The following is a 121,896-nucleotide window of genomic DNA, read 5'->3' on the forward strand; positions in this document are numbered from 1 at the left end:
CATTCAGCATTAAATGTTTTAAAACTTCTTTTTTTACATAGCTGATATCAATCATAAAATCATTGAATCCCTGCAGTGCAGAAGGAGGCCATTCTGCCCATCGAGTCTGCACCGACTCTCTGACAGAGCATCCCACCCCCACCCTATGCCCACAACCCCAAGTATTTACCCTACTAATCACCCTAACCTACACATCTTGGGACACTAAGGGGCAATTTTGCATGACCAATCCACCTAACCTGCACATCTTGGACTGTGGGAGGAAACCGGAGCACCCGGAGAAAACCCATGCAGACACGGGGAGAACATGCAGACTTTGCACAGACAGAAACCCAAGGCCGGAATCGAAATCCAGTCCCTGGCGCTGTGAGGTAATAATGCTAACCACTCGATGTCGGGCAGTATCTCACATTTTCCATCCAGGTGATTAATAGGGTGATGAGCAGTGAGGTTTGTCACTGTGAAGCTACCTCGGAGTCTGTGAGCCAGGAGAAGGAGAGCTAGGTAGATCTTTACTCTCTCAGTTCAACCCCAATTCAATTCAATTGTGTTCAAAATTTAAACCTCACCTTTGTCACGGGGTTTCTAGTAAATCACCAGCTATTGCCTTTAAACCCGATTTGATTTCCATCAATGAAAATAATTGCAGTCCAAACAAGCGCTATAGTGGTCAGGTGATGCTTGCTTTCAGTCTAAAGGTGCACTCACGATCATTAAATAAGAACATCCAGATGTCCAAAAAATGCAGTGTCCTTGCAAATTTAAAAAGAAATTGCAGTTCTTGAAGAAATGGTTTTCCCATCGAAAGCATTCTTTCTGGATGTAATGCAGCTGGGTATGGCTCCTACTCTGCCCAAGACCGCAAGAAACTACAAAGGGTCGTGAATGAAGTCCAGTCCATCACGCAAACCAGCCTCCCATCCATTGACTCCGTCTACGCTTCCCGCTGCCTTGGAAAAGCAGGACCCCACGCACCCTGGACATTCTCTCTTCCACCTCCTTCCTTCGGGAAAAAGATACAAAAGTCTGAGGTCACGTACCAACCGACTCAAGAACAGCTTCTTCCCTGCTGCCATCAGACTTTTGAATGGACCTACCTTAAATTAAGTTGATCTTTCTCTACACCCTAGCTATGACTGTAACACTACATTCTGCATTCTCTCCTTTCCTTCTCTATGTATGGAATGCTTTGTCTGTATAGCGCGCAAGAAACAATACTTTTCATTAATACATGTGACAATGATAAATCTATTTCATGGAATCTATTTAAAAATTCTCTGCAAACCGGAGCAAACGGAATGCATGCCATGATCACATTTTGAAATAAAGCAGCATGAATTTGTCAGAAAAATATAGTGAGTTGCAAATAGATACATAATACAAATAGTGCATGTGTGCGTATGTATCTCCCACCCCCTGTCCCTGTCTAGGTTCATCTGCTGCTGAAATCCTCACCCATGTCTTCGTTACTGTTAGGTCCATTCATTGGTTTGAAGAGACGAGCGGACAGCTGGTACGAGTTTTAAAATGCTTTTCTTTTATTGCAAAGAACTTTTAAAAATTCACAAGACAGAAACAAAAAATGAACTTGGAGACTGGCTTCTAAGACAGTCCCTTCAACCTAAGAACTGAACTGAACTGAACTTGAACACACTGAACTGAAACACTCTAAAATCCAGACTATATTTCAACCCTTATCTCGTTATTAGAAGTGTTTTTCGCATGCTGTCTCCATCTAGAAAAACAATCCTTGCAGCTGCTGTTATGGGAAACTGTTGTTTGCCTGCATTGTGTACCCTTCAGGAATGCAGTCAATTTTTAGTTAACCCATCATGCCTTCTGATTCCATATGTAATCAAGTTAACTACAATTGTTCAACTTAGCAAAGTTAGTTAACCCCTACAGTCTAGCATTTAAATGTATTTGTGCATCGGCTGAAATATCTTAAAATGAAGTCTCTGCATAGACTGAAGCACAGTAAGAAGTTTAACAACACCAGGTTAAAGTCTAACAGGTTTATTTGGTAGCAAAAGCCACACAAGCTTTCGGAGCTGCAAGCCCCTTCTTCAGGTGAGTGGGAATTCTGTTCACAAACAGAGCATATAAAGACACAAACTCAATTTACATGAATAATGGTTGGAATGCGAATACTTACAACTAATCAAGTCTTTAAGAAACAAAACAATGGGAGTGGAGAGAGCATCAAGACAAGCTAAAAAGATGTGTATTGTCTCCAGACAAGACAGCCAGTGAAACTCTGTGGGGGTTACAACTAGTGTGACATGAACCCAAGATCCCGGTTGAGGCCGTCCTCATGTGTGCGGAACTTGGCTATCAGTCTCTGCTCAGCGACTCTGCGCCGTCGTGTGTCGCGAAGGCCGCCTTGGAGAACGCTTACCCGAATATCAGAGGCCGAATGCCCGTGACCGCTGAAGTGCTCCCCAACAGGAAGAGAACAGTCTTGCCTGGTGATTGTCGAGCAGTGTTCATTCATCCGTTTTGTTCTCATACACAGGGTCCCTCAATTAGCTCAGGACTCAACTACTGCCACACGCTCCTGGCCAGCCTCTCATTTTCCACAAAATTGACCTCATCCAAAAATCCACTGTCTGTAACTCGCGTCAACTCCCATTTACCCACATCACCCCATGCTCGCTGATTCTGATAATGCTTCATTTTAAAATTCCCTTCATTGTCTTGCCCCTTCCTATCTCTGTCCCCCCTGCAGTCCCAGAACCTGACATTTGCGCCCTCACACTCTGATGTGGAGATGCTGGCGTTGGACTGGGGTGGGGGAGGGGGGGCACAGTAAGAAGTCTCACAACACCAGGTTAGAGTCCAACAGATTTATTTTGTATCACGAGCTTTCAGAGTGCTGTTCCTTCATCAGGTGAGTGGAGAAGGAGCAGCGCTCCGAAAGCTTGTGATATAAAATAAACTTGTTGGACTCTATCCTGGTGTTGTGAGACTTCTTACTGTCCTCAAACTCTGGCCTCTTGTTCTCACTCCATTGTAATCACTCCCTCATTGGTGGCCATGCCCGCTTCTGTCTGGACCCCAAGCTTGGGCATTCCTCCATAAAGGTTTCCATCTTTCTACCCCTCTCCTCTACTAAACTATCTCTTTGACCAAGCTTTTGATCACCTGTCCTAGTAACTCCTTATGTGCCACTTTGTTCAGCTTTTGTTAAATAATTGCTCCTTGAAGTATTTTTTTGGAATATATTACTACATTAAAGGCGCTATATGCTTTGTGGATATGCAGAATGACACTAACTGTCTGGGCACAGATGGATAATCTAGCAAAGTGTTATTGGGTACCTATCAACACTGGCCTGGAGGCCCTCCTTCCCTCCCTCCCTTCCTTCCTCCCTCCTTCCTCCTTCCGTCAGCTTCAGCATGGTGGCACAGTGGTTAGCACTGCTGCCTCACAGCGCCAGGGACCTGGGTTCGATTCTCGGCTTGGGTCACTGTCTGTGTGGAGTCTGCACGTTCTCCCCGTGTCTGCGTGGGTTTCCTTCGGGTGCTCGGGTTTCCTCCCACAGTCCAAAAGACGTGCGGGTTAGGTTGATTGGTCATGCTAAATGACCCCTTAGTGTCAGGGGGACTAACAGGGTAAATTTGTGGGATTGTGAGAATAAGGGTCTGGGTGGGAATATTGTGGGTGCAGGCTCGATGGGCTGAATGGCCTCCTTCTGCACTGGAGAGATTCTATGAATTAAACTCGCCCTCCCACGTCAGTTCATGCTCAATTTGAATGGTTAATGGGAGAAACAGCAGCTGGATAATCTTTGTATGATATTTCGATTCCTCATTAGTTGCTTGGTAAGAAACATTCAGAGGAAGTACGGTGATTAATATAATGCTTTCCTGCAAGTGCGCTCAAAAAAAACCCAACAAACTGCTGTTTAAATAGCGCCTCAAAGAGAAAACTCACTTCCTTCATTTCACTGTGCAAAACAAATTTTCCAGTGCTACTAATCAGACTAATGGATTAGGTGAACCTTGCAACTCTCCCTCTTTTTAAACCTGACTGATTTATCCATTACATTCACATGTTTGCAATGGCCATTACAGGCACTGAAAGGAATATGACAAAATGACGACAAATATCCATGAGGGTGCGTGATAAGATCAAGACTTCCACAAAAGATTGTAAAGATAATTGGGATAAGCGAATGCGCCAGAGCTCCATCACACAATGTTCTCTGCCTGATGGCTTGTCTTTCATGAGACTGATCTGGACAAATTGCTCACTCTCGTTAAGGACAAATTGAAAATAAAGAGCTTTGGAATCAGAAGGAGAGTGCGGTGAAACATTTTTGACACGGGGACCCGATTTAACCCAGAGGGAATTTCTGGTGAGCAGAATTGGGGTGAATGTGAAACTCTTGGCCTACTTTGCAGGGCCTGCCTGGGGTACGTTAAGCGCAGGCTTTATTAAAATGCCATTATACAACTGCATGGAGTAGGCCACACAGTCAAAGAACAAAGAAAATTACAGCACCGGAACAGACCCTTCGGCTCTCCAAGTCTGCACCGATCATGCTGCCCAACTGAACTAAAACTCCCTAAACTTCCAGGGACCATTTCCCTCTATTCCCATCCTATTCATGCATTTGTCAAGACACCCCTTAAAAGTCACTATCGTATCTGCTTCCACTACCTCCCCCGAGAGTGAGTTCCAGGCATCCACCACCCTCTGTAAAAAACGTGCCTCGTACATCTCCTTTAAACCTTGCCCCTCACACCTTAAACCTATGCCGCCCCATAATTGACTCTTCCACCCTGGGAAAAAGCTTCTGACTATCCACTCTGTCCATGCCCCTCATAATCTTGTAGACTTCTATCAGGTCACCCCTCAACCTCCATCGTTCCAGTGAGGACAAACTAAGTTTCTCCAACCTCTCCTCATAGCTAATGCCCTCCATACCAGGCAACATCCTGGTAAATCTTTTCTGTACCCTTTCCAAAGCCTCCGCATCCTTCCGGTAGTGTGCGACTGGAATTGAACACGATATTCCAAGTGCGACCTAACTGAGAATCTATAAAACTGCAACGTGACTTGCCAATTTTTAAACTCAATGCCCCAGCCGATGAAGGCAAGCATGCCGTATGCCTTCTTGACTACCTTCTCCACCTGCGTTGCCACTTTCAGTGACCTGTGTACCTATACACCCAGATCTCTCTGCCTACCAATACTCTTAAGGGTTCTGCCATTTACTGTATATTTCCTACCTGTATTATACCTTCCAAAGTGAATTACCTCACATTTGTCTGGATTAAACTCCATCTGCCATCTCTCTGCCCAAGTCTCCAACCGATCTATATCCTGTTGCATCCTCTGATGATCCTCATCGCTATCCGCAAATCCACCAACCTTTGTGTCGTCCGCAAACTTACTAATCAAACCAGTTACATTTTCCTCCAAATCATTTATATATATTACAAACAGCAAAGGTCCCAGCACTGATCCCTGAGGAACACCACTTGTCACAGCCCTCCATTCAGAAACGCACCCTTCCACTGCTACCCTCTGTCTTCTATGACCGAGCCAGTTTTGTATCCACCTTGCCAGCTCACCTCTGATCTCATGCGACTTCATCTTCTGCACCAGTCTGCCATGAGGGACCTTGTCAAAGGCCTTGCTGAAGTCCATGTAGACAACATCCCTACCCTCATCCTTTGGTGTCCTTTGGTTGAGTTGCTAAACTGAAGTTCTATCTGCTCCCTCATGTGGGTGTAAATTTGGCATGTCAGCCACAACTCTCACCAACTTTTACCGATGCACCATAGAAAGCATCCTTTCTGGATGTATCACAGCTTGCTATGGCTCCTGCTCTGCCCAAGACCACAAGAAACCACAAAGGGTTGTGAACGTAGCCTAATCCATCACATATTCTCCCATCCACTGACTCCGTCTACACTTCCTGCTGCCTCGGCAAAGCAGCCAGCATAATCAAGGACCCCACGCACCCCGGACATTCTCTCTTCATCTTCTTCCGTCGGGACAAAGGTACGAAAGTCTGAAAACACACACCAACCGACTCAAGAACAGCTTCTTCCCTGCTGCCATCAGACTTTTGAATGGTCCTATCACACATTAAGCTGATCTTTCCCTTCACCCTATTGGTAACTGTAACACTATATTCTGCACCCTCTCCTTTCCTTCTCCCCCATGTACTCTATGAACAATCTGTTTTGTCTGTATAGCGCGCAAGGAACAATACTTTTCACTGCATCCCAATACATGTGACAATAATAAATCAATTCAATTCAATTCAAGGATCCCATGGCATTATTTCTAAGAAGAGCAATCAAGTTCTCCCCAGTGTCCTGGCAATATTTATCCCTCAAATGACATCACAGAAAACAGGTGACCTGACCATGCTGTTTGTGGGAGTTAGCTCTGCACAAATGGGCTGCTGTATTTCCTACATTTCAACATTCGAAAGCATTTCACTGGATGTTAAGTGCTTTGGAATGTCTTGTGGTCATGGAAGGGGCTGTGTCAATTCAAATCCTTTTTAAACAAATCTGTGATCTGGTCTAACAACAATCGTGGCAGACAAGAAGAACATGGACAGAAGAAGATTAATTTAAAGCAATGGCTATTGATTAAACTGTCCTCACTCATTGTGGAGATGCTTCATAGAAATGACCTCTTCTCAGCATTCAGCACTGGAAATAAAGCATTGGCTGTCACTGTCTAGGGCTCTAACAGAAGGAAACGGCAGGTAATAATTTTTGCAAGTACTTTCAGTGTTGTGAGTTATTATGAAGAATGCACTTGATTGATGCTGGATAAAGACTTTGTCACTATACTTTACTCCCCAGTCAATACCCCAGTCAAAATACTGCACAAGACCATAAAACCATAAGACCATAAGATATAGGAGCAGAATTAGGTCATTCGGCCCATTGAGTCTGCTCCGCCATTCAATCATGGCTGATATTTTTCTCATCCCCATTCTCCTGCCTTTTCCCCATAACCCCTGATCCCCTTATTAATCAAGAACCTATCTATTTCTGTCTTAAAGACATTCAATGGCCTAGTCTCCACAGCCTTCTGAGGCAAAGATTTCCACAGATTCACCACTCTCTGGTGAAGAAATTCCTCATCTCTGTTTTAAAGGATCGTCCCTTTAGCCTGATGTTGTGCCCTCCGGTTCTAGTTTTTCCTACTAGTGGAAACATCCTCTCCACGTCCACTCTATCCAGGCCTCGCAGTATCCTGTAAGTTTCAATAAGATTGCCCCTCATCCTTCTAAACTCCAACGAGTACAGACCCAGAGTCCTCAACCGTTCCTCATACAACAAGCTCCTCATTCCAGGAATCATTCTTGTCAGATGAGGAACTGTTAACAGGAGTCTCGCCCAGTTGGCTGAAGAACTGCTATGAGGTCCCTCCTCATCTCTTTAAGAGAAGGCAAGCCATATTAAGCGTTACTCAGGCTCTTATCAAGGCAGTGGTGGGCTTTCCTCAGGATCAGAAACCCTAGGCCATAACTCCCACCTGTTGTGGACCGCCGACCAATCATATGAACATACAAATTAGGAGCAGGGATAGGCCACTTGGCCCCCCTGAGCTGCTCCGCCAGTCAGCCACGGTGGCACAGTGGTTAGCACTGCTGCCTCACAGCACCAGGGACCCAGGTTCGATTCCCGGCTTGGGTCACTGTCTGTGTGGAGTTTGCACATTCTACCCATGTCTGCATGGGTTTCCTCCGGTTTTCTCCCACAGTCCAAAGGTGTGCAGGTTAGGTGGATTGAATCATAGAATCCCTAAATCCCTACATTATAGAAGGAGGCTATTCAGCCCATCAAGTCTGCACCGACTCTCTGAAAGTGAGACCCTCTCCCCCGCCTTATCCCCATAATCCCACGCATTTACTATGGCTAATCCATCTAATCTACACACCTTGGGACACTAAGGAGTAATTTTGCATGGCCAATCCACCTAAGCTGCACATCTTTGGAGTATGGGGGTAAACCGGAGCATCCAGAGAAAACCCACGCAGACATGGGGAGAATGTGCAAACTCCGCACAGACAGTGACCCAAGGCTGGAATCAAACCCAGATCTCTGGCACTGTGAGGCAGCAGTGCTAACCACTGTGCCACCGTGCTGCTCTGCTAATGCTAGGCCAGGTTAATTTCCCCTGAGTGTCAGGGAGATTTGCAGGGTTAATTTGTGACGTTATAGGGACACAGCCTGGGTGGGATTGGTGTTGATGCAGGCTCAATGGGCCAAATGGCCTCTTTCTGCACTGTAGGAATTCTATGATTTTTTTCTATTCGTTCGTGGGACATGGGCGTCGCTGGCTGGCCAGCATTTATCTTGTAAATTGAGTTTGTGTCTTTATATGCCCTGTTTGTGTACACGAGTCCTCACTCACCTGAAGAAGGGGCTTGGGGCTCCAGAAGCTAGTGCTGCCAAATAAACCTGTTGGACTTTAACCTGGTGTCGTGAGACTTCTTACAGCATTTATTGCCCATCCCTCGTTGCCCAAGGGCAGTTGAGAGTCAACTGCATTGCTGTGATTCTGGAGTCACATGTAGGCCAGACCAGGTAAGGACGGCAGATTTCCCTGCCTAAAGGACATTAGTGAACCAGATGGGTTTTTCCAACAATCGACAATGGTTTCATGGTCATCAGTAGGTTCTTAATTCCAGATTTTTCTTTTATTGAATTCAAACTCCACCACCTACGTGGCAGGATTCAAACCCAGATCTCCAGAATATTAGCTGAGTTTCTGGATTAATAGTCCAGCGATAATACCACTAGGCCATTGCCTCCCTTTAAATGATTCAATAAGATCATGGCTGATCTTATTGTAACTTCAAGCCCCATATTCCTGCCTACTCCCAATAACCTTTCACCCCCTTTCTAATTAAGAATCTATCTATCCCAGCCTTAAAAATATTCAAAGACTCTGCTTCCACTGCCTCTGGAGGAAGAGAGTTTCAGAGACTCACAACCCTCTGAGAGAAAGATGTTTCCTTGTCTCTGCCTTAAAGAGACAAACCCTTGTTTTTAATCATCAACCCCTAGTTCTAGATTCTCCCACGAGAGGAAACATTCTCTCCACATCCACCCTATCAAGACTCTCTCAGGATCATAAAAGTTTTAGTCAAGTCGTCTCTTAAGCTTCTAAACTCCAGTGGATACAAACCTAACCTCCCAAACTTTCCTCATAAGACAACCCACCCATTCCTGGTATTAGTCTGGTAAACCTTCCCTGAACTGCTATTAACAAATTTACAGATACCCTTAAATAAGAAGACCAATACTGTACACAATGATCCAGGCGTGGCCTTGCCACCCTGTACAAATCGCCCTACTTGTCTAATCAATTCCCCGGCAATAAATGGTAACTTTCTATTAACTTTCCTAATTACTTTGATTTTGATTTGATTTGATTTATTATTGTCACACGTATTAACATACAGTGAAAAGTATTGTTTCTTGCATGCTATACAGACAAGACGTACTATTCATAGAGAAGAAAAGGAGAGGGTGCAGAATGTAGTGTTACAGTCATAGCTCGTGAGTAGAGAAAGATCAACTTAATGCGAGGTAAGTCCATTCAAAAGTCTGATGGCAGCAGGGAAGAAGCTGTTCTTGAGTCAGTTGGTCCGTATCCTCAGAATTTTGTATCATTTTCCCAATGGAAGAAGGTGGAAGAGAGAATGTCCGGGGTGTGTGGGGTCCTTAATTATGCTGGCTGCTTTGCCGAGGCAGCGGGAAGTGTAGATGGAGTCAATGGATGGGAGGCTGGTTTGCATGATGGATTGGGCTACATTCATGACCTTTTATAGGTTCTTGCGGCCTTGGGCAGAGGAGGAGCCATACCGAGCTGCGATACAACCAGAAAGAATGCTTTCTATGGTACATCTGTAAAAGTTGGTGAGAGTCGTAGCGAACATGCCAAATTTCTTTAGACTTCTGAGATCTTGTCTATTCCTCTGAGTCTTGCTGTATCAACTTAATGCAAGGTAAGTCCATTCAAAAGTCTGATGGCAGCAGGGAAGAAGCTGTTCTTGAGTCAGTTGGTCCGTATCCTCAGAATTTTGTATCATTTTCCCAATGGAAGAAGGTGGAAGAGAGAATGTCCGGGGTGCGTGGGGTCCGCAAGGCCCCCCAGCCTTTCATGATTCATGTGCTAGGGCACCCAGATCCCTCTGTATCTCAGAGCTCTGCAATCTCTCAACAATTTGCCTAATATGCTTCTTTTTATTCTTCTTGCCAAAATGTCACATTTGCCCACATTATGCTCCATTTGCCAGATCTTTACCTATTCACTTTAACCTATCCATGTTCCTTTGTAGCCTCCTTATGTCCTGGGGGGTGGGGGGTGGGGGGGGGGGCTTTTTTATTCATTCATGGGATGTGGGCATTGCTAGCTGGGCCAGTATTTATTGCCACCACTGAGGACATTAAGAGTCAACCACATTGCTGTGGATCTGGAGTCACATGTTGTCCAGACCAGGTAAAAATGATAGATTTCCTTCCCTGAAGGACATCAGTGAACCAGATGGGTTTTTTTTTTAACAACAATCGACAATAATCTCATCGTCTTCATTAGACTTATAATTCCCGATTTTTATTGAATTTAGTTTCCACCATCTGCCATGGTGGGATTTGAATCCAGGACCCTGGGTTTCTAGATTTCTAGTCCAGTGACAACACCACTGCGCCATTGTCTCCCCAAAGTTGGTCAGTTGAGAAGTCGAATGATCAGTCGGGGGAGGGCGGGTGGTGGGGTGCGGGGGAGTTGGGTAGTCAGTGCAGGGGCATGATGAGTTTGGAGGAGGTGGGCGGTCAGTGAATGGGGGGGATAAAGATAGGGTAGGGGGCGTAAGGTGGTCAGTCGGGTGCTGTCAAGATCATGGGGTGTAGTCAAGGGGTCAGGACGATAGCCGGAGGTGGGGGTGTAATCGGGGTGAGTAAGGAGGGTGGGTTGGGTGTCGTTCAAGGTGGGGGAGGGTAGTTGAGTGTGGGGTATAGTTGGGAAATCCCATGCTGAGTCAGCACCATCGTTGCCCAGGAATTAGAAGTGGTTTTAATTCTTCGAGAATTAAAATTGCTCCCAGTGCAGGGTAATCGCTCATCGAAAGGTTGAACTGCCGGGGAACTCTGTGCAGTCCTTAGTTTAAGTTTCAGTTTATTTATCAGTGTCATAAGCAAGCATATATTAACACTGCAATGAATTTACTGTGAAAATCCCCGAGTCGCCACACTCCGGCGCCTGTTCGGGTACATTGAGGGAGCATTTAGCACGGCCAATGCTCCTGACCAGCACATCTTTCAGACTGTGGGAGGAATCTCACGCAGACATGGGGAGAACATGCAAACTCTGTACAGACAGTGACCCAAGCCAGGAATTGAACCCGGGTCCCTGGCACTGTGAGGCACCAGTGCTAATCACTGTGCCACCGTGCCACCTGAGGGGACTTCTGGAGTGGTCCTTCCCTCTTGGACACCTCACCCTGGAGATCAGAAGCATGGGCCCCTAACTCTGCTTCTCTCTCTCCCACAGACACTGCCAGATCTGCTGAGAATTCCCAATACTTTCTGTTTGGTTTTTGAATATCACCATCACCTCGCCCACAAGATTATGTTTTCAATCATCAAATGTTAGATTTTAATTTGCATTTTTCTATTTGTCCTGAGAAATCCACATGCTGCTGGAAACCGGAACATTCTGTATCTGTGGGTGGCACGATGGCACAGTGGTTAGCACTGTTGCCTCACAGCGCCAGGGACCTGGGTTCAATTCCAGCCTCGGGTGACTGTCTGTGTGGAGTTTGCACATTCTCCCCATGTCTGTGTGGGTTTTCTCTGGGCGCTCCAGTTTCCTCCCACAGTCCAAAGATGTGTGGGTTAGGTGGATTGGCCATGCTCAATTGACCCTAGTGTCAGGGGGCTTAGCAGGGTAAATTTGAGGAGTTATGGAAATAGGGCCTGGGTGGGATTGTGGTTGGTGCAGATTCGATGGGCCAAATGGCCTCCTTCTGCGCTGTAGGGATTCTATGATTTGAAGCCTAAACATTTCCTATTTAAAGTTTCTCCCTATTGTCCTACCTGGCAGTTGTTTTTTTGCATATATATATCTGGGATAGTTTAATTTTTACTGGGGCTGGTTTTCTTTCATTCAAGCAACTTTTCTTCACTGTTTATATCAGGCCTAAGGATGTAAAAGGGTCATCAAGACTCAAAACGTTGGCTCAACTCTAGGGTGGCACGGTGGCACACTGGTTAGCTCTGCTGCCTCACAGTGCCGGGGGACCCAGGTTTGATTCCCAGCTTATGTCGCTGTCTGTGTGGAGTTTGCACGTTCTCCTCGTGTCTGCGTGCATTTCCTCCGGGTGCTCCGGTTTCCTCCCACAGTTCGAAAGACGTTCTGGTTAGGCGCATTGGCTATGTTAAATTGCCCCTTAGTGTCAGGGGGACCAGCTAGGATTAATGCATGGAGTTATGGAAATAGGGCCTGGGTAGGATTGTGGTTGGTGCAGACTGGATGGGCCGAATCTGTTGGGATTCTATTTTCTCTCCACAGATGCTGTCAGAGCTGCTGAGATTTTGCAGCATTTTCTGTTAGTGTTTCAGATTCTTAGCAGTAAGTTGCCTTTATCTTAGTGAGGGGGCTCTTGGTGAATGGGTGAAATCTGAGCCTCAGTGTGGTGTGGGCGCCACTAAACCATCTCTGGACAAACCTAAATGTGAAGTTCAGCTTGGTTTAATAACAGCATCTCTCTCCCTTTGTGAGCGCGGGGTTTTGTATTGACAGAGGGAGGTATTGTCGATGTTGGAACTGGCTGTCTCCGGCACAGGTTCTATCCATCTGGGCTGGTTAAGGTGGACTAATGAGTTTTATTTGTATGTGTGGGGGTGGAGGGAGGGGATGCGTCAGAACTCTTGCTGAGGGTGACATGTACCATTGGATTGGGGAAGAGATTCTTCAATGCGAGGGATCTGGAACAGCAGCTATTTAATCTCGGCTCCCTCTCTCACCCTATTCTGCAAGAAGGGGGCACAAAAAGGGGCTTGATCAGAAGTGTCTGAACATTCATCGGAAATCAGGAGCTTGAGTTAAGGAGGGAAGGGAGGAAATTAAACCAGCTACAATTCACAGCGCAGGTAAGAAAGTGAACTTTATTCGCTCAGTCTTTGTGGAGTGAATTGTTGACTATTACATGTTGCAAAATTGGATGTGTTGTCCCCTTCGGAGTGGCACAGGATTTCAGATTTCTGTTTGGAAGGAACTGGAGGAATGAATTCTAAATAAACCTGCTTCTCAATATGGGGGGAAAAAAACCCTAAATTCAGTATAAGAGATATTGGATCACATATCGGGGTTACATAAGGGTTGGTTCTAAGATTTTATTTATATTATTCAGATCCATGCTGAAGACAGCAGACCACGCTACACACGGCTCTTTAGTTAGAATTCTCACATTCCTTATGTGGATGTTGTCATTAAAAATCTTTTAACACCGACACATCTCACACTTACCCTAAATAGTGAATTCGCAGCTGGAACTGACTTTATTGCCACTTATCTGCAGTAGGTTTTTGACAATGTTTAACTGGTGTCAGGAATTTAGATGTCAGGTTAGAATCTAACTGCTGCATCTCCAGATTCCGAGTCCCATCTCCCTCTGTATGTACTTATTCCATTCTTTTTTGTCCTCAAAATCTTTCAGAATCACCAACCAGCCAGGCGTTAAATCCGCCGGATTTGTTCTCTGTGAGGGTGTGTGTTTTTCTTTAACAATGAGCGAGCAATGTGGAGACTTTTCCGGAGTTTTCCAGTCCTTCCCTGACCAGCTGGAGTTAAGGAATGTGCTGGGGTCCCTCAATCTGAGCTGCGGGGATTGGGACTATGACAGCTCCCGCTCCGAGAGGCAGGATTTCCCTGTGGACAGGACCTTCGGGGCGGCCAGGGCGGTGGTCGGGGTGGCTCTGCTCTGCATCATGTTGGTTTGCGGACTCGGCAACCTCATCTTCATCAGCACCCTGGCCCGTTACAAACAACTGCGGAGCCTCACCAACCTCCTCATCGCCAACCTGGCCATCTCCGACCTGCTGGTGGCGGCTGTCTGTTGCCCCTTCGAGCTGGATTACTATGTGGTCAAACAACTCTCCTGGGAGCATGGCCCTACCCTCTGTGCCTCCATCAACTACCTCCGCACCACCTCACTCTATGTGTCCACCAATGCCCTCCTGGCCATTGCAATAGACCGGTAAGTGAGTGTACAACCGATCCCACAGGCTGCTGTGAACACAGATTGTAGCTGTTCCCATCTATATGAATGATCTGCAAGCAGGCACAGGGTGTAACACAGCAAAATTTGTAGATGATACTAAAATAGGTGAAAAAGCAGGCAGTGAAGAGGGTATAAAGGGGGTGGCATGATGGCACAATGGTTAGCACTGCTATCTCACTGCGCCAGGGACCCGGGTTCGATTCCCGGCTTGCGTCACTGTCTGTGTGGAGTTTGTACATTCTCCCCATATCTGCGTGGGTTTCCTCCGGGTGCTCCGGTTTCCTTCCACACTCCAAAGACATGCGTGTTAGGTGAATTGGCCATGCCAAATTCTTCCTCAGTGTACCCAAACAGGTGCCAGAGTGTGGCGACTAGGGGATTTTCACAGTAACTTCATTGCAGTGTTAATGTAAGCCTACTTGTGACACTAATAAATAAACTTTTAAAAGGGTATCCAGTCTACAAGATTATGAGGGGCATGGACAGAGTGGATAGTCAGAAGCTTTTTCCTCAGGGTAGAAGAGTCAATTACTAGGGGGCATAGATTTAAGGTGCGAGGGGCAAGGTTTAAAGGAGATGTACGAGGCAAGTTTTTTACACAGAAGGTGGTGGATGCCTGGAACTCACTGCCGGGAGAGGTAGTGGAAGCAGATATGGTAGTGACTTTTAAGGGGCGTCTTGACAAATACATGAATAGAATGGGAATAGTGGGGAAGGGTAGGAAGTTTTAGTTCAGTCGGGCAGCATGCTCGGTGCAGGCTTGGAGGGCTAAAGAGCCTATTCTTGTGCTGGAATTTTCTTTGTTCTATAAAGATTTTACAGACAGATGTAGATAGGCTAGGAGAAGGGGCCAAAATTTGGCAGATGGAGTTTAATGTGGATAAGTGTGAGATTGTCCATTTTGGCAGAAAAAATAGAAAGGCAAATTATTACCTAAATGGAAAGCAGTTTCAAAATGCATCCGGGCAGAGGGATCTGGGTGTCTATGTTTATCAATCGCAGAAAGTCGGTATGCAGGTAATAAACAAGGCAAATGGAATGTTGGTCTTTATTGCAAAGGGACTGGAGTATTGAAGTAGAGAAGTGTTGTTGCAATTGTATCGGGTGTTGGTGAGACCACATCTGGAGTATTGGTCTAGTTTTGGTCTCCTTATTTGAGGAAGGGTGTGGTGGTATTGGAGGCAGTTCAGAGGAGGTTCCCCAGATTGATTCCGGGGATGAAAGGGTTGGCGTATGAGGAGAGATTAAACAGCGTGGGCTTGTACTCACTGGAGTTTAGAAGGATCAGAGGGGATCTGATTGAGGTATATAAAATTTTAAAAGGGACTGATAAAGTAAATTAAGGCCAAATGTTTCCCCTTGTGGGACAATCTCAAACAAGAGGCCATAGGAATAGTTGAGAGGAGATAGATTTAACACTGAGATGAGGAGGAGTTACTTATAGAGTCATCTTGCAGAGAGTGGTGAATTTGTGGAACTTGCTGCCCCATCGCGCGGTGGAGTCTGAATCGTTGAATGGTTTCAAGAAGGAGATAGATATATTTCTAATAAAAAAAGGGATAAGGGGATATGGGGAACAGGTGGGGAGGTGGATTTGAGACCAGGGAGAGATCAGCCATGATCTGATTGAATGGTGGAGCAGGCTCAAAGGGCTGAATTGCCTCCTTCTATTCCTAATTCCTACATTTCTGTGTAGCTGAGATTTGTGGGTGAGTGCATTTAGATTTAAGCAAATAAGAAATATCTTTCACCGTTCATTTTGCATTTGGAAAAATCCCCATTATTTTAAAAAAGAAAACATGACCTTAGGGTGGCACAGTGGCTAGCACTGCTGCCTCACAGCGCCAGGGACCCGGGTTTGATCCCCGGCTTGGGTCGCTGTCTGTGTGGAGTCTGCATGTTCTCCCCATGTTTGAGTGGGTTTCCTCCGGGTGCTCCGGTTTCCTCCCACAGTGTGAAAGGCGTGCTGGTTAGGGTGCATTGGCCATGCTAAATTCTCCCTCAGTGTAACCCGAACAGACGCCTGAGTGTGGGAACTAACGGATTTTCACAGTAACTTCATTGAAGTGTTAATGTAAGACTACTTGTAAAACTGATAAATAAATAAACTTCATTTCCATCTCACACTTCTCACCATCATTCCACACATTTAATCTGTTTCATCTTATTGCCTTGAAACCCCAAAGAGGAAGTTTCAGAAAGAGTTTTGTTTTTACTCCATCCTTAAAGTTATGAAGCCAGTGCTCAGAATGGACCAGGCAAACCTAAACCTTGCTTACTCCAAAAACCAAATTCGATATCCAATTGAATCCAATTTATGGTCTCCATAAAAGGGACAAGCAGCATCCAAGTTGCCAAGATGAGGCAAAGCGCCCATCTTGCTGTGGGTAAGAAATATCCAGATCGTTCCCATTCCAGGAATGGTGAGGAATATCCATCTTTCCCCAACACAGGCGAGATGCTGGACCAGCCTGTCAATAAGAAGTTCATTTCAGCTTCCCAGTGCCTGGAGAGCTTTACTTTCTATTTTCCTTCTGATTCTTTTGTTAATATTTTAAGTTGTACTTTCTAACAAGCTGTTGGGTGGCTTTCAACCCAGGGAAACATTATTCTGTTATTTATCAGCTTCAGGAGAAAGAGACAGATTTTTAAACCCAGGTGTGTCCCTGGCACTGTCAGTGAAGGGCTCCGGTTAAACTGTTTTGCTCACACAATAAGAAGTCTCACAACACCAGGTTAAAGTCCAATAGGTTTATTTGGCAGCACAAGCTTTCAGAGCGCGGAGCAACGCTCCGAAAGCTTGTGCTGCCAAATAAACCTGTTGGACTTTAACCTGGTGTTGTGAGACTTCTTACTGTGCTTACCCCAGTCCAACGCCGGCATCTCCACATCATGGTTACTCACACAACACAGAATAGTTGTTTAAAATGTCATACACACCTATACAGCGATGGATTAATACCGTTTATAAAATCCTTGTGCATATTTGCATTTTAATAATGTTGGATGTGCATGCGGCAGAAATGAACTGTTGTGAAATAATAATTCATAAAGCTTGAAGAAATTACCATCACATTTCCAGGCTTCAACGTAACGGCTATCTTTTTAATGACAATTTATACTCTGATTTTCCAACAGTTCATTTTTTGCTCTGCTTATGCCATTCCCAATCAGTTCCCACGTCACTAACTATTAAAACTATATGAATTATGCTTTTAAGCGGCTTTTCCAGTCTGCCTCTGTCATGCGCAAAATCCAAGTTATTGAAGTTTAAAATTACATCTACGATGCTGTACAGTGCGTGATCTTGCACAGTGGCAGATGTTGTACAGTGGATATTTTACAGTGATGGGTTATGTACTGGAACTTATACAATAAGTCCTGTACAGCTTTGATCTTGTTCAGTGATGGATTTGTACAGTGGAATTTATACAGTGATGGATCTTGTTACGTGATGGATTTTTTACAGAGGTGGATGCTTTGTGTAAAGTGAAGCATCGTGTACTGTAATGGAACTTGAACAGAGTTGATCTTATACAGTGACAGACCTTATGGAGAATGGATTATGTAAAATGGTCTTAGACAGTAATGGTACCTGTGCAGAGTTGGATTCCATACACTGATGGACCCTGTACAGTGATGATTTTGCATTGTGATTGATGTTGTATTGTGATTGGTGTTATACAGTGATTGATGCTGTATTGTGATTGATGCTGTATTGTGATTGATGTTGTATTGTGATTGATGTTGTATTGTGATTGATGTTGTATTGTGATTGATGTACAATGATTGATGTTGTGCAGTGATTGATGTTGTATTGTGATGATGTTGGACTGTGATTGGTTTTGTTCAATGATGGACAGTCCTTTTTATTTTCCTTTGCCGCAGATATTTTGCCATTGTGCACCCACTAAAGCGTCGAATGATGTACCAGACCGCCTATGTGCTGATCGGAGTGGTGTGGGTTGCCTCTCTTCTCATTGCCATCCCATCTGCCTACTTCACCACCGAGACCACCATTCCACACCGCAGGATGCAGAGCAAAGTCTTCTGTGGGCAGATCTGGCCGGCAGAGCAGCAAGTGTTCTATAAATCCTACTTCCTCTTCATCTTCATCCTGCAGTTCCTTGGTCCCTCGCTCAGCATGGGCCTCTGCTACGTGCAGATCTCCAGGCAACTTTGGTTTAAGAGTGTGCCTGGTTTTCAGACTGAGCAGATTCGGAAGAGGTTACGGTGCCGGAGGAAGACAGTATTGGTGCTCATGGGCATATTGACTGCATACATCCTCTGCTGGGCCCCTTATTACGGCTTGGCCATCATGCGCGATTTCTACCCCACGCTGGTTTTGAAACAAAAACACTACATAACAATCTTCTACATGGTCGAGTGCATTGCCATGAGCAACAGCATGATCAACACGCTGTTTTTCATAACAGTTAAGAACAAGACGATGAAATACTTTAAGCAAATGGTTCTGCTGAGGTGGAAATCCGCTTCTGCCGAGAGTAGCAAGTCAGTCCACGATCTCAGATCAACAGGGATGCCAGGGTCAGATGAGATAAACCAACTGCAACTCACATAGAAGCCCCCAATCATTGTAGGATCTGGGAGGCTCATTCAGCAGCTGTGGCGCGTTCAGGGACCGTGGACTTGAGACAACATCCCTCAGCCCTTTGCCTTGCACCTCTGCCTCATTGCAGAGTGGATGAAATCTCTTTGCCCATTACGTTGTAAATATCAGACAACTGCTGCCAGCTTCTGGTATCAGTTACTTGGAAACAAGTGTTGTGATGTATCGTGTTTTGTCTTGAATTTCTTTGCCCCTTCCCCCTACCCCTGCCCCCCCCCCCCCCCCCCACCCCCCCCACACAACCCCGCCCCGCTGAATGTGCAGCAATTTCTGGACCAAATTGCAACCGTTATTTGTTTATGGTTGTAGGTATTGTCAAAATTGGTTGCCCCTAACATTCCCAATGCTTCAGCTAAACAGATTAATCATTTCCACAACTGTCCTCAGAATCAGTAAGCATTGTACAGAATTAAAAGTTATTATGGTTCAAGTAAAAACACAAATAAAAAGGATTATAGCAAAATTGATTCATTTTTGGGCATTAATTTATATCATTTTTGACTTGATTTATTATTGTCACATGTATTAACATAGTGAAAAGTATTGTTTCTTGCGCACTATACAGCATACTGTTCATAGAGAAGGAAGGGAGAGAGTGCAGAATGTAGTGTTACAGTCATAGCTAGTGAGTAGAGAAAGATCAACTTAATGCAAGGTAGGTCCATTCAAAAGTCTGACAGCAGCAGGAAGAAGCTGTTCTTGAGTCAGTTGGTATGTGACCTCAGACTTTTGTATCTTTTTCCCGATGGAAGAAGGTGGAAGAGAGAATGTCCGGGGTGTGTGGGGTCCTTAATTATGCTGGCTGCTTTGCCGAGGCAGCGGGAAGTGTGGACAGAGTCAATGGATGGAAGGCTGGTTTGCGTGATGGATTGGGCTACATTCACGACCTTTTGTAGTTTTTTCCGGTCTTGGACAGAGCAGGAGCCTTACCAAGCTGTGATACAACCAGAAGGAATGTTTTCTATGGTGCATCTGCTGGTGAGAATCGTAGCTGACATGCCAAATTTCCTTAGTCTGTTGAGAAAGTAGAGATGTTGGTGGGCTTTCTTAACTATAGTTAACGATACACAAATATAGTTGAGTTAGGCCTCTTCGGAGGAAATCTCCTGTATCTATTGTCAGTGCACGATTATTTAATATTTTGAGAGATTCTGGTTTGTGGGTTTAATTAAAGAAAGTGGACACAGCTGCTTGATGGAGGAAGTTTCATGGATTTGACTTGCAGGATGTTAAGATGTGATTACTAATAGTTAAATGCTGGAAATATTCAGCAGATCTGGCAGATTCTGTGGACAGAGATTCAGGGTGGGATTTTATGGCCTCGCTCGTCCCAAAACCATAAAATCTCGCTCGAGGTCAACGGACCTTCCCATGGTCTGACCCTCGCCCGCTCCGATTCCCGTGGCAGGCACGGCGGTAAAATTCCAGCCTCAGAGTTTAACATTTCGGGTTGATGATCAGAAGGGGCAAGTTAGAAATTTAATAAGTTTTAAGCAGGAGGGAAGGTGGGAAAAAAAGACCGAAAGGGAAAGTCTATGTATGATGGCGTGGAAGGCAGGAACACAAGAAACACAAGATGGCAGATGGAGATTAATTCGGAAAAATGTGAGGTAATGCAATTTGGAAGGTCTGATATAGATAGGAAATATACGGTAATGGCAGAACTCTTAAGGGTATTGATAAGCAGAGGGATCTGGGTGTACAGGTACACAGGTCACTGAAAGTGGCAACACAGGTGGAGAAGGTAGTCAAGAAGGCATACGGCATGCTTGCCTTCATCGGCTGGGGCATTGAGTTTAAAAATTGGCAAGTCATGTTGCAGCTTTATAGAACCTTAATTAGGCTGCACTTGGAATATAGTGTTCAATTCTGGTCGCCACACTACCAGAAGGATATGGAGGCTTTGGAGAGGTACAGAAAAGATTTACCAGGATGTTGCCTGGTATGGAGGGCATTAGCTATGGGAGAGGTTGGAGAAACTTGGTTTGTTCTCACTGGAACGACGGAGGTTGAGGGGTGACCTGATAGAAGGCTACAAGAATATGAGGGGCATGGACAGAATGGATAGTCAGAAGCTTTTTCCCAGGGTGGAAGAGTCAATTAGGGGGCATAGGTTTCAGGTGCGAGGGGCAAAGTTTAAAGGAGATGTATGAGGCAAGTTTTTTACACAGAGGGTGTTGGGTGCCTGGAACTTGCTGCCGGGAGAGGTAGTGGAAGCAGATACAATAGTGACTTTTAAGGGGCGTCTTGACAAATATATGAATAGGATGGGAATAGAGGGATATGATCCCCGGAAGGCTTTAATAGGGGGTTTTAGTTCAGTCAGGCGGCATGGTCAGTGCAGGCTTGGAGGGCCAAAGGGCCTATTCCTGTGTTGTAATTTTTTTTGTTTTTTGTTAAATAGGAGCAGAAGCAGAACATTCGGCCCTCCTGCTCTGCCATCCAGTACGATCATGGCTGTTATTGGGCCTAGAGTCCATTTTGCCATCCATTCCCCATATCACTCAATTCCCTGAGTGATCAAAAATCAGTCTATCCCAGATTTAACTATATTCAACAATGGACCATTCACAACCCTTCGGGGAAGAGAATTCCAAAGATTCACAACCCTTTGAGTGAAGTAATTTCTTCTCATCTCAGTCCTAACTGATCGGCCCATTTACCCTGAGGCTGTGTCCCTGTGTAAGAACTGTGTATAGAAAAGTCACGGTGCAGAGGGAGGCCATTCAGTCCATCATGTCTGTGATTGATTGTGCATGGCCCAACTAATGGGGCACCATTCTTAATACAACGATCATCCTGTGCCTACGGAAACTGCTGGTGAGGCAATGCTCGGTTGGGTATCTTTCACACTATTATCTCAACAGAAGCATTGAGGCAGCTTCAATTCTCCCGTTAACTTTCACCGCTCGGCAAGTGACAGCCTCTGGATGTCATCAGCATCTATTTTATTGATATATTTTTACCAAATTAGCACAGCGCCAGGGCCCAAAACAAATGTTGAAAGATATTGCTTCAGAGGAAAAAACCTATGAGGGGAAGAGGTAAGAGTAGACCGGAAAAGGCTGTTTCCCTTGGTGGAGAATTCTAGATGTGGAGATGCCGGCGTTGGACTGGGGTAAACACAGAATTCTAGAACCAGGGGATAGAGATTCAAGCTAAGTGGCAGTAGGTGTAGAGGGGGCATGGGGAAGAACGTTTTTATGCAAAGGGTGGTGAGTGTCTGGAATTCGCTGCCTGAGTTACTGGTGAAGGCAAAGACCTTAAACTCATTTAAAAAGTACCTGGATCGAGAGTCATAGAAAAGAATCATAGAATCCCTACAGTGCAGAAGGAGGCCATTCGGCCCATCGAGTCTGCACCGACAACAATCCCACCCAGGTCCTATCCCCATACCCCAGGCATTTACCCTAGCTAGTCCCCCTGACACTAGGGTAAATTTAGCATGGCCAATCTACCTAACCCGCACATCTTTGGACTGTGGGAGGAAACCGGAGCACCCGGAGGAAACCCACGCAGACACGGGGATAATGTGCAAACTCCGCACATATAGTGACGCGAGGCCAGGAATCAAACCCTGACGTTGTGAGGCAGCAGTGCTAACCACTGTGCCACAATGCTGCCCCTATGCTTTATGTTAAAGTTTATTTATTAGTGTCACAAATAGGCTTACATTAACACTGCAATGAAATTACTGTGAAAATTCCCGAGTTGCCACACTCCACCACCTGTTCGGGTACACTGAGGGAGAATGTAGCATGGCCAATGCACCTAACCAGCACGTCTACCAGAAGGAGGTGGAGGCGTTAGAGAGAGTGCAGAGAAGGTTTACCAGGATGTTGCCTGGTATGGAGGGTCTTAGCTATGAGGAGAGATTGGGTAAACTGGGGCTGTTCTCCCTGGAAAGACGGAGAATGAGGGGAGATCTAATAGAGGTGTACAAGATTATGAAGGGGATAGATAGGATGAACGGTGGGAAGCTTTTTCCCAGATCAGAAGTGACGTTCACGAGGGGTCACGGGCTCAAGGTGAGAGGGGCGAAGTATAACTCAGATATTAGAGGGATGTATTTTACACAGAGGGTGGTGGGGGCCTGGAATGCGCTGCCAAGTAGGGTGGTGGAGGCAGGCACGCTGACATCGTTTAAGACTTACCTGGATAGTCACATGAGCAGCCTGGGAATGGAGGGATACAAACGATTGGTCTAGTTGGACCAAGGAGCGGCACAGGCTTGGAGGGCCGAAGGGCCTGTTTCCTGTGCTGTACTGTTCTGTTCTTTGTTCTTTGTCTTTCGGACTCTGGGAGGAAACCGGAGCACCCGGTGGAAAGCCACGCAGACATGGGGAGAACGTGCAGACTCCACACAGACAGTGGCCGGGTGCTCTGGTTTCCTCCCACAGTCCAAAGATGTGAGGCTTAGGTGGATTAGCCATGCTAAATTGCCCCTTAGTATCAGGCAGACTCCACACAGACAGTGACTCAAGCTGGGAATCGAACCCGGTCCCTGGAGCTGTGAGGCAGCAGTGCTGACCACTGTGCCACCGTGCTTCCACAAGTGCTGTGAGCTACAGGGCTATGGGCCAGGTGCAGGAAGGTGGGATTGGAAAGGGCACCTGGGTGTCTTTGGGTTGGCATGGACAAGATGGGCCAAATGGCCTCCATCTGTGCTGTAACTTTTCTATGGTTCTAAAATAAGCAGCCACTCTCCTAACCACTTTAAGGCTCAGTTCTGGAAACCACAGCCGCAGTTTGAAGCATTTCCTCAAAATTCTGAATGCGGGTTATGGCCACATCTGCTGGCTATTTTCTGCCTTTTGTATATAAGAATGATGTGCTCCAGTTCAAGGTAAATTAATCTTGGTTACTGGTTTCCAGAAGGCCTTTATGATGCTGTTGAATCCTTTCTGTGACTCTGCCTGTCCCTCAGTCCTAACAGCTGTCCTGTGAATAAAGTGACAATATTTGGAGTATCATTTTAAACATCAAGTCTTAAAGGTACAGACAATGTGAGTGGAGAGAGGGTTAAGCACATGTTAAAGAGATGTGTATTGTCTCCAGCCAGGACAGTTAGTGAGATTTTGCAAGCCCAGCATTACCTGTAAAGACTCGCATTCCAACCATTATTTTGTAAATTGAGTTTGTGTCTTTATATGCTCTGTTTGTGAACAGAACTCCCACTTACCTGATGAAGGAGCAGCGATCCGAAAGCTAGTGGCTTGTGCTACCAAATAAACTTGTTGGATTTTAACCTGGTGTTGTGAGACTTCTTACTGTGTTTACCCCAGTCCAACGCCAGCATCTCCACATCAATGCCCCTAACCAGGACAGAATCATAGAACCATAGAATCCCTACAGTACAGAAGAGGCAATTCGGCCCATCGAGTCTGTACCAATCACATCCCACCCAGGCCCTATCCCCATAACCCCACACATTTACCCTGCTAATCCCTCTGACACTTGGGTCAATTTGGCATGGCCAATCAACCTAACCCGCGCATCTTTGGAGCGTGGGAGGAAACCGGAGCACCCGGAGGAAACCCCACGCAGACACGGGGAGAATGTGCAAACTCCACACAGACAGTGACCCAAGCCAGGAATCGAACCCGGGTCCCTGGTGCTGTGAGGCAGCAGTGCTAACCACTGTGCCAGTGGAGATGCCAAGGGTTGAACCTGGGGTCTCATAAATGCAAAGCATATGGTAAAACCCCCACCCAACAAAACTGTTTCATTAGTCCAAGAGGAATTTCCCAGAGGTTTCAGTTTGTGAGGTTTATGAGCTCCTCTGAAAGATGACAAGTGCGGATGTTTGTTTAAGAGTAGGATTGGATGTTGTGACCACTCAAGTTAGGAATCGACGACCACATGCTCCTCCATGACCTCTGCTGACTGAAGAGAGATTTAACATGAGTTTTGAGAGGTTTATTTATTTCAATGGGGAACAATCTGTCTCTATCTAAACTGCTCATCCTTTCATCATCTTATTCACTTCCACTACAGTGCCCAGTCACCTGCACTGTTCTGGTGAATAAAGTCACGATAAAGTGCTTGCTTTTCTTCAGGTTCGACACAACCCTGATGACTCTGAAATCTAGCCCCACTAAAGCCTCAATATATGTCCGATAAAGTGCAGCCTACTGTGACACACACCACTTTGGCTGGGGGTTATTGAGGTTTTATGAAAACTAATCAATACCGCAGGGCTTTTATATCCTTTTCTTCCGGTGATTAAACCTAACTGTTTCATTAGCTATTTTTATGGCCTTTTCAACCCCAGGTGTTGCCTGTAACACAACCAAATCTTACATAGTGATCAGGTTCCACAACAAGGCTGTTAGGAATAGGTTAACAAACCTTCCAATTAAGTCCTAATTTGATGTCAATTATTCAGTAGAAGCCACTGATATATAAAGGGGCCACAGGTGGCACTGTTTGTTGGTGGAGAATTGTGAGTGGAGTTGGATCAAAGAAATAAAGGTATTTTATGAAGAACCCATGTCTCCCTTACTCCACAACAACCGAGAGACTCTTACAAGGCTGCTGCATACATGTACATATATTTTTATTCATTGTTGGGACAAAGATGTCACTGACTAGCCAGCATTTATTGCCCATCCCTAGTTGTCCTTGGAGGGCAGTTGACAGTCAACCACATTGCTGTGGCTCTGGAGTCACATGTAGGCCAGACCAGGTAAGGACGGCAGATTTCCTTCCCTAAAGGGCATTAGTGAACCAGATGGATTTTTGGACAATTGACAATGGTTTCATGGTCATCAGTAGGTACTTAATTCCAGATTTTTAAAATTGCATTAAAATTCCACCATCTGCCATGGTGGGATTCAAACCCAGGTCCCCAGAACATCAGCTGAGTTTCTGGATTAATAGTCTAGTGATAATACCATGAAGCCATCGTCTCCCCAACCACTTCTCACAACAAAACACCAACAACTACAGCTCTGAAACCTGCTTTCATTCAGCTGTTGCATGTTTTAATAAAAAGTACATCAGCTCACACTCCCTGAAGTTAAATTCCATTTGTAACTTTTTAGCCCTTTTCTCCTTTCATCTGGATCTCTTTGTAACTTCCCCTAATCTGCTAAGATTTAGCTATGCTCCCTATTTAAGAATCACCTAGTTTACTTTTCATATGATCCCTTCCATTCCTTCCGCAAGTGCTGGAAAATGGGATTAGCGTAGATAGGTGATAGAATGATAGCATCCCTACGGTGCAGAAGGAGGCCATTCAGCCCATCGAGTCTGCACTGGCCACAAATCCACCGAGGCCCTATTCCCGTAACCCCACATTTTTATCCGAGCTAATCCCCCTGACACTAGGGGCAATTTAGCATGGTCAATCAACCTAACCCGCACATCTTTGGACTGTGGGAGCAAACCGGAGCACCCGGAGGAAACCCACGCAGACACAGGGAGAAAGTGCAGACCCCGCACAGACAGGGACCCAAGGCCGGAATTGAACCCGGGTCCCTGGCGGTGAGGTGGCAGTGCTAACCACTGTGCCACCGTGCCATCCAAGGTGCGGTGCTTGATGACCAGTGCAAGCACGATGGGTCGAAGTGCTTGTTGTTGTCTTGTACGATTGCTATGACGATGATTAGCAGTGAGGCACCATTGCCCCACTTCCAACCTCTCTGAAAATCTCTTAACTCCTGCTCTCTGGTTTCTCCTTTTCTGCCCAATTTCTCATTATTTTTGCTGCTCCCCCTCTAATTCTGTCGCCCGTAATCCTCTGCCATGTGTTATCCATACAATTATGGATCAATTGGCAAAGTCTTGTATCCTTACAAGGTAATGGCTGTTCTTGTAGATTCTTGCAAATAAATCCTTTGTTGTTCTCTGAAGAAGTCTCTGAAAGTGCATCATTACAGGGTTCCAGGATTTTGACCCAGCGACAGTGAAGGAACGGCCGATATATTTCCAAATCAGGATGGTGAGTGGCTTGGAGGAGAAACTTACAGGTGGTGGTGTTCCCATGTATCTGCTGCCCTTGTCCTTCTAGGTGGTAGCTGCCACGGTTTGGGAAGGTGCTGTCGAAGGAGGCATGGTGAATTGCTGCAGTGCATCTTATAGATGGTACACATGGCTGCTATTGTGCGCATTGGTGGAGGAAATGAATGTTTGAGGAGGTGTATGGGATTCCGATCGAGCGGGGCTACTTTGTCCTGGATGGTGTTGAGCTTCTCGAGTGTTGTTGGAGCTGTACGCATCCAAGCAATGGAGAGTATTCCATCACACTCCTGACTTGTGCCTTGTAGATTGTGGACAGGATTTGCAGAGTCAGGAGGTGAGTTACTTTCCACAAAATTCCCAGATTTTGACCTGCTCTTGCAGCCACAGTATTTATACGGCTGGTCCAATTCAGTTTCTAGTCAATGCCGAACGTGATGGGGAGATGATTAGGTTCTCCCTTGTTGGAGGTGGTCCTTTGCCTGGTACATGTGTGGCACAAATGTCACATGCCACTTATCATTGCCAAGTCTGAATATTGTCTCGGTCCTGCTGCATATGGGCAGAGCGTGTTTCGGTATCTGAGGAGTCGCGAATGATGCGGAACACACCCACCTCTGACCTAATGATGGAGGGAAGGTCATAGATGAAGCAGCTGAAGATGGCTGGGCCTAGGAAACTCTGCATTAGAGTTGCAACGCTATCTATCAGGACAAATAATCTGGCTGTTGGGATTACAGATTTGCATATAAACAAAGAAAGGGAATACAACTCAGTCTCAGGTGTTGCACAAAGCATCAATTTTAGAGGATGATATTAAATAATGAATGAAAAACTATGGAGAGCACATTTAAGAATGAAGAAAATAATTGTTTTACAGCTAACATGTGAAAGGATTGGTAGCTGCTACCTAATTAAGTTTAGTTGAGTCATAGGAAACCTGTATTAACTATGGACAACTATCAGATTCTACAGTGCCACTCGGCCCATCGAGTCTGCACTGACAACAATCCCACCCAGGCCCTATCCCCATAACCGCATGCATTTACCCTAGCTCATCCCCCTGACACTAAGGGGCAATTTAGCATGGCCAATCCACCTAACCCACACATCTTTGGAGTGTGGGAGGAAACCCACGCAGACACAGGGAGAATGTGCAGACTCCACACAGACAGTGACCCAAAGCCGGGAATCAAACCCAAGTCCCTGGCGCTATCAGGCAGCAGTGCTAACCACTGTGCCACCGTGCGGCCCCAAAATATCTGCTCCAGGTGAGGCATTACACAGATTTAATCCCAATTTAAACTAGTGTTCGTCAGGTTGAGAGATATTTGTTAAACACCATCAGAGGCAGTGATGGAAAGGTCGTTCACAATTCAATTCTATTTACCAGAAAGAATTGCCCTGATGGTGAGGGTTAGTGAATGAGAGATTTGTGTTTTCAAATCAATTAGCAAATTGGCGAGCATTCTGGATCTGATCAGGGCTGCAGCTTTTGAAAAATTACCTTGGAGAAGAGCCTGTTAACTTCTAAAAGTTATAAGGTTCACTTAAAAACTCTCTTATCTGTTACCAAGAATAGACTCTGATTTTATTCCATATCTGCACTGGCTAACAGGAGATAATTCCAGCAGGGTAAAAGAATCCTGGATCTCCCTCTCTAACAGCACAGGGTGTGTACCTACACCACGCCGACTGCAGCGACTCAATAAAGCATCTCACCACCACCTTCTCAAGGACAATTGGGGATGGGCAATAAATGCTGGCCCAGCCAGCGACACCCACAGCCCATAAATGAATCAAAAAAAGGAAATAGGGTGGTGTAAGGGGGTTTTCTCGGGGTGTCCCTCTTGTATTCAGCCGATCTCAGCTGACACAACTCTCACCAACTTTTGCAGATGCACCATAGAAAGCATTCTTTCTGGTTGTATCACAGTTTGGTATGGCTCCTGCTCTGCCCAAGACTGCAAGAACATACAAAAGGTTGTGAATGTAGCCCAATCCATCACGCAAACCAGCCTCCCATCCATTGACTCTGTCTACACTTCCCACTGCCTTGGAAAAGCAGCCAGCATAATCAAGGACCCCAAGCATCCCGGACATTCTCTCTTCAACCTTCTTCCATCGGAAAAAAGATCTGAAAGTCTGAGGTCACGTACCAACTGACTCAAGAACAGCTTCTTCACTGTACACTAATTAATGTGACAATAATAAATCAAATCAAAAAGACTTGTGAAAGACAGTATGCAGTTAAAGACATTCTTTATTTGATCAACACGTATTGGGAGAGAGACAGTCAAAGGATTCCAAGATTAAAGTGTGAATCAAAACAATCTTCATTAATACACCGCAGGCACAACCTGTTGAAGAGATGCAATCATGGAAGCTTTCCAATTATTAATGTAACTCCACATGAAATCTTGCAAAACTTGAGAGCACTGTATAGGCCTTAAAGGGGAGAATTTTTAAAAGTTTGTTCCAAGTATTGTCATGAAACATCAAGTCCTGTTGCACTTGAATGGTTCAGTGGAAATTTAATTCTGTACAGAACTAGCACAAATGTAAAAAATTCATGTCTTGTGCATTTGTCATTGAAATCCATCGGAGGAGTCTCTAGTTTATGGTCTCGAGGCAGCTAAAAACCAACTCATGAATTCACATGACTCTCATTGGGATGTTGAGCCGGGGAGTTTATCTATAATGTAGGGCTCGTCACTGCAGCCACATAAAGACAAAACTCAATCTTGATTCAAGCCATTAACTTCCTTATGTCTTCTGCAGATGAAATGTTAGATGAGCTGGTAAATTTGGAATTTGGCTACTCACTATATCATCTCCGAATGCGGGATGGAGGGAGATGGGCTTCAATCAGAAACAATCAATGTCTGTGTATTTGATTTTGATTTGATTTATTATTGTCACATATTTTGGGAGACAGTGAAAAGTATTGTTTCTTGCGTGCTATACAGACAAATCATACCATTCATAGAGAAGGAAAGAAGAGCGTGAAGAATGTAGTGTTACAGTCATAGCTAGGGCGTAGAGAAAGATCAGCTTAATGCAAGATAAGTCCACTCAAAAGTCTGACAGCAGCAGGGAAGAAGCTGTTCTTGAGTCGGTTGGTACGTGACCTCAGACTTTTGTATCTTTTTCCCGACAGAAGAAGGTGGAAGAGAGAATGTCCGGGGTGCATGGGGTCCTTAATTATGCTGGCTGCTTTTCCGAGTGGGAAGTGTAGACAGAGTCAAGGGAGGCTGGTTGGCGTGATGGACTGGGCTTCGCTCACGACCCTTTGTAGTTTCTTGCGGTCTTGGGCAGAGCAGGAGACATACCAAGTATGAAATAATGTTGGAACATTCCCAGCAGCCATTTGACTGGACCTCAATAATGAGGAGGCTGATTTTGCTGTGGATACAATGAGGAGCAGAAGTAGGTCATTCAGCCCCTCAGGCCTACTCCACCATTTAATAAGATCATGGCTGATCTGCATCCCGCCTACCTCTAATCACCTAACACTCCCCGTCCCCACACTTGCTTGCCAAGAATCTGTCCATCTCTGCTTTAAAAATATTCATAGAATAGAATCCTACACGTGCAGAAGGAGGCCATTTGGCCCATCAAGTCTGTACCGACCACAATCCCACCCAGGCCCTATCCCCCGAACCCTGCTTATTTACCCTGCTAAGGGGAAATTTAGCATAGCCAATCCACCTAACTTGCACATCTTTCAACTGTAGGAGGAAACTGGAGCACCCGGAGGAAACCCACGCAGACACGGGGAGAACGTGCAAACTCCACACAGACAGTGACCCAAGCTGAGAATCGAACCCGGGTCCCTGGCACTCTGAGGCAGCAGCGCTAACCACTGTGCTACCGTGTTGCCCCATTCTGTTTGATCATGCCTTTTTTAATGTTCTTTTCTGCCATCAGAAACCTGGAGAAATGTTTAACAAGTGAGTGTTTCTGCTGTTCATTCATTCGCCAGTTCTCTTGCATAAGCAGCAAGTCAGGGTACTCTAGGATGAAGGAACAAGTAAGTTATCAGCATCAATAGTCTCATCTGAGCGATTCTGCAAATGGCCTCGGACACTTTGACAGAGCATCAGATCACTAAATACTCTGTTGAATTCTTTTTGCACCTATGTCATTATAAACCTTCTACGGCAAGTCAGTTTCCACCTGTGGCCTAGCTGATGTGCTGATGGACTGATGCTCTCTCAGTGAGAACAGGAGTCAATGATTGATAACTTTATTTGCAAAATAACTTGGGGAAGATAAAGTGTAATTGTTACTGTGCCAGTGTTAGTAACGTTAGTACATCATTTGTCGAGATTTCATTTCAGTGAGACGTCCTTTTCAAGATTTCTAGACTGATAACAAATAGATTCTTTAAACCAATTCTCTTTTGCAGTTTACTCTGTTTATTAATTGCTTACATTATTTTTTGTTGTTAACTTTGTTCCTTTCCGTTCTCTACACCCAGCTATGAGTGTAACACTACATTCTGCACCCTCTCGCTTCCTTCTCTATGAACAGTATGCTTTGTCTGTATAGCGCGCAAGAAACAATACTTTTCACTGTATGTTAATACATGTGACAATAAATCAAATCAAAAGGATAATATATCATAATGAATTTACCAAACTAATTTTTGCTGGGATTAGAAACAGAGAAACATAGAAAAACGACAGCACAAAAACAGGCCCTTCGGCCCCAAATGTTGTGCCGAACATATCCCTACCTTTTAGGCCTACCTATAACCCTCCATCCTATTAAGTCCCATGTACTCATCCAGGAGTCTCTTAAAAGACCCTATTGAGTTTGCCTCCACCACCATTGACGGCAGCCGATTCCACTCGCCCACCACCCTCTGTGTGAAAAACTTCCCCCTCAAACAGAATGGGGCAGCACGGTAACACAGTGGTTAGCACTGCTGCCTCACAGCGCCAGGGACCCGGGTTCGATTCTCAGCTTGGGTCACTGTGTGGAGTTTGCACGTTCTCCCCGTGTCTGCGTGGGTTTCCTCCGGGTGCTCCAGTTTTCTCCCACAGTTGAAAGATGTGTGGGCTAGGTTGATTGGCCATGCTAAATTTCCCCTTAGTAGGGTAAATAAGTAGGGTTCGGAGGATAGGGCCTGGGTGGGATTGCGTGCATTAATGATGTGTTCTACCTGGTTTGTTACAGGGTGATGGTTGGTCTTTTTCACGTTTATTTCCAAAGGGAAATTCCACACCTTTGCTACATATTTAGAAGACGGTGCTTTCCTTTATGCCGATACGCACAATGGGAGCGATTCTCCCATCCTGCTGTGCCAAGCTCAGCATGCCAGGAGATTTCAGCGGGGCTGGATTAGCGCGATCCCCGCTGGGCGTACGGCCCCAAGCGCTTCTCCCAGCGCCAGATTTCTCGCACCATCAGCTCTGCACTGGAAATAGGTGCGGAGCTGCATTATATATTCAAGAGGACATTTTAAAGTCATTTAAATATAATGGGCGGCACAGTGGCTAGCACTGCTGCCTCACAGCGCCAGGGACCCGGGTTCGATTCCCGGCTCGGGTCACTGTCTGTGCGGAGTCTGCCCCTTCTCCCCGTGTCTGCGTGGGTTTCCTCCGGGTGCTCCGGTTTCCTCCCACAGTTGAAAGATGTGTGGATTAGGTGGATTGGCTGTGCTAAATTGCCCCTTAGTGTCAGGGGGACTAGCTAGAGTAAATGCATGGGGTTATGGGGCTAAGGCCTGGATGGGATTGTGGTCGGTGCAGACTCAATGGGCCGAATGGCCTCCTTCTGCATTGTAGGATTCTATGATTTTAATTAGCGGGCTCGTGATTGAAATCTCTGGGCCCGCTAGCCTCTCCCACCCCGCTAGAAGTGTTTCACTCCAGCGGGGTTTACAGTAGCTCCACTTTTGGGGTGCTGGCAGCCCGACCCTGCTGGGGTGAAGGGGGCAATCGGGGCACCCCAGAGAGTCAGGATGGCAGGCGGTGGTGCCACCTGGACTTTGGCACTTTGCCCCTTGAGCAGTGCCAGGAGGCCCAGGCTGGCACTGCCAGGGCGCCAATGCCCAGGGGGCACCACCCCTCCCTCTGCCCGATCCTCTGAGGGGCCCCTCCCCCAGGAATTGAATGATATTCATGCTGCTGGCCTCTGCAGTGCACAGAGTGTGGGAGATTCTTCTCTGAACTCCCAAAATCCAACGTGAATTACTCCAGTTTCCACGTGAATTCAACACTCGAATCTTTTGGGGAGAATTCTGACCAATGTATATTCCTGAAAAATAGAGTTTCACCATCTGAAGATGAGTTGAGCTTCCCTTTTTTATACAGCTGTGGTCTCATGAAGAATAACGGACCCACACCAGGGATCCGGGTTCAATTCCGGCCTGTGGAGTTCGCACGTTCTCCCTGTGTCTGGTTGGGTTTCATCCGGGTGCTCCGGTTTCCTCCCACAGTCCAAAAGATGTACTGGTTAGGTGGATTGGCCGTACTAAATTACCCCTTAGTGTTCAAAAATGTGCAGGTTAGGGGGATTAACGGGGTAAATGTGTGGGGTTATGGGTTGGTAAGATGCTCTTTCGGAGAGTCAGTGCTGACTCGATGGGCCGACTGGCCTCCTTCTGTACTGTAGGGATTCTATGGAAGAAAGATGTGATTAAGGTGAAGGATGCTGATGGAACAGACAAGCACAGCGTATCATCAAGTGTTTCAGGAAAATCCATGGCACTGTCTGCTGATCATCCCGATCTCTGTAATCTCCTCCAGCCCCATGAGCCTCCAAGATCTCTGCACTCCACTAATTCTGACCTCCTCCAATTTTATTCACTCCACCATTGGTGGCCGTGTCTTCAATTGTTCCCTTGGCTCCAGAATTCCCTACCTAGAAAGAAGATCCTGAGGCGATTTGATTGGGTGGACACGAGAAGGATGGTTCCTCTTATGGGGGAACACTGGAACAATGGGACACAATATAAGGATAAGAATCTCCCCTTTAAGACAAGGATGAAGAGAAATGTTTTGCTTGAGAGAGTCTTTAGTCGGTGGAATTTCCTTCCCCAGAGAGCCGTAGAGGCTGGGCCCTTGACTTTATTCAAGGCTGAGTTAGACAGATGTTCAATGAACGAAGGTGTCAAGGGTTATGGGGGGCTGACAAAGTGGAATTGAGGCCACACTCAGATCAGGCTATTGAGTGGCGGAGCAGGTTCAGAGGGGCCGATTGGCCTACCCCTGCTCCGAAGTCTGTGCTCCTAAAGCTCTCCACCCTCTTTCCACTCCTTCAAACCTATCTTTTGGACCAAATGTTTGATCATTTGCCCTAATATCTCCTGTATGGCTTGGTGATTTATGAAGCACATCAGGATGTTTGACTATGTTAAAGACACGACACAAATGCAAGTTGTTTTTATTGTAATCTTACGCATTCCATTGTAAGCCGAAGGTTACCGATACAGCATTTATTCCTCAAACCATTGAAACTTTTATTCCTTCTCCACACACACCAAGTCGACGTGTTCTTTTGAGAAAATACTCGCCTGGATCTGAGCGGCAGCAGCCGTAGAAACATAGAAACCAGGAGCAGGAGTAGGCCATTCAGCCCTTCAATCCTGCTCCGCCATTCAGTAGGATCATAGCTGATTCACAAGCTCAATACCAGACTCGGATGATGTTGGGGGCAGGGGGGAGTGGAGGGGGCAGTTTGGCGGTAGGGTGGGTAGACAAGTCAGGTGGAGGGTTAGCCAGGCTGTCTGGGAGTTGTCGGGTCAAATTCAGGAAGGTATGTTGTTGAGTGAATACCCACAGTGCAGAAGGAGGCCATTTGGCCCATTGAGTCTGCACTGACCACAATCTCACCCTATCCCCGTAACCCCACGTATTTGCCCTGCTAATCCCCTGACACTAAGGGGCAACCAGTGACTTCACGCAAGAGACGTATGGGTGGTTAAACTCGAAGATCCAGAAGTTACTGGCTAAAATGGCTTGTTTTGCTATTAGCCTTGTGAAAATGGCTTCTTACTCTGTCTGTTTCGACACTGATGTACGTTGAATGCCCTAATTGTATTGTATTTACAAATTAGATACAAATCAAACACCTCACAGATATTTAGGACGTAATTAATCGGCTAAGTGCCTTTGTAATCATGTGTTAATTATTAATTACTGTTAAATAAACTCTCTGGCTCTGAAAATTAACTACAATGAAATCGTGTTGAGTCAAACTCGGATGGCACGAAATGCCAGTTATGTTGAAGTTGTCAATCACTCCTGCCGGTGGAATAACAAACCCCACAGAACGATATCCGCGATAGGATGAAATTCCACACTGATAGCTCCAAATTAGCTGAACTTGTCTATGCTGACCAATCAGTGTTAGACCAGGTAAGACCGTGACACCATGGAGCGCTGGTCAAGCCATTATTTGACTTCCCTGGGAAAGGGCTTGCAAAATCTACGAGATGGCTAAACCTGTCAGGAAGGTAAAAGGGTTGTCAAAGCATTGGGGGAGGCGATGGCCTAGTGATATTATCGCTAGACTATTAATCCAGAAACTCAGCTCATGTTCTGGGGACCCGGGTTCGAATCCCGCCACAACAGATGGTGGAATTTGAATTCAATAAAAAATATCTGGAATTAAGGATCGACTGATGTCATGGAATCATAGAATCTACAGTGCAGAAGAAGACCATTTGGCCCATCAAGCCTGTACCGACAACAATCCCACTAGGCCCTATCTCCATAACCTATATATTTACCCCACTAATCCCCCTAATACTAAGAAGCAATTTAGCACGGCCAATGCACCTAATCCACTCATCTTTGGACAGTGGAAGGAAACCGCGGCATCCAGAGGAAACTCACACAGACACGGGGAGAATGTGCAAGCTCCACACAAACAGTGACCCGGGGCCGGAATTGAACCCAGGTCTCTGGTGCTGTGAGGCAGCAGTGCTAACCCACTGTGCCACAGTGACGTCCATGGAACCATTGACAATTGTCACAAAACCTATCTGGTTCACTAATATCCTTTTGGGAAGGAAATCTGCCATCCTTACCTGGTCTGGCCTACATGTGACTCCAGAGCCAGAGCAATGTGGTTGACTCTCAACTGCCCTTGGGCAACTAGGAATGGGCAATAAATACTGGCCAATGAGCGACGCCCATGTTCCAACGAATGAATAAAAAAAAGACATTTTCACATATTTAATGTGTTTGTACTTGGCAGTTGAATCTCTTGTTTTAGAAATCGATCGAGTTTGTCAGCATACCATGTTACACAGAGATAGATTCATATAGGAATGGGACATCCTCGGTTATCATAGAGCTTCACTGAACACAAATTTGTGGTGTGGAGATGCCAGCGTTGGACTGGGGTGGGCACAGTAAGAAGTCTCACAACACCAGGTTATAGTCCAACAGGTTTATTTGGAATCACGAGCTTTCGGAGCGCTGCTCCTTCATCAGGTCACTCACCTGAGGAAGGAGCAACACTCTGAAAGATCATGATACCAAATAAACCTGTTGGACTTTAACCTGGTGTTGTGAGACTTCTTACTGTACCCACAAATTTGGCACTCAGCCAACACATCATTCACTGCATTCAAGATGGCGCTGGAGCGAGGCAACATCTTGCGAGCTGTCCCCAGTATACCCTCTAATTCTATCTTTTACTCTTCTTCTATGCTTTTAAAACTTTACTCTGACCCTTATAAACTCTCTAACTATACTCCACTTCAATCTCTTCTTCCACCTTCTTCCATCAGGATAAAGATACAAAATTCTGAGGTCACGTTCCAACCGACTCAAGAACAGTTTCTTCCCTGCTGCCTTCAGACTTTTGAATGGACCTACCTCATATTAAGCTGATCTTTCTCGACACCCGAGCTCTGACTGTAGCACTACATTCTTCACCCTCTCTTTTCTTTCTCCCCCATGTACTCTATGAACGGTATGCTTTGTCTGTATAGCGCGCAAAAAACAATACTTTTCACTGTATCCCAACACATGTGACAATAATAAATCAAAATCAGATCAAATACGCAGATATTGATAGTTTCTGAGAATCCCAGCCACGGGCGAGGTTGGAGAATTTCCAGCCATCCTGTTTGGATGTTTGATGCTTTAGACTGAGAATACTGTGAGAATCCCGTGCTGAGGTCAGGCATTTGTTCATTCCAAATCGACAACGGAAAGCGGTTCATTGTTGTGTGTGAGAGTTACCAATCAAATGCCACCTACCGACCTGGACACCTTCGCGTTAACGGAAGTTAATTAGCAGAAGTCAAAGATCACAATAAGAGAGATGTCTTGACAAGTGCAAGGCCGCAATGAGTTGTCGTTGTTGTTTATCTTGAATAGAATGGAAGGCGATGAGTGAACCTCTCAGGGCACTGGATCTTAGGCCAATTTCCTTCAGTTTGCTAGCAGTTTCCAAAAGCAGAATTGTTCCCAGCTCAGTTGCAGAAACAACAACTTCTGTGTCACAGATCTGAATCATTCTTTCCCACTCCTGTTGCTGCTGGATCTTAACATTTTTTTAACGCAGGTGTCGATCATGAAACCTTCAAATTAACAGATCAGGCAGGCCTAATCATCCACCTACCTGTGTGCTGCGCTCTCTCCTGACGAGTATGCACTGGGATGATTTTTTTACATGATTTGGTTTGTGTGATGGACTGGGCTTCGCACACCTGCTGCCCTTCTCCTTCTGTAATAAATCCACGGAGATGAAGATCCCATCACCAAAAGTTCCTTTATATACAAGAGTGCTCTCTGTGTGTTCCCTGCTTCAGCAGGCAGAGAGACTGACACACCTGCTTTAAATATGGAACATGAGGCTCCCTGATTCGGCCATCAATTAGGACTCAATCAGTGACATCTCTTGACGTCCAACCACATAAACAAAATCAAATTAACTTAGGGACAACTCAAAAGGGGCAGCTCCCTAAAAGGAGGGGAACCGTCCAAGACAAAAGACAAAGCGGAAAGGAAACTTTAAACGTCAAATTAAAATGTGATTAAAGGGGTTAATAATACACCCCAGTCCCTGTGGTGCCCAGTGGGCACGGAAGGTGTTGACAGTGCCCAGACTCAATCAGGGGGTTCATACTCTAGCACGCCAACCTCATTTTCCTGACTGAAGTCATTACACTTCCAGTGGGTACGGGTTGTGGGTTTGGAAGGTGCTGGTGAAGGAGGCTTGGATAGTTGCTGTGGTGCATCTGGTAGACGGTACACACGGCTGCCACTGTGCGTCGATGGTGGAGGGAGTGAATGTTTAAGGCGGTGAATGAGGCGGAGAATCAGCAATTGTTGCCCCTGCTTTCGAGCTGGTGTTGTCTTTAAGCATGATGGTCTCTGCGGGTTTGGGGTCTGTGTAATCACCCTGTAATATAGCCTGTGATTTTTCAGTGGTGAAGAATCTTGCACCTGAATATCACATCTTAATTTACATCAATTTAATAACGCAGCTGAAATTTACTCAAACCAAAATTAATTTCTCTTCTAATGACTACCCTAGGGAGCAAAGCAATCAATACTTCAGGGATCTGTGCAGGCCATTTCCTGCTAATATAGACTGCTCAACTAAATCTAATTAATGTCTCACGCCTATCAGTCATTCAGAGTTAGCAATATTATTATCACTTGGTGTTAATTAAATTACAAGTTTAGTTTACGAACAACCCTCTTATCCACTATAATATCATAGAATCCCTATGGTGCAGAAGTAGACCATTTGGCCCACCGATTCAGCACCGACCATAATCCCACCCAGGCCCTACTCCCGTAAACCCACATATTTACCCTGCTAATCCCCCTGACACTAAGGTCAATTTAGCATGGCCAATCAGCCTAACCTGTGCATCTTTGGACTGGTAAGTAGTCTCACAACACCAGGTTAAAGTCCAACAGGTTTATTTGGTAGCACAAGCTTTCAGAGCGTTGCCCTCTCATCAGGTGAGTGATGATGACGGAGCAGCATTCCGAAAGCTCGTGCTACCAAATAAACCTGTTGGACTTTAATCTGATGTTGTGAGGCTACTTACTGTGCCTATCTCAGTCCAACGCTGGCAACTCCACATCTTTGGACAGTAGGAGGAAACTGGAGCATCCAGAGGAAAGTGACGCAGACACGGGGAGAATGTGCAGACTCCGCACAGTGACCCAAGACCTGAATTAAACCCGGCTCCCTGACACTGTGAGGCAGCAGTGCTAACCACTGTGCCACCCAGATGTGCAATAAATCCATTCAATTCAGCAAAGTCACTCTCAGAAATTCAAATGCAAACTTACCCTTCCCGTGTCGATAAAGGCAAAATACTGCGGATGTTGGAATCTGAAACAGAAACAGAAAATGCTGGGTAAATTTGAGCGGGTCTGGCAGTGTCTGTGGAGTGAGAAACAGAGTTAACATTCTGAGTCTATATCAACCTTCTATAGAACATTTTCTACAGAAAATACTACAGATATAGATAGCTTGGTGGAGTGGGCAGAAGAGGGACAGATGGGGTTCAACTCTGATGAGTATAAGGTAATGCATTTAGGGAGGTCAAGCAGTAAAGGGGAATACATGAGGAGGTGATGGCCTAGTGGCACTATCGCTAAATTATTAATCCAGAAACTCAGCTGGGGACCCGGGTTCAAATCCCACCACGGCAGATGGTGGAATTTGAATTCAATAAAAAATATCTGGAATTAAGAATCTACTGATGACCATAAAACCATTGTCGATTGTTGGAAAAACCCATCTGGTTCACTAATGTTCTTCGGAAAAGGAAATCTTTACTGTCCTTACCCGGTCTGGCCTACATGTGACTCCAGAGCAATGTGACTGATTCTCAACTGCCCTCCAAGGGCAATTAGGGATGGGCAATAAATGCTGGCCAGCCAGTGACGCCCATGTCCCACAAATGAATTTAAAAAAACAATAAATGGGAATATTCTGAGAGGGGTGGATGAGCGAGAGGTCTTGGCTTGCAAGTGTACAGGTCCCTAAAGATAGCAGTACAGATAGATGAGGTTGTAAAGAAGGCATGTGGAATGCTCACCTTCATTGCAGAGGTATAGAATACAAACGTAGGGATATAATGTTGAAACTGTATAAAATACTGGTGAGGCCACAACTGGAATATTGTGTGCAGTTCTGGTCAGCACATTACAGGAAGGACATAATTATGCTGGTGAGAGTTTTTTTTATCCATTCATGGGACATGGATTAATAGTCCAGCAACAATACCACTCGGCCATCACCTCCCACAGTACAGAGAAGATTGACTAGTGTTGCCAGGGCTGGAGAATTGTAGCCACGAAGAGAGGTTGTGGTTGTTTTCCTTGGAACAGAGAAGGCTGAGGGGTGACTTGATTGAGGTGTACAGAATTGTGAGGGGTGGGGAGGGAGTGGACAGGAAGAATTTGTTTCACTTGACAAAGAATTCAAAAAACCAGGGGCCATAGAATCAAGAAAAGTGGCAGAAGGATTAGAGAGGACATGAGGAAAAATGTTTTTACGCAGAGGGTGGTGGGTGTCTGGAATTCGCTGCTTGAGGGCACAGTGGTTGGCACTGCTGCCTCACAGCGCCAGGGACCCAGGTTCGATTCCTGTCTTGGGTCACTGTCTGTGTGGGGTCTGCACGTTCTCCCTGCATTTGTGTGGGTTTCCTCCGGGTGCTCCTGTTTCCTCCCACAGTCCGAAAGACGTGCTGGTTAGGAGCATTGGCCGTCCTAAATTCTCCCTCAGTGTTACCCGAACAGGCACCAGAGTGTGGCGACAAGGGGATTTTCACAGTAACTTCATTGCAGCGTTAATGTAAGCATTCTTGTGACACTAATAAATAAACTTGAAACTTTAGAGTTGGCGGTGGAAGCAGAGACCTTAACCTCGTTTAAAAAGCACTTGTACCTGTACCTTAAGTGCTGTAAGCTACAAGGCTATGGGCCGGGTGCAGGATGATGGGATTAAAGTAAAGTCTATTTATTCGTGTCACAAGTAGGCTTACATTAACACTGCAATGAAGTTACTGTGAAAATCCCCTAGCCGCCACACTCCGGCGCCTGTTCGGGTACACTGAGGGGGAATTTAGCACGGCCAATGCACCTAACCAGCATGTCTTTCGGGCTGTGGGAGGAAATCGGAGCACCCGGAGGAAACCCACGCAGACACGGGGAGGACGTGCAAACTCCACACAGACAGTGACCCAGGCCAGGAATCGAACCTAGGTCCCTGGCGCTGTGAGGCAGAAGTGCTAACCACTGTGCCACCGTGCCACCCCCATTAGAAAGGGCACCTGGGTGTCTTTGGGTCAGCATGGACTGGATGGGCCAAATGGCCCCCTTCTATGCTGTATCATTTCTATGGCTTCTATAGATGCTGGGAATCTGAGATAAAAGCAGAAACTGCTAGAAATACTCAGCAGGTCTGGCAGCGTCTGTGGAGAGAGAAGATTTTCCCACCGTGCTTGCCCCAAGACCGGAAAATCCCGCCCGAGGTCAACGGACCTTTGCATCATCTGTTGTGGGCGGGACGGGAAAATTCCGCCCCACGTTTCAGGCCAATGACCTTTCGTCCAAACCCAAAGGTCGGTTTAGCAGCTTTGGTGCTGAGAATGATTCCGTTTCTTTTTGTTTTTTAAGGCGCTTTTAGAATGAGTGTGTGTTAGACATTCGGGACAGACTGGGTTTCCTTTTCAGCCATTTTACACATTAGAGATGTCCAAAGAAGCTTTCAACAAGGCTCACGTCCGCATTCACTTAGAATGGTCGTGCTAAATAGCTCGGCCACATCTGATCAGGCAACACAGCTGTCCAAACATCAGGAGTATTATTAGCAGCTAACAGCGCCTGAAGCAGCCAATGCTACATAGTTCCACAGATCGAGAGGATGGTAAAATAAATACTGCTTGCGAAAGAGCATCTTTTAGGCGATAGCGCACAGGCCATTGTTAGCCTTGACTGATCCAACACTTGGCCTGGATTTGAGCCTAGATTAGAGTAGACAGGGAAGAAGTTGTTCCCACTCACGAAACAATTGAGAACAAGAGGACAAAGATTAAAAGTCCATGACAAAAGAAGCAAAAGCGCTACTTTTCCGCACAGCTGGTGGTTAAGGTTTAGGATGCACTGCCTGAGAGTGCGGTGGAGGCATAAGACTATAAGACATAGGAGCAGAACTAGGCCACTCGGCCCATCGAGTCTGCTCCGCCATTCAATCATGGCTGATATTTTTCTCGCTCCAAGTGGAGAGGATCTCCAAGAAGATCGCGCATATCGACACAGACATCAAGTTTCTACAAACATGCAAACATTCTAATTAGTATTCTGTAACTTGATTTCTGTGTCTGTGCACTGTTTGAGTGCACATTTCCACTCCATCTGACGAAGGAGCAGCGCTCCGAAAGCTTATGGTATTTGCTACCAAATAAACCTGTTGGACTTTAACCTGGTGTTGTGAGACTTCTTACTGTGTTCACCCCAGTCCAACGCCGGCATCTCCACATCGTGATATTTTTCTCCCATGGCGAGTGGGACGGGAAAATTCCACCTCTAGTATTTATTTTAATTTTCCCTTCTTTTCCAACGGAAAATGCCTGGCCTTCAGTCAGCTGGCAACTTCCCACAAGAGTAAAATTGAAACCAGAAGCTTTCTGAGCCAAACATTCTCTCCCATTGTACAACATATTGAAGCACTCTGGAGAGGGAGCTGAGAACAAGAGATTAGGATGGGGTTTGTTAGCCTCAACAAAAACCTTACAAACAAACACAGAAATGAAGAATGTTTTGAATACTAATCATACAGTTGTTTTATTCATTTGTGGGATGTAAGTTGCTGGCTAGGCCAACATTTGTTGATTTGATTTATTATTGTCACATGTATTAGTATACAGTGAAAAGTATTGTTTTTTTACATGCTATGCAGACAAAGCATACCATTCATAGAGAAGGAAAGGAGAGAGTGCAGAATGTAGTGTTACAGTCATAGCTAGGGTGTAGAGAAAGATCAACTTAATGCAAGAAGGTCCATTCAAAAGTCTGATGGCAGCAGGGAAGAAGCTGTTCTTGAGTCGGTTGGTACGTGACCTCAGACTTTTGTATCTTTTTCCTGATGGAAGAAGGTGGAAGAGAGAATGTCCAGGGTGCGTGGGGTCCTTGATTATGCTGGCTGCCTTTCAGAGGCAGCGGGAAGCGTAGACAGTTTCAATGGATGGGAGGCTGGTTTGCGTGATGGACTGGGCTACATTCACAACCCTTTGTAGTTCCTTGCGGTCTTGGACAGAGCAGGAGGCATACCAAGCTGTGATGCATTCAGAAAGAATGCTTTCTATGGTGCATCTGTAACAATTGGCGAGAGTTGTAGTGGGCATGCCGGGCAGGATTTACAGCCTCGCTCAAGGGAGACCAGAAATTCCCGCCTGAGGTCAACAGACACTTCCGTTTCCGATTCCATGGCGGGCGGGGCGGTAATTTCCTTAGTCTCCTGAGAAAATAGGTGGGCTTTCTTAACTATAGTGTTAGCGTGGAGGGGCCAGGACAGGTTGTTGATGACCTGGACATCTAGAAACTTGAAGCTCTCGACCATTTCCACTTCATCACTGTTGAATTAGACAGGGGCATGTTCGCCACTGTGCTTCCTGAAGTCGATGAATTTGCTGCACTGTTATATTTCTAGGTAATTGCTTTAATTGGCATTGCAGAGACTTATTGGAAGAGAGCAGAAGTTACAAGATTGAGTAGACGGCCCAGTAATCCCAATTCACAGTGCACTGCATTTCCCAAGCAGGCAAAAAATAGTGAGAGTTTCAAATTGCCTTGATGACGCACGGTGATACTGAAGTTTTAACATGCAACCTACAGAGGATGCAGTAACATGCACTCCCATGTGTGCACACGCATCTCCACATCATATGCATTAAGCAGCAATGTCAAGTGGGAACATAGGGATTAAGAATGTAAATACAAAAAGCAAATTTTTGAGCTAAAAATGGGGATTGAGTTATTGGTGCATGTTCCAGTCCCTGTCAGTGAATCACACCTCACCTAAAATCTACACTGGGTTTTGATTTGCGTTGCCACAGCTGCTGTAAGGTTAAGAAATTCTGCAATCTGCAATAAACTTGGACGTAAGAATTTACCAGCATGACATTAGGATAATTTTGCACAGGGCAAGTCTTACGCAAATAGACTGATCAATTTTGTATGAAGTCTTTCTGCAGGTTTGTACTTTTGACACACAAACAAAACATTTCCAGATGATATACATCTCCAAATATTTTGTCTGACTTATTTTTCCTTTCATGTGATAAATGGATGGAATTTTGCACTCGCAAACTCAGCAAGACAGAGATTAGCCCAGACAATCCCCTGCCTCCCCATGGTTCCTCATAATTCTGCCTTCTACAATGACACCACACTGGCTTGCTTTCCCACTTACTAATTCTCATTTCTCGCTCACACGTTAAAACACAGCAGGTGGAAAGAAACTTCACATCAGCAGTCATTCTGAATGATGATGTACCAAGTCTTTTAAGGAAAAAAAATTGATATTTACTTTGGGGAGCATAAAACACCCTTCGCAAATTACACAGCGGAACACAGACATTATCGACCATTATAGATTTTGAAACAAATTTGGAGGGTCTGGGTGCCTCTTACAAGACCATAAGATATAGGAGCAGAATTGGGCCATTCGGCCCATTGATTCTGCTCTGCCATTCAATCATGGCTGATATGATTCTCATTCCCATTCTCCTGCCTTCTTCCCGTAACCCTCGATCCCCTTATTGATCAAGAACCTATCTATCTCTGAGTTAAAGAATATAGAATCTTATAGAATCAATAGTATCCCTACAGTGCAGTGACAGCTTTGATTTTTGTGTTCATGTGTTGCCCTGGGACTTGCGATTCAGAACATGCTACCAAACTGAGCCACATCTGACACGGCCATTATGTCATGGCACTGAGTCATGAGTTGTTTTATTTGGGGGCTTTGGTAGGCGTGTCAATTCTACCACAGAGGATTGTGAGTTCAAGTCCCTCTTTGGGGACTCCATACATAAATCTAGGCTTACACAAGATGGCAGCGCTGAGGGAGTGCTACAGTGCTGGGGTGGTGCCATCTTTCACCCTCATCCAAAGACCCCAATCCCCGGGAAACGGACTGCCTCTGGGACTGGGGATCTGGACACCACCAGGATTGTGGAATTGCTCCCCAGGGATTGGAGCCCCCCACCCCCAAGGATGCCTATTATATCGTACCCTGGATCAGATATACCCCCTACCCCACATACTCCCATTGAGTAACTGCGCCCTCCTTATTTGGTCCTGGAGGTTTTGACCTCATCCAGTGCATTCTTCGCTTTACAGAAAGCCAAGGCTGTCAATCAGGTAGCATTTGGAAGACAAATAAATCAAAACCTATCCAAACCCACTTACCCCATTACCCATGGAGCTCACAGTCCTGTCAATATCTGGACCACTTTCTCCACCTCTATTAAACCATAGAAACCCTACACTGCAGGAGGAGGCCATTCGGCCCATCGGGTCTGCATCGACAACAATCCCACCTAAGCCGTATCCCCGTTACCCCACATACTTACTCCACTCATCCCCCTAACCTACACATATTTGGACACTAAAGGGGCAATTTAGCATGGCTAATCCATCTAACGCGCACATCTTTGGATTGTGGGAGGAAACCGGAGCACCCGGAGGAAACCCACGCAGACACGGGAAGAACGTTCAAACTCCACACAGACAGTGACCCAAGCTGGGAATCGAACTCGGGTCCCTGGAGCTGTGAGGCAGCAGTGCTAACCACTGTGCCACCGTGCTGCTCATAAACCTTTTTATTATTTTAAAAACCTTTATCATGTCTCATTTTGTCTGCTCAATCTTCCCTGGTAATTATATCCTCTCAATTCTATCAACATCAGTTCTGCACTTTCACCAGTGCTTCAATATCTTTTTAATATCATGGAATTAGAACTGTGCATAGTATTTTGATGACTGTGCTCTGACTAATGTTAGATATGAATTGAACGTTATCTACCTGCTGTTGTATTCTATCTTCCAGATTTGAACCACAATTCTTTACTTGCAATCTTTATGGTCTCTTAACCGTTTTTTTCACTATGACCTCTTGCCGTTAAGACACATGAAAGTGAGCCAGAATTATTGCTGCAGAGAAGGAGGAGATGATGAGAAATGATGAATATTTGGACTTCCAGCCAGCAGTAAGGAATAACTGAACAAGATCCCAATAGGCGGCACGGTGGCACAGTGGTTAGCACTGCTGTCTCACAGCGCCAGGGACCCGGGTTCGATTCCCGGCTTGGGTCACTGTCTGTGTGGAGTCTACACGTTCTCCCCGTGTCTGCGTGGGTTTCCTCCCACAGTTTGAAAGACGTGCTGGTTAGGTGGATTGGCCGTGCTAAATCCTCCCTCAGTGTATCCGAACAGGCACCGGAGTGTGGCGACTAGGGGATTTTCACAGTAACTTCATTGCAGTGTTAATGTAAGCCTACTTGTGACACTAATAAATAAACAATGTGAAACCTGTCTTATTGATCATAGGAATGAGCCACAGACAATAGCATTCTCCACCACCAATGCACAGTGCCAGCAGAGTATACCATCTATAAGATGCACTGCAGTAATTCACCAAGGTTCCTCAGACAGCACCTTCCAAACCCACTACCATCTAGAAGGACAAGAACAACAGACACCTGGGAACACCATCACCTGCAAGTTCCCGTCCAAGCTACTCACCATCCTGACTTGGAAATATATCGGCCGTTCCTTCACTGTCGCTGTTTCAAAATCCTGGAGCTCCCTCCCTAACAGCACTGTGGCTGTATCTACACTTTATCTGTTCCTGTGTACCTGTATGCCCTGTTTGTGAGCACATCTCCCACTCCACCTGATGAAGGAGCAGCACACTCCGAAAGCTAGTGGCATTTGCTACCAAATAAACCTGTTGGACTTTAACCTGGTGTTGTTAGACTTCTTACTGTGTTAGCCGTATGTACAGGGCAGAAAAAATAGAATCTGAACCATTCTTTCTGGTTGTACCACAGCTTGATATGGCTCCTGCTCTGCCCAAGACCGCAAGGAACTACAAAGGGTCGTGAATGTAGCCCAATCCATCACTCAAACCAGCCTCCCATCCATTGAGTCTATCCACACTTCCCGCTGCCTCGGAAAAGCAGCCAGCAAAATTAATGATCCCACGCACCCCGGACTTTCTCTCTTCCACCTTCTTCCATCGGGAAAAAGGTACAAAAGTCTGAGGTCACGTACCATCCGGCTCAAGAACAGCTTCTTCCCTGCTGCCATCAGACTTTTGAATGGACCTACCTCACACTAAGTTGATCTTTCTCTACACCCTAGCTATGACTGTAACACTACATTCTGCACCCTCTCCTTTCCTTCTCTATGAACGGTATGCTTTGTCTGTATAGCACACAAGAAACAATGCTTTTCACTGTATACTAATACATGAGACAATAATAAATCAAATCAAAATCAGCAATATGAGCAAAGTAGAATAACATGCGGAGGTCAGATTCATCTTATTGAACGGCAAAGCAGATTCAAAGGAACCCCTCCAGCTCCTAGTTCTTATGTAAGAGACAAGTCACTGTGCCTTACAAGTCAAATTTCATCCAACAGATACATTTGTTTCTGATGAATATTTAAGTTGATGGAAATTGTGTTTGGCAAACTGTTGGATGTACAGACCAGTAGGATGGAGATTAAAAACAAGGGGAATCTTCACAGTTATGTGAAGGGGCGGCATGATGGCACAGTGGTTCACACTGCTGCCTCACAGCGCCAGGGACCCGGGTTCAATTCCAGCCTTGGGTGGCTGTGTGGAGTTTGCACATCCTCCCTGTGTCTGCGTGTGGGGTTTCCTCTGGGTGCTCCGGTTTCCTTTCACAGTCCAAAAGTGTGCGGGTTAGGTGGATTGGTCATGCTAAATTGCCCCTCAGTGTCAGGGAGATCAGTGGGGTAAATGTGTGGGGTTACAAGCATAGGGTGGAATTGATGGCGGTGCAGGCTCGATGGGCCGTATGGCCTCTTTCTGCACTGTCGGGATTCTATGAGATTAGATGGGGAAGGTCTGCGAAGGGAGAAATGGGATAAACCAAGTAAAGGGTTAGGTGGTGAAAGAGGTTCAGTAAGGGGAGGGTAAAGTCAAAGGTGGACCATGTAAAGAGACAGATAGAAGCAATTACTGACATTGTCTAGAACAATGCGTTAGCTTAACCTATGAGAAGTGCAGTGAGCTCCAAACCAAAATAGTGATTTAGTCTCTTCGGGTTGATTTCCTTCCTAGTTCCTACCGCCTCTCAACTCATAAAGTCAACGATGCCTAACAGTGGAGACTTGAAATGATGTCAGATGACTATCGGAAAGCAAATATTGTCGAGTGGTTCCAGAACAAAATGTCCTGGGAGGAAATTGCTCTGCGTCGTTGACCAATTTTGTACTTTTTAAATGATTATGTTGGTATCTATCACCCAGTGTTAAGAGGCGAATGCGTAGCTGTGGCTTGAATCCTTCAATCCGATTGGTTCTGACAGATGGAAGGGCGTTATTGTCAATTCCAAGCCTAAGGGATAGCAGCGCGACATTGCTGGGATCCAGGGAAAATATTACAATAATCTAGAGTTGCAAACATTTAAAAAAACTCACACAGCTATTAAATTTAACCTGATTAATCTTCCAAAGGGCAAAAGTTCAATTATAGTGGTAACCTGGCTTTGCAGTGTGGGAGGTCCATTTGATTATACTGGGGTACAGTAATTATTTTCCCATTTAATCTCGCTTCCTGTCTAGTCTGTAAACATCTGGACTTGCATTTTGAAAGTGATACTGTCTACATACAAGTCTGCATCATAATTTGGCTTCGAGAAATGTGACAACATTCTTCTGCTGAATCCCTGAACATGGCAAAATGCCAGATGGCCGTTCTCACCTGGCCACAAAGACCGGTGTAGCAGAAGCGTGAGACTGTGAGGAACCGGAAAATGTGACTCAGATCCATAAAGCCAGGTCCGCAGCACTTCAGTGCTGAGTATGATTTTCCAGCAGATCGCTTGGATTCACCTAAAATCGCCTCCCTGAAGCAAAGCCAGAGATCCATTCAAATATTACAATGCATTGAAATGAAATGTAACACTGATTGTCATCCCCAAAGGCCACAATTCCACTGAGTTAGCCTTTTCACACTCTAGTCAAACTGAAACCCATGTGAAACTCTTAAAGGCACCGTAAGAAGTTTCACAACACCAGGTTAAAGTCCAACAGGTTTATTTGGTGGCACAAGCCACAAGCTTTCAGGGCACTGCCCCTTCATCAGGTGAGTGGGAGTTGTGTTCACAAACAGGGCATATAGACACAAACTCAATTTACAAGATAATGGTTGGAATGCAAGTCTTTACAGGTAATCAAGTCTTAAAGGTACAGGCAATGTGAGTGGGGAGAGGGTTAAGCACAGGCTAAAGAAATGTATATTGTCTCCAGCCAGGCCAGTTAGTGAGATTTTGCAAGCCCAGGCAAGTCGTGGGGATTGCAGATAGTGTGACATGAACCCAAGATCCCGGTTGAGGCCGTCCTCATGTGTGCAGAACTTGGCTATCAGTTTCTGCTCTTAAAGGCCAGAAGCACTTAAAACAAAGAACAAAGAAAATTACAGCACAGGAACAGGCCCTTTGGCCCCTCCAAGCCTGCACCGACCATGCTGCCCCGACTGAACTAAAACCCCCTACCCTTCCGGGGACCAAATCCCTCTATTCCCATCCTATTCATGTATTTGTCAAGACGCCCCTTAAAAATCACTATCGTATCTGCTTCCACTATCTCCCCTGGTAGCGAGTTCCAGGCACCCACCACCCTCTGCGCAAAAAAAACTTGCCTTGTAACACTTTTTATGTCTATGAGGTCACAGATTAACATAATTGGCAAAAGAGGCAAGAGTTTTTCGTTATCGTGCTGCATATTACTATGATCTGGAACGCACTGTCTGATAGCTGGTGGAAGCAGATTCAATAGCAATTTTCAAAGAGGAATTGGATAAATATTTGAAAAGGGAAATTTGCAGGATAGTGAAGGAGTGGCAATAAAGTTCCAAGTCACGATGATGTGTAGCTTGAAGGGTAACTTGCAGGTGGTGGCGTTCCTACGCATCTGCTGCCCTTGTCCTTCTTGGCAGGAGAGGTCGTGGGTCTGCAAGGTGTTGCCAAGGGAGTCTAAGTGGGTTGATGCGTATTGTAGATGGTACATTGTCTCCACTGAAGAAATGAATATTCAGACTGGTGAATGGGTTGCCAGTCAAGTGGGCTGCTTTGCGCTAGATAGTGTGCAGCTACTTCAGTGTTATTGGAGCTGCATTCTTCCAGGCAAGTGCAGAGTTCCATCACATTTATGACTTGTGTCTTGTAGAGGGTGGACAGGCTTTGGGGAGTCAGGAGGGGAATTACCCGCCACAGAATTCCCAGCCTTTGATTTGCCCTCATAGCCACATGTCTGGTTCAGTTGTGTCTAGTCAATGGCAACCCTCAGGATGCTGATGGTGGGGATTCAGTAATGCCATTGAACATCAAGGGAAGATGGTTAAGATCCTCTCTCCTTAGAATTGGTCATTGCCTGGCAATTTTGTGGCACAAATGTTTCTTGGCACTTTTTAGAACAAGCCTGAGTCTTGTCCAGGTCTTGCTGCTCGTGGTCACAGATTGCTTAAGTATCTATGGAGTCACGAATCATACTGAACATTGTGCAATCATCTACGAACATCCTGACTTCTGACCTTATGATGGAGGGAAGGTGATTGATGAAACAGCTGAAGATAGCTGGGCCAAAGATACTGCCATTAGGAACTCCTACAGTGATGTCCTGTGATTGAGATTGATCACCAATAACCACAATCATCTTCCTCTGTGATAGGTACAGCTCCAACTAGTGGAAAGTTTTCCCCAAATCCCATTGACAGTTTTGCTACAACTCAATGCCACACTCTTGATGTCAAGGGCAGTCACTATCACTTCATCTTTTGAATTCTGCTCTTTTGTCCATATTTAGACCAAGGTTGCTATAAGATAAGGAGCCGAGTTGCCCTGATGGAATCCAAACTGTGCACCAGTGAGCAGGTTACTCTTAAGTGCCAATTGATAGCACTGTCAACAACTTGATGATCGAGAGTAGACTAATGGGATGGTAATTGCTAGGTTGGATTTGACTTCTCTCTTGTGGATTGCCAGATAGATGCCAGTGTTGTAGCTGTACTGGAATAACTTGGCTAGAGGTGCAGCAAACTCTAGATCACCAATCTTCAGGACTAATGCTGGAATATTGTCAGGGCCAATTGTCTTTGTAGTATCCAGTGCCTTCAGCTGCTTTTTGATATCATGTGGAGTGACTCAAGATTGGCTGAAGACTCTAATGCTGGGGTCTTCGGGAGTGAGTCTTCAATGATACTCTTACATGAGCATTCACTAAAGGAAAGCATGAGGAGTGAGTAATATAGGAGAAATCATCTGAAATTCCTGAACATTACTGTCAGCTAGCTTATTGATTCATCACTTACCATGGTGTTTAATCATATTAGCATTGGTTTTCTCCGGTTACAACAACTTAAATTGATATAGCACCTTTATAGAATCATAGAATCCTACAGTGCAGAAGGAGGCCATTCGGCCCATCGAGTCTGCACCAACAACATTCTTTTACATGATGTGGAGATGCTGGTGTTGGACTGGGGTGGGCACAATAAGAAGTCTCACAACATCAGGTTAAAGTCCAACAGGTGTATTTGGTAGCACGAGCTTTTGGAGCGCTGCTCCTTCAACAGGTGAGTGGAGAGGTAAGTTATGCCGTGTTTGTGAACCCACCTCTCCACTCACCTGATGAAGGAGCAGTGCTCCAAAAGCTCCTGATTCCAAATAAACCTGTTGGACTTTAACCTAGTGTTGTGAGATTTCTTACTGGTCACACAAACTCACACAATCAGTTTTTGGTTTTAAAACCAAACATTTCAAATTTTACTTCAATGAATTTTGTGCAATTTGTTTCAACAGGTGGAGGAGTTTTCCAAATAGAAAATACCACAAACTGAGGAAGTGTTCCCATCAGCATAATCAAATGCAGAGTACTGATGCAAACTGGAAAACTAGGCGAACTGCAGGTGCGCAGATCACATATCCATTGAATCCCTACAGTGAAGTAGACCATTCAGCCCATCAAGTCTGCACTGATTCTCTGACAGAATATTTTATCCAGACCCTCTCCCCCGCCCTATCCCTGTAATCCCACATTTACCAATTCACCTAATCTGTTCATTTTGGGACACTAAGGGGCAATGTAGCATGTAGTATGGGAATAGGGCCAGGGTGGGATTGTGGTCAGTGCAGACTCGATGGGCCAAATGGCCTCCTTCTGCACAGTAGGGAATCTATGCTTCTATGGTCAATCCACCTAATCTGCACATTTTTGGACTATGGGAGCAAACCGGAGCACCCGGAGGAAACCCACACAGATACGGGGAGAATGTGTGGAGTTTGCACAGTCACCCAAGGCTGGAATTGAACCCGGGTTCCTGGCGCTGTGAGGTAGCAGTGTTAACCACTGTGCCGCAGTGCTGCCCTGAGTATAGCTCTAGGCAAAATGATTAATTCCAAGTTCAGAATTTTGGGTGAGACTTTCAACTGCAATCTTTAATGGAGGCATTAAAAGACACAACAATTGATAAATGTAATCATATTGTTACAAAATATGCAGTTTTAACAAAATGCTTTCACTCTCATTTTGGACTTATTTCAGTTAAGAAAAATAGTGAATAGAAAAAGGGATATAAATTTAGAACACACTTTAAATGATTTGTAGGAATCGGACGGTTCCAGTGGCTATTGTGTCACACAGTACAGCAACCTTTAGTACTAAAACGAAAATCAACTCTAGGCATAATAGATATATAGTCACTTGCTAGTACAGAATTTGAGTATTGCTGAAAAAAAAGACATGCTGTGGAAGTTTTTCATTTTGTACTCGGGAGCGATTTGCAAGAATTCCAAATCTCAAAGAGAACAATAATTTATACTGCATGAGAAGAAGGTACTGATTGGTTAGCAAGCGGACTCGAATTGGTAGAGTCAATGCCACAGTGAACAGTTAATGGCCAAGCTTTTGTTTAAATTTAACCAGCCAGGTCAACTCTGACCAGTCAAGGGAAATGAACCAGGAAATGGCTGTTCCCCAAGTTTTTTTAGTTGAAAAAGGTGCAATGCTCTTATTGTTTGCAAAAGGACAGGGCCCTGGGTGTGAATATGTATGTCTTCCAGCACTGTAAGTCACACTGCGAACCTGCCTCACCAGCTTTAATTGGTTGCCAGTGCAATCCTCAGCGCAATCAGGATTGATTAGCAAGTGTTGACCAATTGTGGAATCACATCTAATGTTGGACACTATAGCCAGGATTTTATGACCTCGCACAGGCGAACCTTGTAAAATCCCACCCGAGGCCAACAGAGAATTCCGTTCTGCGAGCCTCGCCCGCCCCGATTCCGGAGCGGGCATGCCGATAAAATTCCGGTGTATGCTTTGAGTTTTTCAAGCATGGGCTGGTCAGTACTTTACCTGTTGTGAACGGAAGGGAAGTTCTGTTTGATATGATCCGCCACTTGCTGCGGCGTACAGCCTAAATACCTGGTATCACACCAATACTCAAATTCATGCACCACATTACTCATTTGTGTGACAGGCAGAGTGTTTCTGTGGCTTGACAGCAGTAGCCTGTTGGCCATACATGTTGCTGCTAATTGAAGCAGCATGAAATAGTTAGTTTCACCTGTTGCTCAAATTTTTGAAAGACCTTCCAGGGCAATCTGAGGGAGACTGGACACTTTTGAATTTGCACAATGTATAATGAGTAATTATCTGATCAGGGTAGTCTGCAGGATAGCTTTGATATGCCTTAATTCAGCATCAAGATTGCATGGTGCGCAAATGGCTCAGACCCTATTTACAAGGTAGTCAATAAGATCAACCTTATAGCACATGGAACTGTAGGAATCCCAATGTGAATATTGAATAGCGAAAGTGGACTTACCGTAAACAATATCCTAATGAGCTAAGGAAAAATAGCTTTGACAGCATTTCTCTTTTTTCTGCATAACAGGTACTGAAGAATTAGTTTCCAATGAAACACAAGTCCCCATATACCAAATTTTATAAAGTAAACCAATATAAAAACTGTAATCAGCAAGACAATCTGCATTGCCAGATCTGTACATCAGTCATGTTCCAAGCCTATTTCAGATAAACAAACTTCTGCATTATAAAACTAAGAATTATTTCAAATATACATGCAATCTACAAGGTAAAAATGTTTTGATTTTAACCCGTTTTTGGTATCTCTACAAGCAGTGCATAGTACAGAGGATCCCACTTAAAATTGGCGTTTTTGGGACTGCATATTGTACCAGATATCTGAATGATGGAGCGCCATTAAGTGGTGGGACCTGAGTGTATTCCATCAGGGCAAGTATTCATTTTGTCCTCTCGTTACCACTGTTGTCATAGCCACGAACAAAACGTGGATGGTTTCATCAGTTGACGGGAAGGGACAGGTTTACTGAGGAAGGACAGTAAAGGGCTACGCAAGGAACATTTCACTGGGATATTCACCACCCATGGAAATGAGGTTTAACTCAAGAACATTTTACAATATTCGTACACCCACTGCCATGTGAAACTCAGCATTAATAGCAACCATCTGGCAGCCAATTCCAATTGACATTAAGAGTTTTATTTACCTTTTCAATCCGTTTTCTGGCCCTATTAATCTATAGTACCAACGACAGCCTGGATCGACGTAAGTAACAATACTGTTTGAGTAAGTTCTGCTGGCGACGGATATGAATTCTGTTGTTGGGTGCCAAGGGCCTTTTCTTTCTGAGTGCAGATGGGCAGAAGGCCCACACGGATTAGTTACAGAGTCCCCTTGGTAGTTGGGTGGCTCAGACCCACACCAGCCATTGAGAAAGGATGGCTGCCAAGATCAGAAGTCAGAGCAGACTCTTCAGCTTATGAGAGCAAAGTTTCTATTTGAAGCAATTCTGCTGTATTAGGCTGCAACACTTTCAAATTCCCAGGATTCCCGCATCACCACATCAGACACGAGGGACCAAGTGGCCTATCGCCGTTCCTAACTCATCCATTCATAACTTGCGGTCAATTTCTTTGAGCGATCGAGTCAGGATTCTGGTGTTTTGGATCAGCTATGTCAATGACACAGACATTTTATCTTGTGAGATTATTTTCTGATTACTTTTATGTCCGGAATCTTTAGGAAGGCATCTGGAAGGAGGGAACATCTGCTGTCAGAACAGTGGTAGGTATCTGGCATTCAAAAGCACCATGAGTGCTGTGGATGAGCGCTTGCCATTCCAAAACAGAATGACTGCGTGCAAGCAATTTAGTTCAACTGTGGTGGACATGCCCGGAATCAGTCGACAGGAATGTGGTCATTAACCGCACAGCCAAACTTCAATGCTATTCTCTTTTTTTGAAACCTGCTATTGGAGTCCTCTTTAAGTTTAAAAATCCAACTTTGCACTAACGAGTTTCCAAAACCTGAGGACTCTTATGCTAAAACACCCAGCCTGCTACTGAGGAGAAAGTGGCAAAGAAGCTGAATCAGAAATAAGCCCTTTGCTTTCTCCAGCACAAGGATAAAGTAACAATACGCTGAAATGTTTATCCAGCAACAAGCAAGTTCTGAAAACTCTAAGCTCTTCTCCTGATTGTAACTGTCCACAGAAGTCTTCAGATGACATGAAACATGTTTGAAATACATTTCCAGGCCTCACTCAGTGAACTAACATTGATTTCAAATTGAAAGGAGGTTATATGTCAGCATACCTAAGACTGAATTAAGAGGACATAGTGTGATATTCAATTATAAAAGGAACTCATGCCAACGAGTGTCCTTTACAGTGCAACCAGAAGAAAAATGGAATCAAATGGTCATGGTTAAAACAATGCAAGGACTAGTCTCATTTTTTATTCTTTACAAATCTATTGGCTTCTTTTGCAAGTGTCTCAATATCTTCATTGCTCTCTGCGCTTGGCTCCCAATCAGAATCTTCATCAGTTGGCTCCAGTTCATCCTCTTCATCATCAATAAAACTGTCATTTAGGTCATACTGGTTGGGTTCGCCATCGGTGTCACTCTCACCATCCAGACCACTTTTACCTGGGGAAAGACAGACATTTGCAAACCAGCAATTATTGGCAAAGCAATTCAGTTTTACAGGACAGTCTCTATATCTCCCAGGGACCTGGGTTCGATTCCCGGCTTGGGTCACTGTCTGTGTGGAGTTTGCATATTCTCCTCGTGTCTGCGTGGGTTTCCTCCAGGTGCTCGGTTTCCTCCCACAGTCCAAAGATGTGCGGGTTAGGTTGATTGGCCATGCTAAAAATTGCCCTTAGTGTCCTGAGATGCGTAGGTTAGAGGGATTAGTGGGTAAATATGTAGGGATAGGGCCTGGGTGGGATTGTGGTCGGTGCAGACTCGATGGGCCGAATGGCCTCTTTCTGTACTGTAGGGTTTCTATGATTCTATGATCTCAAGTGTAGCTACTGATGCAGGAATGATGAGCTCCCAATAACTGAAAAGATTTGAGGAGAGGCAATGGCCTAGTGGTATTGTTGCTGGACTATTAATCCAGAAACTCAGCTAATGTTCTGGCGACCTGGGTTCAAATCCCGTCATAGCGGATGGTGGCATTTGAATTCAATTTTTAAAAATCTGGAATAAGAACCTACTGATGACCATGAAACCATTGTCGAAAAAACCCATCTGGTTCACTAATGTCCTTTAGGGAGGGAAATTTGCCATCCTTACCCGATCTGGCCTATGTGCCGCAGCAATGTGGTTGACTCTCAACTGCCCCCAGGCAACCAGGGATGGTCAATAAATGCTGGCCAGCCAGCGATGCCCATGTCCCATGAATGAATTTTTTAAAATTTAGCAATTTAATTCATCTTTCTAGTTTCTAGTACAGAGCTGCAATTCTTCTTGGACAATTCAACTTGTTGCTTCAAATCCTATTTATTGGATTCAGATGTGTGTCTATTTTAAGTCTCGCAATATGATTACAGAGCTGTACAATGATATATTAATTTGGGGTGTAGATATGATATGCTGCTTGGCAACTGATTCAAATTGAGTTGTATGAATGTACTTGCATACACACTTAGTGGACAATGGTGCACATCTACCGAGAAATGAAATGAGGCTAAGGAAATTCGGCATGTCTGCTACGATTCTCACCAATTTTTACAGATGCACCACAGAAAGCATCCTTTCCAAATGTCTCGCAGTTTGGTATGGCTCCTGCTCTGACCAAGGCCGCAAGAATACAAGGTTGTGAACGCAGCCCAGTCCATCATGCAAACCAGCCTTCCATCCATTGACTCTGTCTACACTTCCCACTGCTTTGGAAAAGCAGCCAGCATAATCAAGGACCCCACGCACCCCGGACATTCTCTCTTCCACCTTCTTCCGTCGGGAAAAGGTTACAAAAGTCTGAAGTGTCAACCGACTCAAGAACAGCTTTTTTCCTGTTGCCGTCAGACTTTTGAATGGACCTTCCTTATATTAGTTGATCTTTCTCTACACCCTAGCTATGACTGTAACACTACATTTTACACTCTCTCCTTTCCTTCTCCCCTATGTACAGTATGTTTTGTCTGTGTAGCACAAGAAAAAAATACTTTCACTGTATCCCAACACGTGAAAACAATAAAATCAAACAAAATTCAGCTATTCAAGCTTGTTCCATCATTCACTCGGTCACGACTGATCTGTACCTCAACTTCATTTACCCACATTTGATCTGTACCTCTTGATACCCTTACTCTTCTCAATGCCCTTGTACCAACAAATAATCAATTAACTTTGGTCTTGAAAATTGGCAGATATATTAACACAAAAGCAAAGTACCGCAGATGCTGGAAATCTAAAATAAACACAAACTGATGGGAATAGCAGGTCTGACGATTATAATTAAGTTTCAAGTCTGTGATCTTTTGTCAGAAATGGAACAAGTTAGAGATGTAACAAGTGGTAAACAAGTTCAGAGCCAGGAAAGTGGACAAAAGGGAAGGCCACTGATAGAGCGTATGGCAAGAGAGATTAAAGGACAAAAGGGATGATGCTGCAAGTCCAAAGGAAATGATAACAGGATAAGTGAAGAAACGAAAGATGAGTATAGACGAGATTGTAAATTGAGAAAGCGGAAAAAATCATTACCAATAGCTGCCAAAAATAAGGGAATGAAATCAAAAAAAGCAGCAAAATGCCTTATTAAAAGATATATTTATCGACACACAGCACGTCTGAGACAAGGACTAAAAACTGAAGCAGATTATATATAAATTTAAGAAAAATCAAGAATGTGAAAAGTGCATTTGCCCCATTGAATTTTTTCCTTCAAACACCTCTCCTATCATATCATCGAATTGTATATGAAGCAACCCCAATATTTTTGCCCTGTTTGGTCGAATTCCTTCTCAACATTCAAAGAAGTTTATTGTATCTGATATCCTTCGAGTTCAGTCCGACTCACATATCAAATCTCAAGCTAAGGATCTGGGTTGACTTTCACCAAACTATTTAATATTGGTATGGTTGCCCCAAAGAATCAAACAAATTGTTCTGCTCTATAAGCTTTCTAATCCAAGAACATATACTCCCTGCAACAGAAACTGAACATGATATTCCAAGTTATGACCTGACCAGAACATTGTAAACTCTTAGCATAACTTTTACAGATGCACCATAGAAAGCATTCTTTCTGGTTGTATCACATCTTGGTATGGCTCCTGCTCTGCCCAAAACAGCAAGAAACTATACAGGGTCATGAACGAAGCCCAGTCCATCACACAAAACAGCCTCCCATCCATTGGACTCTGTCTACACTTCCCGCTGCCTCGGCAAAGCAGCCAGCATAATTAAGGACCCCACGCACCCCGGACATTCTCTCTTCCACCTTCTTCCGTCGGGAAAAAGATACAAAAGTCTGAGGTCACCGTACCAACTGACTCAAGAACAGCTTCTTCCCTGCTGCCGTCAGACTTTTGAATGGACCTACCTCGCATTAAGTTGATCTTTCTCTACACCCTTGCTATAACTGTAACACTACATTCTGCACTCTCTCCTTTCCTTCTCTATGAACGGTATGCTTTGTCTGTATAGCGCGCAAGAAACAATACTTTTCACTGTATCCCAATACATGTGACAATAATAAATCAAATCAAATAAATTTTGTAGATGTGTCAGTGATGGTTGAATGACACTTCTTAGTTATTAGTTTTTTTAATTACTTTGTATCAATGTGCCCAACTCTCAATTTGCTTGTCCTGAAAGTTTAAATTTATGGATCATCCATAGCCTTTTAGGATGAAAAAATTTCCATGTTGAGCGGCACGGTGGCACAGTGGTTAGCACTCTTTTCTCAGAGTGTCAGGGTCCCGGGTTCGATTCCTGGCTCCAGTCACTGTCCGTTCAGAGTTTGCACGTCCTCCCCGTGTGTGCGTGGGTTTCCTCCGGGTGCTCCTCTCAAACTCCAAAGATGTGTGGGTTAGGTTGATTGGCCGTGCTAAATTGTCACTTAGTGTTAGGGTGACTAGCTAGGGTAAATACATGGGACTGCGGAGATAGGGGCTGGGTGGGATTATGGTTGGTGCAGACTCGATGGGTCGAATGGCCTCTTTCTGCACTGTAGGGATTCTAAACCGGATGTGAAAGTGTTTCCTGGTAAGGGTGATTACAATTTTAAGATTCTGCCCCCTTCTTCTGGATTCCCCCCCACTGGAGGAAAAAGCTTTTCTTCTCAATAACCTCAGCAACATCATCCCTCAAATAAAGATGCGTGCAAGTACAACCTTTCTATGCAACCTGTCCCCATAACTGTGTAAGCAACACCATAATCCTGGTGTAATGCCTGAAACCGAACAGTGCTTCCAAACGGGGTCTGACCAAGAGTCTATACAACTAAGGTGTCTCTTCTTCCCCTTTGTACTGCAAACCAGTAAAGATAGAGGACAGCATTTAGTTAGGCTTTGCCATTACTTTCTGTAACTGCAAAAGGCATTGCCACTCACAAGCCAGCCTCTACATCATAAACAAAAAATGTTCAATCCAAAAGTGACACACACCCTGGGCGCAGTCCATCATCACCTGAAGCAAATGGATGCCATTTTCCCCCTGCACCTATGCATTAGCTTTTAGTGGTTTGCATAACTGGACACCCAAATCCCTTTGCTCCTCCAATCTCTAGCCATTCACCATGAAAAAATATTCTTGGATTCAAGATGAATGACCCCACACTCCCCCGTATCAATCTAACAGTGTTTTGCTCACTCAATTAATCTTCATCCTATTTTCACAACTTATACTGCCGCCTAACGTAGTGTCTTGTGTAAATTTCAGTTTGCAACTCTCAATTCCTTCATCTCAGTCACTGATATTTACTGTGAAAATCTGAGACACCATTACAATGCCAGGTGTAATAAGCCTTTGGAGGCAGAAGTCCCTTCACCAAAATCCCTTTATTTACAAACTCTAACAGCAGTACACAGAGTGCTCGCAGTCAGCAGTCTACATCGGGGGGGGGGGGGGGGGGGGGGGAGGGGGGGTGCCAGAGGAACTGACACTCCCAGTTAAGTACAAGGCAAAGACTCCCTGATTGGCCCATCACTTGGATCCTTAACTAGGGAACTCTTTTTTTTCCTCCAACCAAATAAACAAAATCAAATGAACTTAGAGACAATTCAAAAGGGGCAGCTCCTTAAAAGGAGGGGAACCGCCCAAAATGAAAGACAAAGCAGAAAGGAAACTTAAAACATCAAATTAAAATGTGATTAAAGGGGTCAATAATACACCCCAGTCCCTGCGGTGCCCAGTGGGATCCTTAATCAGGGAGTTCATACTCCAATAGGCCAACCTCAATGGCCTGACTGAAGTCATTACACCATGGCAACACCATTTGTCACACCACCAATCAGGGTACACTATTTTCACATCTACTTTCTACTGCAGGCCTCCCAACCAGTTGCAAATGTTTTCTTCACTCCCATGGTATTGGTCCAATTGTACAATTAATTTGAAAAATCCTTTCAATGTTTGTGTCTCCAGCAGATTGGACCATCCTACAGTTGCGTTTTGTATCCAGGTCACTTGCACAGATCAGAAACAGTAAGGGTCAAGAAGCCAACAATTTTTCCAAGACATATTATATCTCTCATGAGTACTTTGCTTCCTATTTCTAATCAGTTTCTTCACTTAAAATAACCCTGCAATAGACAGATTCATTCCTCGTGGAAGCAGGTACAATTGAAAGTAATTTATATCGACTCAGTATTTTAATATCTGTCCCGGCAGGCTTCATATTGTCATGCGAGTGTACCTTTAAGAAAGGTTTTTTTTAAAAAATCATGCTGCTTACAGCTTCAGTGATGTCATTGGAGGGCGGAGCTAAGCTGTGGAAGGTGATAGGGCTTTCAGTTTCGTTTTGGGGGTGTGTGTTTGAAGTAGTTTAGCAGCAAGCTTAGACGCGGTCTCTCCATCCCTGTTCTTCTCTTTAAGAAACTGTTTTGGGAAACAGATTTGACTACAACCTCTTCTGAGATTCTTCACAAGGGATTTTCAGCATTCAATCCAGGAGGCTGGATTCCTGCAACAAGTGGGCATTAACCTATGCTGTATTGTGCTTATTTGGAGGGTTTTGTGTATTGGATGTTTGGCTTTGGTTGGAACACATTAGAGATGTTTTCTTAAGAAATCGTGGTTGTTGTGTTTCTTCTTTGTAATTGTTAAAAGTTCTTGATCATTGTCTTACTATACATGTCAACAATATTCTCAATTCAACTTTGTTTTTGATTAAAGCTCCTCGTGGGTCAGTTGAATCACAACCAAAGTGAAACCTCTCATGCTCATCCTAGCCAAATTCAATGTAAAACGTTACAGGTCAGGCGAGCTTCATAGAACACCTTGAAGTATCCGACCTGACTTGTAACGACATGAACTAAAATATTTGCCATGTCTTGACCAAGAACATAAATGTATACAATTTGCTGAATTAAAATCAAAGAAAATGATGTTGTCTCCATTGTTTATGCTTAGTAGAAAGAAGATTATCTTTAAAAAAAAACAAAGACTGTGTAAGTTACTCTCACATTTAATTTCCCTCAGACATGACCAGCTCTTTGTAAACTTTAATTAGATGATTTTTTTTATTTCAGCATGAGGGGGAAGTTAAAGAAATACAAATACTGGTTCTAATACTACGTAAAGAGGCAGAATATCAAGAAAAGAAGGTGCATTTATATACTTTTCACAGCCTCAGGATGTCCCCAAGTGTTTCCTAGCCAATTAATTATTTCTGAAGTGTCATCACTGAATGGATAGCCAAGCATAGCAGCTTATTTCCACACACTGAGGGCCCACACAAACAGTAAGTGAGGTAAACGACCAGATAATCTCTTTCGATGCCATTAGTTGAAAAACGAACACAAAATCAATCTGATCAGAGTGATAACAAATCAAAATAATGCCTTACCTTTTTGAGCAACTTTTCTTTTTGGTCTTCTTAATTCGCTTTCTAAAATTAAAATGTTACCACATAAGACAACCCATGTAATATGAATATGAACAGAAATTACAGTAATCTGAATGTCAACATAAATTCAATGACTATAAAGTGGACCATGACTAGTGTACAGTGATTATGACCAGCACTGCTGCCTCACAGCGCCAGGGACATGGGTCCGATTCCAACCACAGGTGACTGTGTGTGGAGTTTGCACGTTCGCCCTGTGTCTGCGTGGGTTTCCTCCAGGTGATCCGGTTTCCTCCCACAGTCCAAAGATGTACAGGTTAGGTGGATTGGCCATAGTAAAATTGTCCCTTGTTGTCCCGAGATATGTAGGTTAAGGGGATTAGCAGGGTAAATACGTGGGTTACGGGGAGAAGGTAGCACTGATAAGATGCTCTATTGGAGAGTCAGTGTTAACTCAATGGGCTGAATGACCTCCTTCTGCACTGTAAGGATTCTATGATTCTATCGATAAGTATTTTATGGATGAGGTTATATCACCAGTTGACGGAATAATCATTTCCTTTTATGGCTGACGACAATGTATCATTTTATCACTTACAGGACTCTGCACCACAATGGGTGAAGCCTACTGTTACTTATCTTTATAGCCTGGGTTTGAATTTTCCACTAATGATGAACATCTCTCTTTGCTGCCTTTTAACTTTCAAATGAAATTAACTTAAGACAGTCTGGAATCAGTTTCTGTTGGCCACGGGTACAAAGCATAAAACTGGCCCCTAAATAACTTGCGCTGTCCCTCAGAGAAACCATAAAGATGGACAGCGTGAAGAAATGATTGATCATGATTGATGCAGTACAGACTGCTGATCTTTACATGAGGTTAATTTATCTCATTGGAGAATTATTTTACATCTGGCTGTAATAAACTAGGCCTGGGAGCACCTAATTTTGAGTTTGAATGCTTTAATGAAAAAGGGTTCCACTCTTTCATGCTGACATTGATTTTACTGTTTAGCATCTTTTAAAGACTTTATAACATTCTGTACACAAATATTTAATGGTGTGTCTTGGATATAGTCCAGATTCTAGTAATCTTCAAGTGTTAGAAATGAAAATGTTTATGGACTATGAAATTAATTACCATCCCCTCAGAATATATTAATTACATATTCATTGTATAATATGTATATCATTTATTATATATTAATAGTAAACAAAATGTATTGTTACATAATTATTTATAATATGAAAAATTGAATTCCTATTTTTAAAATAGATGCATGAAACCAGAAACTAATGAGGTTAAGTTACTACAGTGTGCCCACAAAGACATCCGCAAATTTGTAACAGCTGATATAGAAATGTAACTGCAAACTTGTTATTAATACATTAATTCACATTTTCCTACTCTGATCAGTCCACTTCAACAACAAAACAAAGAACAGTACAGCACAGGAACAAACCCTCCAAGCCTGCGCCGATCATGATGCCTGCCTAAACTAAAACCGTATGCACTTACGGAGTCCGTATCCTTCCATTCCCATCCTATTCATGTATTCATCGAGTTGCCCCTTAAATGCCGCTATCGTACCCATTCCCACCACCTCCCTGGGCAGCACGTTCTAGACATTCACCACCCTCTGTGTAAAAAAACTTGCCTCACGCATCTCCTCTAAACTTTTCCCCATGCATCTTAAACCTATGCCCCCTCGTACTTGACTTTTCTAACCTAGGAAAGAGCATCTGACTATTCACTCTGTCCATGCCCCTCATTATCTTGTAAATCTCTATCAGGTGGCCCCTCAACCTCCGTCGTTCCAATGAGAACAAACCGAGTTTCTCCAGCCTCTCCACATAGCTAATTCCCTTCAGGCAACATCCTGGTAAGCCTCTTCGGTACTCCCTCCAAAGCATCCACATCCTTCTGGTAGTGTGGTGACCAGAATTGTACACTATGTTCCAAATGAGCCTAACTAAGCTTCTGTACAACTTCGATCTGTCATAATGCTTAAAAGAAGTGGGTTCCTTTTTAAAGCAATAAGTCCTAAAATAATTTCTGAATGTGCTGCCAAATTCCTCGAATTTACATGTTAGTTGGTCCTACCACTGAAGTCTTCATGGAATAACTCATTCTAAAATCAAGGCTGTGTATTGATAATTAGGGAGAGATGGTGGCATTGTGATATTGTCACTGAAATAATAATTCAGAAGCCAAGGCCAATGCTCTGGGGGGAAAGATTCAAATCCCACCATGGCAGCTGGTGAAATTTAAATACAATTAATTTTTTTAAAATCTGGAATTGAAAGCTATTATTGATTGTTGTGGAAAAAAACATCTGGTTCACTCATGTCCTTTAGGGAAGGAAATCTGCCCTCCTTACTTGGTGTGGCCTACATGTGATTCCAGAGCCACAGAAATGTGGCTGACTCTTAATTCCTCTGCAACGGCCCCAGTAAGCTATTCAGTCCTGTGATGGGCAACCAATGGCCTTGCCGTTAACACCCATATCCCATGAAAGAATTAAACAAAAAAACACGCAAATCATTGAGCGGGGAAACTTTAAAATATTACAATTGTATAACTCGCTGTTAACACCCTAATATTTCCAGTACATTGTTGTCCGACTTGTGCAGCTCAAAATAAGGAGGAAAACCTTACAACGCTTTGAGATGTAAGAGGGGCCACAGAAAATGCATTGAATGTGTTATGCGAGGGGTATCAGATAAAAGCGGAATCCAATTGACGATAAACATACTGACTATGAGGAGTGGCAGGGTGGTACAGTGGTTAGCACTGCTGCCTCACAGCGCCAGGGACCCGAGTTCGATTCCTGGCTTGGGTCACAGTCAGTGTGGACCCTGCACGTTCTCCCCGTGTCTGTGTGGGTTTCCTCCGGGTGCTCCGGTTTAGAGTGTGACTAAAAATTCTAGTTTTTTGTTAATGAGTGGGAATTGTATTTATCTAAACAGCATTCCATTAGAATCGTGGTTTATTCGGTTTGTTAATAGTTTAGTTAACTTGTTTACTGTTAGTTAGATAAATAAAGTGTTTGTTGATTTTACAGAGTCTCAAGTGGTTATTTTGATTTAACCACTAAAGGTTCCTGAAGAGCAAATCGTACTAGTTCTCTCACACTTTTAACAGATTATGAGACGAGGCACTTCTCTTTGAGTGGTTAGGTGTGAGTTCTTAGAGAGAGGATCAACCTCCACTTCCTAACAGTATGAACTGTCAGAATAAAAAGGAGAAAATGCTGGAAATTCACCGACGGTTGATTGGAAGCTGAAAGTGAGTGAGTTTTGAATGCAATCATATAATTAGCTATCTGGATTGGATCATATAATTAGCTATCGGAAGGGGCTGGTAAACACATGTGACAATTCATTCCCAGCAAAATCGGTGTCAGGTTATTTGTACAGTATTGATAAAATTTATTGACTCAGCAGTGGATTGGTCACTTTCTGCAGAGTCTGAAGTGTGTTAGCCATGACTTAGTAGCACTCTTGCCTTTGAGACAGAAGGTTCTAGATTCGAGTCCCATTCCAGACCTTTAGCACAAAAATCAAGGCTGACACCCCCGTGCAGTGGTGAGGCAGTGCTGCACGACTGTAGGTTCCATAGATGAGATGTTAAACCAAAGTTCTGTTTGTCGTCACGGGTGGATATAAAAGATCCCATGGCACTATTTGGGTATAAAAGATCCCGTGGAACTATTTTGAAGAAGAGCAGGGGAGTTATCCCAATATTTATCCCTCTGCTTGTCCGGTAACCTGAATTTCACATTGGTAGTTGTGGGAGCTTGCTGTGCAGAAACTGGTTGTTGCGTTTCCGACATTACAACAGTGACTACACTTTGCAAGTATTGATTGATTTTATGGTGCTTTAAGATGTCCAGTGGTTGTGAAGAGTCTTTCTGTCAAGAGTCTGGGGGACTACAGGACCACTTCTGCTTTTGGTCTTGGAAGACATTCTGTGGTCTCATTGGCGCTCCCTACTTTGGAACAGCAGATGTTCCCCACAGGATGGCAATAGGGTGTGTTTCACCCTATTACCATCCTGAAGTTACCTGCTGATTTTTCAATGCGAATATTTTCAATTATGGAATAACCAATGTATGTTGAGAAATTTGGATAATGGGCATCTTTCAAAAACATGCTGTTTACAATTTTGTGCAAACTTGCTGCAAATATATTTTTATTGAGGTATGCATTTAAGGTTCTTGGTACTGAAAGAAGTGACTGAGTTGTGTTGCAAAGATGTGTTTTATTACTGCATTTACTCCTAGGCTTTACATCTTTTAATTCTCAATCAAAATGTTAAAACATTTTTTATTGTTAGATATTCAAGGAATCTTCCCTAATGAGTTTTGAAAACGTTCTGTGTTCTCCCAGTGAATCAGTAAATCAGTTGGATGGCACAGTGGTTAGCACTGCTGCCTCACAGAGCCAGGGACCCGGGTTTGATTCCCGGCTTGGGTCACTTTGTGTGTGGAGTTTGCACATTTTCCCCGTGTCTGCGTGGGTTTCCTCCGGGTGCTCCGGTTTCCTCCCACAGTCTGAAAGATGTGCTGGTTAAGGTGTATTGGCCATGCTAAATTCTCCCTCAGTGTACCCGAACAGGTGCCGGAGTGTGACAACTCGGGGATTTTCACAGTAACTTCATTGCAGTGTTAACGTAAGCCTTCTTGTGACACTAATAAATAAACTTTAACTGGCTACCACAGTTTAAATGAAATTTATGTCGAAATCAAGATATGAATTAAACTTTCAGGATACAGAAATCGATATTACCTGGAGGCTGTGTGTGCTTGTATTCCTTCTTGTGTTGTGGGTTTTTCCTACAAAGATGTGAAACACATTTTAATCTAACATTAATGATATACAGTATAGGTGGTAAAACAGCAACGCACCGCACTCTAATGACCCTGTTCAGAATGGCAGTAGGATTGTTGAGCCAGAAAACAGAGCAGTTAAAGGTGTCCCTGCATTACATTTTTCTAGTTTTATTTTATAACATTCTCTTTGTTTGCCAATTTCCTTTCCACTCCATTATTTCTGTTGGGGCAAGGATCTATAAGTTTCTTACCCAAAAGACCTAAACAGAGGGCTTTGAAAGCCTACCTGATGACAGAGTAGGCCACTGTTTGTGTAGATGTCTTCTGGAAGAAAAACTGGCATGCAAAATAATGACCAGTAATGTTTCACAAATCATAGAATCCCTACAGTGCAGAAGGAGGCCATTTGGCCCATCGAGTCTGCGCTGGTCACAATCCCACCCAGGCCCTATTCCCGTAACCCCTCATATTTACCCCACTGATCCCCCTGACACTAGGGTTAAGTTAGCATGGCTAATCAACCTAACCCGCACATTCTTTGGAGTGTGGGAGGAAACCGGAGCATCCAGAGGAAACCCACACGGACATGGGGAGAATGTGCAAACCCCATAGAAAGTGACCCGAGGCCGGAATCGAACCCGGGTCCCTGGCGCTGTGAGGCAGCAGTGCTAACCACTGTGCCACCGTGCCGCCCACAAGTAAGGGCTCGACAAGTATGGGCTCGACAAGTAAGGGCTCGATCCTAGCTGGGATGCACAGGACCTCTTACAAAAGGTAGGGGCTTCAGGGAATTCAGGATCAGTGTGATCTCCTGGTCCAGTTTTGATTGTCTAGTATCACATGATTATGTGGGATGGACTGTATAGATCAGAAGGTCGTTACCCATTTTGTATAGCTTTTTTAATGTATCCTATTGTCAATATCGCGACAACAATGCATTGCAGAGGTGTGCCAGATAAAGAAACCTGTGTCTATAATTGTTTCACAAGTCCTTGCAGCTACTCTGTTTAACATCGGAAAACACTGAGAAACTCTAAAGATGTGCAGGGTGGGTGGACTGGCCATGCTAAATTGCACCAAGATGTGTAGGTTAGGGGGGATTAGGGTTACGGGAATAGGACGGAGGCTGGGCCTGGGTGGGACGCTCTGTCGGAGAGTTGGTGCAGACTCGATGAGCCAAATGGCCTCCTTCTGCACTGTGAGGGTTCTATGATTCTGCATGAAAGGCAAAAGTGTCAGTTTTGAAGGCAAGGTCTATCAGTAGGAATTTCAGTGCCTTAATAATATATAGAATCATAGAATCCCTACAGTACAGAAGGAGGCCATTCAGCCCATCGAGTCTGTACCGACCACGATCCCACCCAGGCCCTATAACCCCTGCTAATCCCCTGACACTAGGGTCAATTTAGCATGGCTAATCAACCAACCTGCACATCTTTGGACTGAGAGAGGAAACCGGAGGAAACTCACGCTGACATGGGAAGAACGTGCAAACTCCACACAGACAGTGACCTGAGGCCGGAATTGAACCTGGGACCCTTGCGCTGTGAGGCAGCAATACCACTGTGCCACCGTGTCACCCATATAGGTTGCAAGGACTGATTTTAATTTTACACTGTGGGTAGATGGGCTCCAAAATATGTCAAGCATATCCATTATAACCTACAAATTGTTATGGAGTAATAGAATAGGCACAGGTGGAAAATAAAAGTCTTCAAATAACCATTTCTACAAAAATACAGTTATTGCACAGCAGTAACTACTCCCTTTGTGAATGGCACCATAATGACTGGTGGATTGTAACAGGTATGCGAGGTCACTTTTCTCATGAAACCCATCTATCAAGTCACTTAGATGTTGGGAAAATGGCAATCAAGTGTGACTGCATACATTTCAATGCAGATTGCAAAACAGGGCAAGGGTGGGAGCTTACAGCAACTGGCCGCCTGCATCTGAATGGGAGAGGATTCCAAGCAGTGGAACAGGGAGCTTTTGGTGCTATACCTTTCAATGTAAATGAAATCAATAATTAACAAGATAGAACTTTTTTTTTCCTCTTCTTAGGACCCACAGAATTGCTTGGCTGACATGTCAGTTCTGTGACATCTTGGAAGTACTCATCTCAGAATTGTCTTAAACCTGACATGATAAAACTGATCTATAAAAAAAATGAAAGCAAAATACTATGGGTGCTGGAATCTGAAAAAAACCCAGAAAAGGCTGGAAAATCTCAGCAGGTCTGACAGCGTCTGTGGAGAGAGAATAAAGCCAATGTTTCGAGTCTGAATGACCCTCCATCAGAGCAAAGGGTCATCCCGACTCGAAACGTTGGCTCTGACGAAAGATCCAGACTCAAAACGTTGGTCTATTCTCTCTCCACAGATGCTGTCAGACCTGCTGAGATTCAGATCTACTGATGGAGGCACGGTGGCACAGTGCTTAGCACTGCTGCCTCACAGCGCCAGGGACCCGGGTTCGAATCCCGGCTTGGGTGACTGTGTGGAGTTTGCATGTTCTCCCTGTGTCTGCGTGGGCTTCCTCCGGGTGTTATGGTTTTCTCCCACAGTCCAAAGATGTGCAGGTTAGGTTGATTGGCCACGCTAAATTGACCCTAGTGTCAGGGGGGATTAGCAGGATAAATGTGTGAGGTTACAGAATAGGGCCTGGGTGGGATTGTGGTTGGTACAGCCTCGAAGGGCCGAATGGCCTCCTCCTGCGCTGTAAGGATTCTATGATTTTCCAACTTCTTTGGTTTTTGTGTAAAAAAAATGAAGATGGCTTTAAATAGCTGCCAGTAAATGAACACATGGACATTGTTAATGCTAATTATTGAAGCATACTTTACTGACCTATAACAAGCTGTACCAAAAGGACACTCTGGTCTGCCATCCTCCTCCTCCTCCTCCTCCCCTGTTGAGTCTTCATAATCAGCATCACCAGGGTGACTCAGCTCTTGAAAATGCTGTGGATTTTTCCTGAGAGAGAAAAGGTGTATTTTATACTCCTTTTAACAAAACTTCTGCCATTCTTATTGTTACAATCAGGAACTTTACAAGATTATGTTTTGTTTTTAAATTTAGGATAAATAAAGAGACCGTGTCACCTGCTCCAGACAGTAAACCTGCGTGGTTTGATCTAAGGAAAGCTCAGAGGAGAAGGTGCAAAGCTTTACTGAGGAGAAGGTGCAAAGTATTTATTCTCAGAGACAATGGCAGAAGTGGGCAGCATGGTGGCGCAGTGGTTAGCACTGCTGCCTCACATTGTCAAGGACCCGGGTTCGATTCCCGGCTTGGATCACTGTCTATGTGGATTTTGCACGTTCTCCCCGTGTCTGCGTGGGTTTCCTCCGGGTGCTCCAGTTTCCTCCCACAGTCCAAAGACGTGCTGGTTAGGTGCATTGGCACCTAATTCTCCCTCAGTGTACCTGAACAGGCACCGGAATGTGACGACTCGGGGATTTTCACAGTAACTTCATTGCAGTGTTAATGTAAGCCTACTTGAGACTAATAAATAATATTTACTTTATTTTAGTATACCATGAGTAGACTCTGTCTCTCTCAAAGTCCTAGAAAAGTGTTATAGGTAATGGTTGTAAACAATTATGTTGTGAATTGTCCATTTAATTCTAAAATGCAAGAGAGTTAGGATCAAGAACAGCTGAGCAGCATTCAACCTGAATGCAAGGTTGTGTTTCACATTGTCATGGGAAGAGAGGGCAGAGGAAGCCATTTTTTGACATCAGGTTACAGGCTTCCTGACAAATCAAGTTTCTGTACAATTGAAAGAATAGGCTGCTTGTCTCTGCAAGTTACCATAGCCAGATGCGAGAGAGAGAGAGAGAGATGGACTTCAGTTGAACAAATGCATCATGAAGCCATCTAAGGATTCTGGGAGATTAGTCCTGATATAATCAGGCGGCAGAAGCATCATCAGAGCATGGTTTACTACTGGTGGTGGATTTAAGAAGTTCCCCAAAAACTGAGGAAAGCGCCTGGCCAGCTTGGCAAAATTGGGATGTAGGAATCGGTTCAAAGTCAGGGGTAACTCTGAACAGTTTTCATGGAGAGCGCAATGGGTGATAAGTATACAAGAGAAATGTCATCTTCTGTAGTTAAGCACAAATAACCTACAAAAAAGAAAACAGCATCTAGTTTTTTTTAGTCATTTGTTATAGTGTAAAAAAGTCTTAATATGTGAAATCTTGCTGGGTCGTTCTTTCAGATAATAGCTGGAAATACGAACCTCTTTTGAAAAGTTACTGGCCTTTATGGAGAGCGTAACAATGATGTGAAAATGTCTAAATGTTCTGAAATATTTCAGATGTTACGAGCTAACAAAAACCTACAGGTTTAGTTCGAATCGGCAATGGCTATGCCAGTGAGAAATTTCTTAATGTGATGCTTTTGCCGCATGGAAAATTAATTTGCTACATATTTTAGTTCGAATAGTTCACCCAAGGTATTCAATTGGATAGCAAGCGCATGCATACTTCCTGTTTGTTTTAATCCTTGTTCAATGCAACATAATCAAGAGTGGCATTAGCAACAGGAGAAAACATTACCAAATAGCTCAAAGAGGTGGGGAACTCACACTCTCGACTAGAATGCATCCACTATCCAAATCGGGAACTATCTCTCAGCCAATAAAAAGCAATAAAGTAACAAAATCTTCCATTAACCGGTCTCCCACAAGAGGCTTGTTTGGTATGAAAGGAAGGGTAAAACGATCAAATAAAACAGAAACTGTAAAAATGTCAAAACTATTAATTTAAAACGGATAGCTCCACAAACTATATCTGCGATGTGTAGGCTTTCCCCACTCAAACTTTCCAAATTATTTACCTCACATCAGATTATTTCCCCCAAATAAACGGAGTCTGGAATGATTTTGATTTTAAAATCAAGTCCCAAGCTATAAATAGGAATCAATACTTGTTGCGTTTATAGTGTAGTAAGGAGTTTTAAAAGAACAAAAAAAAAATTACCGCACAGGAGCAAGCTCTTTGGCCCTTCAAGCCTGCACTGACCTGAACTAAAGCCCTTCCGGGGACCATATCCTTCTATTTCCATCTTATTCATGCATTTGACAAGACGCCCCTGAAAAGTCACTACCGTATCTGCTTCCACTACCTCCCCCGACAGCGAATTCCAGGCACCCACCACCCTTTGTGTACTCGTACATCTCCTTTAAACTTGCCCCTCGCACCTCCTGGTAATTGACTCTTCCAACCTGGGAAAAAGCTTCTGACTATCCACTCTGTCCATGCCCCTCATAATCTTGCAGACTTCTATCAGGTCGCCCCTCAACCTCCGTCGCTCCAGTGAGAACAAACCAAGTTTTCTCCAACCTCTCCTCATAGCTAATGCCCTCCATACCAGGCAACATCCTGGTAAATCTTTTCTGTACCCTCTCCAAAGCCTCCACATCCTTCTGGTCGTGTGAAGGCTGCTTGTAGTAAATTTAAACTGGTAAACACACATTGACACACACAATAAAAATGTCAGTGCGTACAGGATCGCAAACTCATTCAGATTTCAATGCTTCAGCAAGTATTTCAAACTCTCAGATGACCAAAAGCTAACTAAATTTGTACAGCGACTTCTCAACAGACCTCGGATGAACTTCTGAAACTCTAAAGAATTGTAACTACAAACACCGTGATGATTTTAATTTCTTCCCATTTTTCTTCCCTGCAGATTGTAATATTTCTTTTCCTCATTACTTTTCTCCCAATTTTTCATCAACTTTTGTTCACTGATCACTTTTTACTTTACACCTATCTAAGTTATTTCATGATGGTTCCAAAGTTATATTGAATCTTTCTGAATGGTCTTGCCTTCACGGTCCCCGTGCTATACACTGAAATAATTGTATCACCTGTTTTTCCGTGTCATTTATATTGTCTTTGAAAGATTTTCCCACCCGTGATCCGTTTTCTATTTTTCTGAATTGTCTTGCGTGAGTTCCCTTGAACTTTATTGTCCTCATTTTCCGCCCGTGCATATTTCTAGAGTGTGACCTTTATCTAACAATTAAAGATATATTTTCATTAAATCGAGCAGTCAGAAAACATTGCTTTAACACATTGCCCCCTTGTGGAGAAGACAATACAATGTGCATCAAAAACAGAAAATGCTGGAAAATCTCAGCAAGTCTGACCGCATCTGTGGAGAGCGAATTGAGCCAATGTTTCGAGTCTGGATGACCCTCCGTCAGGGCAGTCAGTACTGCTGAGGTTTTCCAGCATTTTCTGTTTTTGTTTCAGATTCCAGTATCTGCAACATTTTGCCTTTATTTTAACAGAAGGTGCATGTTTGGCAGATACAACTACAGACAACTGGATGAGTGACAGCAGATGTTTGAAGATTCAAGGTCGCTCACAGACCAATTAGCAGTACGTGAGCATGTAAACAGGTTTATCTTTCTTATTTTCCTTCTTTAATGGCACCCAAATCCCTCAATTAGCCCAGTGACCAATTGTTCTACAAGAACTCGGGGAGACCAAGCGTAGACTGGGTGATTGCTTTGCTGAACACCTTCGGTCTGTGCTCAATCAGAACCCTGACCTTCCGGTTGCTTGCCATTTTAACACATGATTCTGCTCCCATGGCCACATGTCTGTCCTTGGCCTGCTGCAATGTTCCAGTGAAGCTCAATGCAAACTGGAGGAACAGCATCTCATCTTCCAGCTAGGCACTTTACAGCTTTCCGGTATCAACATGCCGGGGCAGCACGGTGGTACAGTGGTTAGCACTGCTGCTTCACAGCTCCAGGGACCTGGGTTCGATTCCCGACTTGGGTCACTATCTGTGTGAAGTTTGCACATTCTCCTCGTGTCTGCGTGGGTTTCCTCCGGGCGCTCCGGTTTCCTCCCACAGTCCAAAGATGTGTAGGTTAGGTTGATTGGCCATGCTAAATTGTCCCTTAGAGTCCTGAGATGCGTAGGTTAGAGGGATTAGTGGGTAAATGTGTAGGGATAAGGGGGTAGGGCCTGGGTGGGATTGTGGTCGGTGCAGACTCGATGGGCCAGATGGCCTCTTTCTGCACTGTAGGGTTTCTATGATTCTATAACATCGAATTCAACAACTTCAGATGATTAGCTCTACCCCAACTTTACCCCTTTGTTTTCATTCTATTTTATTTTTTTACTGTTCTCTACCTTTTACTTTATTTCTTTTTCCCTCCCCACTCTTTCCTCCTGTTTTATCCCACTTTCTTATCTTTTCTCCCCTTTTTCTCAATTTTACCTCTCTCACCCATCTTCCCTTCAACCCCCCCCCCAACCACACACACACAGCTTCGTCTGTCCCAGTTTACACTCTGATTTCAGCTTCTCTGCCGTTTGGCCATTCACACCTTCTATTCTCTCTATGGGCTGCCATTAGCAGCCTTTCCCCCTGGTTTCTGTGGCTATGACTCATCTTTCATTCCCTCCCCCTGCAGTATAAATATCTCCCACTTTCTGAGCCTTTTAGTTTTGACAAAGGGTCATCTGGACTCGAAACGTCAGCTCTTTTCTCTCCTTACAGATGCTGCCAGACCTGCTGAGATTTTCCAGCATTTTCTCTTTTGGTTTCAGATTCCAACATCCGCAGTAATTTGCTTTTATGTCATACAAGAACCAATGATTAAAAGCAGAGAGACATTAAACATTGGGACATAGCGTAACTCAACATTGGAACTGTAAAACATTTACTTTAAGAAGCATCTTAGGCATCCAGGTAAAATATATATGATGCACTGCAGTGGAAGACACTAATGAATAAAATGCACACAGATGAATAGGGTAGAGAGCTGAAGCTTTACATCATGAAGGCAGAAAGTTAAGCAGCTGTTTAAAACAAAAAACAAAGCAACCTATCCCTAGGCCTTGAATTTGGAATTGAATCAGACATTTCTTTGATTAATTCAGAATGTAGAGATGATGGGCAAGGCTGGTATTTATTGCACCTCCCTTTTACATTTCAACAGGCAATGAAGAGTCAACCGCCTTGTTTTTCACTCCCCTTCCTTTCATTCCCTATTGGTTCGCCCTTCCTTTTCACTCATTCTTTACAATATTCATTTCCTGCCAATATTGTAGCGCATTGTTGTGCCCAATTCTCCTCTTCTCATCCATGACAGCTCCTCCTAACAGCATCATTCAGACCTGTACATCCTCATCTCAGGGTCATATCTGTTCCATGCATCCACGATGTGGAGATGCCGGCGTTGGACTGGGGTAAACACAATGCATCCACAGCAGCCTGAAAGGAAACTCGTGTGTTCATTGCTGACCACAGAAATGTGGACCTTTCTCTGTCAATGTTGATTCCTGCCATTTGACCCAACTTTACTCCCATGAAAACCTGAGAGACAAGCCACTTACCACCCTCCCTCCCATGCTCACTGACACTTAGGAGCCTATTTACCATTCTGATTCTAAGTGCTGGGCGGACTTGAATCTGGGAGTGTTTCAGATCTGACTTTTAGACCCGTTCTCAGGTGCCCCCATGCCTGAAAAAATATCAGCGATTCCGAATCGTGCTACACAAGCCTGTGGGCGGGGCTTAACACACCCGAAATCCTGCAACTCCGATCGGCACCTTCAACTGCGCATACGCAGAAAACAAAAGATAGAATGCGGCTCCCCTGCCACATCGCTCCCGGGCCGGATAATACCTCCCCTGGCACCCACAGACATTGCCCCACCCCCACATCATTACTGACTCCTTTATGCCCCCACCCCTTCCACCACCCAGACCGATCATGGGCCCCTTCCACCCACCCCCCCACCGATCTCAGGCAGCAGACCCCCTCTTCCCCCTCAGTGATTTCAAGCAGAGTGGTAGCAGACCCCCTTCTACCCTCCCCCCGCCACCGATTTCAAGCAGAGAGCTGTCAGATCCACTTCCTACCCCGCCGATCTCAAGTAGAAAGCCGTCGGATGCTCCTCCTCACTAACTGGAGCGCCCGAATCAGACTTTCATGGAGCATGTCTGTTTCGCGCCAATTCTGGATGGGCGAATGCAGTGATAAAGGGGGAAGTGCCAGTAAGGTTGGATGTGCAGCCCATTAAATCAATTTACCCGCATGCAAATGCATTTAAATTGCCATCGGGCCCATTTCGGGTGCGGTCCTGATCATGGCCATTTTCGGGCCTTGGTAAAAGGGGAACCAGTGCAGGGGCAGGCGCAGATTGCACTACTCGCCTCACGCCCGACTCTTCCAAGTCTTTGCACCCGAAAACGGGCGCAGCTTGATGGTAAAATCGGGCCCTGCCTCTCCTCCCATGCCCAAACATGCTCAACACCACTCCAAACATCACCCCATCCCCAAGACTGCCCGGGTGCTCTTTGGGATGCCAACAATCTGGTTTTAAAGCATCATTTTTAACTCAGTCTTAGGGCGGGATTTTCCGACCGCCCTCGCCCAAGACCGGAAAATCCCGTCCGGAGGTCAACGGACCTTTGCACGGTCCTGTCCTGCCCGCTACAATTCCCGTGGCAGGCAGCACAGGAAAGTTCCACTCAATGTCAACCACAACAGTTCAGGTGTCACGCACACCTGTGTTCTGGGAGTTCCAGCCCAGTAGCCTAAATCTCTCATACTAACACCGATAGGTCTGGGAACTGTCTTGGACTTGTAGCTCTGGTTTCAATTAAGTTCGGTCTCCCTTCCCAAGGGCATTTCATACCCAAGCTTAATCATTTTCTAACGAATTGTGGAACTTGAGTTTCTATCCTGTTACAAGCTGTATTTCCAGCAGTAAATACTCAGTTCAGTGGAGATGCCAAAAAGGATTTTCAAAAATAAAATTTTGCTTAGTTTCTTTAATTCCTTTCTTTCAGTTGTAAATTTTGCTGACCATTGATATTTGAATTGCTGTTTTTGTATGTCCTCAGCGTTTGTTACTGAAGTTTATTTCGCCCTCATTTTACAGAATACTACAGTGCAGAAGAGGCCCTTCAGCCCATCGAGTCTGCACCGACGCATGAAAGGCCCTGACCTCCCCACCTAATCCCACTTGCCAACACTTAGCCCATGGCTTTGAATCTTATGTCATGCCAAGTACTCATCCAGATACTTTTTAAAGGATGTGAGGCATCCTGCCTCCATCACCCTCCCAGGCAACGCATTCCAGACCATCACCACCCTCTGGGTAAAAAACTTTTCCTCAAATCCCCCCCTAAATCTCCCACCCCTCACTTTTAACTTGTGTCTCCCCCGTAACTGACCCTTCAACTAAGGGAACAGCTGCTTCTTATCCACTCTATCCATGCCCCTCATAATCTTCAACACCTCAATCAGATCGCCCCTCAGTCTTCTCTGCTCCAACAAAAACAACCCAAGCCTATTCAACCTCCCTTCATAACTTAAATGTTCCATCCCAGGCAGCATCCTAATAAATCTCCTCTGCACCCCCTCCAGTGTGTTCACGTCCTTCCAATAATGTGGCGACCAGAACTGCACACAGTACTCCAGCTGTGGCCTCACCAAAGTTCTATACAACTCCATTGTGACCTCTCTGCTTTTGTAATCTATACCCCGATTGATAAAGGCAAGTGTGCCATTTTTACAATTTGATTGGTAAGTTTCAAAATCTTCCAATTGTAATCTGTGTCAGTCACAAGCAAAACATTAAAAAGTTGCTTTTGGAAACTATAAGAAGTCCATATAGTCTTTTATGTATATATACATAATATATATATATATATTTCACACACATATATATATTTCAGATACCTGTAGCAGTTACGTCCATACATGCAGGGGGCTCTCCGAGGCTTCTTTTGCCGTGTGGTTTGTAAAGCACTTGCATCTTCTCCTGGTTCTGGTTCATCAGGCTGTGGGCTTCTGGCTTTATTGAGAGTGCCTTGCCCGTGTGCGTGTGATGTTTCCGATTGCTGCGCACCCTCCTGTTTCCCTCGTCTGTTCATCATTTCCACTACTTCGTCGTCTTCTTCCTCCTCTTTATCACTCATTACCCAGTCACCGACCTCAGGTGATTGCTGAGGGTTGGGGTAGCGTTGTTTTTTGGTTTCGCCACTGTCACCGAGCCTCCAGTTCTCATTCGCCTTGGAAGCCGTATTGAGATTGTTCTTAATTTCCTCTTTCCTTTCACTGGAACTTGCGCCAGGAATATTCCCATTAGTGTTGTCCTGGGACACAGAATCAAAACTACCGGTCAGTGAAGCTACTTATTCACTTTGCACAGAATTAAACAAAATTGCAACTACTAATTATTTATACAGAAAGACTACGCTGCAGAGGTTAGAAAGCCGAAATAAGAGCCAAAACATTCAGATAGCTTCACTGAAGAGAGAAAGAGTTAATGCTTCAGGTTGATGACCTTTCCTCAGAACTATTAAAATTGGAGATGCCACAGGTTTTAAGCAACTACAGAGGAAGGGAAAAGGAGCATGGGTGAAAAAGGTGAACTGCACATCAGGTCAGACTTTGAAAGAGAAAGACTGGCTACAACTAAAATGCCAACCCTTCATTGTATTTCAAGCATTTATCATCTTTTGCCATTGACAGGTTAGTGTCATGACAACCAGTTGAGAAAAATGTAATATGTTAGTATTAAGGCAGAGTGCTCGCTGATGCAGAATACACACTGGAAACATCAGAAACAGATGCTGAAGGGTCTGCTCTATCTTACCCACAAGTTAAGATTTTACTTCAGCCTTACAGTTTCTTCTCTTTAAAATACGAAACAGATACCTTAAAAACACTCAAATTTACAATACAAATTTTCCCTGATTATAAAAAAAAGAGGACACCAAAAGTACTCCCACTAGAATTTTCTTACCATTTAAAGCTTAATATTTTTTCCAAATGGGTGGCACGGTGGTTAGCATTGCTGCCACACAGCGCCAGGGACCCAGCGCCAGGGACCCAGGTTCGATTCCCAGTTTGGGTCGCTGTCTGTGCGGAGTTTGTGCATTCTCCCCGTTTCTGCGTTGGGTTTCCCCCGGGTGCTCCGGTTTCCTTCCACAGTCCGAAAGACCTGCTGGTTAGGTGCATCGGCCATGCTAAATTCTCCCTCAGTCTACCCGAACAGGCACCGGAGTGTGGCGACGAGGGGATTTTCACAGTAACTTCATTGCAGTGTTAATATAAGCCTACTTGTGACACTAATAAATAAACTAAAACTCAAGTTGCAAAATTAGGGAATGAAATGCTAAGAAACGGGCATCAAGAGTGAAATAGAGAAACCCATGATTAGTGGGAAATGGAAGACAGTCTTCAGACTAGGATTGATAAGAAATGGAGTGGTCCAGCTGCAACAGCAGTCCTGAAAATGGACCTGAAATCAAAGCTTGTCGAGATAGAGATGCAGCTCATTCAGGCTCTTAATATTCAAGTGAAGGATAAAGACAACCAATACATTTCTGAATCCCATACAGGAATTTTAGTTTTCTTACCTTGTTTTGTTCTTCATCTTCATCTGTTTTCCTCCTCCGACCTTTTTTCTCCTGTGGTTGTTCTGCATTGTTTTCTTTGACAGTCTCAAAGTCCTCATGCCTCTTTTTTCCTGGTTGGGTTACCTGAGTTTTGGTCTGTTCTGCATCACTTCTTCCTCGTCCCCGTCCCCTTGCATTACCTGAAATAAAATAATGTACAAGTTATGGACTTGATAAACACTCCGGTTTCCTTCCAAAGTCCGAAAGACGTACTGGTCATGTGCACTGGCTGTGCTAAATTCTCCCTCAGTGTACCCGAACAGGTGCCAGAGTGTGGCGACGAGGGGATTTTCACAGTAACTTCATTGCAGTGTTAATGTAAGCTTACTTGTGACCCTAATAAATAAACTTTAAATAATTAGAAGTGCACTCAAATGAATAGGGCATGTTGATTCTTAACAGAAAGTGGTTCCCAACTAATTCTGCCACTATTTCCACAATAGATGCACGGGTTGATTCTAACTCTAACAGATACTTAAACTGGAAGGAAATGGCTTGTAGAGAAGACATCATGATCATCATATAGTTTCCATGAACAGAGTGGATGATCCATCTCGGCCTCCTTCAGACGTCCCCAGCATCAGTCGTCAGCCAGTTTGATTCACTCCACATCTTAACCAACACGTTCAGCTATTTCTTGATAATGTAAAGGTTATGGGTCCTGACAATATTCCAGTAATAGTACTGAAAGCTTCTGCTCCAGAACTTGCCGTGCCCCTAGCCAAGCTGTTCCAGTACTGCCACAACACTGGCATCTACCTGGCAATGTGGAAAATTGCCCAGGTATGCCTTGTCCATAAAAAGCAGGATAAATCCAACACAGACAATTCCACTAATGTGTCGGAAGGGGTCACCAGAAGCATGACCAAGCGGCACTTGCTTAGCAATAAGCTGCTCACTAAAGCTCACTTGGGTTCCACCAGAGCCACTCAGCCCCTGCCCTCAGTACAGCCTTGGTTCAAACATGGACAAAGGAGCTGAATTCTAGAAGTAAGGTGAGAGTGACTGCCCTTGACATCAAGGCAGCATTTGACAATGTGTGGTATTAAGGAGCCCTAGCCAAACTGGAGAGAGTGTCTTTTCCATGTCACCTCTGCCAATCCCCCCCCCCCTGCTAGATTACCTGACGACAAGGGAGCCCCTCAAGCTCGGCCCAGGAAGTGCAGGAAAACACAGCAGTCTTTGCAGGGCAACCCTCCAGGGGCATGGGAAAGCCACACAGCTCCCATTTAATCCCTGTCGTGGGCTCTGGGATAACAGCGGTTAATTGGCTCACTGGCGACTGGGAACCCTAACCCCCATCACATCAACCTCTTCTACCCTCCAATTTAGAAGGGGAAGGGCGTGCAGCAGTCGGGAGACTGACACGGTGCCTCTCCTGCGATTAAGTCAGCATGACCGTCATGTTTCCCAGCATTAAATCCAGCCCAGACTTTCACAATTATTTTTGCCAGAAGTTATCATTGGTTCAATGAAAACTAATGGAACAGATGAACAGAAAAATAGGCAGAGACAGTACAATAACAAGTTTCTCATTTGACTATGCTACGTATTAAACAAAAAAACCTTAGTGATGGAAAAGTCACTAAAAAAACATTTTGATTATAATAAAGTGTGTTGGAAAGTACAACATTAAATCCAAGTGGAACAGTATTACAGAACATAATGCCTCATTTTAATCCAGTAAAAAGGTAGCTCTGTATTTGGTGTTACAACTGAAAGGAAAACCTACAATTGAACATCGCATTGATTCGTAATTATTGGATTCCCTGATTGTAATTCTCACAATTGGCTAATTTTCCTCGGAAGGAAATTTAACATAACAGTTTGTTCTTTAGGGAACAGGCGAAGGATTTCAATACATATCTGTGCACATGTTTAAAGTATAATGAATGTACCATGATTTTGTTTTAATAAATTGAATGAATGATACATAATCCTTCTCTCAACATTTAACCCATCAGTATTGAAGAAGATGGAGTACGGCCTTTGCTTCAAGATATCACTTCACTCAACATGGATTACCTGGTTTAAAGTGTTTCCATTGACATGCAAACAGCTTTGGAAAGCCTACATGTTCTCATATTTCCCCAATGTGTCTATCAACACTAATCCATTGAGAATCTCAATCTGACCTACTGTTCTGCTTAATAACTACACCACTGAGCCATCCCGCACGAACACAGAATCCACTAATTAAGAACAAGGGTCAGTTTTCTTTCTAAATGTTGAAAGGTAAAGACAATGTAGAAAGGGAGAGGTTATTGGCCTTAAGCTGTAATTGAAGAACTAGAAAATACAAATACAAACACTGGTAAGCCTTGAGAAAGGGCTAATCAAAACTCTCTCCCAGGCAGCATGCTGTTGGAATAGTATTACAGCATTAATCATGTTTGCACAAAATCTTAACTCATTGGCTTGATTCATAAAGAGTCAAATCAATATCTTATTAACTAAAGGGTGGAAGATTATGAAGATTAGATAGACATAAGCCTTTCACAAAGAACTGGATGAATATTTAATTTAACAATTCACTCTAGATTGCGAGGATCTGGTGGACAGAGGCAACTCTCACAAGAGGAAGATATGGTGGCACAGTGGATAGCCATGCTGCCTCACAGTGCCAGGGACCAGGTTCAATTCCGGCCTCGGTCACCATCTGTGTGGAGTTTGCATATTCTCCCTGCATCTGCGTGGGTTTCCTCCGGGTGCTCCGGTTTCCTCCCACAGTCCAAAAATGTGCAAGTTAGGTGGGATTTTTTTTTAAGGGTGGCACAGTGGTTAGCACTGCTGCCTCACAGCATCAGGGATCCGGGTTCAATTCCGGCCACGGTCACTGTGTGGAGTTTGCACTTTCTCCCTGTGTCTGCGTGGGTTTCTGCCGGGTGCTCCGGTTTCCTTCCACAGTCCAAAGATGTGCAGGTTAGGTGGATTGGCCATGCTAAATTGCCCTTTAGTGTCAGTGAGATTAGCTGGGTAAATGAGTGGGGTTCCAGCGATCGGTTCTGGGTGAGATTGTTGTCAGTGCAAGCTTGATGGGTCGAATGGCCTCCTTCTGCACTGTCGGGGTTCTATGATTCTATGACCCAAGTCTGCTCCACCATTCAATACGACCCTGGCTGATCTTGGACGTCATTTTTCACCCCTCATAAAGACTTCTTATATCCGTGGTAAATGTTGCCCATCTCAGACCCTGCCTCAGCACATCTGCTGTAGAAACATTCTCCCTGCGTCTGCGTGGGTTTCCTCCGGGTGCTCCAGTTTCCTCCCACAGTCCAAAAATGTGCAAGTTAGGTGGGATTTTTTTTTAAGGGTGGCACAGTGGTTAGCACTGCTGCCTCACAGCATCAGGGATCTGGGTTCAATTCCGGCCACGGTCACTGTGTGGAGTTTGCACTTTCTCCCTGTGTCTGCGTGGGTTTCTGCCGGGTGCTCCGGTTTCCTTCCGCAGTCCAAAGATGTGCAGGTTAGGTGGATTGGCCATGCTAAATTGCCCTTTAGAGTCAGTGAGATTAGCTGGGTAAATGAGTGGGGTTCCAGCGATCGGTTCTGGGTGAGATTGTTGTCAGTGCAAGCTTGATGGGTCGAATGGCCTCCTTCTGCACTGTCGGGGTTCTATGATTTTATGACCCAAGTCTGCTCCGCCATTCAATACGACCCTGGCTGATCTTGGACTTCATTTTCCACCCCTCATAAAGACTTCTTATGTCCGTGGTAAATGTTGCCCATCTCAGACCCTGCCTCAGCACATCTGCTGTAGAAACATTTATCCGTGCCTCAAGATCAACCACTCCAATACGCTCCTGGCCTCCAAACTTTCACCCTTGATAAACTTCAATCCAACAGATCTAATTCTTCTAAACTCCTGAGAACAAAGGTCCAGAATTGAAATAGGTGTCATTGTTTTTTAAACTCTGAAAACCTTGGTTGCGGTTGCTGTTTTATTTGAGCGTTTTGACGAAAAAGGTTCTGATTTCATGAGGACATCTCTTGCCAGAGGCAATGAGAAACTCGGGCTGTGTATGCACTTCTAATTATGTACACGTCTGTTACATGTTTTTGACCATACTCCCACTGTGCTTGCTGATCTACACTTCAACTCATTGCTCTCATCTTCTGTAACCTCCCAGCCTTACAATCCTCCAAGAGCTCTAGATTCCTCCTATTATGGCTCCTTGTGCATGACTGCTTCCCTTTAACTCAACAATATCAGCCAAGCCTTCAGCTGTCCAGATCCTAAACTCTGGAATGTTCTATGAAAATGTATACACCTCTCCAGTTCCCTCTCTTCTTTCAAGACGCATCTCATCTTAATACCTTCCTCTCTGCCTTGTTGTCAATGTACTTGTAGCATTCAAATACAATGTGAAGCATTGGATTTTCTATTCTGTCTTTGAATAAATGTATTAATGTTTTGACTTGAAAGTCTCAGCTGCTCTCAAATATCAGAGCGCGCTGGTGATTTTCCCTCAAGCTATTCCTTTATGCCAGCAGTTCACTGGAAAGCCCAGTCTGCGCAGACACAGCATGAGCTCCTCATTGCCTCTGGTAAGAGATGTCCTCATGAAATCATAGAAATAGAATCGCTACAATGCAGGAGGAGGCCATTCAGCCCATCGAGTTTGCACCGACACAATCCCACCTAGGCCCTATCACCGTAACCCCACATATTTACCCCGCTAATCCCTCTAACCTACGCATGTTGGGACACTAAGGGGCAATTTAGCACGGCCAATCCACCTAACCCGCACATCTTTGGACTGTGGGAGGAAACCAGAGCACCCGGAGGAAACCCACGCAGACACGGGGAGAACGTGCAGACTCTGCACAGACAGTGACCCAAGCCGGGAATCGAACCCGGGTTCCTGGCGCTGTGAGGTTTATTAAGTAGCTTTAGAAGGATTTAAAATTGAGACAGAGCTTGAAGTGATAACAGTATTTGGGAATGAAAGCCACAGGGAAGAAACAGGATGTGAAATCTGGAACTTCACAATCTATTTTCTGAACAGATGCACAGTCAGGAAGTTCAGCTGCAGATGATCATGCTCTAAATATAAGTAGGGAGTTCTGGCTTAAGATATACAAACTCATGATAAATTCCAAACTTAGCAGTAATAAAAATCCCTTCAAGGATTTTTAGTCGCTCAATGTTTTATTTTAATTGGCTCTATTTAAAGCAACAATCTAATAAAGCTGTAGAAGATTCAACAGATTTTTTAATCTTGTAAGCAACAAAAATAAACACGCTTACATCAAAACAATAGAAAATGTATCAGCACCATTTCTAGTTGAAAGTCATGTGTTTGTCAAAACATTCTGCTGGGATCTTTCCCAAATTTAGTGGTTGAGAATTTTTAAAATGTCAACAAAACCTCAGCAAAAACGACAACCAAGAACAGTGATTTGGAATGACTTAAATAAGGCACAGTCGAATTAAAGGAAAATTATTACAGTACTGGATAATTACCTGCAATTAAATATTGGCATATCAAAATCCCTGCTACAAAGCTCAATCGCTAATTATCAATCACAGCCCATTCCCATGCTACTGTCTGAAGCCGAACCAGACTGTTACATAGAAACATAGAAGATAGGAGCAGGAAGAGGCCATTTGGCCCTTCAAGCCTGCTCTGCCATTCATCAGGATCACGGCTGATCATCCAACTCAATAGCCTAATCCTGCTTTCTCCCCAAAACCTTTGATCCCATTCGCCCCAAGCGCTATATCCAGCCGCCTCTTGAATACATTCAATGTTTTGGCATCAACTACTTCTGGAATTCCCTCAGTAAACTTCTCCTCCTTGAAGAAACTTCTCAAAATTTATCGCTTTGACCAAATTTTTGGTCAACTACCCTAATATCTCCTTATGTGGCTTGGTGTCAAATTTTGCTTTAAAACAATCCTTTGATGCACTTTAGGGCATTTAATTATGTTAAAGGCACTATAAAAATATAATAACTTTTCTTGTTGTAGCTGTCTCCTCAAGTTACTTATCAAAAACCAGCATAATTCAAGGCGACAACCCACAAGCATCACTACTACTGAAACAAAAACAGAAAATGCTGGAAAATCTCAGCAGGTCTGACAGCATCTGTGAGGAAATTCAGCCACAAATTTTCCCACAGGTCCCGCCAGCTACAATTGGATAAACTGGCAGCACAAATCGAGGGGTAAATCTTAGCCAGCACAATGGGAGTACATCCCTTCTTTTCTTTCAACAGGGTCACGGAACCTTTTACACGTATCCGAGAAGACAAAACAGGCCTCAGTCTAATATTCAATCCAAGTGACGAATGAGGATGACAGTTGAAGCTTCTCGCAAAGTTTTGAAACAGTGATAAAACTTTCCGAATCGATTAAAAGGAAAGGTTATTGCAGACCCTGCGTCAAGTTCGCACATTGATGTTTCTTTTCTTGGAGAAACGGAAATGACAATGTGACATTATCAATGTGACAACACAAAAATGTTGTTTGAACCAAGTTCAAATCTGCAGGCCATAAAGAAGGTGCACAGTTGCATCGACATACTGCATATTATTGGGCAGAAAAGTATTCAGTGATAGTCTTGCTATCACTGAATTTAAGGGAATTTAACTATCACTGAATTTAAGTATTCAGTGATAGTCTTGCTATCACTGAATTTAAGGGAATTTAATCAACATTATTTGTTGTTAAAGGCAGGAATATCTTTGGTGGTCTGCAGTCCTACCTTTTTTACTGACTGTAGGTGAAGGATTTTGTATTTCCGTCGTAACTTGCAGCATCCAAGCTGGCAAGATTCTTTTCCTCTGCACAGAGTTCAGTGATGCATGACTGCTCTTCAGTAGCTCATTCTTTGACTAAAAGAACATAGAATTGACTTGGTTAGCAGAGAACATGTTAGACTGCCTCACAATCCATTTTAATGTTTTACCTCAAGTGGAAGTACAATACAAAGGCATTACAACAGTGCCCAACTTGCTTCCTCGTTTGACATTTATACAGTCATTGCATCAGGACCTCAAATTGGGGCCAATTTATTCTTTCTGACCCAACTGGCCTGAAAGCACTGATACTAATTGACTGCCTCCTCAGCCAAGATGAATTAGCTGCTCTTTGTGGTGCAACAGCTCACTTGGCTTTAAAAATATATATATTTATTAGTCACAAGTAGGCTTACATTAACACTGCAATAAAGTTACTGCAAAAATCCCCTAGTCGCCACACTCCAGCGCCTGTTCGGGTACACTGAGGGAGAATTTAGCACAGCCAAAGATCCTAATCTGCACATCCTTGGACTGTAGGAGGAAACCGGAGCACCCGGAGGAAACCCACGCAGACACGGGGAGAGTGTGCAAATTCCACATAGACAGCGACCCAAGCCGGGAATCGAACCCGGGTCTCTGGCTCTGTGAGGCAGCAGTGCTAACCACTGTGCCGCCCAACTGATTTACTGATTCACTGGGAGAACACAGAACGTTTCATTTTCAAAACTCATTGGGAAAGATTCCTTGAATGTCTAACAATAAAAATGTTTTAACATTTTGATTGAGAATTATCAAGATGTAAAGCCTTGGAGTAAATGCAGTAATAAAACACATCTTTGCAACACAACTCAGTCACTTCTTTCAGTTCCAAGAACCTTAAATGCATACCTCAATAAAAATATATTTGCAGCAAGTTTGCACAAAATTGTAAACAGCTTGTTTTTGAAAGATGCCCATTATCCAAATTTCTCAACATACTTTGGTTATTCCATAATTGAAAATATTCGCATTGAAAAACCAGCAGGTAACTTCAGGATGGTAATAGGGTGAAACACACCCTATTGCCATCCTGTGGGGAACATCTGCTGTTCCAAAGTAGGGAGCGCCAATGAGACCACAGAATGTCTTCCAAGACCAAAAGCAGAAGTGGTCCTGTAGTCCCCCAGACTCTTGACAGAAAGACTCTTCACAACCACTGGACATCTTAAAGCACCATAAAATCAATCAATACTTGCAAAGTGTAGTCACTGTTGTAATGTCGGAAATGCAACAACCAGTTTCTGCACAGCAAGCTCCCACAACCACCAATGTGAAATTCAGGTTACCGGACAAGCAGAGGGATAAATATTGGGATAACTCCCCTACTCTTCTTCAAAATAGTTCCACGGGATCTTTTATACCCAAATAGTGCCATGGGATCTTTTATATCCACCTGTGACGACAAACAGAACTTTGGTTTAACATCTCATCTACGGAAACTACAGTAGTGCAGCACTGCCTCACCACTGCACGGGGGTGTCAGCCTTGATTTTTGTGCTAAAGGTCTGGAATGGGACTGGAATCTAGAACTTTCTGTCTCAAAGGCAAGAGTGTTACCAACTAAGTTACGGCTAACACACTTCAGACTCTGTAGAAAGTGACTAATCCACTGCTGAGTCAATAAACTTTATCAATACTGTACAAATACTCTGACACCGATTTTGCTGGGAGTGAATCATGTGTGTTTACCAGCCACTTCCACCTGCCGGTTCCAATCCAGATAGCTAATTATAGGATCGCATTCAAAACTCACTCAGTTTCAGCTTCCAATCAATCAGTGAATTTCCAGCATTTTCTCTTTTTATTCTGACAGTTCATACCCAGCCCACAACTTTAAATATTCACCAAAACATTGAACTGCGAGATCAACTTGTTTTCTTTTAAAAATTAAACCTAATACAGGGTACGATTTATTAATTTTGAAACAAGTGCTTCAGTGCAATTGTGTCCAGTGATCTGGTACAGCTTACATTTATATTACCAACTTTTCAATCATTACTTGCACCACTCCACACAAAAACGCTAATCAGATTTTTAGATGATGTGGAGATGCCGGCGTTGGGCTCGGGTGTTCACAGTAAGAAGCCACTCCATGTTTGTGAACCCACCTCTCCACTCACCTGAGGAAGGGGCAGCGCCTTGAAAACTCGTGATCCCAAATAAGCCTGTTAGACTTTAACCTGGTTTATGTGAGAATTCTTACTTTGTGTATGAAGATATGAGTAAGACAAGTGATTGAGGTGTTATGTTCAAACATGCAGGTAAGACTTTTAGATCATCGTTTTATATGAAATGTTAGAAGGCATGGTAACTTATTAACAGAGCACCACAGTGCGGCTTGATGATATTGGGCGGCACGGTAGCACGGTGGTTAGCACTGCTGCTTCACAGCTCCAGGGACCTGGGTTCGAATCCCAGCTCGGGTTGCAGTCTGTGTGGAGTTTGCACATTCTCCCCGTGTCTGCGTGGGTTTCCTCCGGGTGCTCCGGTTTCCTCCCACAGTCCAAAGATGTGCGGGTTAGGTTGATTGGCCATGCTAAATTACCCCTTAGTGTCCCAGGATGCATAGGTTAGAGGGGTTAGTGGGTAAATATGTAGGGATATGTGGATAGGGCCTGGGTGGGATTGTGGTCGGTGCAGCCTCGATGGGCCGAATGGCCTCTTTCTGCACTGTAGGATTCTATGATATTTTACTGAGTTTTTATGGTACCCCGCTGGTGTAAAATCAGTTGCTGCACAACATGACACTCATGAAACAACCATACCAGGGATTTACACCATAGAGTTCTAGATCAGTACTTGCATCGCTGCTCCTGTTGGTGAGTCCAAGAAGCCACTTGAATCTCCAGAATCATTCAAATCTAAAACTCACCATCACAGCTACTCTCACTGCATTACGTGTTAATGCCTCAGCCCATCTACCTTTGACACTTCAAGACTCAACCATTCCAATCTCTCCTAACACCCTCCCATGCTCTGCAAGCTTCAACTCACCCGTCTCACTCTGCCATCCCTAGTAAATCCTGCACCCAAATTCCATTTACTAATTACTTCCGACCTCACTGAGCTACATTAGTGCCCAATTGCTCCAAATCTTGAATTTTAATTGCTGACCTTTGTGCTCAAAGATCCTTCATAGCCTGGCCCTTTCTATCCCCTTAGCTTCCTCCGGTCTCACAGACCTCCTCTGGCTCTGTTCCTCCATCTTGGACCTCCTCTGGTTCTCTGCCTCTCCAGCCTTGCAGACCTCCTCTGGCTCTCTGCTCCTCAGGCCTTGTAGACCCCCTCTTGCGCTCTGCTTCTCAGGCCTTGTAAACCTCCTCTGGCTCTCTGCTCTTCCAGCCTTGCAGACCTCTTCTGGCTTTCTGCTCCTCCATCTCGGACCTCTTCTGGCTTTCTCCTTTACCCTACTGTTGGAACGGCAATCCCCACACCAGCCCAGTACCTCAATATCCTGGGAAGTCTGAGGGTCCAGCACACAATTAAATGAAGCCCTAAAGAGAATTTAAAACAACTTTCTGTTGAGCCATGGGATTGCAAGCAAAGCACTGCATAAGGAGCCACAAGATAGGGTCAGCTCCATCGATCAAGAGGATGAATGGCAGACAATCCCTGAAAGGAAGTACTCAATAATATCTGCAATAAAATAAGGAATAGCAATGGGCTAAGGCAATATAACCATGGCAATGGGATAATCAGGAGGGATTAGAAAGAACATCTTAGTTCTGTGCAAGCATCTCTGTTTAACTTTGATTGGTTATACATCACCTGTATGTATCTTTACCTCACTATGATTTGTTGGCAATTTCCACGAAGGGTAATGATCGAAAGGAAAAACAGGTATACAAGAATGAACACTCATATGAAAATTGAGAGTATAGTATCCCAATGAAGGCCTGATCCTGCACTGTTAGTGTATGCATGTGCGTACTCTGCAGTTTAAGGCAGCAAGACAAATTTAAATGAGAAAGGAGTCCAAAAGTCCTCTGTACCTTCAGCTGTATTCTGCAATCTCCAATCCTCATCTTTTCCTTTCAAGATATTTCTTAAAACACATAGTATAATCAAGCTTTTGGTCATCTTCCTGATATCCCCTTCTTTGACTCAATGGCAGGATTTTCCAGCCGCGTTAGTCCCGAAACCGGAAAATCCCGCTCGAGGTCAATGGACTTTTCCACGGTCCACCCTTCACCCGCTACAATTCCCGTGGCAGGCGGATTGGGAAAATTCACCCCAGTGTCTATGTTCGTCTGTTGGTGCCTCTGGAGTTCTGAAGGACAGTTTGCTACAATAAGGGCGCTATACCAAAGCAAATTGCTGTTGCTGTAGCAGTTCAATGTGAGGATTTGGGATGCGCACGGTTTGTGAACTTAGCTAACCCGGAAAGATTGAATTAGGTATAATAATTAAACTGAAGTGACAATGTTCCTGTTTGTGCCACCTTTATGTGATGCTAGGAAATTGAAATTCATTCAGTAGGTGATTTCTGCATCGAAAGAATTCTCATTTCCAAACATTCTTACAAAATGACTATGTAACCTCTAAGATTTACAGAAGAGATGCAGATGCTGGCCGAAATTTTACCGGCACGCCCGCCCTGATTCCGGGGGTGGGCGAGGCTCACAGAATGACATTCTCCGTTGGTCTTGGGTGGGATCGTACGGACCTCGAACTGACGTGCCGGTAAAATTCCACCCACAGTGTCTGTGCTCTTTGTTACAACATTCCAAACCTAGCCTCGAAACTAAAAGAACAAAGAACAGTACAGCACAGGAAACAGGCCCTTCGGCCCTCCAAGCCTGTGCCGCTCCTTGGTCCAACTAGACCAATCATTTGTATCCCTCCATTCCCAGGCTGCTCATGTGACTATCCAGGTAAGTCTTAAACGATGTCAGCGTGTCTGCCTCCACCACCCTACTTGGCAGCGCATTCCAGGCCCCCACCACCCTCTGTGTAAAAAACATCCCTCTAATATCTGAGTTATACTTCGCCCCTCTCACCTTGAGCCCGTGACCCCTCGTGATCGTCACTTCTGATCTGGGAAAAAGCTTCCCACTGTTCACCCTATCTATCCCCTTCATAATCTTGTACACCTCTATTAGATCTCCCGTCATTCTCCGTCTTTCCAGGGAGAACAAACCCAGTTTACCCAATCTCTCCTCATAGCTAAGACCCTCCATACCAGGCAACATCCTGGTAAACCTTCTCTGCACTCTCTCTAACGCCTCCACGTCCTTCTGGTAGTGCGGCGACCAGAACTGGACGCAATACTCCAAATGTGGCGTTCTATACAGCTGCATCATCAGACTCCAGCTTTTATACTCTATACCCCGTCCTATAAAGGCAAGCATACCATATGCCTTCTTCACCACCTTCTCCACCTGTGTTGCCACCTTCAAGGATTTGTGGACTTGCACACCTAGGTCCCTGTGTTTCTATACTCTTGATGGCGCTGCCATTTATTGTATAAATCCTCCCTACATTATATCTTCCAAAATGCATCACTTCGCATTTATCTGGATTAAATTCCATCTGCCACCTCTCCGCCCAATTTTCCAGCCTATCTATATCCTGCTGTATTGCCCGACAATGCTCATCGCTATCCGCAAGTCCAGCCATCTTCGTGTCATCCGCAAACTTGCTGATAACACCAATTACACCTTCTTCCAAATCATTTATATATATCACAAATAGCAGAGGTCCCAGTACAGAGCCCTGCGGAACACCACTACGGGAAATAAATATCCTATACAATATACCAACACATCTTTATGGTTAACAAAAATCTTGGACTAACAATGTCCATAACTTATAACTGTAAGAGTGTTTGTTATAGGACTAAACTGAAGTGACAGTGTCTTTGAACAAAGCTCTATAGTAACCACATTACCAGAATTAGATTAACTAACAATTCAATGAAGAACAAACAGAACCATTTTGTGAGAACCTGCTAAACAAAACTGATGGATTTCATCCAAGCAGCTGTTTCTTTCGTGCCAGTCCAGCATCAGTAACTGAAACATGGAGCAGTCTTGATCCCATCCATCCACACACACACTCAGGTGCCCACTTCCAGCAGAAAATCAACCGGTAGCAATCAGGATGAAGATTCATCAACTCAATTTATCTTTGATTTGATTTGTCACATGTATTAACATACAGTGAAAAGTATTGTTTCTTGCGCGCTATACAGACAAAGCATACCGTTCATAGAGAAGGAAACGAGAGAGTGCAGAATGTAGTGTTACAGTCATAGCTAGGGTGTAGAGAAAGATCAACTTAATGCAAGGTAGATCCATTCAAAAGTCTGACAGCAGCAGGGAAGAAGCTGTTCTTGAGTCGGTTGGTACGTGACCTCAGACTTTTGTATCTTTTTCCCGAAGAAGGTGGGAAAGAGAATGTCCGGGGTGCGTAGCATCCTTAATTATGCTGGCTGCTTTGCCAAGGCAGCGGGAAGTATAGACAGATTCAATGGATGGGAGGCTGGTTTGCATGATGGATTGGGCTACATTCCCGACATTTTGTAGTTCCTTGCGATCTTGGGCAGAGCATGAACCATACCAAGCTGTGATACAATCAGAAAGAATGCTTTCTATGGTGCATCTGTAAAAGTTGGTGAGAGTTGTAGCTGAGATGTCAAATTTCCTTAGTCTTCTGAGAAAGTAGAGGCGTTGGTGGGCTTTCTTAACTATCAGCATGGGTGGACCAGGACAGGTTGTTGTTGTTGATCTGGACACCTAAAAACTTGAAGCTCTCGACCCTTTCTACTTCGTCCCCATTGATGTAGACAGGGGCATGTTCTCCTTTACACTTCCTGAAGTCGATGACAATCTCCTTCGTTTTGCTAACATTGAAGGAGAGATTATTGTTGCCGCACCAATTCACCAGATTCTCTATCTCATTCCTGTACTCTTCTCCCGGGTCTGGGAGCCATGGCCAATTGCGACAGAGCCAAGTACGATATACAAGTCTACATCAACTCTTTTGGACACTTGCACATTAATATGTTTTTGGTCTTCATTTTACACTAAATTATCCTGCATATTAAGTCAGAACCGGCAGCAGTCTAAACTCCAAAAGCTTAGCCCGAATCCCGGAAGATTCCAGGGTGTTAGATTGGAGTTGAATGAATACACTTTCATTACCTCAGCTAAATATTGACTAAAACAAAACCTGTGCACATTAATAAAAATTGCTGTTTGAATTTGCTCAGTTATATGTCAGCCAGCTTCACGTGAAGCTAATTAAAAATTTCGACGGAAATTTGGCTAATTGCACAAATCCTTACCGTCTTCTCCAAAATGCTTTTTGGTTCAATTGTGCTGGATTGCTGTCGGGAACGATCATCTGTTGTCAAAGCCCCAGATGATGTAGTGGGCTTTTCTGTGTAACCCTGAGATATATCTGCGTCTTCACTGACATCACCTTTACCCACATGCAAATTTCCTTGACAATTATTCGGCTCGTCAATGTCATCCTCAAAACTTGACAGATCACTGTTCCTGCAAGGCATTAATTATAAAAGGTGGCATGAGCACACTTCTATTACCTCAGCTAACTATTGACTAAAACAATCGTGTGCACATTAATGAAAATTCCTGTTCGAATTTGCTTAGCAATATATCAGCCAGCTTCCCGTGAAACTAATTTCCTTTTCATGGTTCTGTTCAAATTGGTGCAACCATTTAAATACTCCAACAAAACAAATCCTGATTGCAAAATACTAAGGATTGATGAAGCCCTTGTGAAAAGAAACTTTATAGATTTGGAAATAATTCATGTTTAATGAGTATAATAAATATTATACCCAATTATAAGTCTACCAATAATGGCTAAAAGCAAATTACTGCGGATGCTGGAATCTGAAACCAAAAGAGAAAATGCTGGAAAATCTCAGCTGGTCTGTCAGCATCTGTAAGGAGAGAAAAGAGCTGACGTTTCGAGTCCAGATGACCCTTTGTCAAAGTTTGACAAAGGGTTGTCTGGACTCGAAACGTCAGCTCTTTTCTCTCCTTACAGATGCTGCCAGACCTGCTGAGATTTTCCAGCATTTTCTCTTTTGGTTACCAATAATGGCTAATTTCCTCAAAGTAGATTCTTTGAATGTGATACTTGCGATACACCTTTCTGTAGTATATAATTGATTACGCTTACCAGAAAAGTGATTTCTTATCATTCAATTCAAAGGTTTCTTCAAATTAGTGTGGCTTTGCAGTAACCTAAGTTATATCTTCCTGAAAAATGTAAGTTTCGCAAACTCATAGGGATAGTAGGCACAGGGTAAGGAAAAAGCTGAAGGATGGGAAGAGGTTTAAGGGAAGGAAACATTTCTGGGACCAGAAAAGAACAGTTAAGAATCACACTTTGCAGAGGCGTTACTCGGTTTACTTTTGCAAGTGAGGCAACTGTAACTGAAAGGCTCATCCCCCTACTCGAGATGGAACATCGCATAGGCTGATGCATAGGGACACAAGAAGAATTACAGAATACAACAACCCACCACATTTTCCCAATTGTGTATCTTGCATTCACGTGGAAAATGGGACAAATTTATAGCAGAATGATCCATCGATTTACGGTGCAGCACCACTTAAGGTGTGTGTATGAAACTGGCAATTGCAAAGCAAATAGCATCAATCAACTATCATACAAAAGTAGCTTAAGATTCATACCAATGAACATGAGTTACAAGATTTATGGATTTAACTATATTCACCAACAATATATAATTATATGCTCATCAAAAATTACTTTGAAATGTTGGAATGTGAAATCCACCATTATATCACTTATGAAACCATCACCCTATTAATGTTGAATGTATCCACACCACCTGGGTGCGATGAATGTTTGTGAATTAAACAGTGAGTCACCTTAAAGTCTGGTCAAAGCTGGGAGAGATGACTTTATATATATATTTGTCTGGCAGCAAAGAAAAAGAGTCTCCTGGATTCAGCCAATGCCATTTATCTTTCTCCAGTGGCAGTAGCTGGTCTCCACTTGAGGATCGATGGAAGCATGGGTTAATGTGTAGCTGGAACAAAGAGAAAGAGAGATGGCCAATACCTGATACAAACTGACATCTTAACATGTAGTTATCACAAGTAAGCTTACATCAACACTGCAATGAAGTTACTGTGAGAATCCCCTAGTCGCCACACACTGGCACCTGTTCGGGCACACTGAGGGAGAATTTAGCACAGACAATGCACCTAACCAGCACGTCTTTCGGATTGTGGGAGGAAACCGGAGCACCCGGAGGAAACCCATGCGGACACGGGGAGAACGTGCAAACTCCACACAGACAGTGACCCAAGCCAGGAATTGAACCCGGGTCCCTGGCGCTGGGAGGCAGCAGTGCTAACCCCACTATGCCACCGTGCTGCCCCAATTATCCCATGGGGTAACTGATCGGTCACCGTGCCACCAACAATAGTAGCAATGCAGTGTTGCTCAAGTGTGGGTCTCTGAAGACTTGCTGTCTCAGCTCATCTGTGGCTGAAATCCTTATCTATGCTTTTGTTACCGTGAGTTGATTTATTACTGTTAAAGGTGCTACACAAGTACAAGTTGTTGCTGTTGAATGTTAAATCTCTGATTTTTTCCAGTTCTGATGAAAGGCCTGAAACACTTTCTCTCTCCACCGATGCTGCCTGACCTGCTGAGTACTTCCTGCATTTTGGGGTTTTTAATTTCTGATTTCACACCGGTTTCTGGGGTTTCTGTTTCATTTCGAGAAATGCATTGACATTCCAACAGCTTTTCTAAGAAAAAAAAGGAGCCATTTGCCTTGACAAAAGCCATTGGAGCCTTTTGGTAAAGGGATTAAAATTGGAGTGAGTTGCCATTTAGAACCTGAAGGAGTGGAATTATTAAAACCAACCGGGTGACATCAATTTCTGAGAGTTCTTTCACTAGTGTATAAAATAATGAGCAGTGGGTGGACCTACACCGCATAGACTGCAGCAGTGACCACCTCCTTCTCAAGGGCAATTATGGATCGGGAACAAATGCTGACACAGCCAGCAACGTCACACCCCACAAACAAATAAAGCAAAAACCAAGTGCAACTGGGGCCATTATTATCAGTATTTTGGAGTCAAATTCCATAATTTAATCCTTTTTGGATTGCGTATTGGTTTCCACTTGCTGAACAAGCCAGCTTCTGTTTTTCACTTCATTGGCATCTGTGATTTTGTTTTTTTATTAATGTTTTGGAAAATTCATTCTGCAATTGCAACTATGTCCAGTCACTTTAACAATGTGGACTCCCCCTTCAGGCATTTGGAACGTATGAAACTACATGGAAGCAAACACCATCTGGCTCTCATAGGAAATGCTGGAGAGGCACTAGATTCCCGCAGTAAATACGGCAGGGTATCTTGGCAGAAAGGCAAGCATTGGCATGTACCGCACTGGTCAAAATTTCCAAATTCAAGCAGACCGACACTTAAATGCAGACAGGATGAATGGTCAACAGTTGGACATGCCACCCATCTGCCATTAAACACTAACCTGAACTCATAGCAAGTGGATGATAGACTCAATTTTCATTAGTTAACAACAGATGGAGCGTGATCGATCAGCTACCCCATGGGATAACTTTTGTATTGGGGTGGCATGGTGGCAAGCATTGCTGCTTCTCAGTGCCAGGGACCCGGGTTCGATTCCCGGCTCAGGTCACTGTCTTTGTGGAGTTTGCACATTCTCCCCGTGTCTGCGTGGGTTTCCTCCGGATGCTTCAGTTTTCTCCCACAGTGCAAAGATGTGCAGGTTAGGTGCATTGGCCATTACAAATCGCCCCTTAGTGTCAGGGGGCTAGCTAGGGTAAATGCATGGGGTTATGGGAATAGGGCCTGGGTGGGATTGTGGTTGGAGCAGACTCAATGGGCTGAATGGCCTCCTTCTGTGCTGTAGGGATTCTGTGATCAAACACTCAAATGAACTATGAAAATGTAATCCAATATATTATTCCCTGCTATTGTCCATCGATAGGAACATAGGAATTAGGTGCAGAAGTAGGCAAATTCCTTCGAGCCTGTTACACTATTCAATCAGATCATGTCTGATCTCTCCCTGGTCTCAAATCCACCTCCCCTACCTGTTCCCCATATCCCCTTATCCCTTTTTTTTATCAGAAGTATATCCATCTCCTTCTTTAAACCATTCAACAATTCAGACTCCACCAATTCAGACTCATTCCCTCACTTGCATTTAATGATTTTCAGCTGAATCATATCAATCGTAAAGGTTTCGCCAACTTGTGGGCAGTTTCAGAGTGGCGCAATTGACTAACCACCGCTAGTTACTGGTTATCTTTCCAAAAAAAATCCCAATCTGAACTAGTACACCGTCACAAAAATCTGCACTTCAACAAGTCTAAAAGAATTTATGTTAACACAATGAAAACAGATTAAACCCTAGTGTTGAAGAGAGGATGATTAGTACACTTATAGCTAAAGGAATAGAATATAAAGGGAAGGAAGCATTGTTGCAACCACACAAGGCATCGGCGAGGCCGCAACTGGAGTATTGCACACAGTTTTGGTCCCCTTATTTGAGGAAAGATGTTGTGGTATTGGAGGCAGTTCAGAGGAGGTTCAGTAGATTGATTCCAGAGATGAGGGGTTTGTCGTATGAAGAGAGATTGAACAGTTTAGGCCGATACTCTCTGGGATTTAGAAGAATGAGGGGAGATCAAATTGAGGTATACAAGGTGATAGAAAGTATGGATAAAGTAGACGTGGAGCGGATGCTTCCTCTTGTGGGGCATTCTAGGACGAGAGGTCATAGTCTTAGGATAAAGGGTAGCAAATTTAAAACAGAGTTGAGGAGAAACTACTTCTCCCAAAGGGTTGTGAATCTGTGGAATTCGCTACCCCAAAGTGTGGTGGATGCTGGGACAGTGAGTAAATTTAAGGAGGAGTTAGACAGATTTTTAATTGGTAATGGGTTGAAGGGTTATGGGGAGAAGTCGGGAAAATGGGGATGAGGAGCATATCAGCCACGATCGAATGGCGGAGCGGACTCGATGGGCCGAATGGCCTAATTCTGCTCCTATATCTTATGAACTTATGAAGTCCTGTCCTGTCTTCTTATTTACTTACCCGGTCTGACTGCAAACGACTGCTTCTTCAGGGTTAATCTTAAACATGAAAAAAGATAGCAGCCATATAGATGGAATAAAATCTCATTTGTGCAGACAAATGTGATAATCCGCTTCTATGTATTTAGAAAGTCTTATCTGTAGACTCTGATGCAAAAACTCTCATTCATACTTCTGTTATCTCTAAACGTATTCACATATAAATCGAAAACAAAAAATGCTGGAAATACTCAGCAGGTCAGGCAGTATCTGGGGGCAGGAACAGTTACTGTTTCAGGTCGCGATGATCCTTCATCAGGCCCACTATTCTAAAGCTCTTCTGGCCAGTCTCACATTATCCACCATTGTGCACTCCAGCTCATCCAAAGCTCTGTGCCACAACAAGTACTACTCACTCCATCAGCCCTGTGCTGTTTTGACCTACATTGGCTCCTGCGTCAACAACACCTTAAAGGTAAAATTCTCAACCTCAAGTTTAAATCCCTCCATGACCTTACCCTTCTCTACCTCTATCCCTGTAACCTGCTCCAACCCAACAACACTGAGATCTCATCATTTCCCCTATTGGAATGGCACGATGGCACAGTGGTTAGCACTGCTGCCTCACAGCGCCAAGGACCCAGATTCAATTCCGACCTCAGGTCACTGTCTGTGTGGAGTCTGCACGTTCTCCCCGTGTCTGCGTGGATTTCCTCCAGGTTCTCCGGTTTCCTCCCACAGTCCAAAGGTGTGCAGGTTAGTTGGATTGGCCATGCTAAATAGCCCCTCAGCATCAGGGGATCAGAAGGGTAAATACACAAGGTTGCGGGGATAGGGCCTGGATGGGAATGTGGTTGGTGCAGACCCGATGGGCCGAATGGCCTCCTTCTGCATTGTAGGGATTCCCACACTGTTAGTAATCCTTGCCTGCCCTAAGTTCTAGAATTTGCTGCCTAATCCTCTCTGTCCTCCGTATAATATACCTCTTTTTAACCTGTCCTAATATCTCAGATGACTATGTCAGATTTTGTCCGGTAATGATTCTATGAAATGTCTTGGAGTATTTTACTATGTTAAAGACAATATAAATGCAAGTTCTTATTGTGACAAAATTCTATTCCCTAATGTGGATGCAACATTATTTGCAACTAATTAAAAATGTGGCCATACTCAAAAGTCGAGATTCTTTATAAATAAAATGAGTAGGAACCAGCTGCCCTCTGCTGGTGCACAATACCTTGCAAAACCTTTGGTTCTGCATTCTAGCAAAACATTCCACATCCCTTTCCAAGTAACACCAATATTTTAAATAATCAGCTTTATCAATAAGTCACAATATCTGTGGAAAATATAAATTAAGGGGTGACGTTTGATACAGGAAGAAACATCCATTCATGTTCAAATTTGACAGATTCTGCACAATGGATGCCACTCAAGATAACAAATATATTCCCAAGCGCAAACCTCACATTTCTGATCAGTAAAATCATCTTCCCCTCTTGTGGTGTCAGAAAATGTGGCTAAGAATACAGGTATAGTTTTTTTTAATGCCTTCCATTTAATGGTCGTCGCAGATAGAATCCATCTGGTCAAAGATAATGTTTGGTCACTATAAGAACTAGGAGCAGGAGTAGGCCATTTGGCCCCTCAAGCCTGCTCCGCCGTTCAATAAGATCATGACTGATCTTTTTGTGGACTCAGCTCCACTTACCCGCTCGCTCACCATAACCCTTAATTCCTTTACTGTTCAAAAATTTATCTATCCTTGCCTTAAAAACATTCAATGAGGTAGCCTCAACTGCTTCACTGGGCAGGGGATTCCACAGATTCACAACCCTTTGGATGCAGAAGTTCCTTCTCAACTCAGTCCTAAATCTGCTCCCCCTTATTTTGAGGCCATGCCCCCTACTTCTAGTTTCACCCGCCAGTGGAACCAACTTCCCGCTTCGATCTTATCTATTCCCTTCATAATCTTATATGTTTCTATAAGATCTCCCCTCATTCTTCTGAATCCCTATTCCAGAATGTTATAATGAGCATTCTGCTTGAAGGCAAACAAATGCCTGGCACATTGATACACAGACATGGCCAGGCATGTGTAGAAAGAGTTAGATTCCCTGCAAACCTCGGGGTTTTTTGGGAGTTAAATTACTTGCTGATCCGTTCAGAAGATAAATTGGCATCAATGAGCAAAAACCTAAAAGAAAAGTGACAAACGTTAACACCTATGGCATTCATAGTACAATAAACAAAAGAAAGAGTAAGGGAGGGGGAAGCGGGAACAGGTTACTGAGTTGGGTGATCAGCCATGATTATAACGAATGGCGACGAGGCTCGAAGGGCCGAATGGCCTACTCCAGCTCCTATTTTTTATGCTCCTATGATTAATCCAGTTACAGTACCATCATCTCCCCCAAGTTAGCATAAGATTGTGACGCATTTTAACAGGAACAGCCAGTTCTGGAATTGTTCGATATTGTAACCCACCTCATTACTGGCAACATGAATTATTAATTTAACTTTCATGAGTTTTGAGGCTTATAAAATGAAGAAACCAAAATATTGAAGAAAGATATTTTATATATCTATCTCATAAATATATAATACACCATAATGTTGAGAGATTTTTATAATACTCAACCCACTTTCTTCAGTATGCTGTCCCTCACTTCAGCATGAGCCCTGCTTTTGGCAATTAAAAGACACTTTAGTTCAATTGTGTGGAAATGTATTTTTATTTATTCATTCATGGGATGGGGGCATCGCTGGCTAGGCCAGCATTTGTTGCCCTTTGCTAATCACCCTTGGTATGGTGGGGTGAACCAACGTCTTGAACCATTGCAGTCCATGTGGTTTAGCTCCACCCACATTGCTGTTTGGAAGGGAGTTCAAGGATTCCGATTCAGTGACAGTGAAGGGTGGCACAGTGGTTAGAGCTGCTGCCTCACAGTACCACGGACCTGGGTTCAGGATTCCCGGCTTGGGTCACTGTCTGTGTGGAGTCTGCATGTTCTCCCCGTGTCTGCGTGGGTTTCCTCCGGGTGCTCTGGTTTCCTCCCACAGTCCAAATATGTACAGGTTAGGTGCATTGGCCGTGCTAAATTGTCCCTCAGTGTACTTGAACAGGTGCCGGAGTGTGGCGACTAGGGGATTTTCACAGTAACTTTATTGCAGTGTGAATGGAAGCCTACTTGTGACTAATAAATAAACTTTACTTTAGGTGAATCCGTGGACACCAGGAGCTGAATTGGAAACCCAGCTGAGTCAGAATTTCCATGACACTCAATTATGAAATGAGCCTTTTTTTTTATTGGGCCAGCTAGGGGTGAGAAACCAAGTTACCTCAATATTAATGACCAGAGAAACAGCCCCTAGGTCCCTGCCTATCTAAACATGGATCCAATCAAACTCAGAGAAGCTAACATTGGGTGGCATGGTGGCACAGTGGTTAACACTGCTCCCTCACAGTGCCAGGGACCCAGGTTCAATTCCTGGCTTGGGTCACTGTCTGTGCTGAGTCTGCACCTTCTCCCCGTGTCGGCGTGGGTTTCCTCCGGGTGTTCCGGTTTCCTCCCACAGTCTGAAAGGCGTGCTGGTTAGGTGCATTGGCCATACTAAATTTTCCCTCAGTCTTACCTGGACATACGCTGGAGTGTGGCGACGAGGGGATTTTCACTGTAACTTCATTGCAGTGTTAATGTAAGCCTTACTTGTGACTAATAAATAAACTTTTCATTGAAGTTAACCAGATCAACTAAGATGCATGCCCTGCAATGCCAAGTCATCACCGAAAACCTACTGCACCCTGCATTCCCAGGCAGAACGTCATCAAAGTACTAACCAGGCCTAACTCTGTTTCGCTTCTGAGATTAGACGAGACTAGGTATTTCTTGATGAGACGGACCACAAGCATGAGTTACTGTATGTAACTGTAGACGTTACACTATTACACTGTTCAGGCAGAACCTACTTACTGGTTTGATGCGCAACTTTCCATCAATCACCTCCAAGAGACCATGGTTTCTAGACACTCGTTTATCGGAAACCTAAAAATGAAAGACACCCGTACAAAAAAGTTACATCATTATTGGATATTCTTATTTGAAAGCATGTTTAAGATCTCAAATTACAAACGCACTGATGCGGGCAACACAGTCAATGGGGTAAAAGATTGATCTCACAAATGTGATGACAGACACACCGTGAGAAGAGATAGATTGAAAAAGTAAGGCGGTTTGTGCGTTCATAGGGGCTGCTTGTTTCACTGTGCTGTCGTTCTAAGATTGTTACATAGCACACGTCCATCTTAAAGGGAACACTGTTTGTGTATGGCACATTCCCAATGGCTGCGTTGTTGAGAGGCAACACTGGGGGAACCTTGGGGAGGTTTGGTTTTGTGGGCCAGGGGAAGCAGCAGTGACAGCTGAAAAGAATATCTCAAACTTAGTGACAAAGAAATCCATAGCTTCTTCACTAGCTTCTGTTGGAGATGCAGGGTCAGGCAAAGAAGAGGTTGGGATTATTTTCACTTTTCAGGATGATCCTGGAGTGATCAGCGATCTTGGCAGAGGAGGATCAAGTCTGCGGTTACCCAACCAGAGGTGAATGAGAGAGATGGCGACGCCACTTCTGCGCACCTTGGACTAGACGAAGCAACAGGAAGGAGTCTCACAACACCAGGTTAAAATCCAACAGGTTTATTTGGTAAAGTAAACCCGTTGGACTTTAACCTGGTATTGTGACACTTCTTACTGCGCCTACCCCAATCCAACGCCGGCATCTCCACATCAGAGGAAGCAAAGAATGAGGCCATGCCAGGGTAAATATTCAAGATGAGAAAGAGTAGTTTAGTTTATTTATTAGTGTCACAAGTAGGCTTACATTAACACTTCAATGAAGTTACTGTGAAAATCCCCCAGTCGCCACACTCCGGCACCTGTTTGGGTACACTGAGGGAGAATTTAGCATTGCTAAAAATGGATTTTCTGTGGACAAAGTTATTAAACATGTAATTGAGTGTGGTTGTGGGAATGAACAAATGCAGTGTTGTGAGATGCCAGCTGGGAGTTTGAAAGTGCAATTGTCAGTTACTCAGGGAGAGATCTTTGCAAGTGTGAGCAGAGAAGGAAGTGAGGTTGAAATGGGGTAGGTGACATTCCTAAAAATAGAAAAAGTTGCAAATACTAAGGAAGGTCCGACACACAAAGATATTAACTTCCGTTGTCAGATGCTGCTGAGCCTGCTGAATATTTCTAACATTTGCGATTTATTTTTCATTCCTACCAATTCTATGCATATTGTTGGCTGTGCTTAACTGTGAGAATTCACTACCACAGAAAGTAGTTGAGACCAATACACTGTGATTTCAAGAAGAAATTAGATATAGCTCTTGGGGCCAAAGGGATCAAGAGACATGGGGAAAGGCGGGTTCAGGATATTGAATTTGATAATCAACCATGATCAAAATGAATGGCGGGGAGGCTCGAAGGGCCGAACGGTTTACTCCTGCTTCTATTTTCCATGTTTCTGAGGTGGCAGAGTGGGAGAACAGCGAGTAGTCCAGCACAGTACTCTGGAGGTGACAAGGGCATGAATGAAATTCCAGCAGAAGGGCTCAGGAAGACGCAGAGGAGAGGTGAGGACCCAGTCACTGAGTTGGGGGGGGGGGGGGGAGGCATGTGGGGGGCCCGGGGCGAGGGGGAGGTCGGGGGCCAGGGCGAGGGGGGGGGTCAGGGTTCACGGCGAGGGGGGGTCAGGGTTCATGGCCAGGGGGGGTCAGGGTTCATGGCCAGGGGGGGTCAGGGTTCACGGCCAGGGGGGGTCAGGGTTCACGGCCAGGGGGGGTCAGGGTTCACGGCCAGGGGGGGTCAGGGTTCACGGCCAGGGGGGGTCAGGGTTCACGGCAAGCGGGGGTCAGGGTTCACGGCGAGCGGGGGTCAGGGTTCACGGCGAGGGGGGTTCAGGGTTCACGGCGAGGGGGGGGTCAGGGTTCACGGTGAGGGGGGGTCAGGGTTCACGGCGAGGGGGGTCAGGGTTCACGGCGAGGGGGGTGAGGGTTCACGGCGAGGGGGGGTGAGGGTTCACGGCGAGGGGGGGTGAGGGTTCACGGCGAGGGGGGTCAGGGTTCACGGCGAGGGGGGTCAGGGTTCACGGCGAGGGGGGGGTCAGGGTTCACGGCGAGGGGGGGTCAGGGTTCACGGCAAGGGGATGTCAGGGTTCACGGCGAGGGGGTGTCAGGGTTCACGGCGAGGGGGTGTCAGGGTTCACGGCGAGGGGGTGTCAGGGTTCACTGCGAGGGGGGTCAGGGTTCACGGCAAGGGGGGGGTCAGGGTTCACGGCGAGTGGGGGTCAGGGTTCACGGCGAGGGGGGGTCGGGGTCAGGGTTCACGGCGAGGGGGAGTCAGGGTTCACAGCGAGGGGGGTGTCAGGGTTCACGGCGAGGGGGGTGTCAGGGTTCACGGCGAGGGGGGTGTCAGGGTTCACGGCGAGGGGGTGTCAGGGTTCACTGCGAGGGGGGTCAGGGTTCACGGCAAGGGGGGGGTCAGGGTTCACGGCGAGTGGGGGTCAGGGTTCACGGCGAGGGGGGGTCGGGGTCAGGGTTCACGGCGAGGGGGGGTCAGGGTTCACGGCGAGGGGGGGTCAGGGTTCACGGCGAGGGGGGGTCAGGGTTCACGGCGAGGGGAGGTCAGGGTTCACGGCGAGGGGGGGGTCAGGGTTCACGGCGAGGGGGGGTCAGGGTTCACGGCGAGGGGGGGTCAGGTGTCACAGCCAGGGGGGTTAGGGGTCATGATCAGGGGGGTTAGGGGTCAAGATCAGGGGGGTTAGGGGTCACGGTCAGGGGGTTAGGGGTCATGATCAGGGGGGTTAGGGGTCACAGTCAGAAGGGTTAGGGGTCACGATCAGGGGGGTTAGGGGTCACGATCAGCGGGGTTAGGGGTCACGATCAGGGGGGTTAGGGGTCACGATCAGGGGGGTTAGGGGTCACGATCAGGGGGGTTAGGGGTCACGATCAGGGGGGTTAGGGGTCACGATCAGGGGGGTTAGGGGTCACGATCAGGGGGGTTAGGGGTCACGATCAGGGGGGTTAGGGGTCACGATCAGGGGGGTTCGGGGTCACGATCAGGGGGGTTCGGGGTCACGATCAGGGGGGTTAGGGGTCACGGTTAGGGGTCACGGTCAGGGGGGTTAGGGGTCACGGTCAGCGAGAGTTAGGGGGTTTCCTGGGGTCACTCACCCGGAGAACAGGCCCGCGGCCGATGGCGGTCAGGCCGCTCGCTAAAGTGATGGTCCCACTCCCATCCTCTGGCTCCAGCTCCATCATTCCCCCACTGCGGTACCGTACCGGGAGCTCACATGCCCCCGTCCCCGGGTTGCTCTGACCCCCCCCCTCAGGCCCAGAACAGACTCTCTCTCAGGCCGACGAACTACAGCTCCCGGCCTCCTCCACCGCGCCTGCGTCACGCCCCTTCCTCACGGCCACTGCGCACGCGCCCCCTCCTCGCCTGCGCGCGCGCGCCTTCTCACGTCCGCTGCGCCTGCGCGCCCGCCCCCTCCTCACGGCCTCTGCGCCTGCGCGCGCGCCCCCTCCTCACAGCCGCTACGCCTGTGCGCGCGTCCCCTCCTCACGGCCGCTGCGCCTGCGCACACGTCTTCCTCACGGGCTCTGCGCCTGCGCATACGTCTTCCTCACGGCCGCTGCGCCTGCGCGCATACGTCTTCCTCACGGCCGCTGCGCCTGCGCGCACGCTCCTTCCTCTAGGCGACCGGCCACTGCGCCTGTGCGCGCGACTTCTGCTCGGCCGCCGCCCAAGCGCCTGCGCAGTCACTCGAAAGCTGAGGCGGATGCGCGAGGCTGTAAATAACTGTCAACGGCCGAGAATCGGAAAGGAAAAGATTCAAATCATGTGAGAGAGTGAAATAAAAGATTGGAGAGTCAGAGAGTGGGGCTAATGAGGGAGAGAGGGGAGTGAGAGGGGCTGGAGAGGTCTACGTCACATAAAAAGACCATTTGGCCCATTGAGTCTGTGCTGGTCAAAGACAAACTACCCAAACATTCTCCTCCCATTTGCTGTGACACAGTGGTTAGTGCTGCTGCCTCAGGGCGCCAGGTTCGATTCCTGCTGCTTCACAGCTCCAGGGTCCCGGGTTCGATTCCCTGCTCGGGTCACTGTCTGTGTGGAGTTTGTACATTCTCCCCGTGTCTGCGTGGGTTTCCTCCGGGTGCTCCGGTTTCCTCCCACAGCCCAAAGATGTGCGGGTTGGGTGGATTGGCCATGCTAAAATTGACCCTTAGTGTCAGGTGGAGTTGTGTCCGTTCAGGCTCAATGGGCAGAATGGCCTCCTGCATTGGGGGAGCGAGTGGGGGTTAACGGGTGAAACAGTTTTTCCCCTCTAAACTTCCTGCCCCTGACCCTAAATCTCTGCTCCCTGGTCATTGATCATTCACTCCTCAAGGGAAAAATTTCTTCCTGTCTACTCTCTCTATGCCCCTCATTATTTTATATATCTCAGTCATGTCCCTTCTCTGCTCCAAGGAAAACAACCCCAGTCTATCCAATCTCTCTTCATAACTAAACCTCTCCAGCCCAGGAACATCCTGGTAAACCTCCTCTGCACCCTTTCCAGTGCTATCACCTCCCTCCTATAATGTGGACTCCAGAACTGCATACGATACTCTAGCTGTGACATAATCAATGTTTTATACAGTTCCAACATAACCTCCCTGCTCTTAAACTCTATGCCTCGGCTAATAAAGGCAAGTATACCATATACCTTCTTAAGCACTTTATCCACCTGTCCTGCTATCTTAAAGCTGGGATTAATGAGGAGAGAATGGGGTTCATGGGGAAAGATGTAGTTAATGGAAAGACTGGTGTTAATGTGGAAATAGTGGGGTAAAGGGAGAAGGCGGTGCCTCTGTAAGTGAAAACCAGCTGGCCTAAAAGTGCTGATGTTCATGTGGGACAGTTGAAATCTATGGCACATGACTCAACTGAGCAAAATCTGACATAGAGCAAAGAAACTTAATGCGAAACGAGGAACACAAGCCATGGATCAGGATAAATGAGTCATAGACCATGTGGTGAATACAGGAAAATATTGGCATAAACTGAGATTAAAAAATCCTTGATTGGAGATGAATTTGGTCGACATAAGGTATAGACCTCAGAAATATGAAAGTGCTAAAAAGGTGGTTAAAACTCATGTTAAATCATTTAACCAACAGATTCAGTGATAAACTTTACAGATTCAGAACATGAAAGATGCAGAGGTAATCTTAGCCCAGAGTAGTGATTTGCAGGTTGTGGAAGCGATAATCAGCAGACTGGACTCACAGTTTGTAGATTCAGGCACTGACTCAGGATATACAATTGATAGACTCAGAATAACAGAGTGTAAACTGGCAATTTACAAACCAGGACATATTCTGGATTAAAACACAACAGCTAAGTGTTAAATCTGAGATGCTAAATCCTTTCTTCTTACAATTTGCTGTGCGTCTGGAACTTTGAAACGGCTCGAAATTGAATAAGTCTGTAAGCAATGTTTTTCAGAGTGGAATGCAGACTGAAAAGTGCAGACAGAAGAACTGAAAGACTGCCAAAAGGAAGGAGACCGAAGGCAATGACACAATGTATGAGAACTACAAAAAAGAAAGGATGGATGACAAATAGAAATACAGAAGGAGTTTGGCGTCAGAGACTTATGGCAAGCTACACAAGATAAAGTCAAAAGACAGTAATACTTTGATTTTGTTTGTTTGAAAATACCTCTGAAATTCTTGAAACAAAACTATGCAAAAGCCTTGCAAAAGAAATAAGCAGATTGGTGAAACGATAACTCTACTCTCCACTGAACAGAAAAGACTGCAAAATCGTTGTGACTTTGCCCAGTTTTTGCCTCAAGAGCTAACTTTGAAAATTTTCAGTGAATTGGACGTTCGAAGCCTATCTAATGCTGCAGTGACATGCAAAGCATGGAATGATCTGATCGAAAGCAGCGACAACCTGTGGTACAATCACTGCTTGACGGTATTGGCTGTCTGTAAAAGAGAGCTGCAATACGACCGAGCAAGTGGACATTCGTGGAAGGTTAGTGCAGTTTGCAATGATTTGGGTTGCATGAAAAGTTGAGCGCTTTTTACAATTCAATTTGCTTCTTCCGCATGTATCTAAGAGCGTTTCAATGTCCCCTCTATTGAAAACAAGAGGAACATTCTCCCATATCATAGTAAATATAAGAATGGAAACACCTTAAGGGTAATGTTCATTCCACCCAGCAGAGAGGTTGCACATATGATGTAAAATTATTAGCAAAGCACAAAATAGACAACACCAACTATACAAACATTAGGTGAGATGAGGGAGGTTATAGGTTGAGGTGAAGGGGTAAACCTTTTAGGACTGAGGTGAAGGGAAGCTTCTTCAACCAGAGAATGTGTGGAATTCACTACCACAGAAAGTAGTCAAGGCCAAAACATTGTGTGATTTCAAGAAGAAATTAGATATAGCTCTTGGGGCGAAAGAGATCAAGGGATAAAGGGGGAACCTTCCTCTTCTCTCTCTACCTACATCTGTGACTCTTCTGATTCCTCCACCACTTCAAAAGTTTCCAATTTCCTGGCTGTAACTGTTTCTTCACCGATCTCTCTATACATCCATTCGCCACCAGGACAGTCTAAGGGCTCTCCACTTTTTCCTTGAATAGAAACATAACCAATTTCCATTGACCACCCACCCTTTTACACGTGGCTGAACAAATTCTTCTTTCATTCATTGCTTTTCCTGCAAATAACAGGTGTTGCTTTGGGTTTCTGTAAGTTCTAAATATATGGAGTATGTAGAAGATTGCTTGTTTCCTTTGGGCCCCCTCCCTCAACTTTCTTTACAGTACATTGATAACTATTTTGGTGTCATGTTCAGGTCTCACCCTGAATTAGAAAACTTCAAATTTGCTTTCAATTTCCACCATTCTCATAGTTCAAAATGGTCTATCTCCAACTCTTCCCTTCCTTGACTTCTCTGGCTCCATTTCTGGTGACAGGCGATCAATTAATATTCAGTACAAGCCTACTGACTAAAACAGTTACCTCAAGTATACTCCCTCACACCCTATACTCCGTAAAGACTCCATCCCATTCTCCGGGTCCTCCATGTCTGTTTCTTTTTCAGTGGTACAACTTTTCACACCAACATTCCTGAGATATCTTCTTTTTCCTTAATCAAGGATTCCACACCCGTCCCCACCGACTGGGGTTGACAGGCCCTTCAACCATGAGATTACAGCACAGAGATTAACAATAAATAATAACGTTAATAGTATAAAATCATGAAATATTAAAAAGTACCATTGAGTTTCCAATGTAAGAAATCTGCTTAACGTCTTTCCTGAACTATTAAGTAATGAAATCATAAATCCTTTTTATTGCATTGTATTTTCATGAAAAATAATTTGTTCTGCATTTATTCAGTTGAGGATAAAAGGAAAATTAAATTTCTCAAAGATAATGTTTTGTTAATTTGTAGGTTACCCTCATGAGGAACTACAAGAAAAGCAACATAAAACGGGCATGGTTAGATGGTCAGTACAGTTATATCCGTTCTTCAACTGAGCTTCGGCACAACAGTATGTGTGAAATGGATGCAGATACTTGGGGAGAGATACTGGAGGCTGAGCTGGAAAGATAGTGTGGTGTTAAGAACAAAGAACAGTGCAGCACAGGAACAGGCCATTCGGCCCTCCAAGCCTGCACCGATCACGTTGTCCCATCTAGACCAACCGCTTATATCCCTCCATTCCCCGTCTGTTCAGATGCCTATCAAGATAAGTCTTAAATGTTGCTAACGTGTCTGCCTCAACCACCTCACTGGGCAGTGCATTCCAAGCCCCCACCACCCTCTGTGTAAAAAACTTCCCTCAGACATCTCCAGTGAACCTTTCCCCCCCTTATCTTGAACTTGTGCCCCCCTTGTAATTGTCATTTCTGCCCTGGGAAAAAGCTTCCAACTGCTCACCCTATCTGTACCTCTCATAATTTTATAAACTTCTATTAGGTCGCCCCTCAGCCTCCATCTTTCCAGGAAGAACAATCCCAGTTTATTCAATCTCTCATAGCTAATACCCTCCATGCCAGGCAACACCATTTCTGTACTCCCTCCAAAGCCTCCACGTCCTTCTGGTAGTGTGGTGACCATAATTGGATACAGTATTCCAAATGTGGCCTAACCAATGTTTTATACAACTGTAAGATAATTATACAACTGTAATATAATTAAATTGGAGTTTTTTATTGTGGTATCATGCACTTAGAAAAAAAGCTATAAGCACTATGATGAAAGTATTTGTTTTATTTGTCAAATAGTTTATGCTTAAAGTAGTAAAGAACTTTTATTGAATTTGTAATCTTTCATTGGATGGTTAAATATAGAATCTATAAAGATTTATTGTAATATTATTGAAAGATTTTAAATTATAGCTTCTTTATCAAAAAATATGTTTCACTGGTTTAAGCACTTTTGGTATTTCTTTAGAAAAGCCTCAATCATGGAGATGTGATCTTAATGCTGTCCTTTTTGTTATTTTCTATTTGTACTGTACAGACAAAAATAAACCTGTAATTAGCTGCTTTGTCTCATCAGACTGAAGCCAATTTTGACAATTCTGTAGTTCAGTGAACAGGACGAAGAATGTATCAATAGTGTGTGGACTTGAACATCAAACGTCATATTTCATGAGTTTAATGGTTAGCAAAGCGAGAGAAAATTATCCAATTATATGTTAATTGTGGCAAGAGAGAATAGCATCATTAGCTTTTAAATTCTTAGTAGTATTAAATAATGTCATCATCCACTTGTTTCGGGTTTCTGTCAACTTTAAGGGTTTTATTTTTACTAAAATACTGTGATTTCTTTTGATTTGTTCATGGGCCATGGGCATCACTGGCTGGCCAGCATTATTCCCATCCTTATTGCCCTTGTTCAGAGGGCAGTTGAGAGTCAACTACATTGCTGTGGTTCTGGAGTCACATGTAGGCCAGACTAGGCAAGGATGGCAGATTTTCTTCCCTAAAGGGCATCGGTGAAGCAGATGGGTTTTTTCAACAATAGTTTCATGGTCATCGGTAGATTCTTAATTCCAGATATTTATTATTGGATTCAAATTCCACCATCTACCGTGGCGGGATTCGAACCAGAACATTAGCTGAGTTTCTGGGTTAATAGTCTAGTGATAATACCACTAGGCCATCACCTCCCTGAAGACTTGGTTGGTCAATTCCAAATTTGAGGAATAGATATTGGGTAGATCCCAGGTCTACTGCTGGTCTGGGCTAAGTGAGTGAGCTCAGCTAAAACCGCGGTTGATTTTGTGTCCTGCGTTGGAATGAAAGGCAGAAACCTGGATAAAAATCACAATAATTGGTAATCATTTCTCTTTATTCTTAGAATGAGTTCTGACACTCGGTCTCAAGATCCTGCTCGAAGTTTTATCTCTTTAACTAAAGAGAATCTTACTATTGTTAGCGAGTGCTAATAATTGTTTCACTCCTGCAAAAGAAAAACTTTTAATTCATTCATGGGGAAGCTCTGATTGATCTGGAGTAAGTAAGTCATCTTCTTGACAAGTGAGTGGATTTCTAAGCTATTTCAGAGGGCAGTTAGGAATTGACAGGATTGCCGAGTGTCTGGAGTCACAGTTAGCCCCGTGCTGGTACGATGTCAGATTTCCTTCTCTAAAGGACATTAATGAACCCGATAGGTTTTACAACAATGTGATAACTTCATGATACCACGACCGATACTAGCTTTTTTATTATGATTTATTTAATTCACTGAATTTAAATTTCTAAGTTGCCACGGTGGGATTTGAACTCCTTTTCCTGGATTATTAGTCCTGACCTCTGGATTGCCAGACCAAAAGCAAAATAACTGGTTTTCTCCCATTCCACTCTCAGGATACTGAGGCTAGTTCTGATGTCCCATCACCGTGTCAGTGTAAAGTAGGTACCACAGGTCAAACATTAAACTCAAACAGAAACTGGACAGTGTGCTTTTGTATATATTTCACTTTGTTTACCAGCTTTCTAATGGGATACACCCGGTGATATAAAAGATTATTTCACAAGACCTTGGAATTTTGGATGGAACTTGAGACTTCTTTAAGCAATATGTGAAGGCTGTTAATTTGGAGAAAGTCTTCAACTTTCATTTAAATATAATTTTTGAAGATCTATCTGCCAAAAACCATTCTCAGATTAACAGAATTCTGCCTATAATAGGAGTACTAACCTCCTAATTTGTATATACCATATATATGCCAGCAATGGTCAATCCTGTGTAAAAATTGACCCCTGACGTTTGGCCAAAATATATAATTCATTTTTCATATCTGTTGTGTATTCATCAATCTGTACTTTTAGACAAAAAGTCCAAACTCTTTGTACTTAGCACCTGCTTGCCACTGAAGGTCGTGAATGCAGCCCAATCCATCACGCAAACCAGCCTCCCATCCATTGATGTCTGTCTACACTTCCCGCTGCCTCGGCAAAGCAGCCAGCATAATTAAGGACCCCACGCACCCCGGACATTCTCTCTTCCACCTTCTTCCGTCGGGAAAACGATGCAAAAGTCCGAGGTCATGTACCAACCGACTCAAAAGCAGCTTCTTCCCAGCTGTCATCAGACTTTTGAATGGACCTACCTCGCATTAAGTTGATTTTTCTCTGCACGCTAGCTATGACTGTAACACTACATTTTGCACTCTTGTTTCCTTCTCTATGAACGGTATGCTTTGTCTATAGCACACAAGAAACAATACTATTTACTGTTTATTAATACGTGACAATAAATCAAATCAAATCAAAAGTCAAATCGCTCTGATTAATGGAATCAGTGAATAGTTTACCATTGAAGTTATGTTCAGCTCGTGTCTGCACATGTCAGAACATGATTTAAAAAAACAGGCTCCTTCTATGCTACTTTTGGGGACAGGGTTGATGGAAACAGCCTCCAACTGGCAACTCTGGGACAGCAACCCTTGCAAATATTACTCGTGTAAAGGTTGACACTTTTTGGTTCAAAGTTAAGTTTTAGAAACTCAACCTTTACAGGAGTATATACGGTAATTTGTTCATACTCCCATAGTGCAAGTGTTTAGGGTGCAAAAATATGACCAAAGGAAGTAAAGTGCCACATACAGGAAGTTTCAGATTTGCAAGAACTTTAATAAGATGTATTCAGTGCATTTACATTATTATCAGAGAACTATGTTTGCTATTTTTTTCTAATTGCAACAATCTTAAAATTGATAACTTAAATTGCATTTTAATCTGTTGTGATTACATCATCTGTTTTCTATTATGTGGATGCACTCAATACACAAAGTGGCAGAAAGAACATTACCATAATTGGGACCCTGATCAAGGTTTGCAAATTGACTTAAATGTGGGGCATAATTTACACCTTCATGTTCTGCAGGCAAACTATCTGCTCATTAGAAGCTTCTCGGCCTTTTGGCTAAGATCAAGTGTAGTCGCTTCTCGTCCCGGGCAGCTCGGTGACGCAGGACTCTGTGCTTTACGGGCTGTTTCCGGGAACGCACACCGAGACAAATATCAACCGCTGCTGGAGGGTCATCAACTCGGTGAAGGACGCGCTTTGGTCCGCCCGAAACTTGCTGATCTTCCAGCTGAAAGAATTGTCCTCGACCGAGTGTTGCAGACTGACACATTCCAAGGTCCAGGACTACGTGCTCAGGGACGCGCTCAAGCTTGGGGCAGCCGCCGCCAAGGCACAGTGGGGAAAGGCCACCGTGTAAAGCGTCTCAACCGAGGCAGACCGAGGGCCGGGTAACTGCAGAATACCCTCGGCCTGCGTAACTGTGTGCCAACCTGGAAAAAAATGGCACACAGAAAACTCTGACACATGTGAGAGGGCATGGGATCCAAGGGGCTGTTGCCTTGTGGATCCAGAACTGGCTTGCCTGCAGAAGGCAGAGAGTGGCTGTGGAGGGGTCTTTCTCTGCATGGAGGTCAGTGACCAGTGGAGTGCCCCAGGGATCTGTTCTGGGACCCTTGCTGTTTGTCATTTTCATAAATGACCTGGATGAGGAAGTGGAGGGATGGGTTGGTAAGTTTGCTGACGACACCAAGGTAGGTGGTGTTGTGGATAGTTTGGAGGGATGTCAGAAGTTGCAGCGAGACATAGATAGAATGCAAGACTGGGCGGAGAAGTGGCAGATGGACTTCAACCCGGATAAGTGTGTAGTGATCCATTTTGGCAGATCCAATGGGATGGAGCAGCAGTATAAAATGAAGGGTACCATTCTTAGCAGTGTAGAGGATCAGAAGGACCTTGGGGTCCGGGTCCATAGGACTCTTAAATCGGCCTCGCAGGTGGAGGATGCGGTCAAGAAGGCGTATGGCGTACTAGCCTTCATTAATCGAGGGATTGAGTTTAGGAGTCGGGAGATAATGCTGCAGCTTTATAGGACCCTGGTTAGACCCCACTTGGAGTACTGCGCGCAGTTCTGGTCACCTCATTACAGGAAAGATGTTGAAGCCATTGAAAGGGTGCAGAGGAGATTTACAAGGATGTTGCCTGGATTGGGGGGCATGCCTTATGAGGATAGGTTGAGGGAGCTTGGTCTCTTCTCCCTGGAGAGACGAAGGATGAGAGGTGACCTGATAGAGGTTTACAAGATGTTGAGGGGTCTGGATAGGGTGGACTCTCAGAGGCTATTTCCAAGGGCTGAAATGGTTGCTACGAGAGGACACAGGTTTAAGGTGCTGGGGGGTAGGTACAGGGGGGATGTCAGGGGTAAGTTTTTCACTCAGAGGGTGGTGGGTGAGTGGAATCGGCTGACGTCGGTGGTGGTGGAGGCAAACTCGTTGGGGTCTTTTAAGAGACTTCTGGATGAGTACATGGGATTTAATGGGATTGAGGGCTATAGATAGGCCTAGAGGTGGGGATGTGATCGGCGCAACTTGTGGGCCGAAGGGCCTGTTTGTGCTGTGACTTTCTATGTTCTATGTTCTATGTATATAGTTTTAAGAAATGAAATGTAACGGAATGTAATGTTTTTGTAAATGAGCACGGTATTGGACTGTAAAAATGATTCTTTTTTACACTGTTTATGACATTTGGATCTGTAATTTTGCAATGTTTTATTGGAGAGTTTTTTTTTTGTGTGAATAAAGTATATTTTTGAAATTAAAAAAAAGTGTAGTCGCTTCTCGGCCTTTTGGCTAAGATCAAGTGTAGTATGGATCGCCTGCACTTGGTTGAGGTCATTGGGTTGCGCTGGGGCTTCATATGTTTCATATGAAGCAATTTTTTAAAGCGGTATCTCGGCCTTTTGGCTAAGATGCAAATGAGCTCAAGTCTTGGAGGAGGATCCTCCCCCTTCTCCAATCAGCTTGACTCATGTAGATCAGGCCCAGGACAGGGTGGTTTTGGTCTCCCGTCCTGTCTTGTCAGCCTGGATCTGAAATGTCTCAACTTGTTGAGACTCTGAATTGGATTTGATTTGATTGAATTGGAAAAGTATTTTTAAAGAAGTGTAGTTATGCGGATGCTGCACTTGGTTGAGGTCATTGGGTTGCATTTAAGCTTCATTTTTATATGAAGCAATTTTTAAAAGCGGCATCTCGGCCTTTTGGCTAAGATGCAAATGAGATCAAGCCTTGGAGGAGGAAACCTCCCCCTCCTCCAATCAGCTTGGCTCATGTAGATCAGGCCCAAGACAGGTGTGAAGGCCCTGTCTTGTCAGCTTGGATCGGAAATGTCTCAACTTGTTGAGACTCTGAATTGGACTTGATTTGATTGAATTGGAAAAGTATTAAAACAAAAAAAAAGTGTAGTTTTGGCATCCTGCACTTAGTTGAAGTCATGAGGTTACACTGAGGCTTCATTTGAAGCAACCTTTTAAAGCAGCATCTAGACCTTTTGGCTAAGATGCAAATGAGATCAAGCCTTGGAGGAGGTGCAATGCCTGCTCCAATCAGCTTGGATCATGTAGATCAAGAGTGCAAACAAGCTTTCAAGCTCAAGGACATTTCAGGACAAAAAGAAGGCCTTTCATTGAATTAATGCCTTTTACATCCACGGAACATTCCAAAAGTGCCTCCCTTTTGGAATGTTTCTGACATGTGGCCTTTGTCGTTGCACAGGCAAATTTAGCAACCAATTTTGTACATAGCAAAGCATCACAAAGAGAAAATGAATGAAATCTCTCTCCAATGGTGCTGACTGAGAGAATTTAAACTGGTAGACTGGAAGAACTCCCTGTTCTTCAAGTAGTGCCCTGGGATCTTTTGCATTCACAAGAATGGGAACCAGCTATAGAAGAGTAAGTACCACGACAACGAGAACTATAATTAGGAACTGAGAGATAACATGACAGTGGAGAAGAGAATTCCAGATTTATCCTATTCGAAAGTCTAGTGTCACTAAATAAATTATATTCATTTCTGTGTCTCTTGCATTTGATAAGCTGAAAGCTTGGTACTCTGAAAAACACAATCAATTAAACATAGAATGTACAAATCAACACCTGACAATCAAACTAAGTTCAAAAAACTTTGCATCAAAACTTTCCTTCTCTATGAACGGTATGCTTTGTCTGTATAGCACGCAAGAAACAATACTTTTCACTGTAAATACATGTGACAAAATCAAATCAAACGGTATGAGTCAATCAGAAGGAATAGAAGGTGATTGAAACTTATTGATATTTCTGCCATTTTCATTTCTCCACTAAGTTAAGGAACTAAATCCTGTATCTTTGTAAGTTGTGGTCATTTGGTAGTACAGAACATAGCATTGCTGAAAAAAGACATTTAATCAAAGCTTTTTGTCTTGCATTCATAAGGACTGTCGCAAGAATAGCAGCTTGAGGGGAAACAACAACTTTATACTGTATGAGAAGAGACTTCTGATTGGTTGACAAGTGGACTCCGATTGGTAGAGGCATTGCCATGGAGAATGCACCAGTTAATGATGACTGACAGTTAACTGCCATGTACTAATTGAAATTTTTTTAAAGCAGGGAGCTTGACTCTGAAAAATGTTCAAACAATGTTTGGCAGTTGACTGGCAGTCACAATGAACTGGTGCATTCTCCATGAGAATACCTCTACCACTTGTCAACCAATCAGTGCTCTTTTCTTCCAGTATAAAGTTGTTGTTTCCTCTGACATTGCTGTTCCTGCAAGGTGAAAATCTTCAACTAAATGTCTTTCTTCAACATTTTAAGTTAGCAAACTTGTAACTGGCAAAGGGAAGACTACGCAACCTAGGGTTGCATTCCCTGAAATTGAGGAGGTGATGGATGATTTTATTGCAGTTTTTAATATATTAATGGAAACTTTAGGGTAGAGGCAAACTGTTTCCATTGAGAATCAGATCAGGGCCTGAGTAAGAAGCTATTTCAGAAAGTTGGTGCAGAATCGGCTGACTGACCTTCTGCACTGCAGGGATCCGATGAACAAAGTTTGGAAGAAGTCTTGAACTCTTCTGCAAATGGCAACTGATGCTAGATCAATTGTTAAAATTTAACCCTGAGTTTAATAATTGTTTGTTAACCAAAGGTAAAACACAGAATCCCTACAGTTCAGAAGAAGGCCACACAGCCCATCGAGCCTACACCGACTACAATCCCACTCAGGCCATCCCCTTAACCCCTTGTATTTACCCTGCTAATCCCCCTGACACTAAGTGACAATTTTGCATAGCCAGTTGACTTAACCTGCACAACTTTGGAGTGTGGTAGGAAACCAGAGCACCCGGAGGAAACCCACGCAGACATGGGGAGAACGTGCAACCTTAAGATATATGGGGCAACAGTGGGAATGCGGAAGTAGATTGCAGATGAGGCATGATCTGATAGAATTACAGAACTAGCTCAAAAAAGGTTAAATGGCCCAAATGATTATGCCCTTCACTACAACAGCATTTCCTATGCTTAAGAGGTACCAATATAATTTTCTACCAAAATCCTTTGCCTTCCTGACAAGACTGGAGTTAGAATTTGTGAGAATTCCCAGGATGTTAGTTGCTGCAAGGGGTTGAAGTATTTTGTTAAGGCGCAAGCACTTGTGACACAGTGGTTAGCACTGCTGTCTCACAGCGCCAGGGATCCAGGTTTGGTTCCTGGCTCGGGCCACCGTCTGTGCAGAGTCCGCATGTTCTCTCCCATGTCTGCGTGGGTTTCCTCTGGGTGCTCCGTTCGGAAGACGTTCTGGTTAGCTGCATTGGTCATGCTAAAGTGTACCTGAACAGGCGCCGGAGCGTGGCGACCAGGGGATTTTCACAGTAACTTCATTGCAGTGTTAATATAAGCCTACTTGTGACACTAATAAATAAACTTAAACTTGGCATGAGAAGTCAATGCAAAGTTATTGAAATTTAAAACAGGCTGCAAATTTTTCTCAATTGTCTTTGGTTATGAGGCCAAAGTTTTCCTTCACGTTGACATTCTGTTGCCTGCAACCTCTCGCCCTCCCAGAATTCAACACACCAGCACCCATGGAACTGCAAAACTGATAGTCCCCGGTTGATTATAATCCAGTTTAACCTTGTTTCTTTCCAAACCTGGGTACGGACAGTCAAGTCAACACGTTGGATGACCGACCTTGGAAAAAAAACTCAAGGTGGTTAAGTTACACCACCTATGAATATCATTGAATGAATGTTACTATCAAAGGTTATGGGGAGAAAGCAGGATTAGGCTATTGAGTTGGACGATCAGCCATGATCGTGATGAATGGTGGAGCAGGCTCGAAGGGCCAAATAGCCTCCTCCTGCTCCTATCTTCTATGTTTCTAACGCTATCATTCATCAGTTTTGGCAGCCTCCTTCAACAAAACCGTGAAAGAAAATGTTACGCTTATTTTTAATTTGCAACATGCAAGCTGCCAGTGAGCATCTATAATGTGACAAGTTATGAGAATAAATGTGGTACAAATCAGAATTTATTGTAGCTGATTAGTGCAACATATCAGCATACAGCAGGGCCTGCAACACCAAGTGGGATTGGACACCAGAGTAACATTAGAGGGTGCACTTGTAATGCAGAACACATCAAGTGGTGCATGTCACTCTCTATTTCACTGGCTTTCATCGTGAGTCCAATTTCTGCAGTTATTTGTGAAATGAGTGAATGATTAACAATTTATAACTTTCAAGTTTGAATTAATGTTCTTGATTTTTACTCATGTATAATATAGGGATAGATTTTCCTGGTGCAGTGTGTTGAATCCTTGGGGCATTGTGGATGAAATCAGATGAGCTCACCTATGAAGTTGCATTCTTCCCAACTCAATTGTTCTGTAATTCATTGCACCAGACAGCCCAGAACAGCCATTATCATCCTTTTAACTGAAAATGTAGCACCTTTGACCAATAGTAATTCAAGTCTATTACAAAATGATTAAATTAGTGGATTTAAGTTTCATACTTGTAATTCATTTTGCTTCCCAATGTAATCCTTATTAGTAAATTACAAATGGACCTGTTTTAAAAGTAATCAGCGGCACATGTCTTGTTAATTATAATGCATATGTTGTTCAAACGGCTGAAGATGTATGAAAATTCAATTTTCGCTGGAACTCTGGCTTTCAGCCATTCATGAAGACAAGGTGGGAGAACAAAGTTGTAATCCAACTCTACTTAGCGTTACATTGCACAAGTCTGATCAATGCAAGTTTGTTGCATACTCACTGGAGGCTTTCCATCCGTGGCAACCTAAATTACCTTTACTATAAGGCAACATCCTTCTCCCTTCCACTAAACTACAGGTTGAATACAATGAATTGGATTGTCTCTATTAGATTTCCCATAATGAGAACATAAGATATAGGAGCATTTGATCCACAGCCCTGTATGCTATGGCATAAGGGTTCCCGCACGGTGGCACTGTGGTTAGCACTGCTGCCTCACAGTGCCAGAGACGTGTGTTCTATTCCTGGCTTGGGTCACTGTCCGTGTGGAGTCTGCATGTTCTCCCCGTGTCTGCGTGGGCTTCCTCCGGGTGCTCCGGTTTCCTCCCACAGTCTGAAAGACGTGCTCGTTAGGGTGCATTGGCCGCCCTAAATTCTCCCTCAGTGTACCCGAACAGGCACCAGAGTGTGGCGACTAGGGGATTGTCACAGTAACTTCATTGCAGTGTTAATGTAAGCCTACTTGTGATTAATAAATAAACTTTACTTTAAAACTTGCAGACAGGGAATACCAGATTCCCACCACCCTCTGGGTGAAAATGCTGCTCAAATCGCCTCCAAATCTCCTGCCCCTTACCTTAAATAGATGTCCCTTGATATTGACCTCATTGCTTAGGCGGGACAGTTCCTTTCTATCTACCCTATCCTTGTCCCTCACAATTTTGTACACCTCAATCAGGTTCCCCCTCAGCTTTCTCTGCTCGAAAGAAAATAACTCCAGCCTATCCAGCCTCTCTTCATAGCTGAAACACTCCAGCCCAAGCAACACCCTGGTGAATCTCCTCTGCACCCTTCCTAGTGCAATCACCTTTCTAGAGAAAAGAACCTCAGCTTGTTCAATCTGTCGTGTTAAGTTTAACTTCTCAGATCTGGCATCATTCTAGTAGAATTGGTTAATTCTACTGAACCGTTGAATATAATGTATCAAAGTTAGAAGCAGAATGATTTAGGGGTTTCATAGTTGCTGCATTGAAGGAAGTTATTCTTTTTGATCTGAAACCAAAATGTTTCATCAAAATCAATCGTCACAAACATTTCCTGTGGCCTCAAACAAAATCTTTTGGGGAATATATGTAACATTGTGGCCAGTATTTTATGACCTTGCTCGGATAAGGCTGGTAAAATCCCGCCTGAGGCCAATGGAGAATTCTGTTCTGCGAGCCTCACGCGGTAATCCTTCAAGGAAAGAACATATGTGGGTATAAGTAGTGTGGTAAACCATCGTTGGTTCCCACTGTGGGATTGTTCTAATGTTGTTGTTGGGTTGTTCTAATGTTGTTGTTGGGCTAGGGTGGGATTGATACACCTGTGGTTGTTACTGTTGTGGCACATCCCAGTCGGGCTCCGCCTCCTGGGAGAGGTATAAGACCCCCTGCTCGGGCGGGACCCCTTCAGTCTGGGATAGTGTGTTAAAGTTCTGATAGTTCCATTGTTAGTTAATAAAAGCCTTCTTTTACCGAAGCTTTGTGCCTCGTGTCCAATTGATGCGCATCAAGTAGAAAGGATTTATCTTTTATATTCAGGAGGAGGACAATTCCACCATCATCTTGCTTCCAACAT

General features: G+C 44.4%; 3 protein-coding genes and 1 non-coding gene across 5 annotated transcripts; 3 read left to right on the forward strand and 1 right to left on the reverse strand.

The window, feature by feature from the left end:
* The first annotated feature begins 13,778 nt into the window (after positions 1-13,778).
* Positions 13,779-18,854, forward strand: LOC144504760 (prokineticin receptor 1-like). The gene is made up of 2 exons (XM_078230504.1): positions 13,779-14,248; positions 18,161-18,854. Exons 1-2 carry the CDS (start codon positions 13,779-13,781, stop codon positions 18,852-18,854), a joined length of 1,164 nt encoding a protein of 387 aa, XP_078086630.1.
* Positions 18,855-52,533: 33,679 nt separating this feature from the next.
* Positions 52,534-106,277, reverse strand: aplf (aprataxin and PNKP like factor). The gene is made up of 11 exons (XM_078230384.1): positions 105,856-106,277; positions 102,596-102,667; positions 95,410-95,570; positions 93,825-94,038; positions 86,461-86,590; positions 79,712-79,890; positions 78,027-78,442; positions 70,151-70,276; positions 67,258-67,304; positions 62,467-62,508; positions 52,534-56,096 (listed from the first exon to the last, which is right to left on the reverse strand). The coding sequence occupies exons 1-11, from the start codon at positions 105,940-105,942 to the stop codon at positions 55,897-55,899; spliced, it is 1,674 nt and encodes a 557-aa protein (XP_078086510.1). The 5' UTR covers positions 105,943-106,277; the 3' UTR covers positions 52,534-55,896.
* Positions 106,278-106,447: 170 nt separating this feature from the next.
* Positions 106,448-113,471, forward strand: fbxo48 (F-box protein 48). Of its 2 annotated transcripts, XM_078230377.1 has the most exons (4): positions 106,459-106,525; positions 107,848-107,971; positions 108,176-108,712; positions 110,147-113,471. In XM_078230377.1, exons 3-4 carry the CDS (start codon positions 108,416-108,418, stop codon positions 110,306-110,308), a joined length of 459 nt encoding a protein of 152 aa, XP_078086503.1. In that variant the 5' UTR covers positions 106,459-106,525; positions 107,848-107,971; positions 108,176-108,415; the 3' UTR covers positions 110,309-113,471. The 2 variants fall into 2 exon arrangements, with proteins under 2 accessions (XP_078086502.1, XP_078086503.1); XM_078230376.1 differs by lacking the exon at positions 107,848-107,971 and having other exon boundaries at positions 106,448-106,525.
* Positions 113,472-115,843: 2,372 nt separating this feature from the next.
* On the forward strand, positions 115,844-116,036 carry LOC144504925 (U2 spliceosomal RNA). The gene has a single exon (XR_013499717.1). It is a non-coding gene; the product is annotated as a U2 spliceosomal RNA (small nuclear RNA).
* The last annotated feature ends 5,860 nt before the right edge of the window (positions 116,037-121,896 follow it).

This window comes from Mustelus asterias, chromosome 15, assembly GCF_964213995.1.
Source record: "Mustelus asterias chromosome 15, sMusAst1.hap1.1, whole genome shotgun sequence".
Classification (NCBI taxonomy): Eukaryota; Metazoa; Chordata; class Chondrichthyes; order Carcharhiniformes; family Triakidae; genus Mustelus; species Mustelus asterias.

Excerpts from the sequence above, each read along its gene's own strand:
- LOC144504760 (XM_078230504.1), top strand. The coding sequence starts at position 13,779 with ATGAGCGAGCAATGTGGAGACTTTTCCGGAGTTTTCCAGTCCTTCCCT. Across the intron at positions 14,249-18,160 it reads CTGGCCATTGCAATAGACCG|ATATTTTGCCATTGTGCACC; the intron begins GTAAGTGAGTGT and ends CCTTTGCCGCAG.
- aplf (XM_078230384.1), bottom strand. The coding sequence starts at position 105,942 with ATGATGGAGCTGGAGCCAGAGGATGGGAGTGGGACCATCACTTTAGCG. Across the intron at positions 94,039-95,409 it reads AGCTTTGACCAGACTTTAAG|GAACAGTGATCTGTCAAGTT; the intron begins GTGACTCACTGT and ends AATGCCTTGCAG. Across the intron at positions 67,305-70,150 it reads TTTGGTACAGCTTGTTATAG|GAAAAACCCACAACACAAGA; the intron begins GTCAGTAAAGTA and ends ACATCTTTGTAG.
- fbxo48 (XM_078230376.1), top strand. The coding sequence starts at position 108,416 with ATGCAAAAGCCTTGCAAAAGAAATAAGCAGATTGGTGAAACGATAACT. Across the intron at positions 108,713-110,146 it reads CAAGTGGACATTCGTGGAAG|GTTACCCTCATGAGGAACTA; the intron begins GTTAGTGCAGTT and ends GTTAATTTGTAG.